General features: G+C 33.3%; 2 protein-coding genes across 2 annotated transcripts; one reads left to right on the top strand and one right to left on the bottom strand.

The window, feature by feature from the left end:
- The first annotated feature begins 1,008 nt into the window (after positions 1-1,008).
- On the top strand, positions 1,009-70,847 carry LOC149795863 (uncharacterized). Its single transcript, XM_089965786.1, has 14 exons — positions 1,009-1,201; positions 5,528-5,593; positions 7,753-7,944; positions 8,552-8,797; positions 11,220-11,456; positions 13,522-13,662; positions 15,194-15,319; positions 16,592-17,755; positions 21,566-21,639; positions 29,380-29,896; positions 37,166-37,915; positions 48,199-48,815; positions 52,472-52,689; positions 61,599-70,847. Exons 2-14 carry the CDS (start codon positions 5,575-5,577, stop codon positions 61,675-61,677), a joined length of 4,380 nt encoding a protein of 1,459 aa, XP_089821912.1. The 5' UTR covers positions 1,009-1,201; positions 5,528-5,574; the 3' UTR covers positions 61,678-70,847.
- Positions 70,848-80,136: 9,289 nt separating this feature from the next.
- On the bottom strand, positions 80,137-120,369 carry LOC149795862 (uncharacterized). Its single transcript, XM_089965785.1, has 6 exons — positions 119,664-120,369; positions 114,076-114,825; positions 102,540-102,796; positions 101,602-101,907; positions 93,245-93,456; positions 80,137-90,580 (listed from the first exon to the last, which is right to left on the bottom strand). Exons 1-6 carry the CDS (start codon positions 120,337-120,339, stop codon positions 90,490-90,492), a joined length of 2,292 nt encoding a protein of 763 aa, XP_089821911.1. The 5' UTR covers positions 120,340-120,369; the 3' UTR covers positions 80,137-90,489.
- Positions 120,370-120,810: the final 441 nt, after the last annotated feature.

Below are 120,810 nucleotides of genomic sequence, written 5' to 3'. Positions count from 1 at the left end.
ATTTAAGCACGAGAATATTTCGAGAATTCATTATTTTAAGCGAGGGTCCATTTTACAAAACTAATCCATGATACCATACAGTCTCTTGAATACCCTACATTATAACGTCTGTTCCTACTAATTGGCTAATTACTCAGTTTTATAAATATCTTCCAAGCACCGATTACCCATTATCAAATATACAATCACTAAAATCTAACAAAACTGTACAGAAAGACGTAGATACAAATAACATATACACTAAGTTTATTAAAATAGTATCATTTTAGTAGACATTTTTTAATAAGGAGTCAGGTTTGTGCTTACCTTGCGTCTGATATGGCTGATGTTGTCACCTCTGTAGATTTTCTATCAAACTCGGCCTAAATGTGCTTAATCAAGGTCTTAGATTATGAGCAAGGAATTATGCATATCAATTATATGAATTCAGCTTTTGAAAGTATTTTTTTTTTTTTATTTGCTGTTATAAGGATCTAGTAAGATATGCAAACTCAACATGATATAAAGTCTGGGAGATTGTTTACATAAGTTCAGTTCTTATAATACAAATAAGCCTGACTGGTAAAATAGTCAACTGTTAAGTTATGTGAACAATATCAGACCAACTTGGACCTCTTGTAATAACATTAGGTTTGCCTTTCCTAATTTTTTTTTTGAAGCACCTGTACGCTTGATGTAGTACGGCAAGAATATCATACGCGACAGTTGTAGAAACAGGAGTAATAAAACATTTACATTTTGAATAGGTACTGTGTTATGTTTTCACAATAATGTGTTGCCGCAGACTCGGCCTTGTATGCCCTTTTCTATCTAGATGAATATAATTTTAATCGCTCTTAATGCCATTGACGTTGGGCAAAATTCATTCTTTTAGACATGAAAACACGTTAAACCGCACAACTCTGTTATGCGTCTTCACAACCTTCTGCTTATACGCCGATATTTGTATTATGTCATGACTAAAATAACTTCCTTTTCGAGATATTATTTGTTGTGTCACATGACATGATTTCTACTTTCGTATTTGGACATGGCGATTGTAAAGACGACGAAGATAAGATTTATTTCAGGTCGGCATGATTTGAAACAACAATTCAGCATAAGCTCTAATGAGCTGTTTTAACCGTCATCAAAGATGTTCATCGCCACTTTTAATTATTTTTTGACATTTCGGGTCCTAGTGGTGAACAACTGTCTAGAGGTAAATTAATGGCGAACGGTCTGCCAGTATAATTGAAGATTTAAGCCGGTTCGTAACTAATGATTTTAATCATGTGAGGTGGACCATGTTGGCCTCTTACAAACGAAATTAAGAGTATTGGTCAATGAGTAGAGGGCTGGGGTGGGGGGTAATCATCTAACAATTTAACCCGATAGGCTTTCGCTACACCCAAAACGATGACGTGTATTAGCGATCTCGTTTTGAATCGATGATATGTTTATTCGGCGGCTGTTGAATTGCTATGCTAACTGCTGTCTCCCCTCCCCACGAACCAGAATGATACCCAACGGTACCAGATGTACTGAATGTTTTGCCTTTAGTACCTCAAATGGTATTTATTTCTAATCCAACACAGTTTATGCACATTAAAAAAATTAAACGGCCAAGGCTCTTCACATGATAATGATTCATGTACAGCAGGTGCTTGCATGATCTTTGTGGTGCAAATTGTCATTATGATGTAAATATACGCCTTTTTTGCAACTTATTAACTAGAATTTCATATGTGCAAGCCATTGTTCCTAAAACTTATTCAATAATGTAATCCTTTTGGTAGAAATGTTTAAATGAATAATCAAAATGAATGAATATTTTAAGTGGTATTTTTGCCTTTGTACAATGGTGGAGACTGGATGACAAAAGGATACCCAAAATAAGGTCTTGCTATATACTGAAATATAGAATAAGGAAAGTTTTCTTGTCTACCAGAACTTATATAATAATCCAGCCAGGAGACCAAATATCTTATTTGTTATTGCTACCTTTTGAACAACATCTTTACTAATCTTCATTAGAGACTCAGGGACAATGCATTTGTATAGATCTATGCATTATTATATGTTTCCTTTTCTTTTTATATTCTTTTCAAATTGAAATGATAATTAATGGCATTGAAATATGATCACTAATATAGAGTGATTTTAAGGAGATTTTAATTGAAATAATCTAAAGAGCTAAGCATTGGATTATCTAAATGTTTCTTATGTAATGTATTTAACTGATCTAAAAGTGTAAATTGTTTCTAGTGCTTCTTATTGATTTCACCCGTTCACTTTGTGTTTGTGAGTGACTGGGACTTCTGCACATGTTGTTATTACTTCTGATGATGTCAAATTTAATCCATCATTTAAATAACCTCAGTTTTGTTAATTTTTTTGTGCACTTGTTTTATTCTATTTTTAATTTCTGTGATCAGATATTTTATAATTTTCCTGGCATGTTTTATCTTTGAAATAATTAAGTTTTACCAGTACTATGTACTTTTGAGAGACTGACATACGTAAGGTGAAGTTGTTTGCATTTGAAACATGCACAATGGAGAGAATGTTGACATACCTCTATGCTACTTTGATGTAATGTGTAATTTCTTTGGATATTGTACTTACGGATACTGTACATGATCTAAGCACACTACTAACTAAAATGACTGCTCCCTTATGCTAAACAAATTAGCCTTAATTAGTACACTATCTTTTGCATCTATTAAAATAAGGAAAATTAATTTTGCCTAACTAGACAAGACCAGCATCTGAAAGTGCAATGGATGAATTACCATATATATAAAATGAAAGAAAAAGTTTTTGACTTTGTTTTACAATTTACTTGTGAAGTCCAGGAAGTAAAATGACCAAGTGGAGCTATCAGTTTTTTGAAAGGTGCACATCTGTTGTAAGACCAAGTTGTGTACTCTATAACCCATATTGCACCCATCAATCATATACCAAAATAAAGGGAATTAAAAGTTCTTTGAACAATACCTAATTCATTTGATCCAGAATCAAACACAAAATTTGTTCTCTGTGCTACTTTTCACTGTTGGACTCTAGTCCAACATACCTATCTGACCTCACCCATGTGTACACACCAGCAAGATACGTACGCTGCTCTTCTGACAATCGTATACTCGTTATTCCCACTATGAAAACAAAGTCATATGGACAGCGTTCTTTTGCATACCAGGGCCCAGCAACGTGGAATGAATTACCCACTGAACTTAGACACAAAGACACAGTGATTACATTCAAGAGGGCTCTCAAAAGTTACTTATTTCGACTGCAAGAACAAACTTAAAGACCTAATAATGTTTCCTACCTTAAATATTCTCAGCATGTTTTTTAATGTTTTCTAATTTCTTGGTGTTATATGTTTTTTATCTTGTAGGTGTTGTCTAATGTTGTAAAGCACTTAGAGCTTCTAAAGATTAGGCGCTATACAAAGTCCTCATTATTATTATTATTATTATGCAAGGTCTTTTTTAAATAGCCAGTATAACCAGGAGGAAACCCAGGGAAATTCTTTTTCTTTAAAATTCTAACCCTATGCAAAATATGAAATTGTAGAGCACCACCATGATACTTTTTTAAAGATATGTCAGAATGCAGCAGTGTGCATAGACAGAATGTTAGCACTTTAGTAGAGAGGGCCAAAGGGAGATAAATTGAATCTAACAATGAGCAGAACATGAACAAGATCCAACTTATGAACGCTTTATAATGCTGAACTGATCTTTTTATTCTATTGAGAAGATATGTAGCATTTCTTTATGAAACATTAACACAATATCTTAAGTAAGGTAAGGTATTATTGTCTCAAATAATAATGTGTGTGAGCATGCTTTAATTCCTGGCACCATATTCTGGATATATTTTATGCTAGGACCAAACTCAGCCTCAAAAGTATCAAAATGTCCATAACTTAATTAGAATAAAGATGCACTTGGAATTACAGAGCTTTATCTTAATCTGGGGCACACCTTTATAGACTGCCAAACCTGGGTCACTTTCATAGATGGCCTATTTTAGGTCACTATCATAGACTGCCAAACCTGGCTCGACACTCTCATGAACTGCCAATCTGGTCACTATCACAGACTGCCAATCTTGGTTTACTACCATAGACTGCCAAACCTGGGTCACTTTCATAGGCTGCCAATCTTAGGTCACTATCATAAGTCTGCCAGACCTGGGTCACTTTCATAGACTGTCAATCTTGGGTCACTTTCATAGACTGCCAATTTTAGGTCACTATCAAAGACTGCCAATCTTGGGTCACCATCATGGACTGCTAAAACCTGGGTCACTCTCATAGATTGCCAATTTGGTCACACGTGACAGACTTGCCAATCTTGGGCCACTATCATAGACTGCCAATCTTCCATGAGATAGGTGTATCCTTAATACCATATCTAATCTGGTGGTTTTTAACTTGAGAAAGTAATTTATTCCTCCTGATAATATTTATTTCCATGATCCAGTCTCTAATTTTTTGTCCGGGTCTACCAATCAAGAGTACTGGATTAGTTGACATTTCATCTAGATCTGCCATGTTTCTATCAAGGCCTGCAAGACATGTTCTTCTAAGCAAGAATTTGACCATTTAGCAATTTTCATGTTTAGTATTCAGTTTATTTTAGATTACAATAAAGCTGAGTACACTTTATATTTATTTCTTGAACATACCTTATGTCAGATTGGTTGTCATTAGCTATTTGTTTTGAATTTATCAGAAACTGTCCACATAAGCTTTCTTCATAGTGTATTATGTCATCTTTACAACAATACAGAATTAAGGGACTCCCAAAATAGCTTTTGTTATAACATGTGATATAATGGAACAATATGGTGTATGCAGTGTGTATGATATATACTCATATATCATAAGTGAACTGTTTTAACATTTTGCATCCAGGGTTTAACATCAAGTATGGGCCAATCATCAAGCATGCACTTATCATCAAGCATGGGCTCTATCATAGGCTGAGGCATCGTCCTATCATCAAGCAGGAGCCTTTTAACTGGTCTTATCCTGAAGTATGGTCTTAGCATGAAATATGGGCTTATCATCATGTACAATCTCATCATCAGGGATGGATTTATCATTAAACATGGTCTTTATCATCAGGCAACAGTTCATAATCAAGTAGGGGCTTATCAAGCATGGTCTTATCATCAGACATAGGTTTATCATCAGGCATGGGTTTATAATTAAGCATGGGTTTATCATCAGGCATTGACTTATCATCCAGAATGGGCTTATCATCAAGTATCAGCTTATGATCAAGTATGGGTTTTTCATCAGACATGGGTTTATCATCAGGAATCAGCTTATCATCCAGCAGGGGCTTATCATCAAGTATCAGCTTATCATCAAGTATTGGCTTTTCATCAGACATGGGCTTATTATCTGATAAATGTGGAAAGTGGACTAAATAACATGATAATCTGCTTACTTTAAACCTTTCTAACATGTATGTATTTTATAAGCATAATTCTGTGCTTACTATTTCATACGATCTTCATTTTACAGATTCCATTTGTAACTAACCTGTGAAGGTTTGAGTTGAAGACCTTACCATGGCAGAAGGGGGGAGAGGTAAGGATGAAAGTCTTCATATATGACTCATTATTGACTGTATGTTGTTGTTGTTGTTGTAGGGTCTAATGCCATTTTTCAGCACAAGATAGGCTATACATCAGGTGGCCAGTATAACTGGTGGAGGTAGAACCATGGAGAACAATGGAAAGAACCACCAACCCAAGAGAAGCTTAACTGGCAATCTTTCTCACATACCCACATTAGCTGATCCTGAGACTCAAACCCATGCAAACAGAGGTAAGATGGCAGTGATCCAGAATGGTGAGCACTTTAGACCACTTGGCCACTCTGGGCCTGCATATTAGCAGTATAGTTAATTGTATATTTCATCACATGTGAAAGTAACCCCAAGATTTGTCTAAATAATCCAGTGTGACCCCTACCAGGGAGCAAATTAACTGACTCAGCCAAGTTTTGGGAAAATCGTTTGATTTTATAGATAAAGAAAGATCTCTGGCAAATAGCTTTATTGTGTTCTAAAAACAGGAGAAAAAATAAATTATGCAAGTCACATATGATTTACTAATACACAGCAAAAACTGGAAGTAGCAGATTGATTGTGACAGCAAACTGCTCTGTCCCATCAGCCTAAATGGTTCTGTCTCGGAGTCATTGTCCTGCTAACAATGTAGTCTAGAGTTGAATTTATGTTATACAAAGGCTATTAGTTTTATAAAGAAGTCTTTTTCTTCTTTTACTATGTATTATGACATATGTAACTAGCAGATGATATTCTGCCCATTTTACCTGGATGATGAGCAAAATGGCAGTCTCCTATTTGTGATTCTTTTGTTGTTTTTTTAAGCTTATTGCCCTCATGTTGATGAAGCTTTTGTCAAAAAGAGAAAACATTAATAAATGAAACACTGAATGTAAACTTTGAAAATACATACAATACTCCTTCAGGGTTTAAAAATTCACAATAGTTATATTCATATAGTATCTATTAGGTTTAATCTCAAGAATGACCATTTTGCATGCTTTCTAATTTTCTTTGCAAGTATCATGACCTCTCCATTCCCAACAATTAAGATTTCGTTTAAAGTGCATGTACTCTTCCTGTACATAGGCAGCAATTGTTTTTGATCTTTGCTCATGCTAGATATACTTTAAATTGGTGTCTGTTCTATTGGCAAGTTCAAAAATGTCACTGGCTGAGAAATTTACAATAGTAACCACCTGGCATTTCCTTTAACTATATGGTACTGTATTCATAAAAACCATGGGTAGCCTCACTTCCCTATTGGTAGCCTCACTAATCTGATCTCATCTGCAGAATCTTGACCTCAAACAGTTGTTATTTTTGGAATGACTGAATACAGCCATAGCATATTTAATTAACAAGTAAATACCACTACAAAGCCCAGTGATTCTTTTAATAATGGAAGTGAAAACAGAAACTAGAAGGAATAGCTTAACTTGTGTTATTAATTGATAATTGAATATGGTACTGCACTTGTACACAAGTAAGATCAGTCATCAGGTAAGTGAACAATACAGATTTACAATCATGAAGACATCTCTGTCTCACACAGTCTGTCTGTCTCTCTCAATGGGACATACGTTTTATTTGATCATTACATGCAAGAAGAAAATTATGATGGAATATGTCATTGTCATGGTTATTCATCTTCTAACTCATCAATTCTAATGCACATATATGTGATCAAATTTAAACATACATCACAAACAATGTACATTACTTGTGCATGCTGGTTTAGCGCAGTTACATTTGATCTGTGTTAATTTTTAATACTGACGATCATGTAATTGTTTAAAATACTCAGTATGGGATCCTATATTTGTTCATACACGATCTCTTGACCAAAATGACTCTTGGAGAATTATTTTCCATACAACTTGTATGACAAAGCAATTTGGATGACAAAATCCATATGTAAGTCGATTTGGAGTATAAGATGAAGCTAAGATTTTCTGGTCAAAAAGTATCGTCTTATAGGACAGCAAATATGGTAGTTTGTTATACAATGCATTATAATTTTTTTAACCTCTTACACAATCTCATCATTACCATAAAATTTGCTTCATTTCATTGTTTTCCTTTTTGCATTGTCATGTCTCAATACTTTTTTTGTCCTTGCTCTTAAAAAGGTGAAAGAAATACATGCGAACAATTTCATCTTCATTTTCCATAGTTCAACGTGAGGCTAGACATGTGGGAGATAGAGGAATCAGCAATACTGTGGAGGTTCGAGGTTTCTCGAAGTACACTAGTCAGGATGTTTTGGAAATGTACTTTGAAAATTCACGGCGATCTGGAGGAGGTGATGTAGAGGAGGTCCAGATTGTAGATGGCGTTGCTTGCATCACCTTTAAGGAGGTTGAAGGTACATATAAATAAATTCTTACCTTTCTTTTTAATAGTGTTACTTGGTTTCAACACTGTTTTTCTGATGATAGAAACAAATGTCATTCTTCATAAATGTCTAAAGTTAGGATCTTATATTGACAGTTGTGCAAATTTTCATAACATAGAAAAATAAATTTAATAAATGAAATGTGCTCATTTTTATGTCAAAATAGACTGAAATTTTTTATTAGTAAAAAAAATAAGTTTGACATGTCCTAAAGAAATGATCCAGTAAGACTGATCTTCAGCTATCCTTGTCAAGCACTTATTCCCATCACTTTTTCTTTCCTTGTTTTCTTCCTCATATGAGCATGAAGTCTTAAAAAACGAAGCAGTGAGTTTCAAGTACAATATTGTATGGCTTGTTGTATTTGTTACTATATTATATTTTGTATTGCATTGCTTTTTCTTTACAAATGGAATTAGTAACAATTTTATTCATTATTCAAATGAGTCATTCTATTTTTAAAAATATAATTTGATTAGTTTGGCAGTAGATAACTATCTGTTGTGGAATTCATTTTTCTACTATGACCACATCCAAGAAAGTTTTAGTAGATTGGTGCATGCTTTTGTTGTTTCAGTGGCCCAGAGAGTAGTTTCCCACAATCATCACCAGGTAGATGGTCAGACATTAACTGTGACATTGTTCCAGTCTTCACCACCAAAGCCATGCTATCAAAACAGAGTCCTGATCCAGGGGCTGAATAATGCTGTAACAGAGGAATTGCTGACAAACTTCCTGGAGACAATGACAGAGGCAAAAGTCAGAGAATTCCTGTATGGGGAGGAGGAGGGAAATGTTGTTGTAACATTGTCAGATAATATTGGTAATAGTCATATGTTTTGATCATTGGGATCACCGCTTGACAATGTTAAAAAAGTTGTTGCATTTATGTTGTTTATCCATTTGTCTTTCCATTTCTCAATAAATTTGTATTGCACTGATTTCCATGGCAACACTATGTAAAGGGGTATTTGGATTTCATTTGTCTAGCCATCACTCCATCTCTTTATCTATCTTGAGTACACTAAATTCCACAGCAGAACTTTCTAAAGGGTTATTTCACATGTTTGTTGATCTATCTCTGTATTCATATATACTAAACCGATTTCCTTAGGATCACTTTTTAAAGGAATATTTACATTTCAGCTAACCAGGATTTCAAATGAGTTTATATTTTGGCTTGTGTCATCATTTATGAGAGTTATGGATCATGGTTGTCCAGGCATAAGCAGTATAACAGGGTTAAAGTTATAACAAAAAGACTATTTGTACCATAGCTTTGTGACTGTTATACATAGATGGGTAGTATAATGACATTTGATTAGTACTAAGACTGACCTTATTGGCACCAAACAGTGTGACCAGTCTGCAGGGGAGAGACAACAATTTAAAGGCTTCCACTTTATAAAATGATACTCAGTTATTTGTCTGTAATACACAGTACCTAATTACCAGTGGGTTATCAAGGGGTAAAGGGGCTTTTATGGTTATCATGTTTTTCTCTCCATCCATCTGTTTGTTCAGCCATCCACTCTTGAAATTCAGTAACATAACTTTCAAAGGGAAAATACATTTCAATTAGATTTGGTATACAGCTGAAAATTAACAAGAACTTGTATATATTTGGTTGTCAGTATTGTATGCCATTTGGTGGAGTGAAAATCCTGATTGCCTTTCCTTCAACTTTTTTTATCTCTGTAATGTACCATGATAATGAATTGTTAGATTTTTACCAAATTTGTTGTGCAGCTTAATATTAACAAAATCCTGCTTGAATTAAATTAAATGAAGCTATCTGGTATGTATGTTTGGTAGAGTTATGGCCCCTTTTTGTCCATCTTTTCACATTTTCTTTCAGCAGTATAAAATTACTAGGGATGATAATAATAATAATAATAATAACAAAGACTTTATTTAGAGAAGGTAACTCAGTTAGTTACAGAACCAATTTACCTTGAGGCCTTCTGTCTGTTATGTACAATATATCCAGTATATACAACATGATGTGAATAGTCCGGCTTGACACTTAATAATTAAGTAATTTTAAAATTTAAAGTATCAAGCCTGAAACACATTCACAGGCATCAGTGAAACATAAACATATATAAAACATAAAATATAATCCTGTATTGAAATATTCAGCTATGAAAATGGTGTAAAATTACAGAAAAGCAGGTGATATGATGGTGTGTAGCTTCTATTGACTATATCATGGATGAGTTTGATTGTGAGGATTGTGCTTAATCAGTGTTTGATTTTGTTTTAGTCACAGATTTTATGTGTATTAATTATGAACCAAATACTGTAATTAAAAAGCATATTAATGGTATATAGATTTCATATCATACATTAATACCAACACACACTGATGAATTTTGCATCATATCGTCATGCCTCTCACATCAAGATATGTATGTAGACAATGTTTATTTATTCATTTAAAGTCTATTTTACTTGTAGCATTTGCAAAGACGTCTCATTTATTTCGGACAATGTCCATTATTTGGTTCATAATAAAATCTTAAGTAAGAAGTCCAAGTTTGAGTGATCTGATTTTCTAAATATAGTCCTTATTGAGTATTACATGTATGTACAGGAAAGTAGTGCAGGTGGGCATGGGTTTAAAACAAATTGGGTTCACACAGGTATAAACCCAAAAACTTAAAATGGGCCTTACCAATCAGAATGCTTTAAATCATAATGACAAAAGAAGCATTGAATTATATTGATTTTATGACTGTCCTACTGACTCTCAAGGAAATTAATTAGTGAAAACATGTATCTGAGTAAAAAACAAAGGGTTAATTGTAGAAGTGGCTTTTACAGTCAGGCAGATATAATAGTATGTAAATAAGCTGGGATTATTTCTAGTATACTGGCAAATACAACTGTACATGTAGACTAGAGTCTAAACACATGCTTTCATTGTCCCAGACAATTTATGCTTGAACAAAAACTGTTTTACCTGAAATATATAATAATGTCCAGTAAAGCATTTGAACACAGCTGCATGATTATTATTTTACAAAAGGCATGACTCGTTATCATAAACTCTATGTCACAGACTGTACTCAATTCTATTTTAAGTCTGCAATGCTGCAGTTTCCTAAAAACCTAAACATACATGACAACAATCTAGTTTTAATTTAGCTGTAAGCCAGTCACAAGTTGTTTGGATCAATGAAGAATATGCTTGTCATATTAGTTTAAAAATTAGTGTTGGGTGAAGTTCCCTTTTCTTACAGATTTTGGTCAAGTGAGAAAAACATTCCAAGAAAGAAGAACTGAAGGAGCTGTCCTTAAGGTTTCAAGAGTTGCCATTTCCAACTGCATCATTGTGCATAATGTACAATCGTCCACATCCCATGATGCTGTTTTGTTATACTTTGAGAACAAGAGACGAAGTGGTGGTGGAAATGTTGAGAGGGTGGAAATGAAGACAGAGGATGGATACTGTCTGATTTATTTTGAGGATCCTAGTGGTATGTACATATAGCTGTAGTTTAGAACACATCATACATTTAATACAGTTGAACTTTTATACACACACTCAACCCAAAGCCTAATTTGTCCTAAATGAAAATGGTGCTGATCTGACATAAAATATGGTCGCCATAGCAGCCATCTTGAAAATTTTGTTATCACTTCTTCTTCTGAAAGAAAAGTCATAACGAAATAGTGTCTTCACCAAAATACTTCTTATTATATCTAATTGGTCTTAAAAGAAATGGTTTCACTGGGACATCCAATATGGCCACAACTGTGGTCATCTTTACAATTGTAGACCTATTCCTCCTCAATGGATGGCTTTATCAACATGGAGGTTTCACTTAAAGGCTTCTTATGAGGGCTTGCCTGTCCCAAAAGAAAATCATGCTAGTCTAAAATCCAGTATGGCCACCATGGCAGCCATATTGGAAATCTTGTCATTACTCCTCCTGAATGGAAAATCATATTGACATGGAATTTCAACCACAAGATTTTTCTTGATGTCTAGATGGTCCAAAATGAAAATGAAAATGGTGCCTTATGGGTATCCAATATTGCCACTACTTCTCCAGAATAGATGGTCAGATAAACATGGAGTTTTCACTGAAAGACTTCTTATGATGTTTCTAATTGGTCCTCAATGAAAATAATGCTGATCATTATGGCAGCCATGGTAGGCATCTTGAATTATACTTCTTCTGAATGGAAAGTCACATCAGTATGGTGTTGCCACTAAAAGAATTGTTATGATTTGTTGGTCCTAAGTCAAATGATGCTAATCTAACCTCCAATTTTGGCAGAACTGCAGACATATTGAAAATCTTATAACTATATGGCTTGAATGAATAGACACAGTTTCTGCCAGAAGATTCCTTATTACGTATAGTTGGTTATGAATTTAAATGGTGCTGATCTGACCTCTAATGCTATTTTGAAAATATTCTCGTTATGACTTCTCCTAGAGTGATGGTCATATCACTATGGGGGTTTCACCAAAGAAAGTCATAATGGTTAGGTGGTCCTCGGTGAAAATGGTGCTGATCTCACTTCCAATATGGCCACCATGGCAATCATCTTGAAAGTCTTGTTATGGCTACTCCTTCTTTGAAAATGTTGTCATTGCTACTCCTCTAAGAGTGATGATCATATCACCAAAGGAATTATTATCATGTTTAATTGGTACTAAATGAAAATGCTGCTGATCCAACATCAGATATGGCCACCATGGCAATCATCTTGAATGTCATGTTATGGCCAGTCCTTATTTATGAATGGTCATATTCGCAAAGGGTTTCAACAAAGATTTTGAATTATGTCTTGATGATTCTAAATGAAAATGATGCCAATCTTGCTTCTAATATTTTTACCACAGTTACTAATTTGAAAATCTTGTTACAGCTTAAAAATATATGACATGGTTTGATTATTGAGCAGTTAAAAAAGACGAAGTGGCTTTTTCTTGAATTCCTGGAAATTCTATTCAGCCAGTAGAGTGTCCGTTCCTTCAAAGGACTGTTATTGATAGCATTAGGTTCCTTGATAATTACTGTTATTGATAGCATTATGCCCCTTGACAATTACTGTTATTGATAGCATTATGTCCCTTGACAGTTACAGTTATTGATATCATTATGTCCCTTGACAATTACTGATATTGATAGCATTATGTCCCTTGACAATTACTGGTATTGATAGCAGTATGTGCTTTGACAATTACTGTTATTGATAGCATTATGTCCCTTGACAGTTAATGTTATTGATAGCATTATGTCCCTTGACAATTAACTCCTTTGACATCAGATGTTGCTTGAAACCAACATAGCTTTGCAGCTCATGTACATGTTGAACATCAGAAGACTTTGATGATATTGTAGATTTTGACTTGGATATTGAAATCTCAGTAGAAAAGGATGCATCACTGAAGTATTTCTATCTGCCATATTTATTGCTGTTTATTTTTTAAATCATGTGGAAAAAAGGGAACAAAAGCATCAGTATAGATTTATTGCTGAAGACATTTTCATGCAACAAATCGTAACATTCCAAACTATTTTTCAGTTATTGACAGAGTGCTGAATAAGTCACACAATATTGATGGTATTATTGTTGAAGTCCATCTCCATCATGAGTGTTTGGGACGAAGATCTTCAAGAAATAAATGTGATCCATACCTCAGAATGCGCAGTCCAGGGAATAAAGGTAAGTTCTTTTCTTTCATAGATACCTGATAAATTGGAAAAAAGTCCATATTGAATGAATCATTCATGAATGATTTCTTCCTTACATGGATGGGCTCTAAAACTTATGTTGTATGTATTAATATATAGTTCTCTTGAATCTTAAATATCATTCTTATGAATGAAGTAATAGTTTCATCTATGACACAAAGTACTTAATTAGCAAAATTTGAAACTTCATACATACAGTTCATTAGACCTCATTACACACAGCGTGGTAGTCATTTTGCCTCAATTCTACATATAACGTGACATGAATAATAGATGCTACATAAAATCACAGAAGTTACATGGGTTCTCTTTGCCTGGTTTCTACATATTTCCATGTATTGGCCTGACAGTCTTGATGTACTCCATAATATATTTATTCCACTAACTTAGAACAAGAGACACACTAGCTATAGATATACAAAACACAGTAAAACTCTTTATGCAGAATACTAGTGGAACTAAATATTTTAGTCATTTTATAGAGACAGCCAGTTAAAGAAGGTTGGTATTGCAAATTGCCTCATCAGTTGTTTGTCACACAACATAACAAGTAATAAATAAAATTCACTACACACTGAGATTTATAATAAGAAATGCATATACAAAATAAAATGGAACATGTTTCATGTCATTGGAAACATCTACTACATCTTTCTTGTTTTGATGAGAAGTGCAAAGTTGGAATTATTTCTAAATAGGACCTGGATGGCTTTAAATATTTACTCCATTTTTATGAAAGAAATTAAAGCACCAGATACTTTTTTGTTTACTTAATTTCAGTCAGTATTGAATTGGCTTTATAGACATAGTACATGTGCAATGAATAGTTATAGGATGGATGTGGAATATTGAAATTTTAATTCTATGTGGAAATTGCTATTAAGTATATTTTATTACATACCCAAATGTATAACCTTGCATGCATTATCTGGCATTCAATACAGTTGTTCAGTCTGTATTTTGGCATAACACACCCAGAGAGGAAATTCTAACATATCTTTATGTTTGCACACCAGTTCTTTTAGATGCCATGAACCAAACTTTTATTAATACCAATTTGATTTGAATTTCATTCATATAGTAAAGCTATACTGATTTAAAAGAGTACAGAAGGTGTTATGTAACAAATACAAAACCACATATATGTGTTCTCTCAAGATACTGGAAAGAATCTACTGAATATATTGCTCATGAATACATCTAGGCCTGATGACCTTGACCTATACGTATGCCATATCAAACTTTTTCTTTCTGACATTTCAGAATAAAATGTATTATGTGCATGCATTGAATGCCATTACTAGGATGTATGATTCAATGATTCAATTACAAACGAGTTATCTTGATGATATTATCTTTTTCAGACTTAAGAGTTTAGACTGTATAATAATGATAAAAGAACTGTCAACATGCAAGTCAGCTAAGAAACATGACAGAAATCTTGTATACAATAAACATTTTGGCATTAAAATAATTAAGTGATGGTTTGCTGTAAATTACAGATAGTGCAACTCTTGCCAAGGAGTACACAGAAAACCAAGTGAAAGATGAGACCTCGGGCAGTGTTTCCAGTAATCCTGATAATGAAAGTGACTTTGTTGAAGTACAAGAATGGCAAGAAAATGATGGTAAACTTCCATCTCAACATTCTTGTTCAAGTAATGTGACCTGCACTTATTAATTATCTGTATTAATTATCTAGAAGGAATTTCATTTTGATAAACTATTAGTTGGTACAAGCTTTCTTGAGTTATTTTAACATAAATGAGGGACGTCTCAGTTATTGTGGTATTGTGGATTCCAGCATCATCAACAATTTTAATATGGTTTTTATGGAAGAGTATTTGATTTACTTAGTAGATTCGTTTTTCACTTGATATGTTTCACTAGTGAGTAATGACAAATTCATTCTGCAACCCACTCCAGTAAAGGTCACAGGGTAGAAGATTTACATTATGAGTTAAGTTTAAGTTTTTCATTCACATTTATAATAGAAACACTTTGACTCAAACATGGTTTGCTAAAACACCAGTTTATTCAGACATGAGTGAAATTTTATAATGATATTGAACTTACTCGATTTCAATTACTGCTTATTTTAATAAATTTTCCAGTCCCTTGTAAATTTGAGCTGTTCAGATTCTCTTGTACCTCCTCAACTGCTGGGTGGGTTCTTTTAATACTTATGATGTTTCACTTTGAAGTAAAGATAGTTTCTTATGGAAAACATACATTTCTAATTTGTTTTTGGGTCAGATGCATAGGTTTTTGCTGAAGCTTAGGTTAGTTTAGTCATTTGCTTATAGTTCTATGGCACTTATAGATTCTTATACTAGTGATTTTTCTTATGCAGTTTTTATGGTTTTTATTTGTACTTGGGATATGCAATTTACTCTTAATCAAAGAGAGTTCATTTTGTGATATATTATTAAAAACCCTTGCCTTGAAATAAAGTCACAGGCATGGAGAAAGTAGGTTAAATACCGTAAGATTTAAAGCAATGCTTCAGGAACAACTTCATTAAGATAACCATGCCATGCAATTAATAAAGATCTGTTTATGATATGATATTCTGATTGGCTGATCATAAATCAGTATCTATGCTGTGTCAATTGATTCAAGATTTTAATTTCATCATATTTGATACAATATGTCAATATTTATGTGAAATGTGTTTCTTTCTTCAATGTTTTAATTTGACAATATTGTTTTGGAAAACCACTTTTCTTCAAAACACAGATTTGAAGGCTCAGTGAAGATTTGTATCATGATGTGGAAACAATTGAACCCTCTGCCTGATCCACATCTTTATGTACTAACAAATGTTCTATATTCTGAAAACCACAACAATTTATATCCACAAAGATAAATAAATTAACAGTTTACAAAACATTTTTCAGGGAAGAATTGCACACTTTCACTATGGATCAAGTATAAGAGAGCTCCAGATATGAAGATTATGAAATGTTTCAAAAATGTACCATGTAGCTGGAACTTCCATGTATATTGGAACTTTTGCACAAAAACTAAACATGGACAACAGATTCTGAATGAGATTGTCAGTAAATATAATTGTTCAATGGCTGTGTGTAGTGATGATGAAGATTTGTTTATTTTTGAGGTCACTGAAAAAAGCTTTGAACAAGAACCAGATGTGGTTCATTTTATACATGATGTGCTGGACAATGTTCACAAATGTGCAAAGCAGTTTTTGTACTTTGATACCCTTTTGGTTGATAAAAGAATGCAAGGTGATGTCCTTCAGTTAGTGAGGCAAAGAAAAGATTTGGCTGAAGCTAGGATCGAATTGATGGGACAACAGGACCGTGATGCTATATGTGTCATAATATGTACAGAGAAAGACAAAATGTCTGTGCTTAATGTAGTTACTGAAATCATACAGAGTGTTAAGGAATGCTTTGAAAATCATGAAGAAATCATTTCTGTGGATCATACATGGCAAAAAGTGATGAAAACCTTTGGATATATTCACAAACTAGGTGATAAATACCCCAAGATAACAATTACACTGGACGAAAACAAACCTGCCATTTTGTTGAAAGGTCTAAGGGACCAGTCTAAACCTGCCATTTTGTTGAAAGGTCCAAGGGACCAGTCCAAAGCTGCTGCAGATGATCTTATGGAACTTGTAGAAACTGCACAGTCAGAGGTCCAGGAGGACATTTTCTCTCCAGGCTGCCAATTTGACATTTTCACTTATCCAGAAATGTGTGACTATATTGACAATATCTTCATGGAACTATCTATAGTTTGGATACCAAACCAGTTGACAAAGAAAATACACCTCTTTTCAAAGAAGATAGAAAAACTTAAGGGTATAGACAAAACAATCAAAGGTTGTGTCCAGGAAAGAGTATATCCTTTGTCAAGAGGCCAGTCAGTACATTCCCATGAGATGTCTAGCTCCTTAGAGGAATTAAAAAAGAAGTATGTGGGAAAAATAGTGATTAATCCGTCTCCTACAGGCTTACTTGTCACTACTGCAGATGACATATTTGAAAGTGTTGATGCTGCAATGCAGGAGATCATCAGTAAACAAACAGGTAAGGTTCAGCCTGTTTGAGATAAACATGGTCTGGATATGAAAACAGTCTGTGCTGGAGTCTGTTATTAAGATTTCACTCATAACCATTCAATTCTACCTGTCAGATGCACAGTTATCTATTATTGTCTGACAAAAGAACCTCAAGTACAAACTCAAAGGTTTTATGACATCCTAGCCTGGTGAAAGAGATGGAGAATCAGTCAGAAAATTTTGATGTTAATGCTAACTAGAATCAAAGGGTCACAGAGCTTATTGCATTAAAACATCTCTATGTCTAGAAACGGGGCAAGAGATTTAGATTTAAACCAGCTGGAGTTTTCATTTGTTGTTCTTTTGGGTTTAATGCAATTTCTCTGTGCAATATAGGCTAGATACATTGCAGCCTGTATAACTGGTGGAGGATAAACCCAGGAAGGAGGCTGAGGTGATTTCAGACTAAAGAGGATGAGTATAAAGGTATCAGGTAATAGTACCAAAGGCTTTTAAGCCAGTCAAGCTTATGTCGGATATTGTTTGCAAGAAAGATAACTCAGACAAACACAAACAGATTTTAATAACTTGGTAACTGGGTTGACATTGACAGTATCTTTGATGGGTTTGAATACCAGCCCTTTATCTTGTCATCAGTGTCAAAGGTATATATCAATATATCATTTGCAGTCATGGGTACATCTTGATGACTTTTTGAATGACAGCAATAATAAATATTATCTGGATTTAGATTCATTGTAAATTTTTAAGACTTTGAAGTTTTATTTAACATTTTTGTAACTATGTTGACTTCATAACATAAATTTGAAATTGTTATGCATTTTGAGGAAACTTGGCTTGTCTTTTTATCAACCTTTGATTTTGAATACATAAATAGTTATTCCTTTACACTATTGTTACATTGATCACAATCACATTTTTGATAAGGTTTATGATAAGCTTTTTTTGACTTTGGGTTCAAGGTCAGAGGTCTAAAACTGAAGGACAAGGAATTTTGATCATATCTGGATCTAATTCTTTTGTGTGTGTAAAATGCGACTTATAGTTCAAGGTTAAAAGCTATTACGTAACATAAATTTGCTAAATGCATTGGTCACATCTCACTCATATCCTAGATGAGTCTGATAATCATATTTTGTGACTGACCTGGACTTATGGGTGAAATGTGCAATTTATTGAAATATGATGCCTTTTGAATAGATTTAGCTGATGAATTGGGAATGGATTTTGATGAAACTGTGCTAGTTTGTAGCGTTTGTCAATACACAGGGTGATTAAGATGAAAGGATCTTGCCCAAACTTTGTATGAATCTCAACCAAGTTTCTAGTAAGTTTGATAATCTGCAGGCATCCCACAGGTCAGGAACATTTCAATTTTTAATAAAGTCATAGGGGAAAAAAATGGAATTTTTATGCAGGGCCAGCCATAGGCTGATTGGATTTGGATCAATTAGGCCCCATGTATTAGTAATATATATATATATATATATATATATATATATATATAGAGAGAGAGAGAGAGAGAGAGAGAGAGAGAGAGAGAGTAATTTTAAAGCAATGGAAAATGTTAAGTTCAGTATCATATCATATTTGTTTAAAAACTTTTTTCCAAATTTCACAGGGGGAACACAGCCTATAAATCGAGGGGTGTGTGCCAAAATGATCCAAATTGGGCCCCACATTTGAAGGCCATTCCTGATTTTATAAGTTGGGAAATATAGAAATTTAAGTAAAAGTCAGAAAGTTTACGTTAATTCAGGGAAATATTAATATGGAAGTCCAATGCATGCAAAGGAAATGTGTAATGTTCTGCATGGGCAGGTACTTCATTTGTATTCATGATTTTAAACTTGTTTCAGTACAAAATGTTTGGAGTAATTTTTGAATCTTTGATGTTATTTAAAAATGGTAATGTATGATCTCAAATAAATACATCTTCATTGGGTAATTGCTAAATGTATTTTGTTTACTTAAATTTGGTTTTTTGATGCATTTGGTATTTAAGCTTCACTTGAGTTACTAAGTATTTTTTTACATTATACAAATTTGGCAGTCCTTTAGTAATCACATCTGTCCATCAGTATGTACATAGGTCTGATTAACAATCCATTTGTCAATCAGTCATTTAATGCTTATGCAGTTCTCCTTAGCACAAACTCTGCAGCTTCAGTTGTAGTGATTGGGTGCAGCATCTTCATGGGACACATGGTCAGTGTTGAAGTGTTGCAGTGATAACTATAAGGAGCTTTTAATCAATTCTTCTGATCTTCCTGAGATTGCTTTCTAGCCTTCAACTAGTGATAACAGATTTTAATTAGTAGTTGCTTGCCTGATATTCCTGGTGATGTGGCCTGCTCATCTCATCCTGATTTCATCAGCAGCGTGTGGACACTTGAAAAGCCTGCCCATGAGAGATCCTCAGTGTCAGGGACCTTGTCCTGCCATCCTACCATCTTCATCAGTTTTCTCTGGCAGGCCATGTATCAATAATTCAGTCTCTTGGCATGGTGTCTGGACACTATCTAGGTGGTGCTTGCATGCAGCAGGGTTGGCAACACAGTGGCTTTGTAAACCTGCAGTTATGTTTGCAGACTGATACCTCTGCACTCCTACACATTCTGCATGTTGTCTGACAAAGGCCACACATGCCTTGATAATTCTGTCATTAATTGCATCATCTGTGTAGACTGCTTTTGACAGTGTACTTCCAAGGTGGCTGAACTGTCTACTGCCTGAAGAGTTTGGCCATTCTCTGTGATGGTAGTCTGTAATTAAGGCTTTTGTGGTACATGTTCATTGATCACTTCACTATGCTTGTGAGACCAAAATTGTCATAATCAGTTACATATCATACTCAGATTTGATATTTAGGGAACACTTGCCAGTATTTGGAGAACATAAACCGTCATTCCTGTAATTTTTTCTTTACCACCTTTTATATGCTCCGATTGAAGAACTTGCCATCAGTCCAGTAGCAGATGTCACAGCAGTCATATTGACAGTTTTGTTATTGCTACTTCTCCTCAATCTGTGATCATGTCTGCATTGAGGTTTCACTAAAAGACTTCCCATGATGTCCAGATGGTTCTCATTGGAAATGGTTGCAGTCTGATATCTGGTATAGCAGACAATGCAGTCATCTTGAAAATCTTTTTATTGCTTCTCTTCCTGAATGAAGAGTCAAATCGACATTGGGTTTTCAGCAGAAGACATATTATGATGTCTGGTTGGTTCTTAAATGATAATGATTCTCATTTTACTTCCATTTCACAATAATTCTGTTTTTAAAATTTCAGCAAGATATTTCACATCGGTGCAGTTAATATGTCACTGCCAATAATGTTTGCCTCAACTGGTCTCTGGGCCAGAAGAGATTATGGGATGATGTGTTGACTCTACCGCCCATCGTACAATATCAGACATCCATCCATCCATTATCACAAGTGTAATATTGCTAGTACTCCAGAATTACATGGAGGATTACCATGGAACTTTGTACACACACATTCATTTTGTTGGTCCTAAATGAAAATGGTGCTTCTCAGACATCCAATATGGCCTTTAAATCTTTTTATCGATACACCTCCTGAATTGACTTTCATATCATCATGGAGACTTCAGTAAATTGTTAGTTGGTCCCTTTTTGGAGGATGTTTATGTATTGTTGGTGAAAGTAATATGCAGCATAAAAACATCCATCGGTATTATGTGTCATCTATTTTTCTTTTACTGTTATAATAGTATGGATCAATGTGATATTTTTTATGTGTAAAATCTGCAATAATGGATCTTCAAACATATTTTACATATCACCTAGGTTCACCTGTTGATCCAAAGACACACTTTCAGTCTGGTGGAGCAAGACTAAAAAGAAAACCAGATTCTGTAAAGGTAAAAGCATGTGGTAGTCCATAATTCAGTTTTATTCAGTTAAATAACTCTACTTTCTGTTCACCATTCACTAATGTGCTCTTGATTCAAACTAAACTGTAGATCCTTGCATATATTGAATGTCTATAAAATACCCATTGAATTTAATATTCCTCATATGTCACCACATCTTCACATGAATACTTTTAGTGTGTAGAAATGTAAGAAATCAAAACTAATATAAGCGTTTGCACTCTAAGGTATAATCAGTGATGTAAGCTTCCCTTCATATCCCTGTCAGTGCTCCAGCTATGATTTCAAATGACAGGGGTGCTGACCTGGGCACTTTAAGTGCAGTTGGCTCAAGATCAGGACACTTCATGTGTGAATGGATGTCAAATAGCAACCAATAAAAAAGAGAAACAATACCAACTTCGACTCAACATCATTTGTTTATCAAACTATACACTATTTCAATCAATATGTAACAAAAAGCTAGGTATCTTTTTCATTATGTGTTGTAGGTTTTGGGTCTGTTGCTGTCTCATCTGTCCTGGTTTCCTTGGTAGGTTCATTTTGAGAGAATCTAAAATAAATACAAATAGTCATTTTACTGTTCATGCTCAAATAATATTATATAATTCAAAGTTTAAAATTTGCAATGAAAATAATAATAATAATAATAATAATAATAGTAAAACAACAACAATAACAACAATAATAATAAATGACCTCTATGGTACACACAATATAAGTGATGATAATTGGAAATTTAATATAGTAAAAATTAAAACCATGAAACTTAAAGTTTAATTTCTGTCACTCTTTGTATAATGTAAAGAATATAATATTTTAAAAAATATTTACTTTCTGTTGAAACATCATTCTCATAATTGTCAGATATGTTAATTTTATGTCTATTTACAGATCATGCGTTCTCAATAAGTTAGTGTCAATTGTACAATGAATCAATGATGATTATAAATGAAGAAGAAAAAAAATTAAATTAACTTGAGGGCTGCTGCTTGTCAATAATTATGTCCTTACATACACATAAGTAAGAGTATATGGGAAAAAAATGTTGCAGTTTTCTGTTTCATATGTATATAACCAACAGAAATGGTTTTAACAAGACAATGGTTCTTGATGATGGTGCAAGGATTGGGGTATCAAATAGGAATAAAATAAACATTTTAACCTCATGAATAAATTGAAAATAAAATGCACTTACCAAAAATATTCTGTCAGTTTCCTATTTTGCTTAGATCCCGTTTTTGTGAGTGAATTATGCGTGCATCAGTTATGAGCCTTAATGATAAAAACCAAAGGTAACCAGTGGCATGGCTGTGGCAAAACTGGCCATGAGCATGGTGCCAGAACATAATTAAATTTCGGAAATGAATGATTTTCAGCACTTTTAAATTTGATAGGGGTGTTCAAAGGCATGATAAATTTGACAGGGGAACTAACAAAATTGGGCGTAGCACCCCTCTATTTATGCTTAGCTGGAACACTGCCTGTTATTGTTTCAGAAGGATTTTGCTTGGGTGACTGATTTGCATTCGCTTCGGCTAATTCATTTCTCATGCTAAACCACAAGTCATTTTTTCACTGACTCATGGAGTCTATAGTGAGCATTTCTGAGTAGATGAATGTAGCATACTGTGACATAAACGTGATACTCACTCCAGTGTGAAAATCCCTCCTAGTTCCTCCCATTAGTGCTTGAAAACTCCAAAACTTTAATTGCAGTGCTGTTTGAATATTAGTAAAATCCAATCAGCTTGATGCTTGCATGCTACTTACAGTATAAAGAAGAAATCTTACAAGTGCTTTAGTTATCTTGGATGCATTGCCATAGACCACTTAATGAAATACATCACAACTTTTAGAAGACAGAAAAGATTAAGGTATTAAGTGAAGCTCAAGTATTTTGATTTAAATATGTCAGTATGATACAGGACAATAGTTTCTGAATTTCTCTCTGTACAATCACTCTTATTCTTCATGAGTAGGTTGGAGGGGGGGGGATGATTCATATGAATTAAAAAATCCATCAGTTTTTTTCTTTGGAATGGATTTTGTTTTTTATTTTGTCTATTCTACTCAATTCCACTGATCATTGACTGGATTTAGCTGTGAATTCCACATGAAGTACATGTGATTTGTGCCAGGAGGTACGTGTTTTGACTCAGCTGCATGTGTTTCTGTTCTGTCATTGAATGTTTGAAATCATAATGTGGGGAAAAATATGAACTCTTTCAATTGTAATTTTCAAAAAGACACTATGGAATATCACATTCATTTCATTTTGAGTGCAGTAAGGAGAATGTTATTGCAGTTAGAATATAGTCAAAATTACAGTACAATTTCGAAATCTGTAATCAAGCTTTAGAACCCATGACATAACTCATGTAATTTGGATTTGCAGAACTAAGAAAGTACATTTTGAGGAAACTCAAGATGTGAAAACGTAAGTATATATTTGCCAATTTTATTACCTTTAAAAGAAGACATGTTTATGCCTGGTCACATGCATGCTGTTTGTAGGGACCTCAGCTATGTTATGATCTGTATGGTGTATATCACTAGCCTAAATCCGAAACATTGTATCAACAAAGTCAATGTGGAAAATTGCAAAGCAGCAAAGCAGCTGGTGTGTGACAATCCATTCAGCCAGTGGAAATAAGAATTCTTCATCGTCTTGGCTTGTTGGCTCAGATGCCCTTACTTTCCTACCAAAACCTTCAGTTGCATTATTTTTCCGTCGAATTTTGTACTTTCACTTATAAAGTGGTATGTCTCTGATAGATATGCGACAACCCTTGCCTTCAGTATGCTTTTCTATGCTATTTTCATGTGCCCCAGAGAGCATTGGTCATAGTCTGAACCATTCCATTAATGAAAAGCTAAGAACATTTCTCCTAAATAACTGTTTAAATGATCGGAATTGTATTTTCAATGCAGCATCTTGCGTTTATTGTGGACATTATGAATATTACATTCATTCATTTGCTTGTTTGAAAGTTTCACTTGTGACCCAATAAACTCATCCACATTGTTCACTTTATCATCATGACTTTCAAGTAGAGAAAACAGCTGTTTAGTTCATCCACAAACAAATCTAGTCAATTAAAACCTAAAGTCTACTACATGAGTGTACATGGTTTATTTACAAAGTAGTTCCTAATACACTATACTATTTTTAGGCAAATGTGTCATGCACATGTGTACAATATCAAGGTGTTCCGTATCGTAGAATACTACACGATTCTGTCAATGTAAAGTTAATGGAGAAAAAAGTATTATAAATTATAGAGATTGTTGTAACAAAGCTAGAATGTGGGTGATCGTATTAAGTTAATGGTTCTGAAAAGTTCTACACCTTCATGGCATGCTTGGCACGGTATTTTCATACCTGTACTAGGATGTTTGCTTTTTTCAATTACTCTAATGCTTCAGCTTGTCATCAGTGAATAGCTAAAGAAATGCAGTACCTAGATTACAAATAGGCTTGAATAGTTAATCTACTGCAGCTAGAACAAGCAATTTCATTTTAAAACTTTCAAAAATTCAAGAAAACAATAACAGTCCAAACTTTTCACATAAAGATTCACATTTTATTTAGAATCAACATACAGTTGTGAAGTTGAGCTTACTGATCATTTGCCATTGTGGTTTGACTGTATGAACACTATCATGGTGTTAAAACACTAACATATGTGCTCTAATATGTGCATAATGTTGGGGATGTCTCAAACTAATTTAGAAACATATTGGGCTGTCCTTTTTTAATGAAGTTTTTGGAGACTATCAAAAATAAAATTTCTTTAAGTAACAATTGGTTAAGTATTTTTTCCTATTTGTAATTACATGTACAATCATCAACAGTAACTATAATCTAGTACTCCTGTCATTTCAAATTAATTACCATGTATAGATTCTGTTGTGCTCTTTTGAAGTCATTTCACCAAAATACATTGCATATATTTCTCTACTTCTAAACACACACACTTTTACATGTGAATACACTATTTTTATGTATGATATATTCATACCTTTACAAAATGTGTTTATAATATACATACAACATAGACCGTTTTCTACTTGAAGAGAAAGTATTGCTTTAAACCAAAGTTAAATGCAAATATCATATATGCCAACCATTCTGCTTTTTTCTATCTAATTATTACTTACCCTTGCTTGTATATGGATTACGCTTTTCCAGTACATTAAAAAAAATAAATTAAAAAAAGCAATAAAAGGTCGTGTTTGTTGTTTTTATTATCATCTCTTTGAGAATATTCTGAAAAGAAAGACTACTGAATAATAATAGCATAAAAATTAATTTGTCTATTATATACCTGTGTGTAATTTTTTTTAATTTTCTATTTACAGCAACTGTTTATGACCTATTTCTGAGGAAATAGGCAGGTTTTTTAATTTCATACTTATCTTCAGAGATTCATTATATTGATAATCAGGTTAGATAGTGGTCCAGTCTGTACTTTTAAAGAAAAATGATGCCAGATGTCAAGCAAGATGGGCTTTTATGGTTTGACTTGTGGATGAAAATTCTTTGAGTAGATGGAATGTTTTAAACTTCGGAACATTATTATGTCCAAGAAACCTAAGCTCTATCACAAGAAAGGTAAAATGCAACTAGTCTTTAATCATACAAAATATAAATGCATTTCCATAAAATATAAAAATAAAAAGTGAAAGAATTAAAATTATCCTCCAGTATGGTATGAATTTCTGTTTCCAAAATGTACTATCCATTTCACAGTAATCCAGAAATACTCCAAAAGTATTTTGAATGAAAGTTTTAATGTGTTTATGTACTAGCACCACTGAAGAATCAATTTTAAACAGTTTTTTACTTCAGCGTAAATCCTTTCACATATGTCCTTTAATCATTCTCAGTAATCCAATGACAATAATAAATATCCAAGTCCTTGAAACTTGTGCACAATAATCAAGTAAAGTGTTGTTTATTTAAGAGAAATGTTTCAAGCTCTGCAATTACAGTGAACAAAAAAAATAACTCAAAATGCTGTCATATTTCTTACAAGACTGATATGCAACCATAGAATGAAAAGTTGCATATTTAATTCCTTTAACACATCAAGTCAACAATTCTAAATGACTAAAAAAGATTACAGGTATTTAAATTATTTTTTACTATGAAATATCTTTAACAGTTATTATGTGATATTTTTGCCAACCAGCATCTAGGGCACGCATGACGTCTCTAGAGCACAGATATACTCCTAGGATCATGTGATGCTGACATGACCTCCATTAAACTGTTTCAGTAATTTGACAGAATGAGTTGTTGACGTGAATTAATGCTTGCCTGTCTATAGATCATGCTTTTCGCTACAATTTATGAATGGAGAAAGTACATATGTGTACTCATCTTATAGTACAGACCAGCTACAGAATTAAAGAATTAAAATAATGACATTATGTTGATGTTGGAGAACCTATTGGTAAAGATAGGAAGGGTTGATAAATTATTGGCAAGGACATTTTTAGTGGGATAGCAACACACACTGGGGCCCCGAGTGTCCGAGTGGTCTAAAGCACTCTCTGTTATGGATCACTGCCATCTCACCTCTGTCTGCATGGGTTCGAGTCTCAGATTTGGCTAATGTGGTTATATGAGAAAGCTTGCCAGTAGCTTCTCGTGGGTCAATGGTTCTTTTCAGGGTTTTTCTGGGTTCTTCCTCCACCATTATTACTGACCGCTATGTATAGCCTATCATTTGCTGAAACCCTACAACAGTAACAACAACAACAACAGCAACACACCTGGCAAGATATTTATCAGTGAGGGCCGGTAAATATAAAACACATTTTCTCAGCAAATGAGAAAATACTATGTGGACTTAAGGAATTAAGTAATGTTGAGACAGAAAAAAGTGCACGAATGAAAATCATTGGATGATTTGCAGTTTACAAAGGAAAACATATGCTTAACACATTCAATTACAATTGTAAATAAAAAAATGACTTGTGTTCATTTTTTCTTGATCTATGATTTTCCTGAAAGGTGGATTTGGCTTGAATATGTTTCACAACATTCCATTTGGCCAACATGTTGTCATTGGGATACATGACACATATCAAGCATGTGATTAAAAGGATCATAAATTTAATTATATTTGTAATATACACCATTAAATTATGACAGATGCAATTGTTTTGTTTAAAAAAAACCCATAATTTTCAAACAATTTTGTCATGAGTAATTTAAGAACTCTGTTAGTATCATTAAAGTCATAAAAAGATTCACCATTAATTTCTGTACATTCCTTACTGACAGAATATATCGATGTACTTTGCAGTGGAAAAATACCATGTACCACAGGATAAAGATATACCATGGTATCCCAGTAAAATAGCACACATCTAATTAATGAGATTCAAAATGTGTTTTCACTGAAATGAGGTAGAATCATCCAGATACATTTGTATGTGTGAAAGAGTTATTAAGAATCTGATTGACTGAGCTTGTTATTAGAGGCTGTATGTCTAATGTGATTTTGATAAAATCTGTTAAATAGCTGGACTGTTATCATGAAGATATTTAATGAGTAATATTCTGAGCAAGATTTATGCATGTTAATGGAGTGATATTGCATATTATTAGATAAGTTTCTAGCCATTTGAGACCCAGTTTGATCATGTTTGTTTAATAGGGTAATGCCATGAAGGTGTTGGATTAGTTTTATTACGAATGAGACCTATGCATATTAATGACGTGGTCATACAATTGGCCAAGATTGTTATTAGAATAATCCAGAGAATCTTATAAGTGAGACCTATGCGTATTAATGACGTGGTCATACAATTGGCCAAGATTGTTATTAGAATAATCCAGAGAATCTTATAAGTGAGACCTATGCATATTAATGATGTGATCATACAATTGGCCAAGATTGTTATTAGAATAATCCAGAGAATCTGACTATGTTTTATAGGATTATGATCAGACTTGTTAAATGGACTTGTATCAGCAACCTCAGAAAGGTACAGTTATGAGTGAGATTGACACAAATATGTGAATTTGTATTGGAGAGGCCAAGTTTGTCAATATTTTAGGGACTTGTACTTATCAGATTTCTTTTATTAAACTTGTTTAATAGTCAAATATGATCAAGATGTATTAGTTTGATTATGAAAAATTATCTGGTTATATTTATTTATTTTTTATCTTATTTTTGGTCTGGCTGAATTTGCAACTATTCTGGAGATGGAATTGTTTGCTACAGCTTGGTAAATAAACTTGTATCATTAGTCTTAGTTGGTGGCATAATAAGCAAAATTTGTTCATGTTAATCTGGTGATCTCTCATGTGATTGGCTGATCAATTTACCTCTGCAGAGACTGAATTTCTCATCTTGCTAATTAGAATTGTTACATCAAGATCTTCAATTAATTTGACTATGGGCAAGAGATTCTAATTACATTAATTATGCTTTATCTTTGAAAATTTCTTATATCAAACTACATTAAAATAGTAAAATCAGGATGATATAAACCTTGGGAGATGGTTTACAAAGATTTGTGCTCTTACAATACCACATAAGGCTGCTTAGTGGAATGGTCAACTGTTAAGTAAAGTAAGATATGTTAATGATATCAGGCTTGTGTGGATCTCTTGTTTCTTAAAAGAATTTGTTACCCTTGTAGAAAAAGAAAATTGAGTGACATAATACTTTTCTACCAGCAATTTATTTATTTTTATTAAAGATGTATCATGACTTCAAGTCATTTTCAAGACTGCCCCTGGATGACAGAATGGAAGAAAGTACAGCATCTCATCCATCAGACCTGCAGACATTTCAACACAGCATGGTCACACCATCCAAGACATACTACACCAGGGAAGGAATTACAGTTAAGGTTTACATTGGGGATATTGTCAGACTCCCAGTGGACTGTATTGTGAATGGAGCCAACCAGAATTTGACACATGGTGATGGAGTTTCTCTTGCCATTTCCAAAGCTGCAGGGAGAGAGTTGGATCAGAAATGTGAAGACTATGTCATAAGATATGGTATAATTCCAGTTACACAGTGTTGTGTGACATCAGCTGGCAAACTTCCCTACAAAAAAGTGATCCATGCTGTGGGACCACATTGGCATGACTACAAGCCAGATGAAAAGGACAGATGGGGTGATGACTTGAAGAAGACCATTGTAAATTGTTTGATTCAAGCTAACAGTTTGACCATGACCTCCATAGCAATTCCTTCCATTAGCTCAGGTCAGTATGCTTTAATTAGTTAATTTCTAGACAAGAGAAGCCTATGAAAAGGGTCACGATCAAGCATTCTTGATTAGCCTGTCTTCTAAATTTATTAGATGCAGAAGGTGATGTAAATTCCCTTTCACTGCCAAACCCTTTTAATGATTCTACAGATCTTAATTTATTGTTTCATAGTGGTTTACCTTCACTTACTGGAAATGCTTAAATTTTGATGAGGAACCAGTTTTTTGGATTTCATGAAATTAATGATGCAGTAGACAACTGTTGATTAATGAGGACATTCAAAGACCTTATTCTACAATTCATAAGTGTAAGTACCAACTTTTATGTAACCTTGTTTTAAAACCACAGAAAATATATCAATTCACAGTATTTACATGATATAATTTTCTCTGCCACAAGAAGAGAGCAAGGAGAGGACATTTAATGTACCATTCATTGTATTCTAATAAAATATTTATTTATTTATTATTGCATTTATATCGAAGTTATATACTTTGTGTTAAACCATTCTTCTATTTAAGCCTAAATATATTTATGATAAATATAAAAATCATACAACTTTCATTTTAAACCAGTGCAGTGATGTGTAATATTGAAAGAGAAAGGCATGTTATGTAATTATGCATATGTATTGTTGCATATGGTTGCACTTGCATCACAAGCACACCCTTAGACACTCACACACACAAAAATATTAAGACAAGGTTATTTGGAAATAGGTTTTAAAAGAGAAATCAGATACTCAGGATTCAGATTGCCAGTGATTTTATACACACATTCATTAATTTGTGGATTTAACAATCATTATGAATATAGCTTCCCTTTTTCATGAGTCTTTCTATATAACTCTTATCAGGGATCTGTAATCAAGAATTGGAAGAATCAGAAGTAAGAAAATAATTTTGACATTGAGAGGGAATACAGTGGTCCCCTTCATGCACTGAGACAAGGAAATCACAGTTGTGGGTTCCATTATTTATATCCCAACTCAGCCATGCCTCATGGGGGAGACAAATAATGTAGTAGGGATTTCATTTTCTCAGTGCAAACCCTACATAGATTTGATTCATCTCTCCAGTTTCAGCCCATATGGCAAGGATGGCAGACATGTTTAGTCAGAAGTGGTATAATATATACACCTATGTATTCCCACCACCTTTCAGAGTAATGTCTCAAGTTCTTCACAAAGTCGCAGCTTCCATGTCTTTTCTCCTCCAGATTGTGTTCCTGTTGCCCTAGATATCATATTTCAGTGATCTGATAAGACTCTTGGTAAAGAATCCCAGAGTATTACCACTGATGAGGGATCTGCTATTGCAGAATAACATGCTACCTAGCTCATATTAAATGATCTATCTACCAGGATCAGTTTTTGAGCAAGGTTACCAAATGCATTACTCATGATATAAGTTAATCAACCTCCAGTGTTTACATTGCCAAGTGGAAAAGTTTCTGTATTTGGTACAGTAGTAAATGCATTGATCCTATCTGTCCCCTTTAACCAGTTACAGATTTCCTTCTTTTTCTCTTTGAAGAAAACATTTGCTCCACCATTAAGGGCTATATAGCAGCTCTCTCTAACACTTTTAACTCCATATGGGCTCCACTATGGGTAAAAGCCACCTCTTACAAAACTGTTTAGGTACTTTGAGCCCCAGAAACCAGTTCCCTGACTTATTAATTACAAGATGGAACTCTAGTACGAGTCTTCTTTGGTTGCAGTTGAAACCCTTTGTGAATTTTGAGAGATGCTTTCTTTAAGAATCTTACCTTAAAACAGTCTTCCACCTCTCCCTTACATTGGGAAGGAGAAAGAGTAAAATTTATGTTTTGTTAATGGTTTTATGACTCTATGGTCTTAAACTAAATAACAGGAAAGCAAAGCCAAAAAGTTTAGTAAAATTCAACAAATTATTTGTTTTCCTTGAATACAAAGTGAACGTGTTCTAAATTAATTCCAGTGATTGTCCAGATGAATTCCAATAATAAATAGGCTGGTGTACTAATAGTCTTGAATCTGCCAATATACCAATAAAACTGATGTATCATGATTGTATAATCCAGAATATCTTTGAATGAATTCTCAACAATCCCTCTGTAGTGTTTTAGCCTAAAAGTTAATGAGCAATTTGTTATTCCAATGAATAATTTAGATTAACTATTCCTCTCAAATTATTACCTAACACAACTCAAAGCTCTTATCATAGATTCCCTGAAGACTGAACAGAAAATAGAAATAAATACTTTATTGACTAAACTTCTATTACTGTCATCCCCACTTGACATATGTCACAAAAGTATTTTCTGAAGAAAAAAAAATCATTCATCTTCATGGAAAATTACACCAAACTGTAAACAAGTTTATTTCTAGAGCTGTCCAAGGTCAAAAGGCCATGTCAACATGTTTACATTATTGTTAAGTACAATCTACCATCATTGGACAAATGTTAAGCACACAGGATAGATATACACAGTAATGGACAGAAGTTAGCAAACAATATATGTTTATATTTGAGTGGTAGCTATGAATCAGTCTATTGTCTTTGGCAACCAGGGTTTCTAGCTAAAAATCAGGTACAAATTAGTGGTGCTTGTTCCTGTTGAAATCCCATGTCTAATTTTATCTGTGCCAAGGAAGATTAAAATAGACTCATGTGCCCAGTTATAGTTTAACAGTTCTACCTAGCTTAATCAAGAAGGAAAAGAAAGGGTCATAATGGCCCTTTTCTCCCTTTAAAAGGTACATCTGATCTGCAGTCAGTCAGTATCTTGATGTAGAATGTTAAGACTATTAAACAAGGCCATCAGTCTCTCACTGAAAAATCTTTCATGAAATTCAAAATTCTTGATAATTACGCTATTGCTGCATCTTTAGCCTTTTTGAATCATATCTCTTTGTATAATGTCATGAATGTCACCTTCTGGAATTCCCTCTAATTTCTCATAATTATTTCTTTGTCTAATTGTACACCAGAGTAAGGGTATCAATTGTTTGTGTCCAGTTGTCACTAATGGCCACCTTGAAGATTTTGTTATTGCTACTCCACCTGAACTGATAGATCAACATTGTTTTTTTATTATTTGGTTCTGAACTAAAATAGTGTCAATGTGACCTCCAGTATGGTTTCCATGTAGTTAGCCAAAAAAGAAGATGGTGCAGGTCTCAACCACCAGCATGACTTCACTATTCAGTTTGAGTTAAGAATCACACCTAGTTTTGGTAATTTTTCACATTTTATACCCCACTGCTTGATGAGGACCAGTAATGGGCATGTACACATAGATTTTGACTTTCATTTTGCAAATAAACAGTTTTATTGGATCAAGTTTTCATTGGTAATGACTTGTGTGCATGATAACACATATGAGTGGATTTTTATCAAACTCAGTTTGTTTGAATATGTTAAGAATACCTTGGATAATGCCAGTTCATTAGGTTTTTAAGAAGATATTAATGATGGATTTAATCAAACTTAGCATGTAGGTATATGTCTTGTTAGTATCTCAGCGATGAGTTCACTAATCTACAGTGAGGTCATGACAAGAATTTTGCTTTGCTCATCTTCTGAAAATTTTAGTTTAGACACATAAGAAAGTACATTGGTTGCCAAATTTTATCTGGTTTCATATCACAAAAGAAATAAATGGAATGGTTTCAGTATTCAGCAGTAGAAAAATACAATAAAAGGACCAAAGATGGACAATTATTAAGGATTTCTAGAAATTTTTTTCAGCAATCTGAACATTAACCCCTTCAAGTTCATATTCAATATAAAGTTTCTACTCTCAGTACTTAGAATATTTAGGGTGCAGTAGATGGGTCTGGGGGTAAGGGTGGCATAAACATGGTCATCATCAGTCAATTTTTCTTTGTTTCCATTGGCTGTCCAGGTAGTTAAAACACGAACTTCCACATCTGTTATTAGATTTCCACCATTAATTTGCTCTAAAGTTCCATCTCAGCAACAGTCCAGTTGCCTTGAAGACAATCATATTCTGTGCATATTTCTTAGTGTTATCACCCTTTACTGCCATAGCATTAGCTTTGCTAATAATTTAAAACCTTGTGGAATTTATAAATTTGCTATGAGATTTCAATAATATTTGCTATGAAGCTTCATTTTAATTTGCAAACAGATGATCTATATAATGGCCCAGTGTGTAATGTGCTTGCCATCTGCTTCATGGTCAGTTTGAATAAAACGGTCTCCTTTTGTATTTGCTTCCACCTACTGAAAACTGTAGCATCCAAATTTATTATTAGATTTCCACCATGCTTACTCAGAAGCTTAATCACAACGACAGCTCAGAGGACTTTGATCATATCCTAATTTGTGCATATTTCTTAGAATGATGGTTTTACATTGCATTATCTTTACTTGTGCATGACCTTGTGGAACTTCTACATTTATTAATAGATTTCAATAATATTTTCTGTGAATCTTAATCTTAACATGCGCTCAGACATATTTCTTAGAGTTATGGCCCTTGATTATCTTAGCATGGGATTGTCTCTTTCATAGGGTATTCAAACCCTATTATTACTGAAAAGAAAAAGAAAGATAAATAATACTAGTGCATGAAAATTGGATAAAATAGTTATTAAAATAGATTCTTGATTCAAGTGAAACTATTGTCAAAAAATAGTTAAATCCTCCTGAAAATGTCTCATTTATTGATGCATGCTTAACGTTACCTTAATGAACAACAAGACTTTAATATACTAGAGCTGTTGATTAGAGCACAATTACCAATGAAGCACTATATGCTCATTTTTGTCTCCATTAAATTTACATTGTCAGAATTGTGCAATGTTTTACAATATTGCACACATTCATATACTGCATTCATGTGTGATGTTATGTGCAGATTAATACTGTTGTTGTTGTGTACTGATGAAACTGCGCTTGTGTATTTAGTTTGAAATACAGCATAAATTCAGGGTTTTGCAGTATATTCATCTGAAAAACTTATTCATATTTTCCCATACAAATGCAGTAACCTATAAATGCACATTTATAAGAGCAGAATAATGAAGCACACACTTTGGTGCATTTTGGACAAAACCCTGACTACGCATCATGTCAATCAATTCAGATTTTAAATACGAACATATACACATGCTTTAATATCGGATTAGCTTAGTGTGCTTAGCTCCATCATCTCCCTTTAATGTTGAGTGCTCAAACAAAAACATGGTGCAAGTAATTGATCTTGACAGGAGTTTCATGTGTGCTTGTACATGTGTTTGTGTTGTTTTAACCATTTAATCAGCCACTGTTTGTTGTAAGAGTAATTTCATTGTTTTTGTATCTTTTAGTACTGAGGTTAATCCACAAAATAAAATGTCTTCCAATATGCAGATTTTGATAGGATTAGCATAACTAGATGGCCTGCACCTGCAATTTGAAAATATCAAGGGAAGTACAATTAATTGCTGTCTATGGCAGAGCATTCCAGAGTTTAATACCATTTGTGAAGAAGAAATACTTGTGTATGTTTGTCCTCACAAATGGGGCCAGGTATTGCTGGCTGTGGCCATGCATTGATGATGTTGGTATTAGGTTTCCCAATGGTACATAATCAAGTTGGTGGAAGTCCAGAACATCATTACAACTCAGGCTTGTGCTATTATGTCATGGAGGGTGGGCAACTGTAGCTGTTTTAGCATAGCTGTAACACTACTAGTTCTGTGTTGATCTCCAGTGATCATGAACTGTGAAGCTCTGCGCTGGACCATTTCCAGTTTGTTGATGTATTCCTTGATGTATGGGACCCAGATCACTCTTCCATATTCCATGATGGGATGGACTAGTGTTTAATTGATTTTCCTCCTATTGCTAATGTGGAGAACGTGACATTTCTGGGGATTGAACTCCATCATCCAATCCTTTTTCCAGTTCTTTAGTTTGTTCATGTCAGCTTATTGGGCTTCAGAATCCACTACTGACTTAATCTTACAGGTACAGAATGCAGTCATCAGCAAAGAGGCACACAGTGGGTTGTTTGGTTGCTTGGATATGGATTCTGGTAAGTTGTTAATGAAGAGTAGGAATAGCAGGAGTCCAAAAACACTTCTCTGAGGAACTCAGGACTCTATGAGTGTTGTTTCCAAGGTTTCTCCATCAAGAACAAGTTGCTGAGATCTGGATCCCAAGATGTCTTTCATCCATTGCTGTGTGCAGCCCCTGATGCCATAATAGTCCAGCTTTTCTATGTCATTAGTTGAATTGTCTGTCTGGATTGGATGTAATAATTAATTGAGTGGTTTTCATATTGTGCATCTGATTGTATAGTTTGTTAGATTCCAGGTGTTTTTTAATAGCATGTGGTACATGCTTAAGGATTTCACAGGTTACAGACATGAGGAGATTGGCCAATAGTTATCTGCCTCTATTGATTCCTTGGAAAGGCATCTGGCTCCCATTGCTTTTTTATGATATATCAACTAATGTGTTGGAAATGATGTTAAAAACCAAGAAACCATTTAACTAGTATCGCGTCCCTTGACAACAACATCCAAAGATGATGCTATTTATCAATACAAATGGTTGCCATAATAGAAGACTAGTGAACATCCATTACTTTGTTAAAAAATATCAGCTACTGAGTTTATAATCTGTATAGTCCAAAGATTCCACCACTCACTGAAAATGAACTTTTCCAGGAACCAGAAAACAAACATGAGCAGCTTTATTGTATACATCAAAAACTTCTGTTTGGTTTGAAATGTAATGAGTATGATAGTGTTAGGGACTTTTTGGCACTGGTTGGATTAGAAATTATAAACGAATGAATTAAATCATCATAATTTTATATCCTTCATGTTTTTTCTAAATTGGAAACTCTGGAATGCTCTGCCACAGACAGCAATTGGCAAATTGCCAAGTTGCATGGCAGAGACTATAGTTTGAATATCTTTTAAATTCTACACAAAATTCTACATTTTATTAAGCAAACCATTAAAGGTATCCGTATTGTTTTTATACATACTCACAAAATGCATGCATGCACACTTTGGACTTTCAGTACTTAGGGGAGGATAATAGCCATGATGGTGGAAACTTCATATAAGGTATGGTTTCTAGTAGGTAAAGTCTCATTAATTTTGTGGAAATAGAAATTGATGAGAAATAGAGTTAAGAAAGGCATGTAACATTGGAATAGCTGTAATTTGAAGTTAAATAGAAGATTAAATTGCAATTTTATTTGCAACTGAATCAAAGATAGAATATTGAAGACTATTTCTCTTATACATTCTAGGAATATTTGGAGTACCAAACATTTTGTGTGCACAGATGTATGTACAAGGAGTCATTGAGTTCAGCAGGACTTGCAACCTCAAGTCATTCAGTGTGAAGGAAATCCATTTTGTGGATATAATTTCAGAGATGTGTCACTTAACACAGTTAGCCTTTGATGCAGAATTGAATACTAGAAGTAACAAGGAACCTGTGGTAGACACTATGCAAAGCCAAATGAAAGACTCATCTCCAAAAAGACAAGAGCTTTTTCCCGTCAAAACACAGAATGAAACTTTAGCCACTGTAAGACCCCTAAGCTATGCAGAAGCTGCTGCTAAAGACCAGGGATCTAAGCAAACCCCTTATGTTTTCAAGTCAAGGGATCACACAAGGATCTTGATTTATAGCCATGACATAACTGATGTTGCAGTGGATGGAATTGTCTGTCCGGTTTTCCCCAATATGGAAAGTGGGGTTGCAAAGTCAGTGAAGAGAGCATGTGGTTCTGAATATGCTAATGGAGATTACAGGCGTGTAATGGGCGGTATTAAAAGGGAAGGTGAAACGTATGTCACAAAAACCCCTACCAGCAGACCAAACTTACCTTTCCGGCATATTATACATGTTAATTCACCATGTTGGGTGGAGCTGGAACAACATAAGCATGCACAGAATTTTAAAAAACAGATTGAAAAATCAGTAAAAAATGTGTTTGTTCAAGCCATAGCATACAGAATGTCTTCTGTTGCACTTGCTGTTCTTGGCATTGGTAAGTTTTGAGAACCTTTTTTCATTAGTGAATACAACATGATAAGTCAAGCCTAAAACGTTAGTGTTGATGCTTGCAGGATAGAGTTCTTATAAGACTGGTGAAATTCATTAACCATATTGGCAATGATCTTATTTGATTTACAAAAAAGTTTTTATACTAATGCTTTTTTACTTTGGACATTGACTTTTTCAGTAAAATCTTTGTAAGCACAATTTCTCAGAAAGATTATGTTTTATACATATGTACTCATAATACATTCAGTCCACACTTTGGTCTTTTAATATTACTTAACCATGTTAGTGGTAACTTCATATTAGGTATAGTTTGTCGTAGCTAAAGTCCCAAACACACTATTCAGACTTTTCTACATTTAGACATGGACTTTTGTCCATAAAAACTTTGTAAGCACAATTTCTTGGAAAGATTATGATGTACCGGTAAATGAAATTAGGTTGACCCTTTTTTAAATCACATTCAGATGGCATTATAAAATTGTTATGCCATTTATGTGGAATTTTCAAGTTTTAATGATCTTGCACCAAATGCTATGAAACAACTAGATGCAGTGTACATGTAAGCACCCTCCAGTCAGCTATCTGCCCATCCGTGTCACTATATAATTAGATTCTGATGGATCATTAATTATAATGTATGGTAGGCTTTGCAACTACCACATGAAGATGTTCATATCATTACACAGTCAGTCTCAAGTACTGTTTTTCCAACTGAGGTGTCATCATGCATCCCTACTGGCTGAAATTGTCAACATATTGGTAATTGTTTTTTATACAGATTTTATCAAAATTTTGTGACAAACTGTATGCTTTAGACCATGAAGTTTAAACCGTTTTTTTTTTAAATTTATTTTATTTTATATAGGCCACTGCATGTATACTCAATGACATTTGCTTATGGTAAGAAAGCCACATGTGCATATTCAACCCACATATTATAATCAGTGAAAAGTGAAAGTGATCAAACAAGAGAACAGAGTCATGGGGGATAGAGGCTGCAACCTAGCTTAGTAATAAAAAAAAACGCCTATTATTACACAACTATGGTAAATATCTTTTAGATTCTTAAATTTGCATGACACTACTTACCAGTAAATTTGCATGATAAAGTTTTTATTAAGGCTTATGTTATTGATTTAATTTAGCTGTACTATAAAATTGCATGGGCTGGTACAGAAACAGGATTATTGATCTCCACTACACAGTTCTGTTATAGAAAATAATTCATATTGGCAGAGATTATTTTGCATTAAACAATTACTATGGTATATAATTGTAAAAAATTCACAGATGTATAATTATATAGTATTTTGAAATAATTTATAAGGATATCTGATGACAGTAATATTTTGCCAAACTAATGGAATGTAAAAATTAATAAGTTTAAATCACTGCCCGTACAAAATTTTCCAATCAGTCATAATACAGAGTCCAGTTGGAATTTTTAAGCTTTTTCTGCCTAAAACAAAAACATGCACATATTAAAGAGTTATGCAAATTTCAAGCAGACTTTGGTGGAGTTAGGGTGGAATCTTAGGCAAAATATGCAAATTAGTTGTCCTAAGAGTCCACTTAAACAAAAAGATAAAATCCTGCCTGAGGTTTCTGCTTAAAGAAAAGCTGTCTATAATGTCTACTTAAAAGCCAACCTTTAAAAAATCTGCTTCAGATTTCATTTAAACAACCTAATGATTATTAGGAATAATGTATTTTGAATAACGAAGATCACCAAGGGTAAATCAGTTAGAGAAATGGTTTTGTTATTAATAAAATGAGGCATCCACACTCACCAATCTTCATGAAACTGAATACAGTGTAGCAGAAGAGAAGTAAAGCAAACATTGGAAACAATTTTCAGAAGCTAATATTAAAAGCAGTGAAGCAAAAACTATTGAGAAAATTTACAAATGCTCCAAGATATTTGACATTATGAGAAACAAATATGCAAACACTGGTCATATTAGAGCTGTTGTAATACGTTGCCATGATGGGTCATTTGAGCTAAGTTGGCCTGATGCAATGTTGGAAGAAAGTTTATTCAGAATTGTATGATCATTAAGAGAATGAGCCTGTTTATTTGTGAAAGCCAGATTTAAAATTTTGAATTGCTATAAAGCAAACATTTAAATTCTATGAAATTGTGATGTACAAGTTGGATGTTGACATTAATATCAAAGTACTGCACTTTATAATGCAAAAGAGGAGGTACATTAGTGGCAACTAGAAAATAAATGACAGTGAGTGGACAAAAATTGTACACTAGTGGTGAATGGAAAAATCAATCAGATTATGCTGGAATGGAAAAATCAATCAGATTATGCTGGAATGGAAAAATCAATCAGATTATGCTGGAATGGAAAAATCAGTCAGATTATGCTGGAATGGAAAAATCAATCAGATTATGCTGGAATGGAAAAATCAATCAGATTATGCTGGAATGGAAAAATCAATCAGATTATGCTGGAATGGAAAAATCAATCAGATTATGCTGTTTATATGTAAAGATGGTTATATGGCATTGGGACATAATAAGTGTAATGCCAAATATCTTTGAAAATATGAATTATGTACTAGAACAAATCATCACTGTATGTACCAAAACTTTTTGCATGGCCCCATATCTGGTCACTTTGTTGTTGAAGTATGGCATCCACTTGAGTGTTCACCAGCCCTGCAAACACGTATTGATTTCACATTAAAGTATGTATAATATTATATAAAATGTCCTATGATAATTATAGATGTTTCTGAGTTAGATGCGCTGTTGATATGGATCTAAGTGTGTTTGCCACCAAAGTGGAATTGACAGTATGCTAATCAGGTTGTTATTGATGTTGACCCTGGTGAGCTTATAATTTCTCAAGATTGAACTGGTAATTTACAAACGTCTAAAATTGAAATTCAGAATATAATTTTAAAAATGGATTTACCTGGGTTATCAGCCAGGTTGATGTTGAGCCAGGTGATGAAATGTCAAAATTTACAAATATCTAACATGGACATTCAAGATGTTATTGTCAGGCTCATTGGCACTGTTGCAAAACATCCTCACTGAAATCAATGAAAGCTGTAAAGAACGGTTTGTTGATTACATTTATTAAAATTACATTGATGTACCTGAGGCTGCAGTAAAGCAATACATGGATGTATACATTGCAGAGTTGCATCAGTGACTGTATGTACAGCATACACAGGAATTTTGATCAGGGTAGAGGCAAATGAGGAAACTGGATAATTAACAAGTGGTTAATGGATGGTTTTGATAATTTACTTAATTGTCACATTTTAAATACTTGCAAGTCTGGATTATATTTGTTTATCTTATCCGGTCTTTACGGTGGGTGTAATTCAATAGTAATGTTAAAAAATATATCCAGTTTGGTGAATTAATGATATGTAGCATCTCTTTGCCCTATGAAGTTTACATTTACTTTATGAGTATCATTGGTCATCATAGATAAAATTCAGTTAGAAGGATTTTACATCCTTGCAATTGGGTACCAATACTTTTTTGTCATTTGTATTTAAGAATAATCATTAAATATGTGATGGATTCTGATCATGGTGATGAGATTGCAGAATTTACAAAGTGATTGATGACCTAAAAGAAAGGCTGCTAACATCAATAATAATTTTGTTTGACTTGTCGACAGATATGTACTTCAAAACAATAACGTTACCAGACCCTCGTGTACACTCAAATGTAATCTTGTTAAAAGCCAAATAGGAATCCACCACTGAAGCCACCATGACATGTCAAGACCAACTTAAAGCCAGTTTGGAATCTTTGCATTAGCATATCAAAAAGCCCAATCATTGACTGCAGCACCAGGTGCAAAATCATCCAGGGATTGTTTCTACAACAAGGAAGTGGAATTCACTGCTAAACCATGGTTGCCTTCTACAACGAATGTGAAAATTAACATTAACAAAACTAGTATAAGAAAGGTCTTACTCATTAAGGACACACTTGTCCATCTAACAGTTATTGGATGAAAACAATAATGATTATATAATACACAAGACACGAGTGCAAGTGACATGAAAAAATACAACTGAAGTGGAACAACAACTGCAAAATGACATCACCAAGAGAACTGCATAAATCATAAGATACAAACATGAATGATTGGTCATAGGTGCTATTTGTAGGCTTGCCATTGCAACAACTGTTGGTCTTAGTGTGGTAGGAATCATGGCAACAGCAATCATCATAGGTGCCCAGCTTGAGTTAATGTTGGGACCTTATTGCTAGTAACTGGTGTCTCTGTTGGTGCTAGCAAATTAATTTCAATCCAATTACATCCAGGAATATGTATTTATTCAGAACTTCTCACAGCAGCACAAAGTAGTCTTAATATGATTAATAAACTGTTCTCTTTGACCATTGGGGATAAAACAATTAGCATGGCTGAGTTCGAGATTATGATAACAGAAATGGAAAATCCCTGACAACTTCAAGCACAGACAAGAAACTTTGTGGTAGTGGATTTACAGACAAAAAAAGTCAAGTTAAAACAATACACAATTTGTCATGTCACAATATCAAAGATGTTAATATGCATTTTGTTGGTAACTGATATAGGTTGCAGCCTTGATCCCACATGAATATGTTTTCTGGTTTGGTTAATTTCACTTCTCACTGATTATAATCCATGTGTTGCACTTGCACATGTGGCTGTTACCAATAGCAAAATTCATGGGTTATAGAGACATTGGTCTATATTATATAAAACTAAAGAAAAAATAACCAAACCCATTTGAACCAAATGGTCTGCAACATACATTTTGTTACTGATTGGCTTGATATCCAATGAGTTTAATTGTGAGCTAAATCTGAGGACATTACTCAAATTTAGTACAGTTCAAATGGTTCTCAATTCAGATGTCCTGCAGTCAGCTTAATATTCTCTTTTAACATGCCATTCTGTTCTCCCTAAATTAAAGCAAGTAAAGTAACCCATGATGTCAATCATTTAATGGTACAGACACCGGAGTTAATTTAATTCTTACCCTTGTAAAATAATGCAAACCAGTTTTGAAAAATTTAATACAAAATACATACATGTCACATTAAAATAAATAACTTGTATCACCAAAGAAAAGGTAGCAGATGCAAAATACAGTGAGTAGAACTCAAAGTAGAAAAGGTAACTGGTTGTAAGATGGATTTGTAAAAACAACAAATCATTGCAATCTTGTGATAATATTGTAATGATATGCATAGTGAGTGGACCGTTGCATGCTAGTATAAACTCTGTGCAATGTTGAAATTAAGAATTAGAATTTCTGTACACAACCATAGATATTTGCAAGTAATTGTTTCTTTTTCTAATATTTATAATGTTCTAATAAAAACAGTTTTCTTGAAACAAATATGTATAAGTTTAATTGTTTTCTGTGAATTGTTTCTAAAAACTTAACCACATTAGAAATTCTTTAAAAAATTAGGAATGGTTTTATTTCTTTGGTAAAAAAGAGGGTATTACCATATTTATATGGTATGACATATAATGTGCATTTTATATATTCAGTTTTATTACACACAAATTATGTAAAATTTATAGTTTGTATTGTTAGATTTTAATAATAAAATACAATACCCCAGATTAATTTCCAAGACTGAAAAAACCCATGGCCTTGAAAAGTTAATAAATTGTAATTTAAATTTGTCTAAAAGACATGTGACTCAGTAGACACAAATTCATCCCAAGGTAAAGGTGGTCATAATATAAATGATCACCCTCAGTCATAACAACTGACCACAACGTGACCATCTTGAAATTCATGTTTTTTCAACCTCTCTGAATTTATGGTCATATATCAGCATGGGACCTTTTTTGAAGACATTTATATGGTATGTTTAGTTGGTCCTAAATGCAAATGGTGCTGACCTGACATCCAATAAGATTGCCATGGACATCATTTTGAAAATGCTGTTATGGCTACTCATTTTGAATAGATCCTTATCTTAGCATGGTGTTTTCACTGAAAAACTTCTTATGATGTCCAAATGAATCTATTTCATAATTGTACCAATCAAATTGCTTGTTCATTTCTCATCTTGAATGTTGGATTATATCCATTTGTTATTTCTTTTTATTTCTATGTCTCTTTAATAGATGGTTGTATTGCAATAGGGTTTTCACAGAAACACTATAGCAGTATCTAACTGGCACTTAATGAAATGGGTGCTCATCTGCCATCTAACAAGGCATTCTAAATATGTTACCATTATTCCTCTTGCATACATGGTGGAATTTATATAATTTCATTAAAACTTTACAATTCATCATCAGTTCAAAATGAAGTTTTTGCATCTCTGACCACTATTGTACCCACATTTCTGTGAAGGAATTTGAAAACTAGATGTGATTGAGTCATATTCAAGCCAAAGGCCATTGTCTGGATGGATTGTATCCTATAACCATCCATCTGTCTGTTCCCTATTTTGTTTCCATACAGTGACTCAAATTCTTAACCGTCTACAATAACACATTGTAATTAGCTTGCATTCGGAGAGAGAAAGAAACCTAAAAGTTTTGGGGTTCTAAGGGTCAAAGGTCAAGGGCATAGGGACTAAGAATAGAAACTGTTTCCACAAGACTTGTGTGCCAGATACCTTGACAAAGTTTTGTAAAGCTTGTATCGAGGTAAGAAAAGCACATGTTGATTGGGGGGAATGAATTGCAGTGATTCTTAAGAAGACAAATGTTTCCGTATGATATCATGAGATTTTTATCACTTAATTTGATCAAATGTTAGTATGGCTTGCATTCGAGATGAGGAGGACACCTATACAGTTGAGGTTAAAAGGTCAAAGGTCAGGGTCATATAGACTGAAAGAAGTGAAAAACTATTTCCATAAAACTGTGCAAGTTCTATAATACATGCATTGGAGAAACTTTGCAGATAGCTTGCATTTAAGACAAGGAAGACATCTGTTTGTTTGGGGATTTAAAGGTCAGAGGTTAATGTCCAAGGGACTCCAAGTACATTATTATAATACTATTTACCACTTGGCAGACATATATGGTAAAGTTTACAGTATTTCATGAACTTTGATCTCAGTGACTTGTACATATGCAGATTAATTTTAAAAAAATAGACTTTGTGCTCTGTTGCAATCAAATATGCAGGTCAATTTTCAGGACTCTGATATTGATCTTAACATCCAGGGTCATGCCTCTGGGTTGTGAGCATAATTCAAGTACATCTGATATCTAACAGTCAAGGTTTTATCTTCAAGGTTAAGTCACTGATCAGTTTCATATCCTTTTCTGCACCTTTAAACTAAACTTAAACTTAGTTACTTGCCATATCTGCTCAGTCACTTAGGGTAGCAGTTATATTTCATCATTATAAACTACTGGTGACCTCAACATGGAAGGCATGAGACAAAAATTCGCTCAACCTGCTTGTAGTCATGGTAGGAAAAGTCATAGTCATTGAAAGATGTTCAGCTCATAAACTCATATGTTTGTATGAAATATAAGTGTACAGATAAGTGGATTGGTCTTAATATCTAGGCTATTAAATGCAGTAACATAAATACAGAAGCTGGTTGTTGAAACAGTACAGTATCACAATATAGTTTTAAAACCCCATAAAGTTTTCTTTGTTACTCTTTGCTGGCTGTTAACATCAACTAAAACTTTTGTGCATTTTCCATTTTGTGGTACATCAAAAAGAATTCTTGTTACCATTCTGGATAAATATTTCTTCTTTTGATGAAACTTGGAATGTGCACAAAAGTTTTGGACAAATTTTATAATGAATAAGAGCCACTCATTGTAATGAAATGATCATGCACCTGATTGGCTGAGTTTGTTACATTTGTTTAAGCCATATTTCTGATTGGATTTTGATCAGATTTGGAATTCCTGCGATATATTATTAAGACATCAGACGAATTTGATTTCCATTTGTGTTTATGAAAGATCTTGTATTTTATGGACTGTGAGACCACACTTGAGACCATTTCTGTTTTATTTAAGCTGGATTATATCATCAAAATTTTGGATGAATACATTTTTCAGTCAATGAGTAAATGGGCATACTAATGAGGTCAACTTGCATTTGATTGGTTGAGCTCTAGGACTATTAGTAACTCATTTTATAAAATAGTTTATAAAACATTTTAGACAGGTTTATATTATCAAGATATTTGTTTAGCTTTATTATGAATGCAATCTACATTTCTCGTCCATGTGGCAGAGAAATCTAGCTGTTTTGCTAACCTTACTTTTCTTATCTCAGTCTAGTCATCTCAGACCAGTCGTCTCAATCAAGGTGTCCACATGCTCAGAACTACTTTAAAAAAAAAGAAACCCTTGTTTTCTGCTGTGCCTGACATAGTTGTCAAAGACTATAGACCTATACACTTCATAGCCTACCAACTTTCTTAACAACTACAGAAAACTTAGTTACAGCCAGAAATGTGTTATGTCAAACATGCTTTATTCTAATTTTGTTCAGCAGCTCCATTTGTGCCTCAGTTGAATCAAAAATATACCTACAATATTTAATGACAAATACCAACCAGAAAGAATCTTTTATCCATCAACGCATTAATCCATAAGCAAATTTCACTGTAGCACTTGCCATATTTCCAAGACAGAAAAATACATTTTCAAAGAATCCGTGAACTTGAAAGTTTAGCACATAGTTATCCACTAGGGTCCATATTTGAAGGGTCTTTTATACATGGGGGTAATTTTACAATCAGTATTAATTACAACATAAGTATATCACAGTTTCACCTCCTTCAAAGAAAAGGAGAGCTGTATATGATGGTAACACAGATCACTAATTACCCATGAATACTTTTATTAACATGTTACTCCTTGTTACAGCTTGTACTAAGTATAACTACAGTAGAGCTGAATATCAAGTATCATTTCATTATTTACAATATAACTTTTCAAAATTGGAACTGATGAAAATGAAACAGTTTCTTGTAATAAATATTAACTATTTATTGTCAGTTTCATATAACATCCATATATTAAATGTGATAATACGTCATTACTATGCAACATCTTATGTTGTTATTTTTCTTTGCTCACACGTATAAACTGTGTACTTCGGATGCAACAGTCACACCACAGCCCTCATTAACATATTTGTATTAATGAGTCACATGTAAATATTTGCATGTGAACCATATTACATAGTGAAGAGTTCTTTTTACTTTAAAGGAAAATATTGGGTGAGAACATTAATCTGCATAGGGGTTTGGACTGAGATAAGGAAATCCCAGTCATGGGGTTACATTATATGTTTCCCCACAAGGCTTGCCTCATGGGGAGACATATAATGTAACCCCTTGACTGGTATTTCCTTGTCTTGTTCCACTTTTAATCAAGCTTGGTAAACAGGCAGATATCATCAAGAACTTACAAGATGAATTTTACTCTCGGAGACCTATGCATATTTATGAGTTTATGATTGCAGCTCATTAGCTTATTGTATTACTTCCCAGACTGGCCTGGCTGTGCATGGCCATGAGGTAAAGTTTATGGTATGGAATTCATAATGAAAAACAACAAACCTGCCTGTCCCATTTGTAGCAAGATATTTATTTGGGATAATTACAGGGAACACAAAAAGGGACCATGAAAGCGAAAACCAAAAATATCAGCTTTCCATGATTAAAAAACTGTGGTATAATCATTAATATATATGCATGATTGATGAGGTGATCTTGCATCTGATTGACTGAGTTTATTACCACTCTGAAGGGTTAATTTTTAACCAAGTTTGATCACTCTTTGGTAATTGAAGTTAATATAATCAAGATTTAAGAAAAGTTACCCATTAGGTTTCATTTGCAAACTGATATATTCCAAATTAGTCAATTTAATTTCTTGGGCAGGTAGGATTAAGAAAAACATTTATACATACTTAATGAATTGATCTTGTAACTGACTGGTTCTTTATGAGTTGTATTGTAAACATAATTTGATCAAACATGCCTGTATTAACAAGAATTTAGAGAATTATAATAATAAGTATTATATGTGCCAAGAAGCTGCAGCAGCTGAGTGACTGTGCTTTCATGAATATGCAAATGAAATGCATTCAATTCAAGCCAAGCTGTCACATGTCAATAGGTCACGTGAGCACCATCAGGGCCCACTTGAGGCTTTAGTTTTGTGTATAATTTTCATTTACAGAATATTATATTTTTCATCTTTACAAATACATTTCACTTGGCCTATACATGGTTCACAATGAATTAAGAACTCAGTGTCACTTCTTCAGGTGACAAGACAACCCCAGTGAAATTACTTTGTGAATATATGATGGATGGGATTGCCACAGTCTGTTCAGATCCTCACATGGTACCTATTAAACAGATGACTATACACTTAGTGACAAATGAAACATCTTTGGTACATCAATTGAAAGAAATTGCATGTCAACAGTTTGGACAGAAGTTTGACATCTCTGGTGAGACACTACAGAATGCAGATGGATATGTAATATTATCAGAGCATGCAAAACAAAGCCATATTAAAACAGCAGTAATTAATGACAGTGCATTTAGTGTCACCCACAGAAAACTTGATCCTGGCAATCATCTCCATGGCAGCAAGAGAGCTCAAAAAAGTCAAGAGGAGTCCTGTCCAATTTGCTTGGGGACACTAGTAGATCCCAAAGCATTTAACGAGTGTGGTCATGTATTCTGTAGAGAATGTATGGAGATGACATTGGAAAACAAGCCTGTGTGTCCTGTGTGTGGCAAAATATATGGGATAATTACAGAGAACCAACCTAAAGGGACCATGAAAGTCACAATTACAAGTTCCATCCTTCCAGGGTTCAAAAACTGTGGTACAATTGAGATTTTATACAGCTTTCCAGATGGGATCCAGACAGTAAGTGACAAACTAGATATTTACATATTGCAATTCTTTATTAAAAATTATTACTCACATCGCCATTTATAACCCCTTCTTTTGACATTCCTTCCGACCTCTATTGGAATTTATATGGAAGCATATTTTTGGGAAGGTGATGTATGCTTTGAAATAATGGACTATTTAAGACTTGTATTCCTTCATATAAAATTCCTTGTTTTAGCACAAAGGGTGATTATTTGATAATTAAACATATCTCCCTATCTGTATAGACCTATTCCTATGCAAATAATAATTAATAACTATAATAGTAATGACTTTATTTAAACTGGAAGCTCATTTAGACAGAAAACTAACCTTCCACTACTCTTTCTACAATAACATATATATGATGTACAATTATTACAGTCGTAGGCATTACAGATAAGTACAGCATTATTCATACCATATTACTAGTGGGGTTGTTTTGAGAATCAAAATGTGCTTTGAAGTCTCAAGAGATGGGGGTGGGGGCTTGTGTGTAACCCTAAAAAATAGATATGATCCAAATAAGAATAAGCTGTCTTTTCATAAAAGCCTATATGAAATGGCTGGAAATTCAGATTTGAAAATAAGATACAAGAAAATAACTTAAACATATTTTTGAATGCATTGAGTACACTTGCAAACAATTGATAGGTGACAGACTAAAAATTATCAGATATCATCACACACATACACATTTGTGCAAACACTGACACAGTTACAACCACACTGACATTAAATAAAATTACATGGCTTATGTTTTTAAAATCCATTGGAGAGTGAATTATACTCTTAATTGGAGGCAGTCTTTGCTGCTGTCATTAGTTCAGAATTGGGTTTTTGAAGCTAATGCAAGTGTCATTTGTGTTCATCCTTGCATTCATTACAGACTGCATGGCAATGTTTTTTTAATCATGTCTGTATTTTGACATTTTGTCTTCAAAATTGAATGACATTTGAGCACTATTCTACTATGAATTGTTGATGTATGCACTCTATATGGAGTAAAGACTGACTTCAAAGAAAGATTGCTGCTGTTCACACACTTAGCACTAATCTTCAATAAAGCTGGCTTTATCATTCTCATCATAGGCAGTGTTACATAATAGCTTTTATTCTTCATCACACATCTCTTTGATTTACTTAACTTTAAATGAATTGTAATGTTCCACTTTATGAACTTTATGCAAATCATCAATAAATGTTGTATAATTGTTATAATTATTTCCAGAGTAATATTAGCCCTAAATTTCAGATCCAGTACCTTTTTTCTTTTCGTTTTGCCAAATGCTGTAAAACTTATATCATTTGTTATTATTTAGTGCCAGTATTATTCCAAATGCTATTACACTAATATCATTTGTTATTATTCAGTGCCAGTATTATTCCAAATGCTATTACACTTATATAATTTGTTATTATTTAATGCCAGTATTATTCCAAATGCTATTACACTTATATAATTTGTTATTATTTAATGCCAGTATTATTCCAAATGCTGTTACACTTATATCATTTGTTATTATTTAATGCCAGTATTATTCCAAATGCTGTTACACTTATATCATTTGTTACTATTTAATGCCAGTATTATTCCAAATGCTGTTACACTTATATCATTTGTTATTATTTAATGCCAGTATTATTCCAAATGCTGTTACACTTATATCGTTTGTTATTATTTAATGCCAGTATTATTCCAAATGCTATTACACTTATATCATTTGTTATTGTATGCTGATGACACCCAAATATACAAATCTAGCCACCCAACTGAAGTTGATGCTTACCATCCAAGGTGTAGAGAGGTGCATTTTTGATGTGAAATCATAGATGACTTGTAACAAGCTGCAGATGAATGATGATAAAACTGAGGCCATTCTGATCACAACACAAAGACTTTCTCATTCACATCCTTTACCTCAAACAATAAATATCACCAATGCCAACATTAAATTCACACAATCAGTATGAAACCTAAGTGTTACTCTGAACAGTACTCTCACATTGCACCAACATGTCATGAACATATGCAAGGCTGCATATCTTGAGCTGAGACGCATCAGCTCAATTCGCAAATATCTTTCAATTGATGCCACTAAAACACTTGTGTGTTCATTAGTACTTTCAAGACTGGACTATTGTAACTCAGTTCTGTCTGGTTCATCTCAATATCTACTCCAGAAACTTCAAAAAGTTCAAAACACAGCTCAGATCATATTTAGAGTACCATGATCAGAGCACACCTCCCCGCTGCTCTGTACTCTACACTAGCTATCCATTTGATCCAGAATCAAACACAAAATTTGTTCTCTGTGCTACATTTCACTGTCGGACTCTAGTCCAACATACCTATCTGACCTCACCTATGTGTACACACCAGCAAGATACTTATGCTCCTCTTCTGACAATCATATACTCATTATTCCCACTGTGAAAACAAAGTCTTATGGACAGCGTTCTTTTGCATACCAGGGCCCAGCAACGTGGAATGAATTGCCCACTGAACTTAGACACAAAAACACAGTGATCACATTCAAGAGGGCTCTCAAAACTCACTTATTTTGACTGCAAGAACAAACTTAAAGACCTAATAATGTTTCCTTCCTGAAATATTCTCACATGTTTTTTAGTTTTTAATGTTTTTCTAAGTTCATGTTGTTTGTTTTTGTAATAATATTATTATCTTTTTTTATATAGGTGCTGTCTAATGTTGTAAAGCACTTTGAGCTTTTAAAGATTAGGCGCTATACAAAGTCATTATTATTATTATTATTATTATTATTATTTTTTAATGCCAGTATTATTCCAAATGCTATTACTCTTATATCATTTGCTATTATTTAATGCCAGTATTATTCCAAATGCTATTACACTAATATCATTTGTTATTATTTAATACCATTATTATTCCAAATGCTATTACTCTTATATCATTTGCTATTATTTAATGCCAGTATTATTCCAAATGCCATTACACTTATATCATTTGTTATTATTTAATGCCAGTATTATTCCAAATGCTATTACACTTATATCATTTGTTATTATTTAATGCCAGTATTATTCCAAATGCTGTTATACTTATATTATTTGTTATTATTTAATGCCAGTATTATTCCAAATGCTATTACACTTATATCATTTGTTATTATTTAATGCCAGTATTATTCCAAATGCTGTTACACTTATATCATTTGTTATTATTTAATGCCAGTATTATTCCAAATGCTGTTACACTTATATCATTTGTTATTATTTAATGCCAGTATTATTCCAAATGCCATTACACTTATATCATTTGTTATTATTTAATGCCAGTATTATTCCAAATGATATTACACTTATATCATTTGTTATTATTTAATGCCAGTATTGTTCCAAATGCTATTACACTTATATCATTTGTTATTATTTAGTGCCAGTATTATTCCAAAACAGACCACTTTACAGGAGACCACTCTCTACTCAAGATAATTTTATTTATAATATATAATATTATTTAATAATTTGAGTAAGTGCAGGTTTCCATTATTATATTTTTGTTTGATTTTGAAGCAAACTTTCCCCACTCATATTTTCAACAGGACAATCTCGGAAGATTCATTTGCATCTACATAATGTTATAATTGTTATTTGTCCTGTTGCAGGAAGGGCATCCAAATCCAGGGAAACCCTACCAAGGTACCAGTAAGCATGCCTACCTTCCAGACAATGTAGAGGGGCGTAAAGTGCTGAGTCTATTGAAAAAAGCATTTGATAGACACCTTGTGTTTACCGTTGGTCATTCAGTCACAACAGGAGCAGAAGATACAGTTACATGGAATGATATTCATCACAAAATAAATAAAGATGGTGGTCCTCAAAAGTGGGTATCTCTTTGATTGTAGTATTCTCAGCATTTAAAAGTCAGTCTTAATTATTTAAATTCCAGTTTTCCTAGTGCTAATTGATAGTGTTAAGTTAATTGTCCTCAAAGTAGTATGAAATTATTATCTTTATGGTTGTTTTGCACATAACTTAAGTGCAGGTGTCAGTGAATATTATTTTTACAATAGTAATAATTTGCCTGTTATTATTGTGTTGCTATATCTTTTCCTGTTGCTAGTCCCCAGTCCTAGGAAGTAATTACTTCCTCCAATTAGTAATTGGAGGCCTGATTAGTTATTGAAGGGAGATCTAAAAGAAAATAAACCCAATATGATCTCAGTCTGATACCTTTAATGTCTCCTTCTGACAATCAGAATGTCCTTTTTACTGGTGCTCTTTTATGTGTTTCTTAGGTGCTTAATAACTTTCTTTTACACTGACTTTTGGTACTTCTGCTGTAACTGAATCCTGTTTTGTGTTGTATTTGTTAAAGTCTTCTAAGTCCTGGCTTTGTTTTGCTGGTGGCATGCATTTTCATCATTTTTTGACAGTTTAAGTGCATTGCTAGGGATGCATTCCTGTTTGCTTCTTCCCTTGTTTAGTAACTGGTACTCTGGTAAGCAATTTCTACCCAATTGTTGTTCCTGTATATAGTTTTGTTTCTTATATTCCTTTCAACTTTCAATAATTATTCAAGGTGTAGGTAAATTTGGACATAAAATGGCCACATGGGACATACACCAAACCTGTGCATGCATGAACAGCTGACCATTTGTTGCTTATGGATAGTTGCTGGACCTATAAGGCCATGAAAAATGGTCCTACTTCTTCCTCTTCATTTCAAGAGTACCATCTCCATTTCCAGGAGGAGTCTACAGCACTTCTGGATTTAGAGGAGTCAGCAGCATCAGTAAGAGAAGTGTCCATGATAAGAAATTTCCCCACTTCCACTTGGATGGGATCTCTTACACATGGTAGGAAGGTTTTAGCTCCTACGAGGGAGGAAACCTTTGCACTTCCCAGCATATTGAAGTTATCAGTGTGCAACAGCAAGACCTGCCTTTCTGATGCAAGGAAGTGTTATGTATATTCAATTTATTTTATATGCTTGACCATTATCAGTGATTGAGGGTAGAGTAGTTTAGGGCCTACCTGACATTTTTTTAACAGTTGTTTTCTGATATATGAGTTCAAGGTCTAACCTAATTTACAACTTAGAATGTTCTGGAAATAAGCTTTTAACCCACATTCTGGTCACATTTTTGTCTTAGATTTTTAATATAAGGTTATGATAAACAACATTAATTCATTCCTCCTTTAAGTTCAGTCTCTGGAATTATTTACTGATGTTTTCAGATATAAATTCAATCGTTTATTTAAAAATTATTCATTGGAAGTACAAAGTGCTCATTGACATTTTGGATAAAATCACTTTTGGGATTATTGTCAATTCATTCAAAGACATTCTGGATTATATCATTGTGATGTATCAAGATTGTTGGCACATCAGCCTGTTCAAGACTGTTGGTACATCAACACATTCAATATTTAAATTCATTTGGAACGCTATACCTCTGGACTTGTGATAGAACTTTTAGGATTATTTGGAATTTAATTTACAATATTGTTAGTTCTTCTTACAATTTTACTTTATAACTTAGAGAAATAAATGTGTTGATTTTGCTAAAATTCTTGGTTTCGTTTCTTTCTGTCAGTTAGTTTAAGACAATAGAGTCATAACAGGAGGCATTCATCACCTGGCTCAATTACACCTGGATTTAAGTTAAAATCTTCTTTGTTGAAATCAAGTTCTCAAAACCAAGAGTCCTTAATATGGTCTGCATCATTTGACTGGTTATTGCCCAGTTACTGGGTACCAGGCTTCTGGCATAGAGTAATGTGTTGTGTGCCAGTCATTCAGGGTTTGTCACTGGGCCATCAGTTACACCGTACCAGTAATCAATGAATGTATCAAGCAACAGTCATAGAAAGACTGTAGCCAGGCACCAGGTTGCCAGGTACTAGCACCAGCCTTCAGGTAATGGCCCAGGTGACATTCACCAAGTCTGTCATTGAGTGCCAGGTGCTACTGGATGCTAGGCACACATCACTGGTTATGATACAATGTGTCCATCTTCTGGTTTAGGTCTCAGGTCACTTATCACTGAGTGCTGGTTACCAAGCACTGAGTGCTTGTCACTAAACACTGAGTGGCAAGTGATGGACATCTGACATAACACACTGGTCTTCAGACTGGTTGCCAGGTTTTAAAATCAGTATGGAAGAAGGAATTGTTCTGAATACATCCCCCAACCATTTTCTGTTTCCATTCAGTCTGTTAAGTTTTCTACAGCCTCCACTATTGGTTTGGACCCACATGTAATTAGAACCAATGAGGTACTTCTTGATCCAGAGACCAATCTCTTACTAGTCAATGCCGAGATGAAGCCTCTCACATGCTGTTTAGTCATCATCTAACCTTCCTAATGAGCTTATGAGTGAAAATTATATAGTGAACCTAGTTCTTGAAACAGTCTTCCTCTTCTCCTTTCATTGTTGAAGAGGAGTGAAATTCTTGCTTTGTCACTGAGTCATATCTGTATTGGGAATGAGCAGGATAGATTCCATTGCCAGTTGAAACTTCGCAGTTGTATCTATTATCAAAAAAGAGAAAAGTATTATATTATTTCAAAGGAACTTCTGATATTCTGGCAGCCACCATCTTGATGCGGATTGTTTGTACTATTAAAAGAGCTTATCAGACTATCACTGAAAGGCATCTCTCTTTCAGGAAAATCTAAGCCCATTAGGTCAGAACTATTACTGCATCTTGGGTCTTTTGAGAATAATTACTCTTTGGAGGATGCCATAAAAGCAGGCATCTGGCTATCTCACTTAAGTTTCTCATCATTTTACCTTTAATGAATGGTGCACCAGAGTGAGGATATTTATGCTTATGTCCGTTTGTATAAGCCTAACAATTTGTCAAGCCATTATCCAGTCTGTAGTAAAACATTCTACAGACATCAACAGTAAATTCACTTGAAGTTTATTGTAGGCCATCAGCAAACCTCCCCCCAACTGGGCTGGCAATTTCAACAATGCATTAATAGCAGATAATGTATTACTGGCATTAAAATGTAGTTTTTAAAGGGTAAAACTAATTTTAATTGTGTAATATTTACTGTTATTATTGCCCAATTCCCTCTTCTATCCCTGCTCATCTTTTCTTCAGTTTAGGTCTAAGAATTCCTGACTGTTGGAAGTGGACTTTTGTATCAGACTGGGTTCATGTTGTGTTTTATTCTAAACTTCTAATTTCTATCTTAAATGAGGAATAATCTCCTTGGACTGAGTAATAGCACTTGGAAAAGGTATAATAATGCAATTAGCAGGTAATTATTACATAATTGAAGTAACTTTACCAACCTCCCCAAATACTTCTTGCATAATATTACTTTTCTTTAAGAGTTCCAAGATCTGTGGATGGCATGCACATGTTGTAAGAAATAAATCTATTGAATGTGGTATCTAAAAGTCAGATGTCAAGGCCATGGTAAATCTAATAGGAATATAACAGTTTCTGCAGAGTAAGTTTAGTTTAAGACTACACTGGTCAATAGTATTCATGGTCTACCATGTTCTCAGTGCCTACATAGACAATTACTAAACATGGAGTGGGTGTACCATTCATAAAACTTTTTTTCAGACATTGATGCGTATTTGCAATCGTATTAAAATGCAGGTTACCAGACTGAATTTTAATGACCCAAATGTTAACCATGCCTAAGTAAGTGTCAGATTGTTTGGTACCCAAAATCAATTCAAGGAATGCTCTTAATATAGCTCTATTTGACCAAGTTTTCTCACAGCGACCATGAATTGTTATTTTAAATGTGCTCAGAACATCCAGAACTTGCCCCATTAGCATAGTTTATATTGATCAAATACACCGTTTATAAACATAGGCTATGTTAACAATCAACTTACCTGTAATGCTTAGAAGTCAGATTCAGTTAATATACAGTGTACATTGTATTTTCCATCGAATCAGTAAAAGGCAGCACAATCATCCTCTCTTTAGTGCACCTTCAGTATACATAGGGCACATTCAGTACACATATACACATAGGGCACATATATTCTGTGCACTTATAGTATTTTTAAGAGTGGCCTTGTTTTTATTGAAATATAGTGTTCAGTTAATAATAATAATAATAATAATAATATAAATAATAAAAGATTATTATTATTATTAATATAATTATTATTATTATTATACTCATAAGTCAGATATATACTTTAAGGAAAACAATTTAAGCACAGTAAATGTATTCTAGTTTATATCACCTTTAATACATTTATAAATAGTATGCAGCTTTAACTATTAGAAGTGAACTCATTCATTGTAATGTATATATTCTTATTATATAGAAAATGTTAAATAAAAAGCTTGTTTTGATGCATTTGGGCAGATGACAGTCTGTATATGATGAAAATATAAACACTGCAGTTAGTTGTAACTTCTCCTATAAATGGGCAATGGCAAGTCATTTAGAATAAAAAAGATGACAAGGCCAAAACCTTTTTTAGAAAGAAGATCCTGGTTGGAAAAGATAATCCCTTTAGTCATATCTACTTTATGTGATGCAAAACTCTGTTAAGTGAATGGACAGACTCCTATGAGCAGTTGAAGTGTACAAAGGTCTCCTTTATGCATCATGATGTGGTCTTTATCCTATAAATGGGCAATGGCAAGTCATTTAGAATAAAAAAGTTGACAAGGCCAAAACTTTTGTTTAGAAAGAAGATTCTGGTTGGAAAAGATAATCCCTTTAGTCATATCTACTTTATGTGATGCAAAACTCTGTTAAGTGAATGGACAGACTCCTATGAGCAGTTGAAGTGTACAAAGGTCTCCTTTATGTATCATGATGTGGTCTTTATCCACTTTGGGCACATATCATGTATGGCTGCATACAATCATAGAACTTATATCAAGACCATAAGTGACCGTTTTTGTTAGCAGACACAAAAATTCCAATTCAAGTTGGAAAGATGATCTATTTAATCATAAATTCTCACCTGCATGTCGCATGATGTTCAGTGAATGGAAACACTTGTAAACACCTTAACAAACAAAGAGATCTGCTGCTTTATGATCATATAAATTATATAAAGTACCTGTCATAAGTGGCCATTGTAGTCAGCAAGACATGAAAAGGTCATTTTGCAACAAAGGAAAGGGCATGTTGTGAGAAAACAGACCTGCTATGATGTAAAAAAGAATAGCTAGGCATGCCATAAAATGGCTATGGATGGAAAAAATTACAACCGGGTATGGGAATAAAACAAGATAGCATGATAGCATGCTGAAATTGCCTATGAGAAACACTAATACAATATTTATTTTATGAGCTCTTTTGGCATAAAATTTTATTTTTTCATGATATTATGTGAGTCATCAACCAATGCGGCCAATAAAACATTTTTACACAGGAATTTGCACATAAGTGAATAAGGAGTTTTGTTTAATTTGAGCATGTCAAATTTATCACACCATTCATGGACACAAAGGCAATTTTTTTACTGAGATCTAACATTTGCTATTATGGAGAATGGAAGTAGCATTTCCCTATGTGTAACACTTCATTGTTCCACTTGACAAAGAGACAGGTACAATGCTGTAGACAACTGAAGAGAAATGATATGTTTAACCTGCAATTTTCTGATCAAAATGATACTCTTAAAAAATAATCATTTATTCTTTTTCTTCTATAGCTTCAGTAACCTCAGGTAAAGTGTTTGTTTAGCAAAGTGACTATAAATCACACCAGAATATTAATTTTGATACAGAGCATTTAATTGTATTTAAAGAAAAAATTTCTTGATTGCCTCCTCAAAATAATAACATTCTTTCTGAAAAATCTTCAGTTGTGAAAAGTGATTCATTTTTAGTACAAGATAAAAATTAAAGCAAATTTTATGTTGCTTATTGTTGAGAGAGAAGATTGTATAAATTTAATTATCACTATAAGCATTAAGATTTTAATGACAATCAATCTTTGAATTGTTTAATCATATGCTATTAATAACTTAATTAATCCTACTTTTGATTTCACCAGTCATTTGTAAATTGGTATGAATTTGAAAAAAGGAATCTTAGAGCCCTGAACACAGATGTTCTGGGAGCAAGAATAAGAATGAATCAATGAACCAATAAATGAACAAGTAAAGAGACTAAAAGAAGAATTATGAAATATATGAAAATTAAGAATCAAAAAGGAAGTGAAATAAAATTCTTAGATGTAAAAAACATATTTTACTTTTAAATGAGGTTTTGTGTTTACATTGTTGATGTAATTCAGGCAAGTTGCTACTCAATACGTCTGGTATTTTTTCATCTGAGTTCAAACCAATTACAGTCCTGGGTCATAAGTGAGTAGCCGCTTATCATGACATCCATGCATTTTTTTGTACACATTGAAATAGTGAAAAGACATTGTGATTGTGGATATTGATGTAGATAAAATTAGTTGATTAATTGTATTGAACTGGTAGGAATATATTATTCACACAGATTGTTGCTTAATACTACTGTCATTTTATCATCCGTGTTCAAACCAGTTAAGTGTGTGATCAAAAATGTTAAAACAGAACATCCATTACATATACGGATATGTAACATTTTTTAAATTCAGGTTTTTCTTGTGTGTTGTTTGTCTGTTTTGTAATTGCCTTCAACAACAAAAACCAATGACAATATAAAGATCTTATGCTTGCTGTAAACTTGACTTGCACTGTACATTGTCAGATTTTAGCTGTATTCTTCACTGTACATTGTCATATTTCAGCTATACTCTTCACTGTACATTGTCAGATTTTAGCTATACTAGCTCTTCACTGTACATTGTCAGATTTTAGCTATACTCTTCACTGTACATCGTCAGATTTTAGCTTTACTCTTCAATGTACATTGTCAGATTTTAGCTATACTCTTCACTGTACATTGTCAGATTTTAGCTATACTCTTCACTGTACATCATCAGATTTTAGCTGTATTCTTCACTGTACATTGTCAGATTTTAGCTATACTCTTCACTGTACATTGTCCAATTTTAGCTATACTCTTCAATGTACATTGTCAGATTTTAGCTATACTCTTCACTGTACATTGTCAGATTTTAGCTATACTCTTCACTGTACATCATCAGATTTTAGCTGTATTCTTCACTGTACATTGTTAGATTTTAGCTATACTCTTCACTGTACATCGTCAAATTTTAGCTGTATTCTTCACTGTACATTGTCAGATTTTTTAGCTATACTCTTCACTGTACATTGTCACATTTTAGCTATACTCTTCATGACACGTAAGAATTTATGGGCAGATTTGTGACAGTGATGTCTTGTCCAACATCTTTCCATCCTTTAGTACAAGATTAGTATCACTATTCCCCCTAAACTACCTGGAGGATTGCCATGAAAATTTACACACATACTCATTCCAACTGTTTAGTTAGTCTGGAATGAAAATGGTTGTTGCTTTGAAATCCAGTACAACCACTAAAGTGCCCATCTTGAAAAATCATATCACTGCCTCTTCTCAATGGATTGTTTTATCAACGTAGGGGTTTCACTAAAAGACTTCCTAGGATGTCTGGATGGTCAAAAGTAAAAATGGTGTTGATCTGACATTCAGTATGGCCACCATAGCAGCCCTCTTGAAAATCTTAACACTACTACTCCTGAAAGAAGTCATATCAACATGGAGTTTTCACCAGAAGCTATTTATGATATCTAGTTGGTCCTAAGTGAAAACGTTTTTCTTAGACATTTAGTATCATTGCCACAGTGGCCATTTTGAAAATTATATTATTGCTGTTCCTGATGTATGTTCATATTAACAAGTATGTTTCACTAAAAGACTTCTTATGATATCTAGTTGGTCCTAAATAGAAATGGTGCCAACCTTATGTCTAGTATGACTGCTATGGAAGCCATCTTGAAAATCTTGTTATCATTCTCGTTATAAATGGAAAGTCATATCAATATTGGGTTTTCACCAGAAGGCTTCTTCTGATGGAAATGGTGCCAGTCTTACATCCAATATGGCTGCCAGTGGTTAAATTGAAAATCTTGTCACTCAAGAATATCAGAGATGGTTTCAACAGTCAGCAATTATAAAGAGGAACTGGCCTAATATTGAATTCCTGGAAATTTGTTTTAGACAGAAGAGTGTCAATTTCTTTTGAGAGACTCTAGTTTGAATTTATTTGCATCAATCCCTGACATGCTGTTATTTGCTATGTGATTCACATTCATTATATTCTTATATTATCTTTTAAACAAACTTGTTAATGAACTAGTTATAGATCTGCACTTTTGAAACAGTTTTTTAAAAAAAAAATCAAAATAATACAGAGAAATTCAGCTGTTTGGTTTCCTTGCAGGATAGGCTTTATATGAAAACTATAATTTAACTACTATTTCATGTTTCCTAAATACAATTATCAATATTGCTTGCATTAAAGAAGATAAAAGTGGGATTTTGTAGCAAACTTTACTTCCTAAAATTTGACTGAATTTGACCATTACAATTACATTATTAAGAGCAATCTGAACACATGAAACAATTTTGCATTGCATGTATTTTGTTTGAATAAATGGATGAAATATGCTGCCTATCTAGATCCTATGTTCACCATCATCAAACTTTACTCAAAGTTTTAGTAACAAACTGTCACTCGAGTTGTGGAAATATCACAATGCAGCTTTGAATTGGTCACTCTAGTTGTGGAAATATCACAATGCAGCTTTGAATTGGTCAGAATATTTTCATGTAAAATACTGAGTTAAGTTTTATGATAGAGGTGCTTGATATGTTTTATTAAATTTTTTTTCCAGTTATGGATACCCAGATCCTGATTACTTGAGGAGAGTCCGGGAAGATTTGGCAGCAAAAGGGGTCACTGAGGACACATAATTAAGGTCATCCTGACTGATGTACCAACAGACAAATGTGGCGTGTGTGTTTGTGATTTGAATTTTTAATGTAGTTTTAACAATTTTTCAGTCATATCGCTATGATGTCTGCAGTGTGGCAGTTTATAGTGATGTCTAGCACTGGGGCATCATGCCGCAGACATGTAGCATGATGTCCCACCCAGTCACACTATCCTGACACCAGGCCGACCAGTCCTAACACAAACCTCCTAATGCTGAGCACCAAGCGAGGCAGCTGTTAGTACCATTTTTGCAAGTCTTTGGTATGACTTGGCTGGGGATCAAACCCACGACCTCCTGCATCTGAGTCAGATGCTCTGACCACTAGGCCACCGGAGCAGTGACATATGTGGCAGAGTTCTCGATAAGCATTATGTTGATTTGCTCTGTTACTCACCTATATTTTTATCAGTTGGGTATTTTAAAATTAAATTAAGTAAAGAAATACATTTATACACCAAAATTGTTTAATTGGGTAAAAACACAAAATCAGTACTTATATGTACAGTTACATAACACAATGGAATCTTTAGGATGTAAGCTGCTGTTGTTTTTCTCTTTTGTTTGTGTTTGAAACTGACAACAAAATACTGTCGAAAACATTGGCAACAATTGTGTGTGCTGGGTGTTCATGCATTCTTTATTTAAATTATCTAATATACCTGATCCAATAATTGATGAATCTGATGGTTTAAAATTTCCAAAATATCCCTTAATTTTTAAAAATTTTTTTGCAATATAAGTATTGCATTTTTTGCATCCTTTTGACATCATTTTGGACGTCAAATTGTCATGGCTCTTAAACACTTGACTATACAAAGTTTTGTTGGGTAGTGACATATAAAATTCGACTGGTTTCCAAATAATAACAGTTCTATATAGCAATAAAGAGCAGAAACTAGAACTGATACATTTTTGACATTTAAAGGAGGAAGACAAAGATGTGAGAATGGAAAATGGTCAGTATGCACATGTTATTTCAATAATTGCTAAAATGGGATTCTATTTGCATTTTGGTTTGCCTGATTTTTATTTTAACTGGCATTTCCATTATTTTAATTGCATATTTATGCAAATACAAAGCTTATCTGGGGCTCTGATGTGATTAATGATGTTTTATCATGAAAATTGTCTACATAAAACTTGCACATCAGATTTGTATAAATTGGGTGGTTATTGGACAGAGTGTTTTATTATGTACCTGGGAGAAACTTATTGTCAATATTTTTACAAAAGCAGTTTCCTTGCTAAGTTTACTATATTTTCATGCTTATGAAAATTGTTACATATATTTTTTTGATATGTCAAAGGTTGTGTTGGTATTTTTATTTCAAACTTCTGTTCAGTGGATCAATATTTATTTGAAAATATATACATTATTTATCTGTAGACACATCTACTTAACAAACTTCAAATGCAAGGGAGTCCTTTTTCCCCACATTACACCAATACTTCTATGAAAATTTATTCATCCTTTGACTTGTAGTAGCCAAATTATTAGTAGCTAGAGTAATAAGACACGGCTTTACTTTAATGATAATATTGTTAATAGGGGTGCTAAGTGGCTGAGTGGTCTAAAGTGCTCGCAGTTATTGATCATTGCCATCTCACCTCTGTCTGCGTGGGTTCAAGTCTTAGGTTCGGCCAATGTGGGTATGTGAGAAAGCTTGCCAGTAGCTTCTCGTACGTCAGTGTTTCTTTCCAGGGTTTTCCCAGTTCTTCCTCCACCATTTATACTGGCCACCATGTATAGCCTATCTTGTGCTGAAAAATGACATTAAACCCAATAACAACAACAATATTGTTAATGTATTTTGATAGGCATTATCCAATAGTCTCCCTTGATTAGCTTATGTAGGAAAATTTTGTTGATAAATCTATTATTTTCTGATTGATAATTTTTGCACAATGTTTGTGTGAATAGCTGCAATTTTTATCAGTTATTTGTCATTTTCTCTTAGTTGTCTGTCAGGGTAAAAATATTGTTTCTCCATGCAAAGAAGTTATTAGCACTTGTAAAATGAACAGTTAAACTTTCACTAGAGCTTAGAAAGGTGAATACATATGCATACTTTGTTAATATTTCTTCATACATTTAAAACTAGTAGTAATTGGATTAAGGTATCACAAAGTTTGGTAATTCATGCAGAAACACATTTTGGGAAGAGATGTTTTCAGTCAGATGTATGTTGTATAGATGAATGATTTGTTATATACTTGGACAAAAATAATAGATTTGATGAATTGAAAGCTTGATTTTTGTCAAGTCCACAATAGAAAAGCTTTCTGATCGACAGCAATGGCAAATTGATTCTGTGATGCACTTGTTCACCACTTTGACCTTGGTGTTAAGGTCAAATATTTTAAAGAAATGCTTGGACTGTGAACTTGAATTGTTTACTTTCCTAAGGACTTTGTTAAGATTGCGTGTATGTGTGGATGGAACTTGTCATTTGTATAGCCTATATTCTCTATATCTATATCTATATATTATAGGCTCATTTTGGTCTGTTAAATTTGCATTGTCAGAATCATTCTGTATTTTATGATAATGAACACTTTGTTATTGCATGCATATAAACAAAACATGCCTAAAAAGAGAATAGTGTATTAGAAACTGCTTTGTAAACAAACAATGTACACTTATGTAGTAGACCCTTTAGGTTTTGGTTGATTAGCTTTGTTTGTGAATGAACAAGCTGTTTTGAGAGTATAGATGATAAAGTTAACAATGTGACAAGTTCACTGAGTTAGAAATTAAATTAAAATAGAAATTACCAATTTTACATACGAAGGTCATTTAATATTAGGTTGAGCTACATCAGTAATTTATTTACCCTTTGCTTTGACGTCATAGCATAGTGGAAACATATCAATAATTTATTTACCCTTTTGCTCTGATGTCATCACATCATGGAAATGTTTTACTGATTTTTTTACCCTTTGGTTTGATATCATCACATAATGGAAACATATCACTAATTTATTCAGCCTTTGATTTGATATCATCACATAATGGAAACATATCACTAATTTAGTTACCATTTGCCTTGATATTACATAATGGAAACATATCACTAATTTATTCACCCTTTGCTTTGATACCATCACATAATGGAAACATCACTAATTTATTCACCCTTTGCTTTGATATCATCACATAATGGAAACATATCACTAATTTATTCACCCTTTGCTTTGATATCATTACATAATGGAAACATGTCACAAATTTATTTACCCTTTGCTTTGATATCATCACATAATGGAAACATATCACTAATTTATTCACCCTTAGCTTAGATATCATCACATAATGGAAACACATCACTAATTTATTCACCCTTTGTTTGATATCATTACATAATGGAAACATCACTAATTTATTCACTCTTTGCTTTGATATCATCACATAATGGAAACATTTCACCAATTTATTTAACCTTTGCTTTGATATCAGCACATAGTGGAAACATATCCCTAATTTATATACCCTTTTGCTTTGATGTCATCACATCATGGAAATGTTTTACTGATTTTTTTACCCTTTGGTTTCATGTCATTGCATCATGGAAGCTTGCTACTTAAGAACAGCTAAATATAGAACCAAAGCATATTTTAACGAATTCCTGGAGGTGAAACGGTGCACCCAGATTATCAAATTATGTCACCATATTAATACAGTTACAAATTTACTGCTGAACTGGGGTTCTGTGTGCCAGAAAAGAGTCAGAGAATTTTCAGTTATCAAACAAAGTCAGTAAAGTAAACAAAAATTAAAGTTATTGAAAGTCGAAATTTGAGTCAAAAGTCAGAGATTAGCTAGACAATTGTGTATCTTCAGTTAAAGTAATTTTTATCAGCTCATGGTGAAATATGATATGTAACATGCTAGTTATGTTATCGTATCCGTGATGTACACAATGTAATAAGCTTAAGTCCTGATATTATGCATGACATACAATGTAATAAGCTTAAGTCCTGATTTTATGCATGACATACAATGTAATAAGCTTAAGTCCTGATTTTATGCATGATGCATAATGTAATAAGCTTAAGTCCTGATTTTATGTATGATGTACAATGTAATCTTAAGTCCTGATTTTATGCATGATGTACAATGTAATAAGCTTAAGTCCTGATTTTATGCATGATGTATAATGTAATAAGCTTAAGTCCTGATTTTATGCATGATGTACGATGTATTAAGCTTAAGTCCTGACTGTATGCATGATGTATAATGTAATAAGCTTAAGTCCTGATTTTATGCATGATGTACATTGTAATAAGCTTAAGTCCTGATTTAATGCATGATGTATAATGTAATAAGCTAGTCCTCATTTTATGCATGATGTATAATGTAATAAGCTAGTCCTGATTTTATGCATGATGTATAATGTAATAAGCTTAAGTCCTGATTTTATGCATGATGTTCAATGTAATAAGCTTAAGTCCTGATGCATGATGTACAATGTAATTAGCTTAAGTCCTGATTTAATGCATGATGTATAATGTAATAAGCTAGTCCTGATTTTATGCATGATGTACAATGTAATAAGCTAGTCCTGATTTTATGCATGATGTATAATGTAATAAGCTATTCCTGATTTTATGCATGATGTACAATGTAATAAGCTAGTCCTGATTTTATGCATGATGTATAATGAAATAAGCTAGTCCTGACTTTATGCATGATGTATAATGTTGCATTATAGGCACATTTTTTTATTATCCACAATGTGTAATGTCACAGGTAAGGCCTTTTTTCTTATCTATGCTGTGCAATGTCTCTAGCTAGACCTGCTTTTATATTCATGATTTGTAATATCACAAGGCCTGTTTATCTATTCATGATTTGTAATATCACAAGGCCTTTTTATCTATTCATGATGTGTAATGTCACAGGGCCTGCTTTTTTATTCATGATTTGTAATATCACAAGGCCTGTTTTTTTATTCATGATTTGTAATATCACAAGGCCTGTTTTTATTCATGATTTGTAATGTCACAAACTCTGTCTAGGTTTCCTTATCCACAATGTATAATGTTGCAAGCTAGGCCTGTTTTTGTATCCATAATTTGTAATGTAATAAGTTAGGTTTGTTTTCTTATCTTTGATTTGTAATATCCCAATCTAAACCTGTTTTATTATACATGATTTCCAATCAGCTTCAGTCAAAGTATTTGGAAAATCCTCAGCATTTATGAAATTTTTGTAATCTTGATTTTTTTTTCATGTTGTGTACACTTTTAGTTACCTTGAATAAGTAAACACCTATAGACGTTTGGTTACCTTGATTAGGAAATACCTGTAAACTTTTTGGTTACCTTGAATAAGAAAACAAGTGTCAAATTTTTGGTTACCTTGAATAAGAAAACACCCATAGACTTTTGGTTACCTTAAATAGGAAATACCTGTAAACATTTTGGTTAACATGAGTAAAGAAACAAGTGTCAATTTTTCGTTACCTTGAATAATGAAACACCCATAGACTTTTGGTTACCTTGAATAAATATGCACTTGTAGACTTTTGGTTACTTTTAGTCAGGAAACAGATATAGTTTAGTGTCCTGTAGACATTAGGTTACCTTGTAAAAGGAAACACTTGTAGACTTTTGGTTACCTTGAATAAATAAACACCTGTAAACTTTTGGTTACTTTCAGTCAGGAAACATATATGGCTTAGTGTCCTGTAGACTTTAGGTTACCTTGAGAAAGGAAACAACTCTAGACTTTTGGTTACCTTGAATAAGTAAACGCCTATAGACTTTTGCTTACCTTGAATAAGTAAACACCTGTAGACTTTTGCTTATTTTGAATAAGGAAACACCTGTTGACTTTTATTTAGCTTGCATAAGGAAATGCCTGTAGACTTTTGGTTACCTTAAAGTAGGAAACACCTGTAGACTTTTGGTTATGTTGAATAAGGAAACATACAATGTGTAGTGCACCTTACCTTATAAGCACTAAGTAATGCTTACTATTCAAGCATCATAATTATAGTTTGTACAAATGTAATTGTGTTGGATTAACTCTTACACATTTCAAACCTTTAAAATCTTTTCAGCACATTCATTTTATTTTGTGGGTGTCAGTTGTCATATTCAAATAACTGGCATAGTTATCAGTACTTTAATGATTCATTTGAGAAATGAATCATTATCTTTTTTGTTTGACGACCTTTGGATGACCCAGAGTGATCATGAAATCCTCACAAAATTTTGCACTCCAATGAATGAAAATTAATTCACAGTAATCAACCATTTTACTGTATCTTGAATGTTTTGTGTAAAATCATGTTTTAGAACCATGTTTTGAACACCCTTGACACAACCTTGTGAATTATTACAGTTTTCTTATAATTAATAGCTATACATTTCTTTCATCTTGCACTCAAGCAGGAATATGAAAGTGATAATTTTCTGTGACTTATTTTTAAAATATAAATGACACAATTATGTGTAATTATAATTACTAAATATGCACACCTTAAGACGGAGTATATTAGGTGTTGTTGGTATATCCATCTGTCCATGCCTTTTTTGTTTGACAAAATAACTCAAGTTATCCACCATCTACTGTCACAAACCTGTGTAAGTAGCTTGCGTTTGGGACAAGGAAGAACCAACACATTTGTAAGGGCAAAGGTCAAGGTTAGAGAGACTGAAGAAATTTAAATTGTTTCCAAACAATAACCTGACATTAGATACATTGGCCACATTTTGTAAATAATTTGCATTTAAGATTAAACAAACATCACATATTGATTTTGGAATCAGAAGGTCATGATCATAGTGACACAAAAATGAAAATTGCTTTCATATGATACCTTGAGTTCCTGATAAGCTACTTGGATTAAATGGCTTGCATTTGAGACCAGGAAGACATTTACTGATATTAGGATCAAAAGTTCAAAGGTGATGAAAACAGACTGAAAGAAGAAAAGCTACTCAAGTTATATACCATGTTATCTTGGACTAAACTTTATAGATTGCTTGCATGTGAGATATGGAAGAGATGTATTGATTTTGGAGTAAAAGGTTAGAGATCATGGTCAGAGGAACTCCAAGGGAAAAGAAAGTTTCCATAGATAACTAAAGTCCTTTGATACAAACTGTGGTCAAATTTTTGAATACCTTGCATTTGAAACAAATAATGTACTGATCAATTTTGGGGGTAGAGAGTTCTAAAGGTTAAGGTAAATAAGACTGAAAGAAGAAAAATACTTTTTGAAAAATAACTTGACATGGCAGGCATATAATGTATTGTTTACTGTACTCATGTTTTGAATTTCAAGGTAATTGAATGGATGATAAAACAAGTTTACAGAGATGGTTTAATTACAAACATTTTGTTTTCTATCCTCCAGATTAATTCTCATAATTCCTTATGGATGTGATTTAAAATTAAAAACATGAGAAATTACAAAGATATTTTCAAGTACTGGATAGCCTAGCATGCTTCATTATAAGTTTATGCATTATGACAGAAATAAAAAACAAATTAACTTATGTCTTAGGAGGCCCCAAGTGGCCAAGTGGTCTAAAGCGCTTACCATTATGGATCATTCAGATCTCACCTCCCATCTCACCTCTGTCTGCATGGGTTCGAGTCTTGGGTCTGGCCAATGTGGGTATGTGAGAAAGCATGCCATTAGCTTCTCATGGGTCTGTGGTTCTTTCTGGGTTTTCCCGGGTTCTTCCTGAACCATTTATACTGGCCACCATATATAACCTATCTTGTGCTGAAAAATGATGTTAAACCATACAACAACAACAACTTGTGCCTGTTGTCTATATGGAAATTTGTTGCAGGTTATATTAAAATTTAAACCTCTGAAATTTAGTACATGCCCATAGCAGGACAGATGTTGAAGGTCTTTTCATTGAATTACATCATATAACATGGTGACAACATCAATGTTAAAAAGTATTTGGCTTGGCTTATGAAAGACGATAATTTTTTTGCATTGCATAAGGAATGGTAGAAATAGGATTAAAATTAAGGTAAATGCATTGTTACACAATGCATATCCATAAATAACTCATTGATTGCAATATTTACCAGTGATATTTTAGAAAGAAAATAATAAATTTTGATGCAAGATTGCACAATCCCTGAGTTCAGGTACTATTTTACAAACAAAAGTCAGTTGCAATGTTTCAAGATATAATCTGAATCTAAAAATACACAAACAGAATATATGAAGTGTAACGGCACATAATGTGTGTAGAAATTATATGTAAAACACTGGTTTAGAACAGGTTGATACCAGTTTCAAGTGGATTAGAAACCAAAAAATGATGACAAGTGTAACTCTCACCCCCGTTTTTGGGAAGGATGAATGTTGTTTATAGGATAATAAGTTATGCAAATGGTCAATAATTTTTTGAAGGATAAGCATTAATAATTTTGCCAGGATCTTGAAAACAAGAATAATTTTTGGTAGCATCTGTCTCAAGTTTTCAGTAATTTTTCTATATATGATGAAGTTCACCAAAAGACAAAATAGTAGCAGTTTAATCTCAACTGGTTTTCTTTTATGACTTTTTCAAACATTTTCACCAAATGTTTCAATCAGTAAACATGTACAAATTATGCAGAAAAACCCAAGGTGATCCAAAACATGGATCAGATATTTACAACATTTGAAGAAACTTTACAATACCATGCACAAACTATTTTTCTTATGGGAGTTTCATAGATTACCACATAATTATTAAGGCAGCATTTTTAGTCAAACACTGTAATTTAATCATACAGTCCTGAAGTATTTCATTATTTATTATTTTGCATTGATTAGACCAAAGTGAGGCTTTCTCAATATATTTAATGATGTCAGTACCTGCCATAAAAACTTCTTTGTGAGATATCTGACAAAATGCTCTTTTGTTATTGGTGTAACTGGACCCCAAAAAAATGAAAAGGTTTTGCATCATTACGACACTTTTGGCTTGCAGAAATTATGTCATCTGAGATAAAATGTCACAACCAGTAGAAGGGTATGGCTGAACTTAAATGTTAGTACTTAACTCTCTTCAAAGTTCAAGTCAAAATTTCTGAAGTGAATTCCGATATAATATTACAGAGATCAAGCAAGTTTTCATCCAAAAAGTTTCATTTTTTCCAATAAAATATGTTTGATTTTTTTTTGCCTTTTCTTTTCTTTGCTTTAAAGAATAAATGATTTACTAATGGTTAATGTTTTCTGTTCATACACCCACCTTAAGGGTGATGGATTTATACATCTATCTATCCTTCCATCTAATGACTACCTTTCCAAGCTGATAAACCTCTACTGGGGTCCCAAACGATATTTTAAAAATAAACTGACCTTTGCTACTGTTATCTGGACTTCTCCAGGCCATTCAGCCTGTATTTTGACAGTTATAGGTTTGCCTTGGGAGTTGTTGTGGCCCAAGAGAAGAAAAAAAAAGTATCAAAAGAACAATATCATATGCTAGCAGGTAATTGAAAGAGGGGGATAGAAACCTTTTGACAATGTCTCTTTGGTCACAAATTCAGTTATATCACAGATCACTGTCCATTAAATTGCTTATGGGAATGAAAAATCTGAGTGGTAGCCTAGCCAGATGGTCCTTGTCCCTTCAGGAAGGTGACATGACAGTCAAGTTACTGAGTAGAAAATCTCAAGGAAATGCAGATTGACTCCATCATGCAGCACATGGCGAGGGTGTCAATTTGAATGGAGATGTCAAAGAATGCAAGGTACAAATGAACAATTTTCAGGACCTTAAACCAGGCTTATAACTAGAAAGAGCATATGAATTACATGAGAAAACCCCCCAGTTTAAAAACCATTATGAATTTCTAATGACATCACCTTACCTGAGAATACAAAAATGCCTGCACAGTGGCTGCTATGGCTCCTGATTATGAATTGATAAATGGTGTGTTATATCACATACGGTCACCAAGGTCCAACAGAAGTAATGTACTGGTGACATGATGGTGTAACTACTGGACATCTTGGATTAAATTAAACATACCAAAGGTGCAACATAGGTTCTACTGGGTTGTTACAGACATACTTCTGGGTACACTACCATCTAGAATCTGCTAGCAAGTAAAAACCCATAAGGGCATGAAGCCAGCACCATCAATTCCGTTACTCGTAGATGGCCCTTTTGCACATGCTGCCGTTGACTTTTTATGCCTGTTAATGCAGAGTAATCAAGGTAGTTTAACAGAATATTCAAGGAAGTATACTGAAGAATTTGCCATGAAGAATATTGGTGCAAACACAACTGTGTGTTGCCAAGGGGGTCCATCAGTGCCTTCTGTCAGACTGGGAATATTTTTGTGGGTTGAAACAGATGACTTTGTTGACAAATTTAATGCCACACTAACCAATATGCCATGTATGTATCAGACCATGAGAGGATTTCGATCAGATCATGTCTTATGTCTTGTTTGCCTTTAGCAGTAGCATTCAGGAGTGAACATAAGAAACAAATTTCTTTCTGGTGTATTGTCAGGAAGCTCATCTGCCTCTTGATGTGACATTGTTGGAGCAGACACAAACATATTCAAAGAGAGACAATTACAAAGCAGATGTCCTAATAAAATCTGAACCAACATTTATTCATAACAAACAAAATAGCTAAATAACTCAACAAAAATAGTAAACTTCAAAGGACCAAAAATGCCAATGAGCCCAAATTCATAGAATAATTCAGACTTGTTGTCAAAATCAAATTTATATTTAAATAATCTGCTTGAATTATAATGATATTTGACACTTGTTATGCAAAAACATGGCAGTATAACAAATAGTTGCCAAGAGCTATGAAATTTGTTATCCATATTGCTATGAATAATGTGTTTTAAAACCTTGTGTAGGAAAGAAAAGCATTTATTCACTAAATTTTTACTGAGCACCTATGCTTAGGCTCATTTATTTGTGAATAGTTCAAAATATCTGATGCTCACATTACTACATTTAGTCAGAGTCACTGACATTAACATTCAGATGTCATGAGCAGACTGTAATGCACTGGGCATTAGTTAGTAGGAGACCGATCTGGTGGCCTAGTAGTCAGAGCGTCCACCTTGGATGCGGAAGGTCGTGCGTTCGATTCCCGGCTGAGTCATACCAAAGACTTACAAAAATGGTACCAACAGCTGCCTCACTTGGCACTCAGCATTAAGAGGTTAGTTGTTGTTGTTGTTCTAGGGTTTAATGCCATTTTTCAGCACAAGATAAGCTATACATGGCGGCCAGTATAACTGGTGGAGGAAGAACCCTGGAAAACCCAGGGAAGAACCACCGACCCACGAGAAGCTAAAGGCAGGCCTTCCCACATGCCCACGCTAGCCAAGCCTTGGACTCGAACCCATGCAGACAGAGGTGAGATGTCAGTGATCCGGAATGGTGAGCGCTTTAGACCACTCGGCCACTCGGAACCCCTTAAGAGGTTAGTGTTAGGGCTGGTCAGCCTGATGTCAAGGTAATGTGACTGGGTGAAACATAATGCTACATGTCTGCGGCATGATGCCCAGTGCTAGACATTCACTATAAACTACCACACTGCAGAAATTGTAGCGATATAACTGACATATTTTTAAAGCTCTGTTAAAAATCCAAATCATATACACTTTCATTTTAAACATCCATTTCCTACCATTTATTTCCACAGCTGGATGATATGAAGATTTAAGTCTGAAATGGTGCATTTTGCCACAGGAAATACAGAGGAGATATGTTGCATTCCTCCTATCTAACATTTCATTGATATTACATTTCCCATGGCCTCAGCATGCGTAAAAAAATTTAAATTATCTCTAAATAATCCTGGCAGTGAGGCGGTGCTATTTTCCCTCTGCGATACTACATTTGAGTTACTTTTGGTGTAATTTAAGGTTCAAGGAGTGGCTACTTGTAGTTCCTGTTGACCACTTTACATCTCTCACCAACTGAGCTGGAAGGGGCAATAGCATTCTGACATACTCATCTGTACATTTGTTTGTTGTATTTTGAAGACCAAAATATTTTAATAATATTAAACATTGACGTCAAGATCTGTGCAAGTGGATATTTTCATTAGGTTTTGGTGTATAAGGTTAGCAAACAAATTTTAGTAGTTATGCAGATGGTTAAGTGAAATTTATATGTACCGGTTATTATGAAACAATTCCACTGGCACCAATCTTCAGCCTCTTTTTAGCTATATGTAACAATGCAAAGAAGTTCTAAATTACATAGACTGACTTATTAGAAGTTGCAACTGCGAGTCTTTCGTACCTAAAGAACATAATTATATACATGGTGGTCACTTTAAATTCCTAGCTGACTCCTACACACAAACTATGAAGACTGTTTAAGTTGTCTAGACATTTTTGTGTTTTCTAATTTTTAGATTGACGATCGTATTTCAAGCACTCTAGGATAAAGTGATTGTTCCCAAATATGTACAGCAATTTGTAAATTAGGATTTATTTACTTTTTGAAGAGGACCAATTTGACATTATCTAATGGACACAATGTTTCAGGAACAATCACTGCAGTCATCATCCTGTCCATCAGGAAGAGGTTCAGTAGGGTCAATTATAAAGAAACAGATCTTTTTTTGGAACAAAATAGGTGTTTAGGCTTAGTTATCTTACTATCTTTTATGATTTTTTAGACTTATTTATGTTACTAACTTAAACATTTTTTATTTCCCTTTTCCTTGTATGCAGACTTTTTAATTCTGATAATTAGAATTGAGGACATTACAGAAATGAAGGTATGAGGAAAGTGGGGAGTTTGGAATACACTTTTCAATATTTAAAACCCCATCACCCATTACAATTTAATAGGAGGGTTCACATAAATATTTGGAACAGTCATAATTGCCTCTATCCACCCATGTTTATTTTTGTTGTTGTTGTTCTAGGGTTTAATGCCATTTTTCAGCACAAGATAGGCTATACATGGTGGCCAGTATAACTGGTGGAGGAAGAACCCTGGAAAACCCAGGGAAGAACCACTGACCCATGAGAAGCTACTGGCAGCTTTCCCACATTGTTTATTTTTGTAGTTGGTGCCTTCCAGCCTCTGTTAACTATACATATAAATTTTCTATAATTATGGCTATAGCAAGAAGTTATGCTGGCATCAATCTGGAGATATAATTATTTCTTATTTATTAGTGAAGTCATAAATCTTATCATTTTATGATGAAATAATCAGTACAGAGCAATATTTGAACAAGGACATAGTCTTTAATGCTTTTGCTGGCTGTAAATTAAATGTACCAAGCAATGTCCGACTTACAATAAATGCAGAATTGATAGTGATAAACAATTGTCTTCAGATACACAGTGAAGTCATTGACTGAGAATATATTCCAACTGTGCTCCTGTTTTCTGTTGAGTTATTATCAGATCATATGTTTTACAGGAATAAGAATCTTCAGCATTTTGGAAAAGTTGATTCTTAAAAACTTGAAAACTTATTTGCTTTCTGATTTCAAGCATGAAAATTGTGAAATGCCAGGTAATGTCATTTCCAAAAGTCGCTTCTAGTTTGAGCATGTCATATGTACCAAGTTCTCTTTAATAAAACAAACAAATGCACTTACATGCTCATAGTAATTTAAAGACACAAAATGCCATGTTGAATAATGGTTCTAGTGTAGAAGAAACATTATGAAATAAAACTTAAGTGCTACAAGCTAACAACAACAAAAAATTATGGACTAAGGCTATTTAATAAATTGTTCAATTTTCATTCTCTTATTACCTTTGAATTCACTTTTTCATCAAATTGTGATATGATGCCTAATTACATCTTGAGAATGTAATCTGTACAAGAGAAGATTCCCAATGCAATGAGTAAATTTGCATGGCCATATGTGTTATACAATATAATCTGTACAAGAGAAGATTCCCAATGTAATGAGTAAACTTGCATGGCCATATGTGTTATACAATATAATCCGTACAAGAGAAGATTCCCAATGTAATGAGTAAATTTGCATGACCATATGTGTTATACAATATAATCTGTACAAGAGAAGATTCCCAATGTAATGAGTAAACTTGCATGGCCATATTTGTTATACAATGTAATCTGTACATGAGATGATCAACAATGCAATGAGTAAATTTGCATGGCCATATGTGTTATACAATGTAATCTGTACAAGATAAGATTCCCAATGCAATGAGTAAACTTGCATGGCCATATTTGTTATACAATGTAATCTGCACATGAGATGATCAACAATGCAATGAGTAAATTTGCATGGCCATATGTGTTATACAATATAATCTGTACAAGAGAAGATTCCCAATGTAATGAGTAAATTTCCATGACCATATGTGTTATACAATGTAATCTGCACATGAGATGATCAACAATGCAATGAGTAAATTTGCATGGCCATATGTGTTATACAATGTGTTATATGTTGTGATATGATGCCTAATTACATCTTGAGAATGTAATCTGTACAAGAGAAGATTCCCAATGCAATGAGTAAACTTGCATGGTCATATGTGTTATACAATATAATCTGCACATGAGATGATCAACAATGCAATGAGTAAATTTGCATGGCCATATGTGTTATACAATGTAATCTGTACAAGAGAAGATTCCCAATGCAATGAGTAAACTTGCATGGCCATATGTGTTATACAATGTAATCTGTACAAGAGAAGATTCCCAATGCAATGAGTAAACTTGCATGGCCATATTTGTTATGCAATGTAATCTGTACATGAGATGATCAACAATGCAATGAGTAAATTTGCATGGCCATATGTGTTATACAATGTAATCTGCACATGAGATGATCAACAATGCAATGAGTAAATTTGCATGGCCATATGTGTTATACAATGTAATCTTTACATGAGATGATTCCCAATGCAATGAGTAAACTTGCATGGCCATATGTGTTATACAATGTAATCTGCACATGAGATGATCAACAATGCATTGAGTAAATTTGCATGGCCATATGTGTTATACAATGTGTTATATGTTGTGATATGATGCCTAATTACATCTTGAGAATGTAATCTGTACAAGAGAAGATTCCCAATGCAATGAGTAAACTTGCATGGTCATATGTGTTATACAATATAATCTGCACATGAGATGATCAACAATGCAATGAGTAAATTTGCATGGCCATATGTGTTATGCAATGTAATCTGTACAAGAGAAGATTCCCAATGCAATGAGTAAACTTGCATGGCCATATGTGTTATACAATGTAATCTGTACAAGAGAAGATTCCCAATGCAATGAGTAAACTTGCATGGCCATATTTGTTATGCAATGTAATCTGTACATGAGATGATCAACAATGCAATGAGTAAATTTGCATGGCCATATGTGTTATACAATGTAATCTGCACATGAGATGATCAACAATGCAATGAGTAAATTTGCATGGCCATATGTGTTATACAATGTAATCTTTACATGAGATGATTCCCAATGCAATGAGTAAACTTGCATGGCCATATGTGTTATACAATGTAATCTGCACATGAGATGATCAACAATGCAATGAGTAAATTTGCATGGCCATATGCGTTATACAATGTAATCTGCACATGAGATGATCAACAATGCAATGAGTAAATTTGCATGGCCATATGTGTTATACAATGTAATCTGTACATGAGATGATTCCCAATGCATTGAGTAAACTTGCATGGCCATATGTGTTATACAATGTAATCTGTACATGAGAAGATTCCCAGTACAATGAGTAAATTTGCATGGCCATATGTGTTATACAATGTAATTTGTACAGGAGAAGATTCCCAATGCAATGAGTAAACTTGCATGACCATATGTGTTATACAATGTAATCTGTACATGAGAATATTCCCAGTACAATGAGTAAATCTGCATGGCCATATGTGTTATACAATGTAATCTGTACACGAGATGATTCCCAGTGCAATGAGTAAACTTGCATGGCCATATGTGTTATACAATGTAATCAGTACATGAGATGATTCCCAGTGCAATGAGTAAATTTGCATGGCCATATGTGTTATACAATGTAATCTGTACATGAGATGATTCCCAATGCAATGAGTAAACTTGCATGGCCATGTGTGTTATACAATGTAATCTGTACATGAGATGATTCCCATTGAGAAGATTCCCAATGCAGTGAGAAAATTTGCATGGCCATACCAATGCAATGAGTAAATTTGCATGGCCATATGTGTTATACATTGTAATTTGTACATGAGATGATTCCCAGTGCAATGAGTAAATTTGCATGGCCGTATGTGTTATACAATGTAATCTGTACATGAGATGATTCCCAATGCAATGAGTAAACTTGCATGCCATATGTGTTATACAATGTAATCTGTACATGAAATGATTCCCAATGCAATGAGTAAACTTGCATGGCCATATGTGTTATACAACAGTTTCAAGAAGGTGGCTTGAAAACTAAATTGACTTAAAGCAAATACACAAAAAATCTAATAGCCAAATTACAAAATAATAAATTGAATATTAATTATGTTGCACACATAAATACAAGAAAATTCACTTCTGGATATCCCAGTCACCTTAAAATGTGACCATCTGAATACCCTGTTACAATGCAGACTGTATTGTCTCCCACCGTTTGTAGAAAATGGGAAATATTATCTTCTGCATATCCATTTTAATACCCTTGTTACCTCTTGTCCATCTGACAGACATTGTTTCCACACAACAACTACCTTAGTTATCCCCACTAAACAAGATTGGCATATGATATAGAAATAGGTTACAGACACATTTGTTTCTGGAGCATAACACCAAATCCATTCATATAAATATGGTACACATATTAGATTAATGGTCCCCTGTACCTTTTCCTATTCACAAATATTTAGTGTCAATATTTCTATATTTTGACCATTCATGTATCATCCACTCTTTTGTTTCCAAGGCATACATCCAAAACTTTGTCATATTAACTGTGCACATTAGAATAGTGCTGTAGATGTACTTTTAATTATGGTCTATATGTTCCTTTTTTATTCCCAATTTTACAGTTTCAGTACTTTGAATGTTTTTATCCATCTGACCCTCCATCATCCACACATATTTCTAAGGCAAAACTCCACAACTATTCAAGCTATCTCCATGAAGTGTATTACAAAATGTCCCTCTAGTGGAGTAGATTTGCTCTTGACATTCACAATTCATCTTTTTCAAATGCTTTCATCTGTTCATCCATTGATACACCATTCATGCTTGCATTCTAGAGTAAAATTCATAATACCTATCACTTTCTTGCTTACATTGTAAATGTCAACTCTCCATCTGTAAAATCTTTGACAAATTATTTTGTCTCCCAGCAGATATGGTGGGATGGGGGATACTGATGACTTTGTCTTGTTTTCTTTTTTGCATTCACACTGTTGAAACCCAGAGTTTGATTGTCAGTTATTTAACTAATTATATTTGACAGAGTTGTAGGGGGCCCCGAGTGGCCGAGTGGTCTAAAGCGCTCACCGTTCCAGATCGCTGCCATCTCACCTCTGTCTGCGTGGGTTCGAGTCCAAGGCTCGGCTAGCGTGGGTACTTGGGAAAGCCTGCCAGTAGCTTCTCGTGGGTCGGTGGTTCTTCCCTGGGTTTTCCAGGGTTCTTCCTCCACCAGTTATACTGGCCGCCATGTATAACCTATCTTGTGCTGAAAAATGGTGTTAAACCCTAGATCAACAACAACAACAATTGACAGAGTTGTAGCCCCTTATTGTTATACCTATCACTTTGGTTATGCACAATAACTCCCTTAATTGTATCTCCTGCCCAGTAAAGTTGGTGGATGGTATAATACTTGGTTCTATCTGTCCATCCTTTCATACCACTTTCATTTCCATAACAACTCCATAAACATTCAAGATATGTGTGTAAAACTTGCTACTCACAATTCTTTACTATAAATATTTTTAATGTTTTTGTAGAATTGGGTCCACCCATCCATACTTCGACTCTTTTGTTTCTGCTGCTAAACTCTTAATTCTTGTAAATATATAATAGTTCTGTAGAGAAGCCATTTACTGTTCATTTGGTTTGTTCATCCATCCATTACACAAATTGTATTTCCAGGGCAAAACGTCAAAGCAGTTTAGATATCTCTATGAAAACTGGTACACATATTAGACTATTGTGTAGATGTTCTTTCAGTATTCACAATTCTTCAATGTCAATATATTTTACAATATTTTTGTCCTGAAGTTCATTTATCCTTTGTCCAAACTCTCATTTATAGGACAAAATTCCAAAGCCACTTAAGGTATCTTCTTGAAGTTTGGTATACATAACAAGACTAGTGACATAAATGTGACTTTTGCTATACACAACTTTTCACTTTCAGTGTTTTTTTTTATTCATTGATTTGTTCATAAATCCATGCATCATTCACACTTTCATTTTCAAAGCAAATTCCCAAAATTGTTTAAGATATCTTTATTACACTTTAAACACAAATAAACAAATGCACAAAAGATGACTCACTTTCTTGTATACTTTGTAAATACATGCTTCCTATATATTAACTCTGAGAAATCTTTCCTAAAAGATAAAAGATATTTTGGCAGTGCTGCTTTCAACCAAATTTGACTTACAGCTTGATAATTATGAGATCCTGGCAGAGTTTGATTGCCACCAACACCACCCCAGCACATATACTTTATTTGTCTGCACAGTAATTCCCATCGTTATCGTTGCATTTGAACCAGTTTGATATTCAGAAGATGTTAGTGAGTTCAAATGAAAGCAAGCTGCATCATTAGTTAGGGGAGTGATGACCCCTGATTGTCAGACCCATACTTTTCTTTCTGGTACAAACAAAAACGTCACTATTATTACATTAAAATTTTTAAACAAGCAATAGCTCAAGCAAGTGAGGGTTGCTATGTACCATAAGTATGTGGCAACAAAAATGTTAATGAACATTTTCCATCTCCTAGAAAAGAGCTGTTATTCTGAATAGGAAGTCATTAAATGGACCACACAATGCAAAGTCAAGTTAAATAAAACTGAATCAATTATTCAGAATTTCTCTGCCATGAGAGTGTATGTGCCATATCACCAGAATATCAACATTTTCTAATAATCTTACAAAGATCAACGTCATGGAATATATTTAGTTTGAAACACTCTCCTATGGAGGTAATTTGCAACAAATATATGGTTTCCAAAATATATTCTATTATGTGACATGTACAATTTCACATCTTGTGAACTACCATAATTATTGTCCAGTTTTCATCAGTTTATCATAACCTGCCTAAATCTATTTCGTCAATAAAAAGTTTTATCAGAGAAAAAGAATGCCAATTTTAAACAGCTATGCTGAAAATATTAGAGTATTTAAGAAGAAATATCATGAGCATGTATGTATTTCTAATAGAAAATGGAATTTAGTATTTTAATACTAAACATGCTAAAATAAACAGTAATTCATGCTATTTTATATAATGTGCATTGTTATACTCTCCTTAAGAGGGCCTCAAGGGAGAATAGTCCTTGACTAATAAGTCACCCTCCATAAATAAAGCATTATTATTATTATTATGTTAAATCCATGTACCAAAAGATTCTCCTGAAATATGAGTGGTCAGTTAAAATGATTATCAAGATCTATAATGTTTGGTTTTGAATTCACCAGTTCTAAATCATTAAATGATGAATATCCCACATATATCAAATTTCATTTTACATTACTGGAATCATCATGATTACAAGTTACAGGTGCAAAATATGTGACCAAAGAAAATTCAATAAATTAGAAACATAGAGTAATTTGCAATGCTTTTATGTTAAATGTAAAAACTACTTAGAATTTGTAGTAAATACCCTTTGTTTAAAACTTAATTTTATTTTCGTCTTGATTAACTAACTGAAAGGATCACATTAAACATTTTCAAGCCTTTAGTTTGTACTATGAACAGACTGAACCAAAAATATGAATCTTAATTAAGGTATAATAATATGCACGGCAGATGAAAAAACACACAATATAATCCACAAATACTCTTAAGTTTACCATATCATCATCATTGCTGCTGGAAATCTGGTTAAACAGTTGTTGGTGATGGCCACTGATTGTTTTCTAAAAATCAACATACCTGGTATTCTTGGAAGCTTAAGCAAAAAACTTGTGCTCAAACTTAACATACTAAATGTTATCACATAATGTACATCTAAAAACAGAGTTGAGTACCAAAATTTGGGATTTCCATATCTGTATGTAATATGTCTGATTTTAGCCATTTTAGCTTTATTTTGTGTCTCCAAAAAGTTTAAATAGTGCAGCATAATAACTCAGGGGCAACAACTCATAGAAGCATGATGATAAGCACCTTTGTAATTTGTCTGAAAAATGTCACCTGCACTTTCATGATGAGACTGACAATGCCAGATAATAACCTGTGATATTATTCAGATTCATGCATCCTTATAATAAGCAAACTCCTTGACCATTTTAATTTTAATCAAAACATGTAATTTAAATATGATCTGATTGCTTATTTTTTTCTTACAAATTAAAATATAAGGAAATGTGCAAGACCGTTGCTATAATGAGGTTTGCATACACAAATTACAAATATGACACAACGATTTCAGAAGGGAGACACATGTTTAAATAACCTTATCTCATGTATATTGAACTTCTAAATTTCTGTTGTAGTTCTATTCCTGCTTCTATGAATTAAAATTTTACTGATTTAAATAAAACATAATTGTGCATTAATGTGATTTTCAAAGACTTTATAGTTTTATTTGAACAAGAAATAAACAGTGTATGATCCGAAGACAAATATTTAAAAACATCAACTGCCAAACAAATTTATGACAATTTTAAGGATATTGAGGCTAAGGAAAAACATTCATCTGTCTGAATGGGTAATCCCAGAAACAAAGATAACGCTTTGCAATCTATTGTTTCGTTATTTTAAATGTGCAAGTAATTAACTCTGGACATGACGTTATAAACTTTGCATTAAAATTATGTCTTTTTCATGAATACATTGAAGGAAAATGTATGAGTGCATCAGTTTATTAATTTTATTATTAAATGCTGTGAAAAACTCTATTTCTAACACAACAGTCTGTGACACAATTGTTTTTGGCAAACTTTTTTCAAGAGAAAGCCAAACAATATTTTTCTTGATTATTAGAGTACTGGATGTCAAGCATGATGCTTGTAAAATGCTTCATACAAAGAAATCACAATTATCCTTTCCAAGAATAAACTAAACAATTTTTGAAGGAAATAAGAACAAAAATATGGGGAAAATTTAAGGCATATCACAGTATAGAATTATAGACATTTCTTGCAATGAATATGATTTTTATGGACCAGTAAATTATAACACATGTTAACCAATGTGAAGGAAATGTCCGCATTAAAGTTGGACAGGTACAGTTGGAACTTCGTATTTACCTCAAAAGTTGTCTGTAACTGTCAAATCAAGGAATCTACTGGCATGTGTCAGCCAATAAAAAAGCAGGTAAAATATAATAAATTATAAGGATTATGAACATAAAAGCAATGCTCAACACATTATAAAACTGGAGTAAGTAAGAATATGACCACATACTGAGAGAAAATCTGATACAATCAACCCAAAACAAACTGTAGTTTGTGTAAACTGCAACATTATTTATATTTAAAAATAGAAACAAAATAACATCACTTACCACTGCATGATTATATGCCACATGCTTAATGTATATCACCCAATAAAATAAAGGCAGTGATAATTCTAGCACTTAATATGCTGTTAGAAAAGGAGCATGACATGGTGCAGATTCTAATCATTAGTTTGATGTTAGAATCTGATCATTATACATTATGGGTCAGAATCTGAGTATTACATCATGTGTAGATTCTAACAATCTGTATGCTGTTAAAATTGGAGCATTACATGGTGTAGATTCTAACAATCTGTATGCTGTTAAAATTGGAGCATTACATGGTGTAGATTCTAACAATCTGTATGCTGTTAAAATTGGAGCATTACATGGTGTAGATTCTAACATTCTGTGTGCTGTTAAAATTGAAGCATTACATTGTGTAGATTCTAACAATCTGTATGCTGTTAAAATTGGAGCATTATATGGTGTAGATTCTAACAATCTGTGTGCTGTTAAAATTGGAGCATTACATGGTGTAGATTGTAACAATCTGTGTGCTGTTAAAATTTGATCATTACATGGTGTAGATTCTAACAATCTGTATGCTGTTAAAATTGGAGCATTACATGACGTAGATTCTAACAATTAGTATGCAATTAAAATCTAAGCATTACTTGATATAGATTCTAACAATTAGTATGCAATTAAAATCTAAGCATTACTTGATATAGATTCTAACAATTAGTATGCAATTAAAATCTAAGCATTACTTGATATAGATTCTAACAATTAGTATGCAATTAAAATCTAAGCATTACTTGATATAGATTCTAACAATTAGCATGCAATTAAAATCTTAGCATTACTTGATATAGATTCTAACAATTAGTATGCAGTTAAAATCTGAACATTACATGATGTACATTCTAACAATTTAGATGCTATTAAAAGCAGAGCATTATACGATGCAGATCAATTTACATTGTAAAATTATTCCAAAAGAATGTTCAAGCATTTTCTCTAAAAAAAATGTGAAAGGCAGATCTCTGATTGAACAAACTCTGTACGAAAAGCATGTCTCTACTAAAATTTATAAATGATATAACAAACTGACACATGATTTTATATCAAATCTGAAACAAATCTGATAGATGTGATAAATAAGGCAGCAAAGAATCATAAAAATGGCACTGAAAATATTACTGCCAGTTTTATAAAAAAAAGTTTGCAAAATTCTAGTTAAAGGTCATGCTTTTGAAATCAGAATACTCACAATCAATAATATAGTAATGTAAAATGTGAAAATTCTACAATTCACAGAGACTGTTTTTCAGGCAGAGAGGTTTATGAAACATGAAAAATCAGTCTTCCTAATAAATGATCTGACTCCTGTACCACAGTTTTTATAGGGCACATATTGGCATTTGTTTCCCATGAGATTTCAATCAGCAAAAAACAAAGATTTAAGAGACACTTAAAATGAATAAAGTAAAGTCACTTCAGCAAACACACAAACACATGCACACACACACACACACACACACACACACAGACAGAGACACAATACACATGTATTGTATGTCCTCTAAATACACAAATTGTATAACCTGATAAATGTGGCATTAAAATATTAAGAGGCTTGTCAAATTTCTTTTTAATAACAAATTTAAACAGCAAGAAAGAGAAAAGGATGGGGACATAATACTGACATACTGTCTGTGCAACTAACACAGACTGAGAGAGGGGAGAAACCTATACACATTTTCACATTAAAAAATGACCTGTTTTAGAACCTTTTATACATGATTAAGAAACAACAAAATAAAATTAAAATAGATTACACTATGTGCAAGCCAGAGAATGTACCATTTGACCTACTTGACTCCATAGGCTACTGCAACTTTGTATGATTGGTATCATATTACACTATAGAAAAATCCGATGGAAAGTGCGGACATTATGAATACTCAGGTTCCTCTTGGGTACTTGGTGTAATTTAAAGTTTAAGGTATTCATCCAGCTCAAATTCTCTCTCATGACGTGCAAATAAAATCATTGCTTAAAGCATAAGAGATATTAAGGAAAGGAGAGGAGGATTTTGATGAAATTGTGCAGCATGTGTAATTCACTGCAGAACAGGGATCATTACTTTTTCTCATTATTTACCTATTTTATTAATGAGTAGAAAATTCATCACTGATTGTGAGAGTGTAAAAGCAATTGCCTACTGTTAACAACATTTGCAATTGTTTAGATGATCTGAAATCATTATATCTTCTAATGGAAGTGTTGTTTGAAAATTTTGATGCTACACCTCATTAGTTTGAATTTGAATGAAAAAATCATGCATCATTTGGAAAAATTTGAAAGTCCCTCATGCATGGTCAGTTAAGTAGTTCTTTTTTTAAAACAAATATTGAAGGTTCCCAGTGTTTATTAACAGCTGTGACATTTGTTGACAAATTGGCAATAAATGAGTAGACTTGAATACCCTTCATGCCAGGATGCATTCTTTCAAAATTTAGTAAAATTCTCTTTTGTACTTTAATGTTTCAGAAGTTCTTGAAAGAATTTTTTTTATTTTTGTTAGTATTTGTTAGTAATAGTGGCAATATCTGATGATGGATTGGCATCATTTGTACAAATTCTGTTCAGTAATTCTTTGGAGCATTTATTTCGATGAGGCCATTTAGAGGCTTTTACATTTTTACTTATGGTGACCATATCTGATGCGAGATCTTCATCATTTGTAGAAAGTTAATAATATATTATATCAGGATGTGTCATCAGAATGATTTAAAATTTGTAAAGCAGTTTTGGAGAATGTCATTTAACTTTCTTCTAGTTTGAGTAATGGTTGCTATATTCGGTAACAAATTGGCATAAATTTTAATGTCCCTTATACCATAATGCTTTCCATTCCATTTAGTTAAATTCTAATGAGCGTCTTTTGAGAAGGTTTTGTTGTAGGGTTTAATGCCATTTTTCAGCAGAAGAAGGTTATACATGGTGGCCAGTATAAATGGTGGAGGAAGAACCCGGAAAGAACCCACGAGAAGCTACTGAGAAGCTTTCTGACATACCCACATGCCAAACCCAAGACTCGAACCCACACAGACAGAGGTGAGATGGCAATTATCCATAATGGTGAGTGCTTTAGATCACTTGGCCACTTGGGGCCCCGCTCTTGAGAAGAAGACATCTGCACGTTTATATACTTGTAATGGTAGCCATATTTGATGATGGATGGTCATCATCTGTATAAATTTAAAAGTTCTTAATGCCAGAATGTACCCCACAAAATTTGGTCAAAACTGGTCCTTTGGATTTTGAGAAGAGGTTTCAAACAGCAACTAATAAGACCTTATGGCCAGGGGAGCTAAAACAATTAAATTAGCTAGATGGTATTATGTTCCTAATTATTTATAATATTTGCTGAAGAAGTCACGAAATCCTCCTTTGAATCTAAGATATAATTAAGCACATTCATTCACCCATGTATCATTTCTCGTCCTGTTATGAAATAATGTCTCATATTTTACAATTTTGTTGATATGATTTTAAAGTTTAAATATTTTTCATGAAGATGACAAAATGTAAGCCCTACCATCTTCTCTTTACACCTTCCCCCACAACAAAAATATTTATTTTTTAATTCTCTTGACTTTCTAGAGATGTGATCCAGTCTAGTGCAGATATTTGTACAGTATCTAACAAGCAATATATAAAATGTATTAATCAAAACGTAACATATATTACTATAAATCATGCGAATATTCTCAAAAACAAAAAAATTTACAAAGCAGAAATGAATTTGGATTTCAAATTACAATATTTTTCACCTTTAGGAATTTAGGATATATATATATATATATATATATATATATATATATATATATATATATAAAGAATACAAATCATTTGGCGAATAACAGTCCTTTTAAGTGCACTGGATCCAGCAATGGATCACGCTTTTCAGGGATTGATTAAAGTAAATGTAATAAACTGTATGAACAGTGCTCATCGATTTCTAGGCCAGTATAAAATATCTTGCAGCATCTGCAACAAGTCATAGCCATGTAAAGTTTTTCAAAGACAACGGTTTATCTGTTTTATTTGTTTGTCTATGTTTTGTATTTGCCTTTGAAAAAGACTTATTAAGAGTCAAGAGTGCTTAAAGGCTAGTAAGATGCTAGTTTTGCACTGTTCATAGTCAGTTTATTATATATATATATATATATATATATATATATATATATATATATATATATATATATATATATATATATAAAGTGCACCAAGTTTTATGGAAAATCAAAGGTTTTAGGGTGGACCTTTCATGTCTTTTTGTTGATTTAATGATTCTAAAGTTTACATATTTTACATGAAAATGACAAAAAGCATCATCTACCATCTTCTCTCAAGATACAAATTTTATAATTCTCTTAACCCTTTACCTCATAGAGCATAGTTACAAAGTGCAGCATTCTATAAATAGAACACCTGTTACCTAGTTAATCCCATACGCATAGGCCTGCCTGCGAAGTGTTAAGCATTGTAGTGTATTTTACGTTTAACAGCAATTTTAACCATTTTACATTTTTGGTACACATCTATTATATGTGGGAAAATTTAAGTGTAAAGTCTGATTGCTATAAGCTGTGTAATTATTTATCAAGGAATAATTTTTTATAATTGCTTTAAAATCTTGAGAGAACATGTTCACCGTCATGTCAGTGAGGACACATGACCAACCATAACTGCCATTTCTCATACTCGAAATTTACAAGTTTATCGTCTGTGTCTACATCACTAAGTCATCTGAATTTGATAATTTATAAAAACTAATTGCTGCCTACATCAATATCAGAGCCTTTACCTAGGTTACTGAATCTTTCATAGTTGTAATTCTAATCGTGAAAACTTCGTAAGTACTGAATGAAATCTGTGACTGCCATTTTGGAGAGTGGAGATTATGACCCAGTTACTTTAAATAGCAGATATCGACCAGTGCATAAACAGTAACCACGTAATCTGACGTAATTGTTATTCACAGAAATGAATGTAGTATCTAATAAGGGGTTTTCCCCAAAGGTGGCACTATGAAAACGAGCTTAAACTGGCTGATGTTTACAGTTGACGTCAATAGGCGCTTCCATGCGACTTGAGTAGAGGCGTCAAAAGGCGCTTCCATGTGAATGGTGTTGAGGCGTCCAAAGACACTTGCATGAGGTAAAGGATTAAACAGTGTTGATTCATTTGGTAGAGAAGTGACCTGATCCAATGTAGATCTGCATACACTAGGTAAATAGCAATGTCAAAACTGAATGACAATGTTCAAAGTACAGAAAAAACATAAATCATGCCAATATTTTCATTAAAAACATGCTCATTTACAAAGCAAAATTGTATCTGGATATGAAATCATTATATTTTCTCATTTGGGATTTAGTAGTCGTATATGTAGAACAAATCAATAATTTTACATGATTCATATCAGTCACTTAAAATAGGAAACACCATTGATGGAAAACAATTTACTTTCTATTTTGGGAGAAAGAGTCACCGTAAAACAAATGAAGAGAAACCAGCATGATCCCAAAAATGCTTATAGTGATTTAAGAGATACAATTATGTATACATAATTGTGTCTAAAAGTTATATTTACAGATAATGTGTAACATAACATTTAAATGTTTACTTTATCTGAGTAATTCATTTACTTCTATAAGAGTTGACAACAATTAATTCTTGGATGTTGGCAAGTGTACATAAGGATGCCATATTTAAAACACAACTAGGTTTCATGCAATGGAGGGGAGAAATTGGATTATTAAAATATTCATAATAGGTAAATGAATATTTTTGAAAATCTACACAATAAGTAAATTAAAAATGTTATGCATGGTAACTGCATGCACAATAATCCAAATGAAAAAAATACAATTCCTGCATTTAATGATTATGCAAAACTATCTCATCAACAGACTGCTGAATGTAAGACATTCACATGAAACTGTCCCCAACAAATGCAACTTTGTACAAGCTGGGGTTTCTTTTATATTGATATCTAAACAAAGTCCCTTAGCTCATTAAGAGATTGTTGTTAGGACTGGTCAGCCTGGTGTCAGTATCATGTGATGTGACTGGGTGGGACATGATCCTACATGTCTGCGGCATGATGCCCAGTGCCAGACATCAGTTTAAGCTGCCACACTGCAGACATCATAGCAATATGACTGAAAAAGTGTTAAATCTATGTTAAAAATCCAAACCACACACACACACACACACACACACACACACACACTTAAAGTGAGAAGACTGTTAAGCAAATAAGCACCATGATATTTACAAATATTTGATTGAGTTAGGACTAATACATCTACAGAACCCAATTAATTAAAAATATCTTCATCAAGAGTCCCTCGAAGGGACTGACACTCTGCTGCTTGAAGACAATTTTAAAATGTGATATATACTTATAGGACCATGAATTAATGTGTTGTTCCTGATGAAATTTATGATATGCATTCCAATCCTTCAAACTTAACTTGAAGATACAAATAAATGCAGGATTCCTAGAAACTTTAATTAAATGTTTAATTTAGATTTAAAATGTGCTGAAATGTCAGATCCATATTAATAAACTGGCAAGAAAGCCAAAAAAAAAAAAAAAAAACCCAAAATATTACAAAGTTCCCATTGGACTATTTTATATTTATGACAAGTACTTTGTGGGTCAGCTGCAACCATACTTACATAACTTACTTAAGTTTCAAAAAGAGTCAAAATCAATCAGTTATGAGGATGACCTCAATCACACATGCCACTTCTGATTCTGACACGGACATTTTCAGGCATGTAAAGCAGGACTCAAAGTATTGGAAATAAAATTAATAGTATATACTGCAAATATAACCATGAAGTGTGGACTCCTATGATATGTATGACATGGGGACTCCCATATGATGCATGAAGTGGGGACTCTATAATGTGCATGACATGTGAACTCCCATAAGATACATTAAGTGGGCACTCCTATACTATGCATGATTTCGGGACTCCTGTGATATTTTAAAACTGCAATAATAACCATGTGCAATTGGTCACATCACAGCTTATTTCAAAACAGGACAGCCATATTCAGACAATCCAGTCTATTCTGGTGGGAGATCAGCCTCTGTAATTCCTTTGGCAGCCAACTCATCCTTGACCCTTGCTAGATATTCTGGGTCAGGGTAACCAAATCTGAAAATGAAAGTTATTCTTTCAAAAATTGCAAAATTACTTACAACAATATCACATTATATTTATGTACTTATGTACCTGCATCAATAAAAATTATACCATTAAAACAATCTTATAATGATGACCAGAAGAAAGTAAGGTACTGTAATATTTGTGGGGTAGGAAGTAAGGCAAATTACAAATGAAGTACTGCAAATGGTAGAAAATATGAATGTCACATGGGATGTGAAATAGGTACATACTGTGTTACCTGTTTATTGCTGACATTTTACTCATAACAGCAATCTACATGTAAAGTGTTGTGAAACGAGGTGCAGTACAACATAATTATTTACAAGGAAACCATTTTTCTACATTGAAACATAGTGACTTTATATTTCAGCTAGAAACTTAAAGATCTATTTGCATTTGTTAACCTGTAAGTTCAACAAATATGCAAAGATTATTGAAGACATCTTTAGCTGAACTTTGGTTATAGATGAAAATGATATTTTTATTTGTATGGTCAAACAAATATGCAAAGATTATTGAATGCATGATTAATATAACTCTGATTAATGATGAGAATGATGTGTTTTATACCTGGTTTATGTTTTTGAATGGTATCTTTACTATATACATGCAGGTGCTTACATCAGATGACTACGTCATATCTTCAAAGGCAACACACCTGTTAAGTTCTTGTAAAGGTATGTTGTAGGAATAAAATAATTATTACCCTGAACATTTTTTATAGGTATAAAACTAGAGCTATTAGTGATAGGTGCATCACAAAGAATCCTGCTTGCAACAATACCTTCTGCAGGGTCATGAAGAAATGAACTTAGCTGTAAGAAAAGGGGTGTATTGAACAACAATATGCCATAACTCAACAAAAAATGATATGAAATTCCAGCAAAGAAAGTCATTCAAGAGTTCCAAAAGAACCATTCACAGAATGAATTTGCCATCTTTGATGACTTTTAGTTTAGTTTGCTTTTATAACACACCAGTGATAACTTAAATTCTAAAACCTAGAATCAAAAGCAAAACTGAGACAAGTATTCCCTTAGCCAAATAAATTAATCTAGATTTTTGGATTACTGCTCCAAGGTCAAGGTCACAATTGCGAAAAATAGTGTTAACCTATGTATTTTATTTTCATCAGATTTCCTAAGTTCTTGAAAAGATAATTAAATGAAATTTAATGTATAGGGTCCCCTTACCCCAGAATGTTTTTGTGTGCATTAGTAGCTCCAAAGTCAAGGCTGCTGGGACTAAAACCAGACTTGGCCATTGTATTTAATTTCAAATAAAAAATATAAATACATTTGTATAAAACTTTAAACATATGTCCCCTCTGCCCAGAAAAGATGCCTATCAAACTGGGGTGCATGCATGCTCATTTGGAAAAAGTTTGAACCACTGTTAGGTCTCAGGATTCAAATTCTTGCCCAGTATTGTGATAAGTATTTCTGAGAAAGATTAATAAACAAAAAGTCCATCCAAGGGGCCTCAGCCCAACTAGATGAAAATAATTTCTTCTCTTCTTTCATACTTTTTCAGTGCTGAGTATTTAAACCATCTCATATATTCCTGAGAAACCATTACATGTCATGAAACTACACCATACAAAAATACTCTCGCTGAATTATGTCAACAATGGATTTACACTAAAAGACATCTAATAATACCTAGTTAGTCCTAAATGAAAATATTGCTGATCTGTGTTAAATATAGTTTAAATGGCAGCCATATTGAAAATATTGCTATTCCTTCTCCAACCTCCAGAATAAAAAAATTCACAGAAAAAAAGCTTTTTATGATGTCTAGTTGATTCTAAATGAAAATGTTGCTGTAGAGACATCCAATATGGCTGCCATAGTGGCTAACTTGAAACCCTTGTTATCACTACTCCTTCTAACTGGAAGATCATATCAACATAGGGTTTTAAAATATGTTTAGTTGGTCAAATATAAACATGGTACCAATGGCATCCATTTTGAAGATATTTTATTGCTACTCCTAAATGGAAAGTAACTGAAATGGTATTTTCACCATGGCACTTCTTAATATGATGTCTATTTGGTTCAAAATGAAAATAATGCCAGCCAAACATCCAGTATGGACACCACAGGGCCATCTTGAAAATCTTGTTGTCACTAATACTCTTTAAAAAAAGTTGTAACAACTCAGGGTTTTTGCCAGAAGACCAATAATGGTATCTAGTTGGTTCTAAATGAAAAATGGTGTTGACCTCTCCTCAAAAAAGTGATGCTGAAAATCATTTATTGATATTCTTGCTATGTAGAATGTCATACTGACATGAGATTTTTGCCAAAAGACATCTTGTGATGTTGAGCTAGTATCAGTCCCTTCAAGGGACTCAAGTTTGTTTTTATTAGTGGCTAGCTAAACTCTATGCCAGACTGGTATACTCTATGTCAGATTGGTATACGTTATAAAAACCATCATGAAAGGGTGTTATCTGCCTAGTATAGTTGACATTGGTCCTTTGAATTTTAAGAAGGATTTGAAAATAGTATTAATTGGATGGATGATGCATCTCACGTTCCAGATGTAGGACCATTCCACAAAGTTGACTTTAAGACATTATGGCTAAAAGAAAGAGTGAGACAGACAGACAGACAAACAATTGCACTAAAATAAATAACTGTTGCTTACTGTGTTCCTGGGTTAGGATTGGTTTTATGATGAATGTCATTCCAAGTGAGGCCTTCCTTTCCTGTTGTTCGTGACTGGCTGATTGTAAATACTAGTCTCCTGTCAAAGGCTAGCTTAAGCATTCTGCACACATTTCTACCCTCTCGTGTATTGGGCAAGTATGCAGTTCTTGTCATTTGACTATAACATCTTCCTGGGGATGGATGATTAGGCTGAAAAACATTTAAATTAAAAGGTATTGGTAAATATGTGTACATAAAATCTTGTGCTTTGCAGCCACGAATAACTGAGTAATTCTATTTATGTTTAAATAAAATACAACATTATCACATGAAATTAACAAACGGAGATCAATTTAGGACATAGTCATACATATTCAACATAAACCTGAGAAGTAAGAATGAAACAAACAATGCCATCATCTTACTCCAGACAGCAAAGCAGGCAACAAAATCAAACTAAATATTTTCCATCCTCTGTACATCAAAGAATACATACTGTGTATCCTTAATCCATGTATGTCATTGTTGATAGTGATATGATTCACAATACAGCTATTTGTAATGTACCTATATTTGATGCTTATCAATTAGGTTTTGAAATATATATGCATAGAGACAACTAACTTACAAAAATGAAAATTAAAAACCCTTAAAGTCAGTATGATTTTAGAGACGGTCCAACAGTACTTAATTACAACTAAGAGATCCATACTAAGTTGCATACCTGCCGTAATCCAATAAAGTGTGTGTGTGTGTGTGTGTGTGTGTGTGTGTGTTAGACTAAAAATGTATTTTGAGGTCCCAAAGGGGGTCAGTGTGCATGGCCAAAATAAGTAATGTTGTCCAATTGAGAAATTGCTATCTTTTCATATACACCTATAAAAATTATTGGAAATTCGAAGCTGAATGAAAGAGAATAATCCTTGTGAAGAATTCAGCAAACAAATAAAAATTGACAGAAACAGAGAAAGTTGGTATAAAATAGATATGTATGTAGGTTACCATAAAAGAACTGTGTAGTCATGTCATACTAATTACCAAATCAGAAGAAGAATACATTTTGGCAGAGTGATTTTATGTCTTAAATGATTCTGTTTTTACACACAATGTATATATTTGTTTTTACCAACACAGTGGAAGGTCCCTGTAAACGCATTGTTTGCATAAGCTTAAACTTTTATACCTCCAAGAATTGCAGAGATATTATGACAGAGTACTAACTTAGTACATATATATGTGCTATGTCCTTAAATTCCTTGTACACCAACATCCTTGAATTCCTTCTGCACCATTCAATGTCCTTGAATTCCTCCTACACCATTCAATGTCCTTGAATTCCTCCTACACCATTTAACATCCTTGAATTCCTCCTACAATATAAAATGTCCCTGAATTCCTCCTATACCATTCAACATCCTTGAATTCTTCCTGCACCATTCAATGTCCTTGAATTACTCCTGCACTATTCAATGTAATTGAATTCCTCCTATATTCAATGTCCTTGAATTCCTCATATATTATTAAAGGTCCTTGAATTCCTCATAGATTCAATGTCCTTGAATTCCTCCTACACCATTCAATGTCCTTGAATTCATTATACACCATTCAAGGCATAATATACTCCAATGAGTGTAGATTGTGTTATGACTTTTGGAATTTGTATCAGTCCCCCTGAGTAAGGGTAGTGTAAAGTTTACAAAAATTTCAAATATCTCCCAAGCTGTATTTCTCATATGTAACCAGTGACCATAGTATACACATATCAGGCTGAGACCCCTATGCAATGCTCTGGGTTCATTTCTTACCCCACAAGAACTCAACCACACACACAAAGGTAATGAAAAGACATGGAAATCACACTGAACATGGGGGTCCATCTGTACCTACAAGGATGTAATCCCTTGGTCAAAACCTCAAAGCTATTGTAATACTCACTCTTTAACAATGTAACCAAAGAAAAATTAATAGTCACACCTGTCAAAAGCAGCCACCCATAGGAAAATACAAAATTGACCTTTGCACACAGTTTATCTGAGTATGCAGGTTCATCTTTCAAACTTCTTTTCTGAGCAAATACCATGCACTAAATAATTTTATCATTAGAACTGCTATTATTATTATTATTATTATCATCAGATTTAATTTAATGTACTATTCAATACAATTATAAAATACATGTACTGGTGTATGTTGTTCTCACTCAGAATTATGTTCCATACAAGATTACTGCATCCTGCTTGCTTTGATCCATCTTATAAATGAAATCATCACTGAAACTTAATTTGTTATGTTTTAAAAAACTAATTACTGTGTTGTGCACCAAGAACAAATATTAATTTTATTGTTACTAAATGGCAGCTTATACATGGTTGCCAAACAGAGGACTGATTCTTCATTTTATTAAATTGCATAATTAGGCTTAGAACAGCTGTTCACACTTCAAACAATATGTAGAATAACCAGCATGTATAAATCAAGAGTTGACAAATAAGCAAGACCTTTTATGAATAGGAAGGAAAAGAGTATGTTCAATCTGGCTATTTTTATTAACACGACCCTAAGCTGTGTATGCAGTGACAGGAAAGTTCTGCAAATACTAAAATTACCCCATGACCCAATTGAAACATTAGAACCAATTGCATAAATTAAAATTTTTGATGCTAATAGATGTAGTAGTATTGGTATAAACACGGCAACAAAGTATGGACACATTTTTAAGCAACTTTTAAAGACCCTGGAAAATAGATCACAGTGACCCATCTTTGATGCACAACACATGGTCATCCTACAATGCACCGAAAGTACATGTTCAGTAGCAACATCAGAAGGTGAAGTGCATTGGAATTTTGCACACTTTTTAATAAATCCAAAAAAGGGAGGTTACAATGCTCCTGGTTAGCACTGTCACTTACTTCAGATACTTTCTCTCATGTCATCATAAATCTTAAATAGTGAGAAAGAAGGAAAGGGTATGATGAACCATGATCTGTCAGGAAATCAAATATTTTAAGGATATGATAAGCTGCACAGCTTCACTGCCAGTGTTCTGCATGTTAGCCTTTCCTGAGTTTGAGTTTCTTTGTGTTTTACTTGTAAAATCCCTGCTAATCTGTTTTCTGCATCATAATCACACATCTTTCAAACACATGAACATATTTTATAATCATCTATCATCAATACAACATCACTGCCATAAAAAAATTGATATATCTCTAATAAGCTCTCTTTCTACTTAATTATTAGAGTCTCCTTTGATTGTCATATAAAATGAATCACCCACACTTCTCTTATTCAACACATTATGCCCTAATCTAGGTGCTGCTCGGGGTTAATACTACTTGGATTGCATGCAATACAATAATGAGTTGGATTAAGTTGTTTTACTTTTTGTAATGCTGTTTAATGTTGGTGAATAGTTATATATATTCTGTATCTTATTTTTGCTTTATTTGATCACTAGAACTAGTTGTTTAAGAACAAATTCTCCTCTATCACTTGTTTTGCAGAGCATCTTTCACTTCAATCACTATAAACTAAACTTGTTCACAAGAACATGTTTGCTTCACTCACTACAGATATTTGAATGCAATATAAATACTTGCTCCCATTTTTAAAGTTATTGCTTTGTCCTTTTTCATGGCTAGCAAAATTAAATTCCTTTCACTGTTCTGCAAATATTGCACCACCATGATCTTATCTGTTTCTAAATTATACAGTAATACACAACCATGTATTAGTTCTTGTTGTTTTGAGTTTAATGCAATTTCTTAGTGTAAGTAAGGCTATACCTGGCAGTCAGTATAAATGGCAGAGGAAGAACCCAGGAAACCTCTGGTAAGAACCATCAACCCATTGGAAGCTACTGGCAGCTTTCCCACATACCCACAATGACCCAAGCTGAGACTCAAACCCACGTGGACAGAGGTGAAATGGCAGTAATCAGTAAAGGTGAGTGCTTTAGACCACTCAGCCACCCAGAACTCTGTATAAGTTCTTGAGTAAACAAACTTTACTAGTTTACTCTCATGCCTTTTTCAATTAAATGAACTTCACTGTGTTGTAGGATTTTAATATTGCAAAACACCTTATTCCAGTATACATGTTCAATTTAGTTTCAATGTCTTTATGTCTCCTATTTATAATTTAACTCTACCAATTCTTTTGCTGAAGTCTTTTTATCTACATGAATATTATTTTGTTCTGTTTCTGTTGTTAGCATCATAAAACTCCGTCCTTACTGGTTTCATCTTTTTGTTTAATTCTTCAATACTAACTTGAAGAACATCTATATTACTAAGAATTTTGCTTGCTAGCTCTTTGACCCTTTCAATTTCAACAGCAAGTTTATCTTTTTAAAGATGGCAAAGTTTGATCAGTTATGAATTTTATGTTACTACTTCAGTCAGTAACATATAAATCATATGTAGTTATAATAGATTTATTCAGAGTTTCACTCACACTGATGTTTTGGTTTAAATACATGTTTTTTGCTTATTTCTATTAATTCATTGTTTGTGATGGCAACAAAGTGTTAATACTAGGTCACTGTTTATCTTCTAACTTTATCACAATAGCATACTGTCATCAGCAAACATTTTAATCAGCATACTGTCATCAGCAAACATTTTAATCAGCATACTGTCATCAACAAACATTTTAATCAGCTCAGTTTTCTTTTTCATCTCATTCTTTAACTCTTCCTGTAAGTGTTGAAGTTGAGATAGTAAGGTATTATAATTTTCCAAAGATGTCTTAATTTCTTTCACATTTCTCTCTAAGGCAGATATCTCATTATATTTCCTTTGTTCAATTGGTTGTAAGTATTGTTATATGCTGTCCTTTCTATCAAGGTCATGAACATGTATATGAAAAAAACTGCTGTGAAAACAATTTTGACTGGTAAAGACTCAAGTAAAGTGGAGAATCTACTATCAAAACATTTTTTTTAATTGGTCAACTGGTCAAGGAAAGTTAAATATTTAGATTTTAAAGTCCACATGCTGTGTCAGATTCAATATAAATTTCTGAATATTAAATCATAGCCAATTTAGAGTTGTACTTTATTTTACTCACTGTGTAATTATTAGCAGGAGTTACAAAGTGTCTGAATTTTGTTTTCAATGTTCAACAACATTTTCTTCATTGTCATTATTCAGTAATTTCCATTCTCATTCCTAATGCAATAGAAATATGCTGTTTGCTTTAGAAATATTGTAATAGCAAACAACAAAATCTATTCTCTGTACTGAAATCGATGGTTTCTCATTTCTTTTATCACTTAGGTTAGTTGTAAAAGTGATTTCACAATTAGATCATCTTTCAGCTACTATGCAAACACAGCCTTAGTATCTACCATTTAAATGATTACAAAATTCTTCTGTTTGATCAATCCTACATTAAGAGACCTCCTGCATGTTGTAACCATTACGAAAATTTTATGTTTTAAAACTTTCTTATATACCATCTTTTCCATAAAAGCTTTAGCAACAAACCCAGGTAAAGGTGCACCACACTCAGCCAAATCTAGACAAATAATGGATCTTGTTTCTGTGTCTGCAAAACTTGCACTAGCAACCACTGTATCGCTACAACATAACACTGTTACCATAATAAACTATTCCAGTTAATAAACAAAATAAAAAATTCCACAAACAACTATACTTTCTCCTAAAACTTATGAAATGTTTAATTAAGTCAATTTTAATTCCAATTTTGTCCAACCTATTGTTACTATCATAGGTTCTTATTGCAAGTTGATTACTAGGATTTTTGTTTCCATATTTGTGTTTCTTCTTTAGAATTTGTTCACTTTGTTCTCGTTTTTCCTCTTCACTGTATATTTCATCTCTTTATTACTGGGCTTGTCTCTATGACACTTATTTCATGTTAGGTTCACTAAGGTTTATTTATTTTATTCTTTTATCTAATAGTAAACTCTTTTCTCACACGAGATGTATGGAAAATATGGTAAAGTTTGGAGGCCAAGCTTCTTCAGGGAGTCTTTCAGAACAGCTGTTTTATGCTCTGAGGTGCATTGTCATTAATTACATGGATAACTCAAGTACAGAAGCAATAGTGTTCTACGACTCTAGCCACCACTTTTGTGGCATAAAATGACAGGTGCACTAGCAGAGTCAGACACATGCCTGGTCAATTATGCCTTCTGCATTGAAATAAAATACATATAAAACCTCTTGACAGTCCAACTACATCCAGCAATTTGTAGTCTCTATTCTAATTCACCAAACCAACATTTGTTGTTTTTTTTCTTGGTTTCAGAATAGCATGCCCCATGTTTTGCCACCTGTGACCGTCATATTCAAACGTTTCTTAGTCACTCTTTTCATATTTGGCGAGAAAATGTATGGCTGTTTTTACCATCTGCTTTTGACAGCTGTCAACATATGCACACATCTTACACAAATCTTTTTGAGCTACAAATGGTTCTTCTTGTATTAAAAGCAGCTTACAAACTAATGCACGTGAAATAGAAATGTCTTCCACTGTTCAACAGCCACTTTGTGTTCATTTATCACAGACAAAGGTCTTCCAGAATGATGAAACCATATAATAGTAAGTTGTGAAATAATGTTACATCCGTAAACCGTATGGAAGTAAATCTGGGCATCTGTTGCAGAATTCACAAAGAATATATGATTTTTACAGGATGCACTTTGCACAGAAGAATGAGTATTCTCTTTCTCCAATGTTTTACATCACAGTTCATTTTAGCTGAAGAAATATATAACTTAATTAGACCTCAATAAAAATTTATCCAATTCAATCAAAAAGAAATATCACTTTCAAAAAGGGTAAATTAATGAGTAACAATAGCCTAGGACTATAGAGGCAGAAACAAATTTCTCAAGTCACCATAATTTGTGAGAGAAAGAAATTAACATAAAATAAACAAAGCAAATGAAACAGATGAAGTCACAAGAGTGGACAAACATATTCTTATTACTGCTTCCCCAACAGCATTTCCCAAGACAACTAAATACATATTTAGACGAAATATAAATTGAACAACACAATGATGCACAGTTAAGAGATGGAGTCTTCATTGATAAAGAGACTAAAAATATATAACATGACATTATAAATGTATGCAAATAAATAAAACAAAGTTTTAAAATGGCTACTACACAATCCTGATAGTAAAGGGGCACAAATAGATGGGCATTTGGCAGATTTGGAGAGCATAAACAAACCAAAACAAACAAAACAAATACTAACTTCAGAGAAGATACTGATGACACTTAATCAAACATTACAGAAAAGTTACAATTAGTTACAATTAGTGAAAGATTAAAACAATTTTTAAGGCAAAATGTGCAAAAATGACCACTATATTTGCAGCTACATCAATGACTGAAACAACATGCTTTCTTCAAAGTAAATTATTTAAACCTAGAAAGGAAGCAATATTCGTATAATACAGGAGGTGGAGATGGAAGTATAATAGATAAATTTCTTAAAGAATTCACAAAAAAGGTTTCATGAATAGTGCAAACTACCTGTTTAAGGTCCAAACACCAGCAGCATTGCTTTACATCACTGGAAATGTATTAAGCTTTTACAAACAGACAAATTAGTCATATTATATGTGAATGTACTTTGTATCCAGTGCTTCTAATAGTTAGTTTATTGTATGTAACTTGTATAAATAAGTGTAGAAAAAACAACAAAAAGAATTAAAATAAAATAGAGCAATTCATTTTGTTTAGAAAAGTATGTCATATCAGGGCCTACAGTTATAAATGCTTCTCTATGTCATTATTGAGCAAATCTTTAAATTTCATTATCTATGGCTTTATAAACATATGTGTAGGATTCGTCATAATAGGGAATAATGTTGCTCTCTCATCAATATTATTCTCTAGCACCTGTTCTTTATGCTCATCTTTAACTTATTTGGCTATCTTTTTGTCTAACATTACAGACCAATACGTGCAGTATTAAACTTCTTTTTACTGAGTCAGCATTTTTATCTTTATTCATTCCTAGATAACTACTTTTGTAAATTGGCATGATTGTAACCTTCTATACTTCCTATTTTTATCACATCTTCTTGGAATTAAATAATATTCCATCATCACCAGTAGCCAAGTTGAATCTAATGTTTGAATCTGAGATATATCAGTGCTGACTTTTTAAAGTATCATGTACCTTGTAAAGAAAGGTTTACAAAACAATAAAGACAATAGATAACCATAACTTTCCATGCTGCCTAATCTACAGAAGCTAGTAATAATTCCATTGCACATATGGTTTTACTTGTTCTCTTTGGATGTCTTTATTAGGAAGATGTACTTGTAACTGAAACCTACATTTATTAAAAGGGTGTATACTAACCCCTTGTTTGCCAGCAGGAAAATTATAGGTTATCACAATACTGCCATGTCTCTCATATCCTGCCAAACATAATGAGGAAGTACTGACATCCATCCTCCCATCTTTGGGCTGGTCCCCGGTAAGTGTACCAACAATTTTACCACATATTGGACAAACAGGCTTGTGTCTAAACATTTCATCAATGCATTCTGGGCAGAATGAGTGGCCACAGGAAATAGCTTTTGGATCTGTTTTTGGACACATACATATTGGACAATTGTCATCTATATCATCATCACCATTTTGCCTTCTTTCTGAATGAGATTCCTATAGGAAATGCAAAACAAGACTGAGCATGAGAACATTTAGTCATGAAAACATGATAGCGGATCTCTCATAATATATCTCATCATCAATTTTAACTTTGTTATATACTTTATAGTAATACATTATTAAATAATTTTAGCTTGTTTAATTCCATGGTTTATCTTTTCCTAACTACATGTACACATCATGTACACACACAAACATTTAGACATAACTAACCAGAGACTACAATTCAAACAAAATTATGGGTATTCATCACATGGAACTGACCCAGCACTAATTCATTTTTCTCCAATGGCTCTGTAGTCTTATGAATGAGAACAAGAATACATTTTCTATTCTTATGTTTATGCATCAGCAAAACAGGAGACCCATGTTTGTGAAATCGACCTTTTTCTTCGACTAGAAAGGGTACGCATGTAAGCAAAGTAAACAAAAGTATTAAATGTGACCTTAATAAAAACGAACAATAGATTTTAAATCTTGGGTTTTGGTTGGCATGTCCCTGGACTTACATAGGGACATGAATAAGGATGCCAAAATAATTTCTGTGTCATGCTTAGGTTATGGTGGACTAAAACTATTGCAAATTAGTGTGTAAAATCTATAACCAATTCTTGTCATTCACTCACTTCTTTATGATCACTTGTCCTGGAAATCTTAGGTGATGGTGGTCTGGGTGGAGGCTCCTTCTCCTGGACTTGTGGCTTATTTATCTTATCAGCAAAATCAATGAAAACCTTCTTCACTGTGGAATAGGCTGTCCTTGAAGCAAAATGTGTAATAATGTGGACTTCCTCCAGATTGGGATTCTTAACTTCACAGCAGAAGGCAACAAACCTGTCCAGGAATAATTCAGCCCAAGACTTCTCTGTAAGTAACTCTGGTTCTAGACAGACACATGAGAAATATAATTATAAAAAAAATAGTTTACATTTATTGCAATGTTACTGATACCATGCTTTGGAAAGGTGTGCCCTCATTGTTTTGTTAAATGAACAAGGATTGCATAATCTTCAACCCCAAGAATCATAGTACCATTATCAGGTATATATTACTGTTCCATTTTACAAGTCATGACCAGGTAGTAGGAATTAACATCTTCAAATCTATCTTGCACAACTCAAATGTATAACTTGTATTGTCAACCATGTCATCAAATTAATCGATAATGAATTCTGAACTGTGCAACAGTAGGAAGTTATTTGGCAGATATGGAAAGTGATAATGTCCATGACCTACGATATACCCCTAATTACTGTATGAAACTTTGTGGTTGTGACATAAACATGGGAGTGTCATAAATATATCTAGTGCTATATATCACTGTAAAATGGCTAAACTGCTCTAAATAAGGCAAAGTAAGTTGACCTCCTACCTTGATTTTAAAGACCAGATGGGAAAACAGTATTATACTTCTTTTGGTAGTGGAACACAAGTGCCAAGATTTATCTCCATTTACCTAATCGCTGCGATTTATAAAGTAGAACTATATGACTCAGACCTTTATTATCTAAATGTAGTCATGAGTGTGGTCCCAAACACATGCCTTAATCATTTATCGTAATTTCATGAAGATCTTAATAATTACATGTCTGCAACACAAAATAAAAATGACAATAAGCTGCATTTGCTTACTCTTCTTAATCTAATGGTATGGGATACAGGTGACTCTTTATAAACTGAAGCAGGAAAGTTACACTGGAAGTTGCAACTAATGTTTCAAGGACCCAAGTTGGCTTTAGTCTGTTTAATGATAATTGTTTTATTTATCTTTGGACCCAACATGTTAACCTTTTAAGCATACCAATCAGAAGTTAAACAGGTATAAACCAACTTTTATCCCCTTCTACCAAATAGATATAGATTTATACAGCAAAGATAAATTTTATTTTAATGTCATTCTGCTAATGAAAATATGAACAAAATGTGATACACAACATATACTTCATTTACTAGTGATACCTATAAATGCAATATTTGATTGCTCTTTCTCAAAAGAGAACCACGGTAGATCAGTTGGTCTAGCATTAGTTTTATAATCTAATATTAGCAGGTTCAATACCCACCAGCATCAGCCGAGAATGTCAGCTTTACAGCAAAGATTTTACATGGCAATTCACATGCAGTCCATTTATTAACTTCATACTCATTCATAATGTGTACAATGCAAACTTTCTATGTGGAGAGGGTAGCCTACAACAATATACAATATCTGGCCTTGATACTTATAATTGTTCCTACTTCATCTGCAGTGTTCAGAAAGAGCTTTCTGTCTTTGATGGCTAAGTATATATATATATATATATATATATATATATATATATATATATATATATATATATATATATAATGAGCTGAACACAAATACTTGTTAGTGATCAATGATATATCAGTTGCAGCAACCTTCTTTAGTTGCAATGAAGTAGTACTAACAATTACATGTATGAATGCAATTATTCTAGTGTAAATAGGACCCAACACACATGAACTTTAAATAAAATGTTACATCAAAGTCAGTCAAGCATGAAACATGGATCATATTGTATTTTATGATAAAGGGTGTAATATTTATGAAGATTAATTTCCTCACCAAGTTTCAAGATTTCAGGTATGATAGTACGCATATTGCAAGTCAAATGTCTCTCATGAACTGAAAGCAAACATTTAGCCTGATTCAATTTAAAATCAAATATAGTTCAGAATAAGACTATTTGTTGAAAGGGATAGTACTAACATAAATGCACCTCATCAATTTTACTATTTTATCATGAATAGTGACTGAAAAATGAACATCAAACAAAATGTACTCCAAGCCAGTAAATCATTATAATGGGACAAAATGACCTATTTCTGCTATAATGGAATAGGGCATATCAATATGAACCACTTAACTGAGTTTCATGATTCTAGATAGGACAGTATTTATAAAGCTGGCAAACAATGTGCTGCCATGAACTAAATGCAGAAAGTTAACGTAAGTCAGTAAGATGTTAAATATAGGTCATAAAACTTTTTGTCTTACACGAACAGAGAGGAATCATCTATTTTCATGATTCTAGCATGTGCAATGCATGAAAAAGAAATTTAAATAAATGTCATCGAGGAATGACATTTTATTCATGTTACAATGACCTACCATCTTGACAGACAGGACAGCATTTACACAGAAGGCAAAACAGCTATGTCGCCATGAGCTAAATCTTAACATAAGCCAGTAAAATATGTAATGTAGGTCACAGTGCCCTCCTTATCTTGCACTAACAGAGATGAATACCTAGTTTCATAATTTTGGCCCGAATAGTCACTAATAAATAAACCTAGATCACTCAAATTAAACAATATAAGGATGGAAGGATTGGTCAATGTACATAAGGATGGAAGGATTGGTCAATGTACATAAGGATGGAAGGATTGGTCAATGTACATACAACCACTAAATGATTTGGTTTTGATTGTCATATGTGAAGGTTTTGATTCAACAGTATGAAAATATTGACAAGTTAAGAAGAAATGTATAAATATGGGTTTCATTCATCATTTCCCAAACAGACAATAATAAATATATTAATCAAATGTACTATACACAAAACTCATTAATAAAGAATGACTTCTGCTAATGTTTACACATGCAGCTGGGTGGAGGAGCTAAAACAATTATGACATTTGTGTACAAATACACATACCAAGAGGAGTATTATGATGCTATTGTGTACATACACATACAAAGAGGAGTATTATGATGCTATTGTGTACATACACATACCAAGAGGAGTATTATGATGCTATTGTGTACAAATACACATACCAAGAGGAGTATTATGATGCTATTGTGTACATACACATACCAAGAGGAGTGTTATGATGCTATTGTGTACATACACATACCAAGAGGAGTATTATGATGCTATTGTGTACATACACATACCAAGAGGAGTATTATGATGCTATTGTGTACAAATACACATACCAAGAGGAGTATTATGATGCTATTGTGTACATACACATACCAAGAGGAGTATTATGATGCTATTGTGTACATACACATACCAAGAGGAGTATTATGATGCTATTGTGTACATACACATACCAAGAGGAGTATTATGATGCTATTGTGTACATACACATACCAAGAGGAGTATTATGATACTATTGTGTACAAATACACATACCAAGAGGAGTATTATGATGCTATTGTGTACATACACATACCAAGAGGAGTATTATGATGCTATTGTGTACAAATACACATACCAAGTGGAGTATTATGATGCTATTGTGTACATACACATACCAAGAGGAGTATTATGATGCTATTGTGTACATACACATACCAAGAGGAGTATTATGATGCTATTGTGTACAAATACACATACCAAGAGGAGTATTATGATGCTATTGTGTACATACACATACCAAGAGGAGTATTATGATGCTATTGTGTACATACACATACCAAGAGGAGTATTATGATGCTATTGTGTACATACACATACCAAGAAGAGTATTATGATGCTATTGTGTACAAATACACATACCAAGAGGAGTATTATGATGCTATTGTGTACATACACATACCAAGAGGAGTATTATGATGCTATTGTGTACATACACATACCAAGAGGAGTATTATGATGCTATTGTGTACATACACATACCAAGAGGAGTATTATGATGCTATTGTGTACATACACATACCAAGAGGAGTATTATGATGCTATTGTGTACATACACACACCAAGAGGAGTATTATACATAGTCAAACCATAGCATGATTCAATCAATTCAGGTGTGACAACAACATAATTAAAATATTGCTAATGTTGGTATAATTGGTTAATTACCGTTGGCCTTGTTAAGGTATAGGTTAAAAACAAAAAGTCCCTCTAAAGGATAAATGCTCTACTGGCCAATTTTTTTCTCTGGATTCTTCTCTTTTAATTGCTGAGTATTTTAACCATCTCTGATATTTAAAAATTCAGCATACCAACTTTGGTAACAAAAATATTATTCTTGTATGTCTGAATCAAGATTTTTACATGATACCTGTTGGTGCAGGGCAAGATTCTTATGATGGCCATTATTCATTGGTCTGGTCAAAATTATTTTGCATATGTACAGCCAATTCATACTGCACCTATTTCATTCTGAAACCATTAAATGTTGTTGGAAGTGTTTAAGTGATAAGATATGTTAAAACAATTACACTGGTGCAATTTTGGGGGTTAGAAAAACTCAAATTTTATCCAGAACTAGCTATATGAAACAATCATTTATATGATTTTGTTTAATACAGTACTACTACTTTTCACAACAGTTATCATGTACTCACCTATAATGTTTTACATATGTTCACTACTACTATTTGTATGAATCCTGTATGCAGTGTTTTATGTGCAGACTTCTCCAATTTGATGCACAACATTGCCGACAGTATGTAAACTGACACATCCCAATGTTATGTTTTGCTGATTAACACAAAATAAAGGTTTGCTCTAACTACTTTATTGGCCCTCCCAAACAGGGAAAACATGTGCACATCAGTTTCTTACACTGATGTTATCATAATACATTGGGTGACAAGTGATTGTGGAGCCTGGAGCTGATTTTACCTGACCTGTAACTGTCACATCATTTGTAGCAATAGAATGTTAGCACCGCATAATCACCACACACAATCAAGGGGCAGAAAATAAACACAAGATTTTAAAGTGATCCTCAAGAGAAACTATTAATTTATGTGCATCCTGCTCACACAACGAAGCAACAATTTCCATTCGCTCAGGTATATGCCTTGCATTGTTCATGATTCTGTCAGTGTTTGACTGAAATGACATCCAAGGCAAAAAACTTAAAATAGATCTTGAAACAAAGGAAATTATCATTTGGACTGTGTTTGTACAATTGACCATCAATAATAGTATTGTTGTTGAACCAGTGGAGCCTTCATCATCTAAAAATGAGGTACTGGTTAATAGTAAGAGAAAATGTAAAATTTTGTGCAGCAATAGTTGAAAACATATGCTGCTACGTTTTCAAAAATCAGTTGTCAAGCAAAGCATGTGGGAGTGAAGATACCTTTATGTTTTGCCATAAATGTACAGAGGCACAAAAAAAAAACCCATGACCAAATGTGCAAAAGAAAATAACATTCAGAACAGTACACTGGCAAGGCATGCTTGATAACCATTACACAAACTGCTGATTGAAGGTCCACAACACCATTCAGATTTTAATGCAGTTTTACAAAGAAGACAAAGCAGTGAAAGTGCTACCGAAGTGTGTACACTGGCTGAGTGTAGAAGACAACCCTTTTAAAAAAAAATACAAATCTATATGATTTAACGGCTAAGAAATTGATGCCACTGTCATTTTGAAGAATTCTGTTGATCAGTATGACTTGGCTACTACCTGTTCAGAGGTACTGGAGAGCGTATCATGCATTGCTAAGGATAGTCTTATACGTGACCTGCAAAATTCGACATTTGTGATAGCAATGGCAAATGAAAGCACTCACATACCCATCAGTAAATGGCTTGTCGTATGAGCTCAGATTATTTCTGATGATACCAAACCATCAACATGATTTTTAACAAATATAGAATATTCAAAATCGCCGTAATTGCTTTAATCACATAATGTAACTAATATTTATGTTGTGTATTTAAACAATGTAATTATTTTTTTAAACTACTGAAGACTGATCATTGGCTTGAATAGGTTTGGATTTTGACTCGTTGCATTTTACCTTCCTGAGTCAAATGACTTGCATGAAGCCATTTGTAGATAAAACAGTTTTTGTACTCATCCTTGAAGCCTTGTACATATTTTATTGTAGCAGTATATCAATTTTCAAGATTTTAACAGCATTTGTTGTCTAAAGACACATACTCTTGTAAAAATTGTGCATTATATATACAGTGTGTGTATATATATATATATATATATATATATATATATATGTATACACATGCATATAGTTGTACAAATGTCATTGTAAAAGGCTTCATGGAAACTAGATCAGTTGACCAAAAGAGCTTCTTCTTTAATTAAATGGCTTGTCGTATGAGCTCAGATTATTTCTGATGATACCAAACCATCAACATGATTTTTAACAAATATAGAATATTCAAAATCGCCATAATTGCTTTAATCATTTATAGACCACCTTCCTCCAAAGCATTTTGGAATGATAACTTTTTGAAACAAATAGAAAATGTTCTAGCACAGGAGAAAGAAACATATATACTCGGAGATAAAAATAAGGACCTTCTCAATACTCAAATAAGGAACAACTGGATGGAATTTATTGAATCATTAGGCCTAGACCAGCTGGTAAATGAGCCTACAAGGGTAACAGAAAAATCAAGCACTCTTATTGATCACATTTATACTAACCTACCAGACAATGTGGCTTGTGTTAATGTACCGAATGTTGGTCTTAGTGACCACTATCCTACTTTTTTGACAAGAAAGGTTAAATGCAAGAAAAATAAGAAAAATACACATAAAACGATCACTTACAGATCGTTCTAAACTTTTAATGAAGAACAATTTCTCAATGACCTATATAAAGTTCCATGGAGTATGATCCAAAATTTGGATGACATAGATGAAGCCATGAGGGTGTGGACTGACTTGTTTATGGATGTAGTATCTAAGCATGCACCACTGAAAGTACATCGAGTAAAGACTGATATTCAACCTAATTGGCTTACTACTGAAATCCTAGATGCTATGAAAACACGAGACAAATTCAAGGCTATGGAAAACCATGCACAATATAAAGTATGGAGAAATAAAATAACAAGTATGATCAAAAAAGCTAAAAAAACTTATTATCAATCATTGCTTGAAAACAAAAAGAGCAACACAAACTCCATTTGGAAAGTCTTCAATGAACTCACTGGAGGAACGCACATAAAACAGACAAATAAAATTCACTCACTTCTGGTAAATGACACCATAGTCACTGATGAAACTGACATTGCAAATGTTTTCAATGATTTTTTCATCAACATTACCACAAAGTTAAAAGAGCCAGTGATAGAAAACAACTTTAATGAACTGAAAAAGTTCTGCAGCAGTAAAATCTCAAAGGAGGTATGTTTCTCTATCCCACCAGTGTCAAAAAACTTTGTTAAAAAATGTCTCAGTGAACTTGATACCAAGAAAGCTACAGGACTTGATCAGATTGGTCCACGACTCATTAAATCTTCTGCCTTTGCTATTGTAGATAGCATAACATTCATAATTAATTTAAGTATTGCAACCTCATCTGTCCCCAAAATATGGAAAACTGCAAAAGTAACTCCTATTCACAAATCTGGTTCTAAGGATGATGCTGATAACTACCAACCAATTTCAATACTACCAAACTTGTCAAAATTGATTGAAAAACATGTCCATGACTCATTCATGTCATATTTAACCAAACACTTGCTGTTACACCCTAATCAATCAGGCTTTAGACAGAACCATTCCTGTGAGACTGCCTTGATCTCCCTAACTGATAAATGGCTTCAAGCACTTGACCAAGGTAGAATAATAGGAACTGTATTTGTAGATTTCAGGAAAGCTTTTGACATGGTGGATCATGAAATCCTTTTGAAGAAACTGAAAATCTACCAGTGTGATGAAAGAACAATTAGATGGTTTACTTCGTACTTAAATGAGAGAACACAACATGTTTACATAAATAACGTTCTGTCTGAACCTGAAACAATTAGATATGGAGTACCACAAGGCTCAATTCTAGGTCCACTACTATTCATTTTATTTATTAATGACCTACCACTTTTACTAAGAGACTCAATAACATCTACAGATCTCTATGTAGATGACACAACATTGTCAGACATCCAAAACACAAAGCATGAGCTCGAAATTTCTTTACAGAATGCCCTAAACAAACTGGAAAACTGGTGCACATGTAATGGCATGGTGGTAAATACTGGTAAAACTAAAATATTACTTATCTCAACACGGCAAAGAAGGACAAATCTTGATAGTGATGAACTATGTCTGACATGGAAGGATACAAATCTGCAAATAGTCTGTCATGATAGGCTACTTGTGTTCTGGTAGATAATAACCTATCATGGACTGAACATATCAAACATACCAGTAGAAAAGTCAATTCAAGTTTATGCTTCTCAGTAGGATAAGACATTTTCTCCCTGAAAGGCACAGGAAACTATTTTATAACAGTTACATACAACCCTATTTGGACTACTGTAGTACAGTATGGGGTAATTCAAATGATAAAAACATAGCAAAGCTGGCACATCTTCAAAAAAGAGCATTTGGGCTAATATCAATCCAGAAAGAAAGCAAGGAAAGTTTAGCTGGTAGGTTAAAAATATTACCTATTAAAGACTGAATCTGTTTGAGAAAAGCCAAATTAATGTACAGGATATCTCAGAATAGTGCTCCTGAATATTTACAATCACTATTCCAGTATAGGCTACCTGGTAATACTCCCCACCTGCGATCCATGTCAACCAAACAGTATAAAATTCCCAAACCAAATAAGGAGTTATTTAAAAAAAGTTTCCAATACTCTGGAACTCTGCTCTGGAATAGTATTCCAGCTGAGATTAGAAATGCCCACTCTATTTCCTTCTTCCAAACCCAATATATCCAGTGGCTTCAGAGATGCAGCTTAAATAAATGAATTCCTTTGTATGAGGGCCTCAAGGTAGATTAATTTTTAGCTAATTGTGTTACCCTCTTTAAATAAGGTCATTATTATTATTATTATTATTATTATTATTAATCACATAATGTAACTAATATTTATGTTGTGTATTTAAACAATGTAATTATTTTTTTAAACTACTGAAGACTGATCATTGGCTTGAATAGGTTTGGATTTTGACTCGTTGCATTTTACCTTCCTGAGTCAAATGACTTGCATGAAGCCATTTGTAGATAAAACACTGTTTTTGTACTCATCCTTGAAGCCTTGTACATATTTTATTGTAGCAGTATATCAATTTTCAAGATTTTAACAGCATTTGTTGTCTAAAGACACATACTCTTGTAAAAATTGTGCATTATATATACAGTGTGTGTGTATGTATATATATATATATATATATATATATATATATATATATATATATATATATATATATGTGTATACACATGCATATAGTTGTACAAATGTCATTGTAAAAGGCTTCACGGAAACTAGATCAGTTGACCAAAAGAGCTTCTTCTTTAATTAAAGTCATTATTATTATTATTACATATTGCTATTAAGTATTTCAATAAAAACTCCATGTCAATTTGACCACCCATTCAAAAGAATAATTCATACAATGATTTTCAGAATGGCCAAAAGGCAGCCACTTTCAAGATTAGATCAACATAACTTTCATGTAGGAATAATATACACTGTAAGAATATCTCTTGTTACATGATGTTTCAAATTTTGTACGGTCATATTAGTATGTTTGCCATTTATGACCAACTACATATAGTGACAAGACAAGTGTTTTACTTAAAAACACCCAATATCTATATAACCATCTACTTACATGAAGCAGCCATAACACAATATTAGAGAAGGCATCCATAACTGCAATATATAATATCCAAAAGACACTGTTTATAACAAAATAGACATCATTAAAAGTCTTTTTTGAGGTGTGAAAGCCCATGTCAATAAGATCACCCATTCTGGAGACATTTGGCTATTAACATTTTCAAGACTGTCTTTATAGTGGACATACTGGATGTCAATTTGTAGTTTGTGGTTTTGTGGGCTAAACACCATCTTCAGCATATAATAGACTATACATGGTGGCCAGTATATTTGGTGGAGGATGAACCAAAGGAAGAACCACTAACACATGAGAAGCTACTGGAAAACTTTCTCAGAAACATATATTGACCAAGCAGTTAGAACAAACTTCATTCAGGATTTTGAAGATGGCTCCTGTGGCAGCCATACTGGATGTCAGATAAGCACTGTTTGCATTTAGGACCAACTGTACATTATAACAAGTCATTTGTCTCAAACTTGAATGTCAATATGACTGCCCATTCATGAAGAACAGCAATAACAAGATTTTCAAGATGGACACTCTGGTGACCATACTAGATGTCCAAGTGGCATTATTTACATTTAAAACCAAGTAGACCCTGAGATGAATGTGATAAATGGTGAACAATAAGCCATTTCATAAATTACCCCTTGGATGTCCAATAGAGCCAGTAAATATGATGTCCTTACAATTGGAGAAAAGTAGGTCCAATTTGGGGGTTTGTTTCTAAAAGTATGCATGCTGTAGGTAACAGATTTAAAATTGTTTTTGGTATCAGTTATTGTAATCTTATTTAAAATTTTCATAATGGTTCAGACTTGTTATTTTCAGTCATAAGTTAATCAATATTTACCACTTTGTGTTCTTAACAACAACTACTGTTCATACATTATTCAAATAAAGGAACTTTCTGGATATAAAAGTGAAATTGTGAAGATTTTATTAATGATCAGAAACTGATTTTCTTTCTATTTTTCTTTAAGAGTATAATAAAAATGTAATACAAAGAAGATCACATTTTTGTGTATTCAACAGAAGAAAGACAGTTTGGTGACAACTACTTTTTTCATAATTACAAACACATGCAAGCTTCTATTCTAATGGAAAATAACATTCATATAAATATCTTTGACAGATCCAAATAAAAAAATGAAACACTGCTTGCTTTTGATTGTCTAATGTCTTGATATTAAATGGATCCTTACTCACACCAAACAAAGGCAAGGCTATGGATACTTACACCAAGCAAAGGCAAGGCTATGGATACTTACACCAAGCAAAGGCAAGGCTATGGATACTTACACCAAACAAAGGCAAGGCTATGGATACTTACACCAAACAATGGCAAGGCTATGGATACTTACACCAAACAAAGGCAAGGCTATGGATACTTACACCAAACAATGGCAAGGCTATGGATACTTACACCAAGCAAAGGCAAGGCTATGGATACTACACCAAGCAAAGGCAAGGCTATGGATACTTACACCAAGCAAAAGCAAGGCTGTGGATACTTACTCACACCAAACAAAGGCAAGGCTATGGATACTTACACCAAACAAAGGCAAGGCTATGGATACTTACACCAAACAATGGCAAGGCTATGGATACTTACTCACACCAAACAAAGGCAAGGCTATGGTTTTCACATTTTCCTGTGCATTCATCTTCCTCAATATATTGTCAATTGACTTTTTCATTGTAGAAATGAATTTTGGCTTTTGGGAAGAGTCATTTTCAACCACAACATGAACAATCATATTAAAAGGATTTTCCTGTCCATTGGTTATAACCACATCTCCAAGGTCAGGTTTCTGCCTCTCAAAGCATTTTTCTTTCTGCTCCCTGTATTTTGCTTTTGTATCCAGATCAAAAGCAATTCTTCCTATCCCTGACCCTCTGGCATCATCAGGACAAACTATGGCATCCATATTTTTGACTTTTAGAATGTCTCCTTTGTAAATACAAACAACTGGTTTTGGAGACACCTGGAATACAAATTGTTTTGTGTGATGCACTTTTGACTCATAGTGAAAAGGAGACAATTCTTTCAGTTTAACAGTTTCATATTGGCTATTTTCTGCTGGAATATCTTTTTTTCTATGTTCTTTCTGTCCAGTACCTTTTGATTGTTCTAACTGGTAATGTGATGAAGATGCAACATAATTTTGTATGTTGTAGTTTGGTACCTTCCCATTTTCAATCATGGTTCTGAATGTATCCTGCATCAGCTTAACAACATGTGGGAGTTTGTCAATGAAGTGGATCTCTTTCAAGGCCCGTCCCTGTCCAGACTTTCGGCTGTAGTCAAGAACAGCTTTGGCATACTGGACAGCACACATGTCCTGTGGTACAGCATATATTCCTGCAGAAAAAAATCAGCTGAATTAACATGACATCCTGCAAAAGAAACCTTGCATTCTTAGAATTCATTAAAATTTGCAGATACTAATGTGATATGAGAAGAATCATCCATGCATACAGAATGATTAGAATGTGATCAAATGGATAAAATCACTATTGAATTCCTCCACAATAAACTTATCTGAGAATCTGGTGTATACATATATCACTGAGCTTAGAAAGTGGTGATTTTGGGGATATGGATACCAACTAAATACTACTTTTATGAAAATATATGATTGATTAGTTATCTGATTTATGATCTTTTAAAGTACATGTAGAAGTCAAACCCACTTGACAGCCTTTGTTACATTTAATTTAATGACTGTTATAGGAATTATATGTGCAATGTTAAAGACCCAATCCCCTGGGATGTCAAAGACCCCACTCACCATGATGTCAAGGACCCAAACCAGCTGTGATGTTAATGATCCAACCAAGGATGAGACACCAATGACACTAACAATCCAGCTTTCTTTTCTGCCATAGTATAAGCATAGATTATATGATATTTGACAGGCATATTATCCACATAACAGCCACAACATCAAAGACATATTATGATCTAAAAAGATAGAAAACCACTCGAAGTAAATACATTTCTGACCAGAAAAATGTCTGGGAAAATGGTTACCAAGTACATGTTCTGAGACTGATGACACATGTACTGGCAAGTAAAATTGTGTATGCTACATGTGAAAAGCCACTCTTAAAAAGTAATTGACACTCATGTCCCAAGAAAGCAAAAATACCCACCTCCATACCTGAGAAGTCAGCTTTGAAAGACCTTAATTAAAGAGTGTATGGTTTATAATAAACACACACACACACAAAAAAAATCAATTAATCATGGAAAATAAGAAAACAAATACAAAGAACATTTCATAAAGCTCATATGACAATCTATTAGACTTTGTATCTTTCAAAAGGTGATCCAAAATCTAAGGATTATTATTTGGTATCTGCCAAGAACAAAGGTTCAGAAAGTAACATTATTCAAGTGGAAACAAGGTGTCCTGATCACTTACCAGACTCAAGTTCCTGGTGTTTTTAATTTAAGTATATGTGATTTATCAAAAGAATGCATCTATTTATTAAAGTAATATTAATAAAGTAATAATACAATATTTAAAGAATGATGCAACTAATCATTTGGACACTAAATTTGGCCATAATACCAAGGGTACAGATGTGAATCATGAGGTCAAGTAAGCTTTCTTTGCAATATATGCCCCTAGAGTCTGAAACAGCATGCACTGGGAAATAAATCAATTTCTGGTTTGCAAGAATTCAACACATTAAGTTTAAAAAGTGTCTTTAAATTTTTAAGTCAGTGGCAATAAACGTGTTGTTTGTCTAGCTTCAATAATTTACCTGGATCAAATCCTGACCCCTTATTGCTTTTTTTACTGATTTATTTATTTATTTGAAATACTGTGTACCATCCTCAATTCTTGATATATTGATTATAATTGTAGAATGCACTTACAGCGCAACCTATGTTATACTTTTTTCTTAAATATCCATATATTTGCATTCTATGAAAATTAACCTATCATATATGTACAAACATTTAAATTTTATATTAAAAAAAATAATAGCTTGGTATATATATATATATATATATATATATATGCAAATTTTATATATTGTCATTTGCCTTTTGTTGCTGTTATGGTCATTCTTGTACAGATTCATCTTCGCTTGCCAAATTTCCGATATGTTAACCTTTTCATACATCTGAGCAGACTTATAAGATATTTCAGTGCCTTAATTGGACTGGTCAATTTCATTGGATGCAGCAGAAAGCCACCGCATCCAATCAAAGTAGAGCGGTTCAAATTTGAAGTCTTTTCTACATGACCACGACAAAGGGAACATACAACTGGAATGGACTTATATATAAGCAATTTTCCACTGCCAGTCCATGTTTGCACCAAATCATCCTTTCACTCAAATACACATATAATGACCTCTCTCTGGTATGAAGTCAAACATGCCAAAGTATTTTATGAATCCTAAATGGTCAACCATAGGTTAGAGGATACTGGAAACACCTCTAAAAAGCAAACTGCCATCACTTGCTTTACAGGTTGAGTCACAGAATCCAGACTATCCAATCAAGTTTTGGAGGATTTATTATATCCCAATACTTTCTAATTAATCATGAAAAAATGTTTATAAACAAAAAGATGAAAAGTAGCATCTATGCATGTGCAATATTGGGATTCTGTCAGATACTGCTATGTTTCTACAGATAGCACCCAAGTATAAAATGTAAATAGATATGTATGCTGAGTGATATGAGGGAAATGTTTAATGTCTGACAATTATGCCATAAAAAGTGCACTTAATACGAATATATTTTCCATTTATGTGTATATAATTGAAACATGGACTGGTGGCATATAATGCTGAAATAGTGAATTATAGATCTTGAAACATTTTCTCTCAGTTTACTTTCAGTTTAAAAAAAGAGTAGCTTTCTCTCTGACTGCATAGTAATTTAACTTTTGAAACATCGTATTCTTTCCAGTGTATGTCCATCGTGACGATTTCACCATTCATATAGGTTATATTTTGGTATGAATGAATTATCTGTTGCATAACATGTTTGTAATTTTGGTTCAAATGGAAAGTCTTATTGGCAAGGCCAATATGTGGGTTTCCATATTAACACTGGGACTGTGAAAAAGAATAAAATAAAGCAAACCATGGTTTACAAAGTAATATAATGCATCTTTGCTAATAGTTCCATTCCAATTTAGGAAAACAAATAAAACCGACATCACTGTACTAAAAGGTGAGACTTGAATAAGCCCATCATAAGTTATATCAGTACAATATACAATTAACACAATACAATTAACACAATTTTAATAATTGTAATAATATATATATATAAAATATACTCAGGAATGAAAGAATTTGGAGCTTATTAATGTCATCAGAAAGATGTCAACAAGCAACAAAAGGTTTTATTGCATATCATATTCTGTAGAGGAACCATGTGTTATGGTTCAAAACAAAGTTTTAAATTGAGGATCTGGAAAGAAACACACATTATTCATGATTGATTTTATGTTAACATGTTTTAAGTGAGTATTGATCAACTATCAGTTTATCTTATGTTCCATACATTTATAAACTGATACAAAATAAAATGGTTAATTGATTAAAAATAATTTATTAAAATATACTTTAGTATTATTCATTATGACATGTACCTAGGTCAAGCTCAATGAATCCCACACCCTCAAAAAACACAATACTGCAAAAGTAAGTTTAATAAACCACTTACAAAAGACTGAAGTTCAAAGGCATTTAATAGTAACAAACTTGTTATAAGTTTACCAATGGCAGGATTATAATGAAAATAGAAGACAATGTTAATTTTCATGGACATGAATGACATTTAAAAACTTTCTATTCCTTATTCTATTATCAAAAATGAACACATTGGATATTTTACAAATTAAATACGGCATTGGTTTATGTCACACACTTCAAACATTATTGTACCTTCAGACAGCACAATATTTGAAAAATAGGATCGTAAACATCAACATCAGTAATAAAAGAGCATGTCATGGTAATCTATGAACACTGATGGTATTTTATGCTCACGTCACCTTGCTTTTAGCATTTGGAAATGAAGGTAGCTTTTCACAGTTGATTACAGAAACCCAAAGACATATCCTGATATATTTTGCAGTCTGAAACCAATACACTAACTCTGATAACAAAGGCCTTATTTGTTAAAGAAAACCTTATGAAATTTGTTATAATAATTATTATTCTAGATCATATACTGAAGTTTGGTTTTAAATTCTGCTGTTTTTACATGTAGTTTATTGTTGACAAAAAAGAAGTGGTTTGCCAAAACTTCATACATCTCTTAAATTATAAAGTCGAAATAAATCATTTTTAAGATAACTGAGATTTCTGGACTTAATTAAGTCAGCAATTTTTATTTCTTTCTCCACTCTATTCAGATTCCTTCATTAAAGATTAATGTACATGGTTTAAAAAGACATTCTTTCTTATGTTTATACCTTTAACCACAACTTCCTTGTGCATTTCCAAAGAAGATTGCAAAAACTTGAGTTTCATGTCTATCTCAAAGTGTAAAACGGAGGATAGGAATTAAAACAAGAAGCTAAATCTGGCTAAAATAAAAACTGACCTTGCAATATCATAAGGTCAAGCAATCTGACTTGAAAAATGTCTACACCAGCACCATCCTCTTCAACATTTATTAAAATAGTCCATAAATTAATTCTTTGAGGATTTGTTTGAAGTCATGCAAATTTTAGCAAATGTTACGGCAACATTATCTTCTAGGAAACTAATGTAATTTTACATATTTTTATAATTATGTAATATTTGCAAGACTGAGTCTTAATTAGTTCCAAAATAAGTGAAGTCATCAGAAATTCTCATATTTTAGTCAGTTGTTTTACATTACATTTTAAATCCACATCATGAGGCTTTTTCAAAATTCAGTTCCAATTCATTGAAACTTTTTATAGAATACAATTGAAGAGGAATTGTCATATTTTCAGAGCAGATGGATTTTAATGCTGCCCATCAAACTTGTTTAAACTCAGTTATGGAATTAATGGGTTTTTAAAGTTGCAAACAGTGCAGTTTAACAGATTTAATAATAAACAATACAAAGTGAATAGAGGACCATTGAATACGGTGACCAAATCTAATGACCTGGTCAACTTAAAAATCTTAAATTACTGATACATGTATTGTCATCAAATGTGCAATAAAGAATGCAAGAACAATTACCTGAACTAACTGCTGGCAATGCAACTGAAGAAAGGCCATACTTTTCAGCTTCAAGGAAACATCCATAGATGGCTGCATACAAGTCTTTTTCACACTCCTTTACCTTTTGAAGATTATGAGGCTCATAATCTGCCCAGCATGGTCCCACTGTGTGGATAACACATTTGTATGGAAGTCTACCTGCAGTTGTGGTTACCTGACAGCCAACTGGGATCTTTCGATTCCTCTTATCTCTGACTGTTGCCTTTCCTTCCCGTATCAATTCTGAGCCTGCAGCATCTGCTATCACCTTGGCAACACCACCTCCATGCTGCATCTTGTCATTAGCAGCATTCACAATGCAATCGACAGGAAGATTGAGAATGTTTGCCATGTATACAGCTACTTTAATATTTTCCTTGGTGCAGAATACTTCAGCATCAAATGCATTATTAGTCCCAGAAAAATCCTGTTGAAGATCCATTGACTTAAAAGATAAAGTGGAACCTTCATGGCATGCTTCCAACAACTGAGCATTTTCCACAAATCTTTGCCTACTTCTTCCACTTTCCTTCACTTTCCCAGTTTTGAGTTTGAGCTTATGTTTAAATTTCCTGATATCATCCTGTTTGTCACCATATACAACAACCTTACTCACTGTCTCGTCATAGACACATACTGTGTCATCAGACTGCATTTCTTCTATGACAGATCTCACAAATTTCTTTTCCTTTTCATCAAGAAAAATCTCATCCGATTGCTTTTTCCTAAGAGCCCCCAATCTTTTGGTTAGGTTCTTTTTGACACAAAGAATTAATGTTGGTGATCCACATATTACAACAGAGTCCTTATCCCATGAAATACATACACCTTTCACTTGTTCAAATCCATTTTCAACAATCTGCAATGCCTTGAATTCCAGTTCAGATACATTGCTTAATAAATCACTATGGACACTGAGCTTCTCATCTGGAGTGCTTGATTCTAAATAGTACTTTACAATATTCATCTGCTGAGTAGTTGCTCCTCTATTTTCTTCTATGTTGACCTCAACACCACTAATTTCCTTCAAAATGGTACTTAATGGTTTCTTTTTACCTGTATTGTGCACTTTCTCCATTAAACTATCAGGAACAGGAAAGTCCAATTCCTGAAGTAAATCAAGAAT

The sequence above is a fragment of the Sinohyriopsis cumingii genome, chromosome 7 (assembly GCF_028554795.1).
Source record: "Sinohyriopsis cumingii isolate HCF-2022 chromosome 7, ASM2855479v2, whole genome shotgun sequence".
Classification (NCBI taxonomy): domain Eukaryota; kingdom Metazoa; phylum Mollusca; class Bivalvia; order Unionida; family Unionidae; genus Sinohyriopsis; species Sinohyriopsis cumingii.
The sequence above is the reverse complement of the archived record's forward strand: the minus strand, read 5'-3'. Positions and strand labels throughout refer to the sequence as shown.

Bases quoted from the DNA above. Each gene is read 5' to 3' on its own strand.
- LOC149795863 (XM_089965786.1), top strand. The intron at 13,663-15,193 runs GTAAGTTCTTTT...TGTAAATTACAG, and splicing joins GCGCAGTCCAGGGAATAAAG to ATAGTGCAACTCTTGCCAAG. The intron at 52,690-61,598 runs GTGGGTATCTCT...TTTTTTTTCCAG, and splicing joins AAAGATGGTGGTCCTCAAAA to TTATGGATACCCAGATCCTG.
- LOC149795862 (XM_089965785.1), bottom strand. From the start codon at position 120,339: ATGCAGTCTGATGACACAGTATGTGTCTATGACGAGACAGTGAGTAAG. The intron at 114,826-119,663 runs GTAATTGTTCTT...TTTTTTCTGCAG, and splicing joins ATTGCCAGCAGTTAGTTCAG to GAATATATGCTGTACCACAG. The intron at 101,908-102,539 runs GTGAGTGAATGA...CATTTCCTATAG, and splicing joins GGACAAGTGATCATAAAGAA to GAATCTCATTCAGAAAGAAG.